At 36.9% G+C, this 125699-nt stretch overlaps 1 protein-coding gene across 1 annotated transcript; it reads left to right on the top strand.

Moving 5' to 3' along the window:
* The first annotated feature begins 10104 nt into the window (after positions 1-10104).
* On the top strand, positions 10105-80867 carry LOC131425378 (doublesex- and mab-3-related transcription factor A2). Its single transcript, XM_058587217.1, has 7 exons — positions 10105-10608; positions 22108-22209; positions 22284-22485; positions 22567-22644; positions 79303-79705; positions 79781-79900; positions 79965-80867. The coding sequence occupies exons 1-7, from the start codon at positions 10462-10464 to the stop codon at positions 80248-80250; spliced, it is 1338 nt and encodes a 445-aa protein (XP_058443200.1). The 5' UTR covers positions 10105-10461; the 3' UTR covers positions 80251-80867.
* The last annotated feature ends 44832 nt before the right edge of the window (positions 80868-125699 follow it).

Raw genomic sequence — 125699 nt, 5'->3', positions numbered from 1 at the left:
CTTTCGGATTTCAGATAAAAAGCTATAAGAAGTAAATACTAGAAGTAAAATAAAAAAAATACTATTTTACAACCATTATTAGGGCTTACTGGTTCCCTGGGTACATACTGGCCCATGAAACATTGTTGCAAAAAATATTATTGTGATTTTTTTTTTATATCCTGTCGATCGAATATTTTATGTAATTTTGGCTATAGTGAAATCGCTTGATTATTACTGACTAAGAGAATTTCTCTGACGATCATAAAACCAAATACTAACAAAATCAATAAACATAATTATTGCACATCCTTTACATGAAAATTTTTGTCTTAATTTTCCATTTGGAAAACCATGAGTCGTTAATAAACTGTATGATCTCAAATGTTTTTGTGTTTTCTCTCACGCCATAAGTAAATCCGATGCCATAATTTTTTTGAGTTACTTTTGGATAAGAGCTGAAGACAGTCAATAATTTAAGTGAGTGCGCGTCAATAAAAAACATAACGTAAACAATAAGATTTCTTACCATGTTTTGTAAGAGATTGAGCCACATTATTTATGTTGTTTGGATGATTAAATAAAAGTGGAATAAAATGCGAAAATTAATTGACAGTTGTATGAAACAGATCTCTCGGTCCTATATATAAACTTTTAGTAAAGTATCTAAGTAAAATACACAGTTTTGTTCACATATGCCACGACATTCCCAATGTAGAATTTTCCTTTAGGAATGAAATGAAAATGAGTATCCGTAAAATGAAAGTAACGAAATACGAGAAGTGGGACACTGGTTAATAATTCGCAACCTTCTCCAATACTGGGAAATCGTTCTGCCAACTGAACTACTGTAGATGTAATCAAACAGTACTCATAAGACAGTAAAACAGAACCAGGTATTTCATCTGACTGTTTACGGCCAAGATGGTTCAAATTTTAGTCTCACACCTGTAATCTAATACTGCACGTAAACTCCTTTCAAGCCTATCTCGTACCAATGGAATCTCTCTTTGCTTATCCGGCAAAATTGTTGTGGGATTTTTTTTAGTTTTTATTACCGACTATTTTTCTTACCCAATGTTTTTTCGATAGGATCTTGAATTGATATATTTTTTAACCAAGTCGGATTAGGAAGAATACCAGTTTTTCATCACTCTACTTCACATTTATTCAATAAGTTAAATGCTAAGCCGATTAACATAGAATTTTTTTTATCTGAAAACAGTAGAAAGAATAATTTATTAAAAACGGGCATTTGACCAAAAAAGTTTGGGAACCACTGATCTAAATGATAATATTAGCGTTTGATACCAGTTCATCTTAGTTATAATTTTGGCGTTACGCACTCAATTAAAACAACCACACTAGTTAGTATAGCAGCGTGACAATTGACTGGTTAATAGAACCGAAAATACATCTGTTTAGCTATCGTACATTTTAAATGTAAAGGAGAGTCGGTGAAAGGGAGAGATTTTTATTTATTTATAAAAAAATTATTTACATGTGCAAATCATAATCATCAACTAAATCCTTTTGTTGAAATTATCTCTATTCGAAGCTTTGTCATAGTAACACAATTGATTGTGGTTTATTTCTTACAAGTAGTGGGATCATCATTCTTGCAACCTTTAATCACAGTACATTTCATTTCTCGTGAGGCTCGAACAAAATATTCATATCAAATATAACACTAGTATCCACTATTGGCTGAGAGAATACGTTTAAACAGTAACCAGTATGGAACCTCGACTAATGTGATAAATACAATCAATTTTGTTTCGCGTAATTTTTTGAACATAGAAAATAAAAATAAACTAGCGATCAGAGATGCCAGATATGTTTGTAAATCTATTTTATAGAGCCTATCCACGTTAAATTTCGGACACTTTTCTCATAGTGTAGATTTTGAATTATTTCAAAGATCGTTGAAACGTTTCACTTACATGACAGCTGAAACTTTCCACTTTATTTATTTTATGGTAGGTTGGGAATGCAACAAATCGGAAAGTATGCCATTATTGACAAAAATTGCAAGCTATCTGTGGGCAAAATTGGGAAGTCAAAACCATACGTGAAGCAGAGGCAAAAACTGATGGCGTCCGAATTGGAAAAGGTACCCAATCGTAATGGCAAGTAAAATTATTTAAGAAGTATTTTTCTTGTTTTAATTTTAGAAATTTTAACCTTAAGGTCATCTGTCACTTCGGTCCAGAAAAACTTTCTGATCCCATGTGCGGGGTTGGGAATCGAACACAGGTGAGCTACATCAAAAGCATTGACTAACCTATCGTGCTATTCCCGTCCCCAAAGAATTATTCGATTTGGCAGGCCATATGTAGTTCTGGTTGAAAATCTAACAGTTTCGTTTCTACCGGTGCTATATGGAAGGATGTATACTAGAGATGGGCAATTCGTTCGCGAACGGTTCAAAAGAACTAGTTCTTGTGAAAGAATGAATGAGCAATAGTTCTTTTTTCGAAAACGGTAGTTCCACAGTTCAAAGTCGTGGGACCTTTTTTGTATTGTTTTGCTCGCTTAACCTTTTTCGAGAATGGTAGTTCTAAGTTTTTTTTTCGAATAAAGCTTCATCCGAAAACCGAAACCTCAGTTCAAATTCATAGGACCTTTTTTTGCTCGGTCAACTCAACAAAACTAAGCTCTCGTTTTCTCTTTGCACAAACTAGAGATGGGCATTTCATTCGCGAACGGTTCAAATGAGTGATCAATAGTTGTTGAAGAACGGTTTTTTTCTAATAAAAGTGCGACATCACGAAACCTCATTCGTGTGTCCTTTGTCTTTGTTTTTTTTGCTCGCTAAACCTAAGCTTTCGTGTCGTCTTTGCAGAAACATTCAAAGGTTCTTTCAAAATGAACGGTTTTGCCCATCACTACCAGGCCCGTACCCAGGATTTCGTTTCGGGAGGGGCCCAAGGTAAAAAAATAATGTTACTGAAGACTGCTTATGTACCTAATTTTTGGTGTGCCTCTTACGGGTGTTTTTAACAGACACTTTAAACTTTTTCACTGGATCTATTATTGTATTACTTTTGTTTACGTTTACTGGCTTGCTATTTCTGCAACACATGCCTCAGGCCTTCTAAATAATTATATATCTGTTTTTGATTTCTGGAGGGGCCCGGGCCCCTCGGGCCCCCCCCCCTCTGGGTACGTGACTGATCACTACATTAAACCTTACAATGGTCCTGTCAAGTTTTGGCCTGTTTGGCAAGCTGTCACTGCAGAGCAGAAGTACTACAGTGGCTGAACGGTTTTTTTTCAAATGAACGGTTCTGTCGATAACTAAAACAAACCAACAATGAAAGGAACGAACGAACGATTCTGGAGAACTAGTTCTTTCAATAGAACTCTGCATCACTGAACGGTTCTTTGAAGTGAACTGTTTTGCCCATCTCTAATGTATACGAGAAAGAATGTCTGTGAAGGGGAAAGCTTCTATTCATCAGATGCCACAACTCTAGCTCTTTTTTGGACTAGGTTTGGCCTTTGGTCGCCATGCGGAATCCGTTCTAGATTGATATATGGTCTGGCCAGAACTTCACCCAATAGAGAAGTACCATGCTCTAGTTGGGCGAAAATTTTTAGAAATTAAGAAAAAGGCAAATGATATCGACGATTTCAAGAGAAAATGGAGTATCTGAGGATACCATACGGAACCAAACGGCGGATATATCACGGAAAGTTTTACAGAAAGATCAACTGTTTCTAATGTACATATAGCTCTGTATTGAAAAAAACATGTGTTTTGTTGAATTATGTGTAAATTCTTATGGTTGGTTGTCGTATCTAACCCTTTCTTCGAACCATTTCGTATTCTGCAGACATTTAAACTTTTGACCCGGCGTTTGCAACTGGAGTCGAAAGAATAGCAGCTATGTAAAATAATTTTGAACACGCATCTTGAAAATCCGGGTTTTACAGCTACGTGCTTTCGGCTATGCTGCGAATTCTACAATCTACGATAACTCACGTTTTGATATGCGTCCGGCTAAGACTGTTCTTCGGCATAACTCTGCTGTTCGACGCTCGCTTCGTTTTCCTCGATGTTTCTCTCCCGTATGTCCGCCGTTGATGGGAAGAAGTGGAATGTTGAAGTTGTATAGCAGCACTTCTTTTCCTCAAAATGCGTTTTGATTGGCTGGTGCTAACACATGGATCAATAAGTCCCGAGACTAAAGCAGAGATGGCGCTCGTAGTAAACCAGTAACCACGTCTTTCTAGAGTACTAACCTTTCTTGAAAAGGGTCAAAATTTTAAGTCGATCCGACTAGAAACAGCTGAGTTATCGGGGTTGGAGTAAAGTCGTTTTGCAGTTTGTTTAAAAAATGGAAAAAACCGAGTTTCGTGTTTTGATAAAACTTTGTTTTTTAATGGGTAAAAACACCGTGTAAGCGAAACAATGGATTGAAAAATGTTATCCGGACTCTTGTCCATCAAAAGCAACGATTTGTCGGTGGTTCGCCGAGTTCAAACGTGGTCATACCGACACAAATGACGCGGAACTCTCGGGTAGACCTGTGGAAGCCGTTACACCTGAAAATGTGAGTGAAGTGACAAAAATTATAATGAAAGATCGTAAAGTGAAGCTCCGTGATATTGCTGAGATGACACAGATATCATATGGAAGTGTATTTACTATCCTTCATGAAAAATTGAGCATGAAAAAGGTTTTTTCCAAGTAGGTGCCGCTATTGCTTTCGATGGAACAAAATGCACCCTGCCACAAGTCGATGAAAATAGTGGCGAAATTGAACGAATTGGGCTTTGATCTGCTTCCCCACCACCCTTACTCGCCAGATTTAGCCCCCAGTGACTACTGGCTCTTCGCTGATCTTAAAAAAATGCTCCAGGGAAAAAGATTTGGCTCAAATGAGGAGGTCATCGTTGAAACTGAAGCTTATTTTGAAGCGAAAGATAAATTTTTTTATAAACATGGTATTGAAAAATTGGAAAAACGTTGGAACCATTGTATCACCCTAAAAGGTGATTATGTTGATGAATAAAAAAAATTTTGCAAAAAAAATGTTGTTTCCATTGTTAGTCTCGGGACTTATTGATCCATGTGTTAACATGGGTCAAATCAGACAGGTTTTTCAATTGTGTCCCATTGAAATATTTCAATGTTGAAAAAGTGACAGTCCAGTTTGTCATCTCAGCTTAGAAGTCTGTTGAAGTCATTCCACTAACCACTCAAGCCCCAAACATTGAAGATGAAATTTTTCGGTCGGAACTGCTCTCGGTCCATTAGGTGTGCCAAGAAATCACTGGAGAAGATCTACCGGAAGAATAAAAACGTTGTACCGAGGACCGCCAGTCCTTTCAACTTTGCCTAACTGTGTGCGATGTACGACCTACTTCTAGAAATAATTTCGTGGTCAATAAATAAGAAATTATTTTGCTTTTCATCATTCAACTCAGTAAACCTAGTTTATTTAATGAGCATTGTACTTGAGAGGTCCAAAAACATTCTGGAAATACATTTTCGAATTACAAAACGATGAAACTGGAAACCCAAAATGAGCCAACATTTGAGGTAATAATAGAATTAATCTTCCCATTTTCTCAAATGCCATGCAGAGAATATTGTTTTCAACTAATTTTACCCCTTATTCTAATTGAATTATTATCTAAAGTTAAAAACAAATTGTAAGGAACCCTAGAATGAGTGCCGAAAACTTCATCCGTATCCGAAAAACCCCGTCGGTAGTTTGGCTGTTCCAAATGTATAAGTTCAACACGTCCAGTACAGAAAATACCGCACTGCGACACTGTCTACCGCAACATAGCAACTTGCCCAGATTGCCACTCCTTGAAAATAGTTATACTGTAAATATGTTATTTATTCACAACTTCGCTTTGCGATATAACTTTTCCGAGTTGTAGGCTGCCAGTGCCGGGAAATAAAACATTTTACTTTCACTCGTATTTTGCCGCTCGTCGTGAGGTTCGCGCGCATACAGTCTCATACGGAGCGGCATAGCACATAGAGCCAAAGATTCCGCCGCCACGGAACCGAATCGAAACCGGTACATACCTAGTGCTCCGCGACTCCACCGAGCGGAAACTATGAAATTTACAAAGTTTATTGCAACACAGTTTTCCATTTCGCAGTGAAAATTTCCCACTCACCCGGGCCGGGGTCGGGCCAGCCGGTGCTCGAAAGCTGTAACTCTGCACAATAAAACTGTATATATTCCTTAGTTTCAGAAATAAACTGTTCCGTTTATATCTTTCTTCCTGATGGCACTCCTGCAGCCGTGTTTGTGGTCCACGGGTGTTGGAACATGCGCACCACGTTGCCAACCGGTGGAGCGCGCGCACTCCTTCCGAGACCCGGTGTCGCAGTGGCTCTAAAAATTGGGTAAAATGTATTCTTTATTATTATTATTATTCTGTTTCGCGGTAAACGTTTTCTCGAAAGCACTCTCTGGTTTGCTCCCTCTAACCAATGGTGAAAATCTTCCATTGCGCCTTTCCCCTCTGAACGCATATACTCTAACGAAAGCCATATCGAAGCAAGCGGTTGTCGGTTCCACCGATGGATGGGAAGTGCGGGAATAAATCCAATTTTATAACATTTGCCTTTTCTATGTGTTCGTAAATGGATTCTCCTCGCCGCACCGATTCCTTCATATTGTTCTAATGGTTGAAAAACCACCAGTGGGGTGCAGCCGAGGATGAAGCGATCAAAAGCGAATAGCAGTTAGGGAAAATCTATTCTCTTACGATGCACGGGGCAACGATTAAAACCCGGTTCCTTCGAGTAGTTTTTCTCTCGCTCTGCGTATTTATAGGGACATTTGGAAACAATTAGTGCAACAACGGTAACAGGGTCGCACTCTATACGGACTTATAGTTTTATCGCACAAATATTTAATAATGGTATTTTTTTGCCTTTCTCATATAGAAAAGATTTGCAAGCTCTGTAATCGCACTGATATCTCAAAATGTATGTGTGTGTAAAGACTGTCCCAGAAAGGACGCAACCAAAAACCGCTGCCATTTCGCAATGGTTCAGAATCTTTCAATTTTTATGGCTGCGTCCTGTTGTTTACACTCTTATCTAACCACTTGTGCAGTTGTTTATTCGTTTTCATTAGTTTGTTTCGAAATGCGTGGACTTTCAGCAGAACAACGTCGAAAAATTGTGTCCAAATGGTGCACAGAACGCGGACTGTCACTGAGAAAGATAGCAAAAATGGAGGGAGTAAGTGAAAAAGCCGTGCGAGATGCAATCAGGAAGTTCGGTGAGGATAACACCTTTGAGGATAAACCGAAAACGGATCGGAAAAAAGGCCCTGCTAACCCTCAGTTAGATAAACGTATACTGAAGGCGTTCGAGCAAAAGAAGGAGGTTTCAGTTCGGGATGTGTCCAAAAAAGTGGGCACTTCGAAGTCAAATGTTCTTCGTGTTAAAGAACGTTTGAATCTTCGAACCTATAAGAAGCAGAAATAACCAAAACGTAGTCCGAAACAAGAAGCATCGATCAGGCCGAGGGTTTGGAAGCTGTAACATACGATTCTTGATGGAAATTTGAACTGCATAATCATGGACAACGAAATCTTCGTGAAACTCGATTACAAATCTTTGCCGGGACCACAATATTATACGGTGCGAGAAGGGCAAGTGTTAAACCAGTCCGAGACATCGATTGAAGTCGAAAAATTGTATAAGGAAGCTATGGTCTGGCAAGCAATTTGTAGCTGCGTTAAGATTTCGGAATCCTTCATCACCACTGCTTCAATGAACAGCGAAATATACATCAAGGAATGTTTACAAAAACGACTTCTACCCATGATTCGAAGCCACAAGGATCCTGTTGTCTTCTGGTCAGATCTTGCTTCTTGCCACTACTCGAAATCAACGGTAGAATGGTATACTACCAAAAATGTCACTTTCGTCTCAAAAGACATGAATCCACCAAATTGCCCACAACTTCGACCAATTAAGGAATTTCTGGGCATTAACGAAGGCACATTTTAGGAAACATGTCTCGGCAGCCAAAACCATTCACTGTTGTTGGTGACTGTCACAGGTGTACTGGGGGAGACAACAGTTTTGCGACAATGTGCCAATCAAACGCAATCTATTTGTAAATTAAAATATATATGTCATTGCTTTGAAATTAAAAAATATGTTCGAAAAACACATAGTTTCCTGTAATTTATTCTTGGATTTTCGTTACGTTTTGGCTAAAACTTTTGTTAGACATTTTAAACTGAGAAATTTTTCATTCATATTATTTTGTGAGGATTGTATTTTTCTACTGGTTATAAGATTTTTTTTTAGCCGGGCAACTGGACGCTGAGATATAACCAGTCTAAGTAATTAAGTAAGTTTTTTTCAAAAACTCTAGTTCAAACTATTCAAGATAACTTTGGGTAGACAATTATCCATTACTCTTAGTACACTTTATTATTATTAAATGTACTTTTATAATGGTGAAAAAAAATTAAAAATGATCAAAAATAGCTAAGATATAGTCAGTCAAAATTAGCGTTCCAGCTTTTGTTACCCCCTTGGCACCCGGAGTGTTAAACAAGTTTGAAGTTCAAATAACTGTCACTTACGGTTCTGGTGGTTTACTGGTATAAGTGACGTAAACGTCAAAACTCATTACCGTTTAATTTTGTAGGATATGGGTTAACTGATATCAAAAATTTTTAGGCTCGTTCGAGACTAAAATTGGACTGTGGGTACATTTCAAAGATCAAATGGCTAACACGTAAGATTTCGGAGTGACAAGTGACAAAATCGTCAATTTTTTTTTCTATCCGTATAATTATTTCAGTTAGTGACCTAACGATCACGTTCTAATGTATAATTGCTGATACGCTTGGTTTGAGAAATCATGTGACATAAACGCTGAAGCATGCTTTTTGTGAACTACTCAAAGCAATCTTAATAAATTGGTGTCAAAAACGAGCCCAAATTAGTATCAGAAATTATCTTAATAAAAAGGCTATAAATATTTTTATGAAATTGTTTCGATGAAAGAGAAAGGTATCACCACACCACTAGGTAAATTAGGAATAGATTTTTTACTGATGTTGTCAGTAAAGTTTACTGAAATACTGTCAATCAATTCCCTGAAAATTGTTAAAAATTTTATAGATGACTGAGAATTGGATAAATTTTACAAATCATTCAGTGAAAATAATGCTGTTTGTGTGTATTTGATTCAAGCTGTATATTAATGTCTTGAAGCTCACACAAAAATAAAGCATTTGTTTTTTTCCCAACTTGGTATGCGTCTGCTTCCTAACAGCTTTAGAACAGTGGTGGGACATTTCACTCTGTTGCTAGAGTTTTATGCCAAAAGAAAGAAAACTGGGGTATGGAAAATTTATTTTCTAATAACAACAAATTTCTCAACATACTGTAACAAAATACTATCATTTTCAAGGAACTATTTATACAGAAACAATTTCTTTCTTGAGCAACTTTTCATATCGCATTGCCTGAAGGAAAATTCCTACCCACTTTTGACCCCTACTGATAGAATGGGTTTTATTCAAGCGATAACTCCTGAATACGTCTCTGCACAATTACTGATGTGTCGTTCGCTTTCATGGGGCCACACTGGTTTGCTGCAATCGATGGCTTACACCTAGGTATCTGTTTTACTCGATTTTACTTTGTTAGAGAGATTCTCCTTTTTCCACTGTCACCACTTTCCGCCAGCCAACGCATCGGTAGCGCTTAACATTCCAGGCAACAGAAGGCAGTAGCAGCTGCCCGTGATCGTGCCAATGGAGTTTTCGTTCCCCTAGACGGGCAAGGGGGCAATGGAAGGGAGGGAAGGGAGTTGTTATTTCCAATTTGGTTAGATTTGGTTGGCTGAGTTGTATCATTGTATTTCATTTATGTACATGTTGAGGTGGTGGTTTTAGCTGTATGCCTGTGCGATTTTAGTGCCATCTCGTTCGTACACGCGGTGCGGCACGTTCTCCGGGTGAGGACTTTGCTTTGCGAGAAGCGTCCATACCGCCCCCTTGGGCGCAATGCCTTTTTCGGGTGAGTGAGATATAGCTATGTTGTTGCAGCATCCATGGAAAGATAGAAATTGTTAAAACATTTTGAATCAGTAGCATTTGAAGGTTTGGCTGGTTATGACGTGGGGAGAAGTGAGAGATATACTCTGTTGTTTTTCGGATTTTTTCGTCAGCGCAGGTCTCGGAACAGTTTTCGAGTGGGTCCTTCACTAATAGATTGCAGTAGCGAGATAATGTTTCAAATTGTGTCAAGTGCGGGTACAACGGAACAGTGCGGGTTTAGAAGTGAGTAAAATTTGTAGTTGTTCGAAAGTGATCCCTTACCGTTCGTTGCAGCAAATATTGAAGTGCGAAGGGGTTCCTAACGGATTTCGAGTTCGTTCGGAAATTGTAACTTGTAACAATAGAGAGTGGTCGCAAGATTTAAGTGATTAGATAGGTCAAGTGGTGTCGTGTGTGTTGCGGAACATGAGTTTACCAAGTGGTGTTGATATGTCTAATCTGATGCAACAGCACCCGGTTCTGGGAGCTTTGCCACCGGCCTTTTTTCTGCGGGCTGCTTCGGAACGATACCAACGGACACCGAAATGTGCCCGCTGTCGGAACCATGGTGTGGTGAGTTTATTGTTGATGCTATTTGGGAAATGGTTCCTTAGTTGATGATTAGAACAAGCGCTGTCGAAACATTTTTATGATGTTCAAATACACGAATTAAACATGACTGGATGCGCAAATATTTCGTTAGATTAAAAGAGAATGTTTTTGATCAAGATGAAGCGATTTAGTTTATAGTTTAAAAAAAACAAACTTATAGAATACGTGTATAGCATGATTCGGAAGTCCTCTTGTATAATAAGAATGCTTATATAGTGTTTCGCCTCAAAAGTGTTTTATTTCCCTAGTTATGTGTACCTTTAACTCATGATCCATTATAAAAAGACACTTGAAAGAGTTCTTTGGATACATCTCGTACTACATGAATCCCAGACAAAATTTTGTGTTAATGTTCAAATCAAGTTTTGTGCGCTTCAATAAAAAAGCACATTATTTTAATAAATAAATTCTAATTTCAACGTTAATTGCAAAGACCATATTGATTTTGGATTGAAATCAATCGTAGAATTGCTGAGAGAAAGTCTACATATTTTTTCCAAATATTCTAAATTTTCCACTAAATCAAATAGTTTTGTCAATACATCAATTCAAAACGGTTTCACGTTTTCATAAAACTGATAAAAGATATCCTATCATAAATATTTAGTCCCTCTCATACTTTTATGTCTTTCATGGAAAAAGTTCAGACTACAGAATATTATGACACTATGTTTCACTTTAAACTAAATTTGATTCCATTTAGTTTCACTATAATATCTTTACTATTACGCCATTAATGTCAGTCAGACTAAGAACTGATACACTGATGAAGGTCTTAGTGGGGAAATATTAAAGATTTCAAAATGGAATTAATTTCACTTCTAGCGACTAGTTATTAAGATCACCTGATACGTATATAATAGATTTGATCTGACCGGATGATCTCAAAAGATGTTGCAACTTTACTTATTGAATAATATTGACTTAATATCCGTATTTCTGTACTTACCATGTTAATTCAAAATCGTAGACGAGTTGTAAAAACATGAATGCCTATTGAATAGTGGTAGGCAACTTTTCATCAAAGACATCAAAGACAAAGACTTTTCATTAGAACTTCCACTATGTCTATGTCACCGCTGAACAATTGAGCGACCCAGAAATATGATGAATCACAATTTGAAACAATACTTATACCGTTTTCGTTTTTTAACCTACACGCGGGCGACTCTGACTCCGAGTAAAACGAACACGTGGTACGCGCCCTAAACAGCAACTCAATTAAAAAATAAAACAAAAAACAAACAAACTCGCATGGATGCGTGGTGCGACCCGAGAAATTTTTCAGACCGAAACTACGCGATTGGAGTCCGATCTAGAGCGACTCCAGGTTGCTAAAACAAACACATCAAAAGTTGTTTGGGTGACTCTGGGTCAGCTCTCGGGCTGCTCTGATCAATAAACGAAAACGGTATTAATGTATCAGAACAGCGCTTCAGAACATCTGTACGGTCAGTGGTATTCTAATTTTATCTTGCCTACTGTGCTGAATCATCTCTCAAGAAACTTTCATAATGTTATGTTTTAGTGTTATCAAGTATTGAAATTAGCGTTTTTGTGTAAAGTTCAGGAGCATCATTACAGTACCGTAACTCAAAGTATTATTCATCTTTAACCACTACATCTTTAACTACTACTTTTTTTCTTGCTGGTAAAGCTCGGATAGTGTATTGAAATGAATGAATTTAATGCTGCTCTGATAAGCCATGCGTCATGGATAGGAACAAATGATAATCGGATGGAGCAATGCTTGGTGAATGTGGCGAAGGGGGCAGAACTTTCCATTTCAGCGTTTCCAAATAAGTTTTTACAGCTTTCGAAACATGGGGTCTTGCTTTATCATGGAGTAAAATCAGTTGGTCATGATCTTTATATTGCAACCGCTTTTCCTGCCTTGCTCTGTTCAGACGCATAAATTGAATTTTGTACATGTCACCAGTGATGGTTAACCCGAGTGGAACACTCTAACTTTATAATGCCGTGCTGGTAGAAGAATGTTTGTCTCGAAACAGGCTTTACATTCAGCAGGTGCTTCTTCATTTCAGTTGATTTTCTTGACGGCGAGAGATCAGCGAGTAGCCAGTAGTCAACGGGGGCCAGATCTGGACTATACAGCGGACGAGCAAGCAACTCGAAGTGTAATTCGTTCAATTTAACCGACGACACGACCAGCCACTCCGAACAAAAATCAGAATAAAAAGTTTCCGTTAACGATTTACCACCAGTTACCGTAAATTAAGCGACCCCTTACTAATGGTAAAAAAATCTTATCGAACAACACTGTTTTTGTTGCTACGAACTAGTTTCCAAGGAATCATCAATATAAACAACTTAATTGAGGAAATAAATCAACCACTGAGCACGGAAAATATCGTTTATCCAAACATTGTGAAGGAGGTTTGTGAACAATTTTTGAATATCGACAAATGTTAATGATCGAAATAAAATTTGTTTCAGTTTTGAACAAACAAAACATCAAATGGATCTATATTAACCGAATACGTTTTTGCAACATTAAACCGGGTTAAATTTATTATTTGTTCTGTTCTTTCAGACTTAATCAAACCCTGTTAGTAATCAAACGACATATGTGCCAATAAGAATGGCCTCCAATACTGAATTCATTATCAGTGTTTGATCCATTTTTGTCCCGAATCAAGTCAAACCAGAAATAAAAGAAATCCCACCAATTATTGATTCAAATGCAAAATGATTTTTCACACTCGGAATCGGTTTGTACATTTGTATCAGAAATCACTTTTCATTGCCTACAACTCCTTGCTTAGCTTGATAATCGATTTATCATCTTTCTCGCATGCTGATAATCTGAGTTTGTTGAAAAAACTTCTGCAGGAGTCCGTTTAAGCTAGTAGTTTTCTAATATGGAACTAGATAAAATCGAACAAATTCCAGTAGTTCAATGTAAATTATTATTTTATTATAATAAATTACTTCTTTATTATTCAACAACATCTACAATATTAAAAAATTGCAAGTTTCAATATAACATAAGTACATGGGTTTTTCGAATGTCCGATAATCGATATGCACTGGGGAATTGATTCTGCACAACCGCATTATTTTAGAAGTCGTATCCTTTTCCACACTGGGACAATCTGTATAAATTCATTATTTTCCGAGAAACCAAAAAATCCGTTTATCGCACCAAAACTAGTCTTTGAATTGGAATTTAAATGATTTATATATATTGTTTTCATTGCTGAAACCGGTAGAAACGGCGAAGGTGACCGTTACTTGAAACAACACTAGTTTATTCTTGGTTACCAGTTGAAAATATTTTTTCAACGATTTCAATTTGACATAACAAGTTACTGGGGGGTAGCTAAATTTACGATACAGTTTTTATAGACGAGTGGCAGGTCGTGTCGTCGATTTAACCATTGTTGCCATCGACTTGTTCATAGGTGCATTGTCTTGGTGAAACAGTGTTTTTTTCTTCGACATATGAATTCGTTTTCTGTTGATTTTTAACAATTTAACAACGCTACTTAGTATTCGCTATTATTTGTTTTTCCTATCACAAGGTAGTTTATAACGATTATAACCCGTGCATCCCAAAATACTGAATCCATAATCTTCTCAGCAGATTGTTGTGCCTTTGAACGATAACAATTTTTCTTTCGATGCAGCAGAATCCGGATAACACTTTTGAAGACATTGCGAAGCTTGTGTAGTATTTTGTTCATCAAAAAGCAATAATGAATTAATACACGAAATTGGTTTGAAAATGAATAAAGTAGCTTTACCTGTATGGCTGTCACTTTTTTTTGACTAATCGTAATGTAATAAAATTTCACACATAATCTTTTGAAAGTTGGTGTTTCATAATCGTCATATGGATTTGACAATAATAGCACCATCTTTGTCACAGTCACACGACTTATTTAGTGATGTGCTATGTATATTAGAAACAGCTCATTAAAATTTAATCCTTCTTTCTGTAAAATTCTCGAACTCTTGTCTTATCATGAAATTATCAGTACCAATTGCTTTCTTCTTAGTTTCGTACAGTACAGTGGGTTGACGTGTTTGGCACGTACTTGAGGTCTTGTATCTTATACCATTTCAGGGCAGATTTTGTATAGCGACAAGAGACCGAAACAACCCAAAACAGAGCTGGAGAATTGTGGTTTCTGGTAGGCACCGCTTTCGCGGACATTCTCGTACACATCCTTTTTGATAGCGCTTTCACATTTTCGACCACCTCTACATATGGCTAGCCAAATCGAATACTTATTCGAGAATTTAAACAACTTCTTTGTCCGGAAACCAGAATAACGTTTGCATTAAAAATAGACTTTTTCGGATGGTGATAAAAAAAAAACAAAAGACAGATATTTGCTTTTGATAACTTTCCCATGGAAGGTAATTATTTAAGCTCACTTTGAAAAAAAAATTCCACGCCCTTCATTTCGCTTGAATGATTCTGACTTCCCAATTTTGTAAGCCGAATTTCGGGCAGAAAGATTGGGATTTTTCTTATTAATGTTATTATTAATCTTATTATTCCAAGTAATTTCCACACACAAAACACCGTACATTACGGTAGTATTATTTTCTTGGCAAGATCGTGTATCGACAATGTCGGATTTTACCGCCGTTCGTAGAAAATGTAAACATGTTATACCACGAAATAAACTGGAGTTTTTGCTGTCATATAAGTCAAACGTTTCAGCGATCTGTGAGATTATTAAAAATCTACCCTGAAAGAAAAGTGTCCGAAATTTAACGCGGATAGGCTTAAGTGGTGTGGTTGACAATTTCGATGTGCTTGAAAGCAGAACCAGAATAACGCTTACCATAAAAAATGGCCTTTTTTCGGATGGTGATAAAAATGCCAATAGATATTTGATTTTGATAAATTTCCCAGTCGGAGTAGATCTCACGCTTCAGGTTGGCCCAGAAAATCTCGATGGGTAGCAGCTAGGGGACGTTGGGCGGGTTCGCCGACTTAGATACCACATCGGTATTCAGCCGCTCCATCTCCTCCAACGATCTCTTGGAGTAATGGGCGGACGCCAGTTCCTACCAGAACACCGTCTTCTTATGGTATTTTTTATGAACGACGCAACTTCCGGCAGGCATTTCGTACTTTAAATCTTCCCGTTCGGACTTGTCCGGAGCGAAAGAAAAGCGGCTTTGACATTCCCATATCGCTGAGTGTCACCCACAACAGTACCCTCTTAGGGAACTGAATTTCACCTCGGAGCTCACTTACTTCGTTGGGGATGTAAAATACGAGGTGCCCTGCTAGTCGTTGCAATCCAATCCCCTGCTAGTTTTACCATCCGGGAAAATCGAGTTGGCATTCTTATTTAGCCACTGCCGCTGCGTCATTCTCTGAAACCAGTGGACGCGACTTCCGTTTCCTGACGTGCATGTTCATGTTCGGCAGATACTTGTAGCGATGTAGTCACTTCCATTCCTCTTCCGTTTTTTTTAGCTTCTTGTCGCTCAGGATCGTCTCTGGTTGTTGTCTAATAGTGTCAAGATGTAGATGCCGGAACGGGCGTATCCGGCATCCACAAAATGCCGCACGATATCCGTTTTCGAGGCAGCGGGGTACCGTTTTTCCATCATTTCTATAGTTCTATTACTAGAGCTTTCAAAATTTGTGTGCTAACTCATGGGTTACTATGATTAATGCTGCATGGGTATTTTCTTCAGTGCGGGTGAAAAATGAAAAATTGGACAATTTTTGCCAATTTTTTTTAAATGCAAACGTTAAAGCGAAGATCCAAACGGAATGTCAAGTAAGTTCAAAACAATGCTCCATCACCGGTGTTTGACACGTTGAAAGTAAATTTGATCCGTATCTAATGAGGATCCCTACGATTAGCAATTGTTTGGTAATTCGTTTACTATAGACTAGAACCGGGTAGAAAAAGTGTGCTCTTGGTTGATTTTTCCACTTGTGGGTACAATTCAAAATTTATTAATTAAATTATCGAGGAAAATGTCGAGATCGAATGAAGAATAATCCACAATCTGATTGTAGAATATATCAGCAAGTAGGTTTCATAAGTAGTATTTTAATAAAAAGTGCAACTAAGAAGTGGCGAGTAACTCAATCGATAGGAATACATCTGATATAACTTTGAACAAATTGCTATTGCTACTTGGGATCAGGATAAGTGGAAGAGGTGTCAAAGGTGGGTAATTACTAATTTCGAGCGAAAAGCAATGATAGTTTTAATAATACTAATCATAATAAGAATATATTTTTCGTAACTCGGAATAATAACTAAAATCGTTTAAAAACTATAATATGTTGTATTTATATGACATTTTCATTAGAATTGAGAAATACTTCGAAATAGTGGGTCACTCCCTCTGCTACAAAAAATCATTCATCTGAGTTTAACACGTTTCGCCGGCTCTATTTGGGATATAATGCTAGGGGTCTGCGAGGCTGCAAGCAAGAGCAGGTTTTATTTAGCGTCACTATAACATTTGTACGGAGAAAGACAAAAAGGTATTTTCTCATTGCTATCTTCCACAGCCAATGGTTTTATCGGTTATTTTTGCATTGTAATTTTTCAAGATGCCTGCAACTTGCATCACTTATTCGAACTTAACATCTAAGACAACATTTTTATTTATCCCAATGTGATTATTTACGTTCAAAACTGATGGTCTGAATATTTGGGGAATTCTCGGTGACAGAGTAAATGTTTTTTGCAAACAGCACATATTTGTTTATATTTTGTTCATGTTTAGTATTCTAGACAGTCGTCACTCCTTTACGTCCGAGCTTACAGAATATTCAGTCGTTCTTTAAAAACGCAAAAGCAAGTTGCTCAGGATGAGTATTCTATCTGTTCACAGATAGAACCATACTGTCTATAGCAAATTTTTATTTCTTGTGTGGACTTCAAATTTAGGATCATTTTATGAAAAATTAATTCGAAATGTGCATTAAGTAATACATTTTCTTTCTACTGATAAAATGGGATATTTCGTGAAGATCTAATTATTTGGAAGAATAGGGTTTTCAAACTAGTTGTCTAAGTCTTTCAAATATCAATGCGAAATCGATGTACTATATGGAGTTAGTGTGAAAAATGATCTAGTTCAGAACCTGAATTTTCAAATTTTTTTTTTCCGTGGAAAGTTGTTCGGGACGTCAAGGTCTACACTATGAAGAATATGTTAGTTAAGAACTCATTCGCCAAGCGGTGCTAGAGCGTTCGATTGTGTCTGATAGAAGACAGATTACGATATATCTCTGAAACATGATGATTTAGAACGTCGGTGATTTTTTTAATTTTATTTTTTTAATTGCCCCACCACACTCCCCCACACCAAAAAGCTCAACAAAAAGTCTCCTGGTAATGGACGCAACTAATCTCAGTTCATTAATACTGGCAAAATTTTAATACTAACAACAAAACTAGAAGAACTGAGATTAAAACAATTTATTCTAAGATGTGCAATTAACTAATTTATTGATGTGGAATCCCAGTGGAAATAAGTTTCCTTCTAAGGGATCCACTTTTAATATCTAAAATTGAATAATAGAAAACTGTTGACGTTTAACTAACATTGATATACAGATAGATTACGATTGTTTAAACTTTACGCTTATTGTATAAAAATTTCATTTAGTCTTTGTCTAAAGTAGTGCTTCAATCTAAATCTAAATATGGTACGGATGTTGATTTGTTGTATGTCAAGAGGAAGTGCATTAAATTTTGTAGAACCAACAAACAGAATACGCCTTTGGCCCAGAGTTGTGGTTGTTCGAATTTTGGAAAGAATATTCAGGAACACAAAATTCTCTCACTAAAGAGCAATCAAATGTTTAAAATTATTGTGACTCAAAATAATGGAGATTTAGTAAGACATTAAAATTAAAATTAAAATTTAAAAAAATTGATAAAATATTTCTTAGTGAGCATATGAAGTTTTTATAGCCATAGGAATTAGAATTGTTGTTGAGAGTGATATCTTCGATACAGTTTATGGACTGCTTAGGGATAGACAAATTGCAAATTTATGTTTTAGGTGGCTCCAATTAGCTACTCAAGTATTGCTATGAAAAAGCTTTAAGTTTTGACATCTGAGATATTGAATGTAATAATGGGTCGAATTTCGTAAACAATGATTTTTTCCATACCGTTCAATATAATGTCAGTTCGTGCTCGCATCTCTCCCAACACAGTCGAAAATCGTTTGCGGTCGAAGCAAAAGAAACAAAGACAATACAGTGCAGTGAACAATAGAGTGTACGGAATGGTCAAATACGATTTAACAAAGCCTGAAACTTGGCCAACAAGACCAAATTCAATTTGTATAGATTTCAAGCGTTGCAAAGTTAGACCAGCAGCAAATGAAATTGAAATCTTACTTAAAGAACGAATACATCTAGACGCTAATAATGTAACTGAGATTCAATTCAACAAGGCGTCTAACTGTTTGTACATTATGTTTAAACGTGAAAGCGATGCAATTGCATTCGCTTCGGTTAATAACGAGGTGCACAGCGTTGAGTGTGACAACATTAAATACAAAATTCCTGTGCACATGGTGGACAATGCCATAGAAGTACGCAGGCCACCGATCAGTTCGTTCGGGAGAATAAGTTTCGGTACGGTGAAATCCTTTCCATCGAAAGGGAAGTATGGCGAAATTTTTTCCCAGGCATTCGGAATGGCGTGCGAGTTGTACGTATGCAACTACGTAAGGCAATTCCATCTTATATCATTTGTGGTCAAGGTGGGACACATCCGTGTAAAACGCTGATTACCTATGAAAATCAGCTGGTTACATGTCAGTTTTGTGAACAATCTGTACACTACGGTAAACCTTGCACTGAAACTGAGAAAAGAACATCTTCAACCAAAGACAAGGTCAACCGCCCAACAACGAAAACTAGTGAGCGTAGTACTCCTGTTTTACCATCAAACCAACCAACAACAGCAACCAATGTACAACAAGGCGCTTCTACAGCAACTAGCAACGAGCTCAAGACTGCGAACAACAAGGAAAACGAAAAGAAAATGTAAATCAACTACAAAACCACCGATGCGACAATGGAGGACGAGACGAGCCACGAACAAAGTGCCCCTCAACCCTCGCAGGAGGGAAATGGAAGCTCTTCTCCTCCTAGAAAAAGAGTGACAACGAGATCCACTTCAAAAAATACTTTATTTAAAAAATCGGCTAATTCGGCCACGTAAAGCTTGTACGCAAATAGGCCTGAATAATAATATCTTTTAAATAAAAAAAATATAATGTTATGAGTATTTTCTCACCAAACCGAGCATGATGTTTTGTGTTTTTGCTTTCCTCATGTAGAAATACTATATAATCACTTTAGAAACCGATTTTTGTATGTCTTATGTATTAAAAGACCTTTTAATTCCATGAACTGAATTTTGATTTTGAAGAATACGATATAAAGAAGAACGAATTATGTAGAAGTAAATTGATCTATTTCAAAGGACTTGTTAGTTGATGCACGAAAAAACAATCACTTTTACCATACCGATCTCCGATTTCTGGAAGCACAGTAAAAAATGGTCAAAGCAACAATCGAAAATAATAGTCAAATCATTCAACGTTAATTTGTACACGAAAACTGACCCAGACGTACCCCACCTGAAGGAGAAGGGTGACTTCAAATGAATTTTCCATATTATCTTCATGCAGAAGGTCCTTCTATGTCTGACGATCAGCGAGATGGGAATGTTCAAGCCGCCTCGAAAGAGAATGAGACCAAGAGATTGCCAAAGGAGTTGGAATAACTGGTACCGAAGATCGCCAACCAAGGTGTCATATTAATACACCAATAATCTTGTGACCACAAATATGAAGCATTATTGGTGTAAAAGCTGCATAAATGTTAACAAATTATTTTAATGGATCACGGTTTTGGTCCTCCGGGCTACTGCCACAGGAAGTCGAAGAGTTTTCGTAAAACGCAACATAGGATTGAAGGAATAATTGTTCCGTTGAAATTTAATTTTGCATTTTTGTATCGCCTTGTGAAATTGGTCCCATTTTAATGCATTCATTAAGTTGTTGCCTTTATTACTTTCATTTTTGGAGCTTCATATCAATTGAAAAGTTGATGAGTAAAGCAAAGTCATGACATTACATTCCTTTTGTAGAATTTGGTCTTTCTGTTTCAACAGATTTCGCAGCCGATTCTTAGCGTACAGAATATAGCATGGCTAGTACTATGATCCTACTGACACCAATAATCCACTCAGGCTTTCAGCTCATCGGAAAGTTGATGTACTGAAATCATATTAATGTTTCAATTTGATGTTACTATCGTAATCAGATTTCGATTTGTTCTCGTTTTGATATTTGACTTTGGATTGGTCATTTTTTTATAAAAGGAGTCTCCGGGTCTCCGATGGAAATATGGTTTCCGTACAATTCTGTATCATTTCTATTGAGAAAGACAAATCATCTTTCTACTCACAACAATTTTCTAAGGGAACTGACATTTGGTTAATGAACTTCCACTCAACGGCATTTTTCAACTGCTACGGTAAATAGAGCCTAAAAGTGTTACTTATGTAGAGTAAATTTTACGTCTGTTTGACGTCTCAAATTGAACCGTTATGTGGCAGTTTGACAATTCAATTTGAACTATTGGCAAATTATTCAAATTGAACTGCCTTTGACAATGTCTTTTATGGTCCGAAGAGGAAAAGCGAAAAAAATGTTTGTTCTATATTAGCAGATCCCGGTTGCTTAATCATAGCTAGTGTTCATATGATATGAAGTTCTTTCAAAACAAATAGCAATTTTTAAAAAGAACTTATAAATTTTTCCAAACCCTATTAATATTCCTTAGCAAAAACAAAACAAACACACAGACATAGCGCAACTCAACGAATTGAGACACTTGGTATTTTCAAGTGATTGCACAACCTTTCTTGTTTGAGAAAGGCGAAACACCCATATGACCTAGGAAGTGTTTGCGTACTCGATTACTCGCAGCACTTTCTTTCGATTGCCGAAGGACGACAGGACACGCAAGTCTTGTGACGCAGTTGAAATAAATCAGAGCGAATAATCCGACTGTGATATTTCTTTGTTTGCACCGAACAGCGATTTCTTCAAAGTTAAACTTGTACCCCTTTTGAATTTCTGCTCGACAATTGTTTCGCTTTTTCCAAAGAATGAAGTGCAAGAATTTCCTCGCATTGTAAAGTTTAGTACGCAGGTTAACGAAGTACGGTGGCGCGCTGCACCCAGTGCACCGTAAATTTTCCTGGCGTTCAACTGCCATATAATGATTTAATTAAAATTTAAACAATTGACACTGCTCCTTGGAGGAGCGTGGAGCGTGGCACCGTCAAGTGCTCCGGCCGTACTGCCGTGTAGTTGGGGAGGTGTTTCTGTAGATTTTCAGTTTATGAATAAGTTTCTCAATTGTTTTTATCGTTCTTTCCCCTGTTCTGTTCGTCTTGCCCGCAGGTAAGCGCTCTGAAAGGTCACAAACGGTACTGCCGCTGGCGAGATTGCGTCTGTGCGAAGTGCACCCTGATCGCCGAAAGACAGCGGGTGATGGCGGCTCAGGTAAGTTTAACATTTTGTTCTTGATATTTAAGGATTATTCAAGATTATCAATCGATTGGTGACTCTCTTCCCAGGTGGCCTTACGTCGGCAGCAAGCTCAGGAAGAAAACGAAGTGCGTGACCTAGGACTGTTGTATACCGGTGGTGTTCATTCGGTAGGTCAACCGGTGCCAGACAGCAACGGACAATCTTCGGTGGGACAGTTCCACACGGGGATACCCTCTCCGCCCAATGATTCCGATGGTGGCAATCGGGGAAGCTACGGAACAGTGGAAGGTAATAATTCTGTTGTGACACTCGGAAAGAGCACACTGTACAATAATTTATGTTTCAAAACTCTGCTCTTGCTTTGAACAGATACCGAAAACCCCCGGCTCCGACCGGAACGCATCAACTCCGCCTATTCACCAGATCAGAGTGAACCAGACAGCCCCGGTAAGTGCCGCCAGAACATGGTCGATGAATTTATTATTACACTTTCAAGCTACTGTACAATTTTGATTAATGGCACTCGATGAGCAGTGCTTAGTGTTGCGTTCTGTCAAGTGACGCACTGTGAATCCATTTCAACATAGATAAAAATAATAACGCTCAAATTGATAGGTAATGATAATGGTGACATATTCATATTTGTGTATTGGAGACATCATAAACCAGATGGTTATGGTGGAGGACACTCGAGTCAGAGGCTACACAAAAGCACATTTTGTGATATTGTTGCAAGTAGACAATGGGAGTTTCGTTTGGGTAAATATGACAATTGGTCGGCATGACGAAAGAAAGGTTCGAAGTTTGAATTGCCACACCAATGCAATGCACAGCAGATTCATACTAAAGTTTGTAAAGAAGGATATCAATTGGCGAATCCTTTATAGGCTTCTATAGTCAAGTGTGAGGGTTTTGTGGGTATTATACACTTTTTACTCAACGAAATTGGCTACATTGCCCATATGAACACTGTTTACGCAAACTAGCATCGAAATGATCATATGCTTTACCCGGACATCAGTCAAGTACTGATAAGTGTGTTTGTTTTCCGTACTTAATTTTATTGCAAACGAATTTTTCTATATGTGTGACACTAAAGGTGCTTCTGGCATATTTTAAAGTGCTAAAACCTGCTAATTACACGCCTGCTTGAAAGGTGGGGTACGTTTGACACATATTTGAATCATTTTTGTAAAAGTCAGTCATTTTATGAATTATGATCTTATGAATTGTTCCACGTAGCGATTTGCGTCACCTGTGGATTTCATTTTTGTTGTGTTTCTCACAAATTCATTTCCATTGATAAAGTAGTCCTTTGTGGTATCAATGAAATGGCTTCAGATGTTTCGTCCCATTTCTAATTATTAGACGCTATGTTTTACTTCAGCTAGTCCCTACCGGATCAATTCCAAGATCCATTCAGTGGTGATTTTTACACTTGAGAAAAGAATGCTCCTTATGTTTAATCTATCCCAAAGCCTAATATCCTGGATGCGGTTTGCAGAAAAAAATGTTTCCTTGTGTTTTATTTATACATGCAAATAACTTTAGCTCAGGAATCAGGAAGGTGTTGACTCACTCGAATTCCGATGAACAATTTCGTATACAAAGCAAATCGAGTTCCGAGGACACCGTTCCATCGATAAGCCCCGCCTAAATGAAATGTTTGCATCAAATGGATTCAAACATTACAGAAAGACTTTCGATCCCTTCACGGAAAGAAATCCGTTACTGCTATCATGATTAGAAAATCATGAAACCAATCATTTTAGCTTATCATGAAATTATGAGCAATAACTCTTCTCCCATGAAAATTAATCATGGTTCGAAAATGCGTTACTTGAAGAATGCATTTCTCTCAAAGCTCGTAACTCTAATTTTCTAACCGGATATCATTTTGAGCCCTCTGCCTCAAGTGATGTGATAGATTAATAGATTACGGGAAAGCAAAAAGCAGACATTGAAAAGCAAGACCTACTGAAAATGTATACTTGATCCTGAAGCATGTTCATTTAATAATCGTGTTGTTTTACCCACCGGCTGATAGAGAATTAAACATAATATACAAGTAAAGATAATGAACCGAAAATTGAGAGCATAAGAGACTAAGCACGGCTACGCTTCTCATTTGACAAACATCAATGTTTCATATTGTTTGAATGTATTCTTAAATATTTGATGTGACCAACAACAACAGAATAATATTCCGAAAGCTAGCGTTTAACTCGATTGTGAATTTGGAACACCATCTAACGAAAATTAGAAAAAATATTTTGTTCAACCACTTTGATTAATTTGTTTCATAGATATAACAACATAAGCTGTATTCAGTCACGTACCCAGAGGGGGGCCCAAGGGGCCCGGGCCCCTCCCGAAATCAAAAACAGATATATAATTATTTAGAAGGTTTCAGACAATAATATAATACAATACCAGTTCTAGTGGAAAAGTTTAAAGTGTATGTTAAAATCACCCGTACAGGGCACACCGAGAATTAACTACATAAGCAGTCTTCAGTAACATTTTTTTTTTATCTTTGGGCCCCTCCCGAAACGAAATCCTGGGTACGGGCCTGGCTGTATTGATTCACCTAAATGTTATAAATAAGACGATTTTTTTTTGCAAGAATTTGACATAGAGTTTCATTTTTAGAGGTTTGATTCACACGTGTTTTTTCATGCAGTTCGTTTAAGTGTTTAAATTCTGAAACACAAAATCAAAACTGAAGCAATGAACGCAACACGTTATTTTAGGCGTCGTCGTTTTACAAAACCATAATATTTTAATTGTTAATGATTCTGATTAAAAGAAGTTCGTCGTACTTTTCACTGAATTTATGTTGCAAAAATGACCATCGTTGCAAAAATCACACATAACGCTTGAATTTATGTTGCAAAAATTACCATCGTAGCAGAAACACGCCTAAAGTTATAACCAACAACACCAAGTGCGTTCCGTTTAAACATCAGGAATAGGACGTCAAACCGAATGAATTGACCTATTTGAAAGATTTTTACAAATTTTCACGTTTCAAATTAATTATTACATACAAACAAATTCGCACCCTCTCATTCTGCTATTGACGCAGAATGCAATAGCACCCAATCGACGCCGTTCTATTGACCAAATGTCATTATAGACACACGGAGAGGCATGAGATAGGAACTTGTGAGCACTTAGTGATCTCACCTTTTGACGACCTACTTGAGACAAGAAGTGCTCCTAGTGCCAAAAGTTTTGGCTGACGAATTGAATCGTTTATTGCGTGAAGCTTCAGATACAAGAAGATGTCACTGCACAATTGAGCACGGTCAGACACCAGTCCGTAATTTTTCTTTATGACAATGCTCAGTAACATGCTGTATGACGTGGTACTATCATCTATTGTAGCAAAACAACTGTGTTATTACACCGCCTCACATTATGGACTGATCGATCTTCACCACTGAACACAATTAGTTAGACAATGTATAACAAAGTAAAAAGGGGCAAGGAAATTTTCATCTTCTTTAAATAACTAAATCCTATGAGTCAGTTGCAATGAAATCCGTTGTTGTTGTAGATTAGTTAAAATAGATGGGGAGAAGACTTTTTCCTTTGTCCGCGTGTTGTTAATAGTAGAATATTGGCATTTCAACTCTCCCAACCCAATACGTTTCTAATGGGTTCCCAGTCCTGATTGTCTCTCTTGGTGCCGTGATTTATAGTGTTTATAATTCTTCGTTTCCGGCTTTAAGCGAAGTATATCAAAACAAAGCTGATACAATAAATGAATCATAAATATATAACTTGTGTATGGCAAATACGGTTTGAAATTCGTTAAATCTCAAAAAAATTTGTTTTAAGCTATTTATGATGATCACTGTCTCTAATGAACTTGATTAATATTTCAACAGTAACGACGAATGCGTTATGCATGTAGAACGTATCTTAATAATGGAAAGTGCAATCGATCACACATTAACCGTTTTGAGGATGTTTTGTCCTTTTACTGCACTTTGTCAGAATAACAGTTCGGCTGAAAAGTTCGTATCGTTTAATAGAAACACACATTTTTTTTGCCAAAATTCGTTTTTATTATTCAACATAATTGCCATCAGAGGCGATACAGCGATTATAGCGATCTTCCAACTTTTCGATACCATTTTTGTAGTACGATTTGTCCTTTGCCTCAAAATAGGCCTCAGTTTCAGCGATTACCTCTTCATTGCTTCTAAATTTTTTACCAGCGAGCATTATCTTGAGGTCTGAGAACAGGAAAAAGTCACTGGGGGCCAAATCTGGAGAATACGGTGGATGAGGGAGCAATTCGAAGCCCAATTCGTTCAATTTCAGCATGGTTTTCATCGACTTGTGACATTGTGATTGTGAGCTCACGCGGCACCCATTTTGCACAAAGCTTTCTCATATCCAAATATTCGTGAATAATATGTCCAACACGTTCCTTTGATATCTTTAGGGTGTCAGCTATCTCGATCAACTTCACTTTACGGTCATTGAAAATCATTTTGTGGATTTTTTTCACGTTTTCATCGGTAACAGCCTCTTTTGGACGTCCACTGCGTTCATCGTCTTCGGTGCTCATATGACCAGTACGAAATTTTGCAAACCACTTACGAATTGTTGCTTCGCCCGGTGCAGAGTATGGATAAAACTCATCAACCATTTTTTGGTATCGGCGGCACTTTTTTTCATCAAAAAGTAGTATTTCATCAACACACGAAATTTCTTTTTTCCATTTTTTTCACAATAACAAAAGTAGCTTCACTCAAAATGCAATATCTCACAAACTAATAATCAGACAGCTGTCAAATTTATACACGTATCTTTTGAAGGTTGGTACTAACTGAAAATGTAATGGATTTAATTCTAGTTGCGCCCTCTCATAGAAACGATACAAACTTTTCAGCCGATCTGTTATATGTTTCGCGGGAGTTTGCGTGCCTTTGGGAATGAACAACTAGTACCTCACTGAAAAACATAATAATGACTATGAGAAATAATAAGATCTTCTCATACATAAGACAAACTAGAAGTTAGAAGAATCATCAGAAACATTGAAATAGCAGTTATTTTCTACTCATCTCTATGAATCTAACGTAAAAAAATGTAAATGAAATATTTGGACCATGTGACCGTATTAGTTGTATGTGCTGTTAACATTATAAGTTTCTTTTTTATGTATACTCTAGTCTCTTTTCTGTGTTTTGCCTTTCTCATATATGTCTGAATATGTGTATGTGTGTATATGTATGTATGTAACATTTTTTGCACACACTTTTCTCTTAGACCTAGTTTCATGAACTTAGATTCAAATGAAAGTTATAATTGTCCCATACAAAGATCCTGAATTTTATTTTGATTCGACTTGCGGTTCCAGAATTACAGGGTGATTAGTGTAAAAATTCCTATTTCAAACTACTTCCTCTATTTTCTCAGAGATAGCAAACAAAGTCCCGGTATTACATTCCTTCTGTGGAATTTGACCGTTCTGTTTCATCATACTTCGCAGCTCATAGCGTACAGAATCATTGCATGGCTAGTACTGACACTAAGAATCCTTCCAGGTCAGGGTTCAAACATATGACAACTGGCTTGTAAGACCAGTGCCCTATGCATTGAACCGATTTTATCAAACTTAATTTCAAATGAAAGGTCTCATGATCGCATACAAAGCTGCCAAATTTCATTCAGATCCATTTTCCGGTTCCGTATTTATTGAGCAAACTCACCATTATCATTATACAACCAAACAAACCGATTCCGGCTATTCAGGTTCCCAATTTCTGATTCCGGAAGCACCGGAAATAGTGGTCACATATTTCAAAATGGATCTCATTACTTTTCTCAGCGATGGCTTGACCGATTTTCGCTAACTTCGGTTCTAATGAAAGGTCTTGTAGTTCCATATAGAATTCCTGAATTTCATCTGAATCTGACATCCGGTTCTGGAAAAATATTAAAATATTTATACCGTCGCTAAAAGCGGCGAAGTAAAGAGCGTAAAATAAATATATATCATTTATTTATACTCGACTTTAACCTACTAACGGTCGTACGCCGGGTAAAATAATTTCTACACGGTTAAATGTGCAAAATAAGTTAAAATGCCTCATTCGGATGTCCAAAACTTAAAATTATGGAAAATGGTGCTAAAAATGGATTAGGTGTACAGCAGTTGTTATTGCTAGAGTTACTCTTACTAAATTCGAGAAAAATGAATTATTCACGTTTGCCATGAGTCGATTTCCTCATTCATCTAAAGTTTATGTAGTGTTTGTTATTTGGGCATCAAATAAGCTAACATTAATAAGTACAAGAAACAATGACAACCATGACATGCATGCACGAAGTGTTTCATATGGATCATTCATTTGTTTAGCACTGTAAACACGAATCAAGGTAACTAAAAAGCACAAGCCTAGTACTTTGAGCAAAATTTTGTTTTTTTTTCATTCCCGTCATCAATCGCTTACGAATCGATTATAGTTATTAGAACTACTAACTAATGGAAATTGCAATTAACGTGAAAATCGATGTAAGTAATGAGACAAGATTATCAAACCCTCAATCACTATAGGCAAACGGATGATGTATTGAATAACCTTCAAACTCACTTGAAAAAAATGCTTTCCATTTAATTCGTGCGGCGAGCGACTTAAATATATTTGACAAAAACTATACTTCATACAAATTCGAAAAGCGGTTTTTCCATTTTTCTGAATATCGGTGATGAATCAAATCGACACGAACGAAGCCATAATTACGGAACAAGTCATCCATGTAAAATAATTACACCCAGATTCAAGTAGTTCAGATTCAAAGGTAGTCTAGCGCGGTTTCCTGCCACCTGAAAGTTTGAACTCCGTTCGATTGTTATTTTATCGCTTTCAAAATCGAAATAATAATAATCATAATCGTGGGTGCATTTTCCACGCGACTACTTCACTCACACACGGGGTTTGCTCGAGGGGATCCGTGTCGGTGTAGGTGGGTGGTTGGGGAGGGTGGAGTGTGCAGGTATGTTTGGTGCATTGTAAAGCTTACTCCAAAGCTACTTGAGTCTGGGGGTTCAGGTACCTACCGACAGTTCGGCCTGTGTGAGGTCGTGTAAGAAATAACAACCATCAAATGGTGGTACCCACATTAGGAGGCAGCAAGCTGTGAAAAAAAATGTGCCTAGGCTTTTATTTGGCTGCTGTGCCGAGAAGAAGTAGAAAAAAAACAACCAGCTTGCAAACAATATTGCGCTTCGGTGATTATTTTTGCACCACAATTTTGCCATAATGTTATACAGTGTGTTTTATCGAGCAGAAGCAGAAATAATTGATCGAATGTTTTTTCCATACTGCAGCAGATTCGGTGTGTTAATTTTTGGATTTACGTAATGTAGATCTTTTGTTACATGATTTAGTACATACTTTTGGTGATTCCGGATTCTACATGTACATATACATTTAACTATGCCCTGTATTTCACATTACAGGTGCAAGTCATGTAGAATTTTATCATCATATAATAAATAATATAGTCGTAAATCACATAGTCAGATGTTTCAGTATCATACGATACACGATGAAATCCTCAATTAGGGTAACCGTGCTTTTAATAATCTCAGCTTCACCACTATTTCAAGTATTAAAATTATTAGTTGAAGTGAGACCTGCTACCTGAGTACTGCTCACTAGTTTTTCTGTGACATTACTTTTTTGGGTCGAAGCAAAGGCAGTCTGCTGACTATGCGTACGAGTAATCAGCCAAATAAAATAATATTCCAAAGGATTATCGAAAAATGCAAGAAGTTTGTGTGGGAATGGCGACCGCAAAAACAACTCTCATAATTGTAGATCAAATGTTTTCATTTAGCGAACAATTTATAAGCACGTGGTTTCAAGTCAACTGTAACGGTAAGTAGTGCAATGATGGGTTCTTTGGTGTTTTACGGGTTTTGCTCAGTACGTTTGATGCCATCCCTAACCCCTACAGACTGATAGCAAAGATCCCTATTTTAAGTAAACATAGCATTGACGACCCCTCTGTTATTTTTTTCTCTCAATAATTCACGGCAAGGGTGAACAGTTTACGCTGAGGATGATAATTATTTTTCATCAAATCATCACCATAAAATCTTCGGCACACGCCTGCGGGCTGTGGTAGACACTTTATTTCACCACACTCCCACATCGGAAGAGGCCACGATTAGGCATAAAAAACCTTATTAGTCGCTGAGATCTCTGCCAATCAACAGGCTCAAAAATCTGATGTTGTGTATGTGGAGCTCAATAAACACCGGTTTAACTTCCAGAAATCTGAACAGAAAGAGATAGTTCTTAAGGTGATGTTTTTGATGGTGTTGGTATAGAAAATAGATGTTAAGCTTGAGAAATTCTCCACGATTAAAATTTCGTTGCTGATCGGGATAGGTAAAAATTGCACAGAAAGTAGGTGAAAAGGTAGAAACGTGATTTATTTCCACCTTAAAGCAATAACAATTTTATAGCAGTTGGACAAAATCATTTAACACTTAATTTCGAACTAACGAATTTTCATGGGCTCTTAAATAGCGAAATAACTCGAAAAACGAAAAAAATCATACCAAAAATTTTAATAATAAAAATCGTTGAGAAAATAGTTTGTGTAACGATGAGACCAAGCAGAACTAAAACACTAAAATAATCTGTTAACTGAAACTAGAAACAAAAAAATCTCCTAATTTTGTAATGTTGGCAACGATCAAAGCATTTAATTCGAAACAATGGCAGTTTCGTTAGCTTTACATTGTATTTGACAGGCCGTTTGTTCATTTGAAATGATACTGTTAAAAATGTGCCTCCCAAACGAACAGCTGTCGTCACTGTGGTTACAGGCAAGATGAACAAGAGCAAAAAGTACATGAACAGATATAGAAAGTACAAAAATACAGAAAGTACTGCAACAAGTACTTAAGTGATAGAAACAAGTATATAAAGTACTGGAACAAGTACAGAGAGAGAGAGCAGGAATAGACATTTCGTCAATTGAATCTACATTTAAAATATATCAGATCGCTTGAATTATGTGCCAAATCAACTGTGAAAATAAGTCATTTTTACCTACGTATGATATAAATTTACCCGACGTTTTCTGATTGTGTATGGATAAATAATATCGTATAACTGTTCAACCTCCCATTTTATCAAATTATGGCTCGACATTCACGGGCTTCAGAAAAGGCATATTGTTTATAATTAATTCAATGTGTATTTCAAGCATTATGGCGTACTTTTACATACAAACAAATGCATTTTTCGTCCCTACATCAAGCGATGGCTATGTTTGCCGCATAAATTAGAGTCATTCTTACAAAATTCAATTATATCAGTTATATCACCAGATCAGAACTCATAGTATTTTGCAGTGTAGTTATCGTCATTTGCGACTAAATAAAGGCTATATTACAAGAGAAGTATTGAATCACATACTTATAAAGAAGTCGTCTTAATTTACATTTTGCGTCCTATACATATACGAGTGCCAAGAATGTAACATTTATACGAATGATTTGGCATATATTTCATGCATTTTTGTCTATTTTTAATGTATGTTTGTCACATGTAAGACGTAATTTGCATTATAAGCTCGATATATTTGCTATAGATTTATGTTATTCTTATAAAATCAAGTTATTTTAAGTTATAATATGTTCAAACAGTCTGTTGCTGCAAAAAAATGTATAGGTAACATGTATTTTATTAGTTTGCTTTTGTTATGAATTCTAAATTTGGGGAACATTGAATCCTTGAGAATGAACTGAGTTATAAAAATTACTTTATCTTCTATCAAGAACTTGGAAATATCTGGATTGTAAAATTAAACTCTTGTATTTGAATGAAGCTGGTTCTGACGTTACCAAGATTCATTATTGTATGCTCTCTTTTATTGAAGCGAGAGACGAAAATGCTTCCACTCTCTTCCATTGTTTTGAATGCGATTATTAACGAATGAGACAGTAAAAACGAATATGAGGCTCTTGGACTGTATTCTTTCATTGAAACTTTGTGACAATTTTAAGCTTTGTTGTATAGTTCAAGACCGCGTTTACAGTGGGGCAACTGAACTCATCATTGTACACGCAAAGAACCATCGCGGATCTAAATGCAGATCCTCTTGGTCGTGATCATAAAGAGTTAATTGAATTTTCTCTTTCGTACCAAAAGTATCAGATTTATCAAAATGGAAGTGGACAAAGTTTGAACCGTCACTAACACATTTAATGACTACTCACGCAATGCGAAAATGAAAGTATTGATGTAGAACACATCTTTATACTAGTATGGGTGTCGTTTGGAAATATGCCGTGCGAAACAAGGTTGCCACATATACAGATTAATCTGTATTTTACTTCTCCTGAAAAATACAGACTTAAATGTTGCGAAAGGTAAAATTGTCTTAAAACCGATGAAAATTATTATTATTATTATTATTAATAATAATAATAATATTAATAATAATAACAATAATAATAATAATAATAATAATAATAATAATAATAATAATAATAATAATAATAATAATAATAATAATAATAATAATAATAATAATAATAATAATAATAATAATAATAATAATATTAATATTTTTATTATAGTTAAAAAAAGGAAAAGCTTGCACAAGTCACACAATCGATCAAATAGCTGGTATTCGGAAGTGTGAAGGAAGCGTGCCAGTTTTTTTTCGTATTCACGAAATCCAGTTATGTCTCTGATATTACCTCCCCGACTTTTTAATTTGTTCAAATAACTTCAACTTTGATTCTGAATAATTTGTTACAATTTATAAGAATTTTTCACCTTGTCCGATAACGATCGCAGCACTGAAAAACTAAAAAAAATGGGTTTGAAGCTCCCGTGGAATTTTGTCTTTTGACAAGTAATCCGCAACTGTCGGTTAAACATTTGTCGGTTAAAGTTTGGTAACTTCTGGGGTCATCTCGATCCTAAACCAAATTGAGAAATATTAGTCAATTGCGAGAGGCAATTGAAAATAGGATGAATTGCAAGCGACGAGAAGAAGTTAGAGCGAAAGGAATGTTGGCTGTGTGGACAGGATAATGGTCTTCGAACAATGGATATGGTAAGATGAGTTACTGAAATATTGATCTCACAATCAGTATAAAGCGTTACGTATCATATTAAGTTCATTGACCAGTATAGGCAATTAAAATCGTTGTTTTACTTCCAGTTTTTTTGATATCTCTTCATTAAGTTTAATTCCACATACTGGATATTCATTTTTTAAAATTAGTAGTGAATGCTTCGAAGAGCCCGGAAAAACTAGGATGAAATAAATTGAGCAAGTTCATGTTATTACTTAGATTACTACTTCATTACTTGCTACTTATTACTAATTCCATCCCATGGAAATCTGACATTGCTTTAAGTTTACAACATATTCATAAATCATTCTGCTTTTCAACTGAACCGAGATTAAAAGATAGGTTTTGTCAGTTTTCCATGTTATAACTTCCGAACATATAACAAGAAAGCTGTCAACCTCGTATTAATCATAGATTGATTTGAACTTATAATGAATATAAAGTATTGCGGTTGGGGACTATTCAACTACAGTTTGACACGACAGAAACTTAATCACATGCCTCACAACCGCTTGCGGGAATATTACATACCATTGAGACATTTCAGAAATTTACTACATAAAAGGTTGTAAAATCAGAATCGACTTACTCCTATTAGAAATAAAATTTTGTACACGTCTTCAGTGTGGCTAGCTGTTTTACACGGATGGAAGGGCAGCACTTTTTTCAAATCATTCATTGGAACACGGCGAATGTAAATTGTATAGGAAACGTTTCCGCACACTGAAAAATAATAAATGTGTTTTAAGCACCAAGCTACACTGAGCGAAATTAAAATAGCATCACCCCGTTTTATAGCTATACTTTTCTTGACTTCAACGTAGAAAAACTAATTTACATATCAAACAGTCAAAAAACTATCTTGCCACCTTGTATGTATGTTATGATGCTTATTATATGGACTATTTGCATTTTAGCTGACCAGTTCATGAAAAAACGTGTGAAATATAAATAGCACCACCCTACACGAAAGTTGGTTCTGATAAAGTTTGACAGATTTTTGTTTAGATATTTGTTGATTAGTAATTGCATCAAGCTGAAGGAATAGTTTCTCTCTAATAGTGACGAAAGCAGTTTTTGTTGTTGTAATATAGAAGTCATGGGTCGATCTAAGCATCTAATGTTGGATGAAAAAATGAAAAATTGAGCATACCACGACGCAGAATTCTCCAATAGAGAAATTGGTCGAAAGCTTTCTCGATCATACACTGTTATCGGTAGATTTTTCAAAAAAGATGAGAAACCTGATCGTATCGAGAAACGTAGAAGGAAAAGTAAGCTTTCGGAGAAGCATAAGAGAAGAATTTCTATATTTGCTAGAATAAAAAAAACATCATCCAAAATACGTGCTGAGATGAAGATATCAGCGACAACACGACGAGTTCAACAAGGTTTGTCGAACAATTAAAACTTGAATTGGTGCAAAAGACTGGAAAATTCTAACAGAGAAGAATAACTTAAACCGCTTCAATTTCGCAGAGAAATACATTACCTAGACTGATGAATGGAAAAGCGTACTGTTTTCTTATGAAAAGAAATTTAGCCTGGATGGACCCTGTGACTAACATTACTATTGGCATGATTTGCACTTAGAAGCTATTGTTAAAACGAGTCGAAATTTCGGGGGTGGGGGGCTTTTATATGGGGGGCTTTTATATTTCGTGGAAAACTTCCATTGGAATGGATTTCCACTAAAAATGAAGTCAGAGGATTACATAGATATGTTGGAGATAAGCTTGATTGAACATGCGAGTCCTTGATGGGTCCGTATTATATTTTTCAACAAGATAATGCTGCAATCCATAATTAAAAATTGAGTAAAGAATGGTTTAATATAAAAAACTTAGAAGTTCTGGAGTGGCCAGTTTATACTACGGATCTAAATCCTATCGAACACCTGTGGTCTATCCTCGCTAGTCGCGTTTACGAAAACGGGAAACAGTTTAACAACGTGTTTTCTAAAATTCAAGTTTCTAGTGTAAGAAGGTCATCTACAATATGAATTCTCAGATCAAAAGCTATAGATTTGCTCTTGGTGATCTTTTTACGACAAGTAGCTGTTCTCAAGATACTCGGACGAGTATCAAATAGATTTCCTCGACTTCGTTTCAGCATAGATCAAGTAAACCTACATTTCACACTGTACGGAGACACTGACAGTGCTTCTAGTGAGTAACGGTTGTACTTTTTTCCAATAGCTACTGTGATTGTGTGAAATTCGCAGGCAGCTTTATACATACATTTTATGAGCATTCACGCACCCATTTTTCACCAGACGGCGCTTTAAGTGTCACGGACTGCTCAGTTACATTACGATTACACTGCAGGGAATCTATATGAATTTTCTTCATAATTTTAGACATTATTTTAACACAAGTTTCAGTGTCATAATTATTACGATATGAAGAAAGTACATGTCTAAAATTATGCTCCTTTTTCGGAAATCAGTCTTGAGTTAAATTGATCGCTGCATCTGTACAAAATTTATAATTTGCTCTGCTAAAGAAATGTTCAAATCGGAGCATGTAAAATCGGATAGCTCGTTTTCAATATCGGGAATCGCTCCACTAGAAGTTGGTCTTATCTGACGTTGATCCTTCGAAAAGTCTAAACATTGGAGACATCAGATAAATGTCAGCTGATCAACGATTTATCAACATGTTTCTCGGTAGGTTTACGAATATTCCTATGAGCAAAAATTGCTACAGATAACAATTTTTTTGAATGCGGATGGGTCAAAACAAATAATTGAATCATAATTTCATGAAAGATGAAAATAAGTGAACTGGCCCTATAAACCGACAGCAAAAATCTATCGACACTGTTACCAGATCGTTATGTTCCCATGATAACTAGAAAGAATTTTTAACGATGCAGTAACTTGTATAAGTAAGAGCACAAGAGGATAGAAGAACGTCGGCCGAAGGGTGAAGCAGGGAGTGCAATAAAAAGCAAAAGTTAAAGATTCTTATCTGGGCTGCAAAATTGAATGCATGAGGTCAAACTCAATGTGCGGATAATCGGGGATCATACAAAAGAAGAAAGATATAAACATATTTTCACCCTCTGCTCCGGTTCCATTCCCGACATCAGCATATGCGACTCGGTTGTGGTCGGCACAACAATTCCGAGAGGGTATTCACAGAAGCAAAGGGATTCTGCTGGTTCGCCAGGAATTGTTCCGTTCGATTAGGGCTGGGTGGGAGGATTTGCGCACAGATACTATCAATAGCTGAAAGTATTATAATAATAAAAAGGGGTTGTCTCAAGTGTGCATCCGTAACGAGTATTTTCGTTCCGATGAAAGAATTTTTGTATTCAGTGATTATTTCAATAGAGCCAAGTCACAATCGATGCTGCATTTTAATGTTCGATTGATAATATGATAATAGTTGAAACAGCTAATCAACGATCTGAGAGATTTGTGGATAAGCAATTTTGCGGTAAATTACAAGCTAAACTTCAGTAAATAAATGCGTTAGCTGGATCTACTGTCGAAGGCCATTCCTCGCAGAGATATAAATTTCCTTCCTAAGAAAAACGTCTTCTAATACAGTGCCAACAATTTAGTGCCACTTGAGATAAATTCGAAACGTTTTTCAGCCTCCCCTTCCCTCCTGTGTTCAAAAGAAAGGAAATCAGTAACAGACACAGGATCAGAAAGCAGAATTCAAATCCTAACAAGATAGATTTCGTTTTTTCTGTTACCTCCATTCAATCACAGCTCAAACCGTCCACACAACTGAATCCTGTAAAAAAGCGAGCGAATGATATCCTTCCTTCCATACAGTCAGTGTATAAAGGAATAGAAATCCGACCACTTGAACTCACCTTTCTCGTTATTCCTTTCGGGTTCAATATCAATGACTTGTCTCCGAGCGTAGGGCATTACTTACTGCACGACTGGACTGGGCCCGTGAACGATTTTCGTTTTCTTGCGAAAAGATCCTACGGAAACTGTAATTCGAGCTTGATTGCCAAACAGCTTTGCTACACTTGGGCCATAGGTTGAGTAGAGAAATTTTTATTAACAAACATCTCAAGTGACCGAGAAGTAGCGAAATTTGTCAACGAAAGCGAAGTTATTTTCTCCAGGGTAACCTTCGAGGAAGAGTTGGAGTACGGGAGAGGAGAAACGGATACCGAATCTCATACCATCCACCGACACTTTGGTAAAAACGGAAGGACTGAACATTTTGGCACCGGTAATTTTGAGTACAAATCCTTCTGCGAGTTCAACCGGAACCGAGAGCGGGTTTTGTTTGACATTTGAAATTGTTTGCTTTCTGTTTTTGTTTCTCATTGGTTGTTTTTCAAAAGCGTACTGTGGACAGAACAGAAAAGAAGATTTCTGAACTGAAAATTTAAACATGTTCGATGAAAAAAGGAACAAAAATATAATTTGTGATATTGGGAACGATTCGATCACTCGGCGATTCAAGTTGAGTTGCTAAGTTACAGTAGTATTTCAATTTGAACTACTGAGCACAGAAGAGTTGAAGTCGAAACGTAGAATAGAAAAACCTTATGATGTATTTTGCAGCACAGAACGGTTAGTTTTTGTCTAAGATAAGATGTGGCAAGAGAATTCTTCTTCTTGTTTTCTTTGAGCCTTGCTAAATTAATACTGGTAGTTGAATGCATAGTGGACCTTACTAGAGAACAAGTAATGTCATTATTATCAAGAAATGTTATTTTTAATGAAAGTGAATGGGGCCGTACAGTGATGGACCAGTTATGTCATTTTATTGACCGTCAAGGTGAAGACATTCCAACTAAGATTTGACACAGTTAACAGATATACAGGCTCTAACAAAATTTTTCATAATCCTGTGTAAATATCAAATTTGCTATACGTTGGAAACCAAACTGCCACCTACTCGACTATTCGCCGCGATCTTTCAAAACGTTCCGGAGCGATAACAAAATTGTCATGCATGTTAAATAAATATATTAATTACAACAATTTGAACACTTATCACACGATTTTTCTAAGTGTTAAATAGAACTTTATTTCCATGTCACATAAATCACACGAGTATTCAATCTAAATAAAACAAAATAAACTTGTCATCTTAACCAAAAGCAAAACAAAAATCTAGTGTGAAGTGAATGTAGCACCCAAAATAGTGTCTACTATGAAAGCGGCTATGAAAGTGGTGACATCTGCAAGTGTACGCCACGATGAAAAGTTTACACATAGCTCATATGTAAGCCTGTATATCTGTTTTCTGTTGATTTGGTAATTGCTATCCTTACACGTTCATTTATAGTTACACTACTTAATAACAATAACATTACTGGTCCTCGTGTAAGGTCTCCTAGTGATAGTAGTCAGAGCTTAAAATTGTCACGCATTCTCAATGAAAGAATTTAATCCAGTAGCCTTATACTCGTTTTTTACTGTCTCATTCGCAAATGATCGCATCCAAAACAAACAAAGAGAGACGAACCATTTTCGTCTGTCACTGAACCAAAAGAGAGTATCAATGCCCGCGTCACTTGTTCCTTTGCGACAAGACAAAACCAAAATTACGTCTGCAGGGAGAATCAATCGAATTTAAATTCTCATTCTATCATAGATATAATGAAAATCTGTGACGTTTGGCTGTAAATAAAGCCTAAAATATGCTAAATTGTAGTAATTACATCCCAAAACTTCTTCGGAAACAAAAATTTCAACCGATTCGAGCACCAATAGGTACAAATAGTTGTGAATCGAGTTCTGTCATTATCGATTCTCAAAGCTTCGGTTGAATATCGACACTGCACAGACGATACGTATACGATTTTGACTTAGAGGGAAAATGAAAAAAACACAATTTTGAAATTACTGTTCCGCTTATGCCGTTGACGGAGCTGAGAGTGACATTCATTTCTCGTCATTTTCGTATGTTTTGAGTCAATAAAAATGACTTTTATTCGCTCGGATCACAATAATGAACAAGTTTCCATATTTATTTGGAATGTCATTACTATAGTGATCCAATAACCGGATATCAGCCTAGAGAAAAATCGTAGATATGGCAACGAGTTAAACATAACAAAAATCTGACACCGCTTCCAGTTGTATTTGTGTACGAGCGACTTTTCTAATGTTCGAGTTTGTTTACTTTTAGAGTATCACACCTGTAACCAAAAATAAAGTGTATCCATCAGTTTTGATTGAGAAAACATAAAGCATTTGTAAATTATTTCACTTTCCACTGATGATGAACAACGAGTAACGAGGCAATGTCAACTAACAGATTGAAATTATTTTTGACAGTTCAATTGGAATCATACGAATGTCTTCACTGATCTTTGAAATTATTAAAAATTACATAACTGATACTCGTGTGATGTGACTAGCGAAGTTGACAGTGCAGCCAATTTCTTTTAGGTATTCATTTAAGTTATTTTGATATCTGTATTCAAATAGAAATATCCACCAAATAACAACCCAAGTAAAATTGTCATGTTTCACAAATGCTACTGAACAGTAACTTATGTTGGGTTTGTTTTACAAGTGATTTCACGCGACTTCTAACAAATTTGAAAACCGTTCACATCACAGCTGGAAAAACAAACTCAAAATCTGTTTCGAATCGATCAATTGTCATACTTATGAAAATATGTATATAATTAGTTGAAAAATTGGTCAAATAATTTACTTAAATATTTCAAGTAAAGAGCTTTCATTACATAACATTTTTTTGGCAGGTAGCAATTACATGATTCGCCAGCTGAATTGTACATTTCAGAATACGAAAAGAACTGTTTGTTGTTTTTTCGAAGGCTACGATCGGAGTAGCTGTCAAAACTGGATACTATTCTGTTCTGGCAATAACCACACTAAATATCATTGCTAAACTACAATAAAACACGCATAGGGTGAATTTAGAAAACACTTTCGTATCAAGGTTTACAATTTGTCACGTATCTGAATATTTACTAATAGATTCATCTCAAAACGTGATCACTATTTTACATAATTATACCACTATTCAAGGTTGAATGACCACATAATTTTTTTTTTCATAAATACGTTTATTTCTTAAGGCAGTTTACATAAGTTTTTCTTCGCCGTAGCATATCTTTTACATAATATTCTTATCCTAATTTAATTCTAACATAGTCACAACGTTTTGCATTTATTAAAACATATTCTCTTATTACTTAAATATCATCTTAGGTAACTCGTTTTTAATTATGAAATCTACTCGGAAATATTATTTGAACCAAACGATTAACTTCTATAAATTATAAAATAAGCTGTTATTTTCAGACATTTTGTTAATAATTTCATAAACTGTTTCGAGTTTGTTTGTATCATTACATTATTTTTATTCTAATTTAGCTATTGGTTGAACTCATGGACGCAGCTGGGATCAGAACTAAGTCTTGAAAGGGGCCTTTATTAAATTGAAACTTCAGTTTTCTTTATGAAATGATAAATAAGTTTCATGTATGAAAGGTCACGACAAGCAAGAATGTCTCGAACCGGGATATTGGATAGTCTACCTTGGGTACGCAAAGAATTTATTAGTTGAGATCTGACATCACGATACTCCACGCATGTCCAAACGACATGATCAATATCTCGATAACCTTCGCCACAAGCACAATGATTAGTCTCGGAGAGCCCAATTCGAAGGAGATGTGCATCTAACGTGTAGTGATTGGACATGAGTCTGGACATCACACGAATGAAATCTCTACTCACATCCAGTCCCCTGAACCATGCCTTTGTCGATATTTTCGGAATAATTGAGTGCATCCACCGACCCAGATCATCTTTATCCCAAGAAGCTTGCCAGCTGGCAAGTGTTCTTTGGCGAGACGAGCTATAGAATTCGTTGAAAGCAATTGGTCTCTCATAAATTTCACCCTCAATAGCACCACGTTTGGCTAAAATATCGGCTCTTTCATTGCCAGGAATGGAGCAATGAGCCGGGACCCAGACTATAGTGATTAGATAATTATTGTTCAATATGTCGTTCAGGCACTGTTTTATTTTGCCCAGGAAAAACGGTTCAGTCTTGCCAGTCATGTTTGAGCGAATGGCTTCAATTGCACTCAGACTATCTGTGAAGAGGAAATAATGGTTTGGAATTAATGTGACGATTACACTCAAACTATAATGAACTGCTGCTAGCTCTGCTATATAAACAGATGCAGGTTCTTGAAGCCTAAATGAGGCCGAAACATTATTGTTGAACATACCAAACCCTGTCGCTTCTTCAATTCGCGATCCGTCCGTGTAAAACATTTTCTCAGAGTCAATATGCCTGAACTTACTTGAAAATATTTTTGGGATTTCCGTCGAACGTAGATGATCCGGGATTCCACGCACTTCGCGCTGCATGGATGTATCGAAAAATAAAGTTGAGTCAGGGACATTTAGGAGGCTGACACGGATAGGAATATATCTTGAAGGGTTGATTTCCTGTGACATATGGTTAAAATATACTGTCATGAATTTTGTTTGAGATCGAAGCTCGACTAGTCGTTCGAAATTATTAATTACCATGGGATTCAGCACCTCACATCTTATTAGCAGGCGTGATGAAAGCTCCCAAAATCGATCTTTTAATGGAAGAACTCCCGCCAGAACTTCAAGACTCATTGTATGTGTCGAATGCATGCACCCTAAAGCAATTCGCAAACAACGATACTGAATTCGCTCCAGTTTGATAATATGAGAGTTTGCAGCGGAACGAAAGCAAACGCATCCATATTCCATCACTGAAAGTATCGTTGTCTGATACAATTTTATTAGATCTTCCGGATGAGCACCCCACCAAGATCCTGTTATTGTTCGAAGAAAATTTACTCTTTGTTGGCATTTTGTTATCAGAAACCTAATGTGTCCTCCCCACGTGCATTTGGAATCGAACCACACCCCGAGGTATTTAAAAGTTAAAACCTGTTGGATCATTCTTCCCATCATATGGAGCTGAAGCTGCGCGGGATCATGCTTTCTTGAAAAGACGACTAACTCTGTTTTCTCCGCAGAGAATTCGATACCAAGATGAACAGCCCAATCGGACAAGTTATCTAAGGTATCTTGCAATGGTTTATGCAGATCAATAGCTTTGGGTCCAGTAACTGAAACCACGCCATCATCTGCCAATTGTCTTAGTGTACATGGGGTTACTAGACAGCTGTCAATGTCATTTACGTAAAAATTATAGAGGAGCGGACTGAGGCATGAGCCTTGCGGGAGACCCATGTAACTATTTCTGAGTGTTGCCAAATCGCCATGTGAAAAATGCATGTGTTTCTCTGACAAAAGGTTGTGAAAATAATTATTTATAACCGCTGGGAGTCCATTTTGGTGAAGCTTGTCTGAAAGAACATCAATGGAAACTGAATCAAATGCTCCTTTAATGTCTAAAAATACAGATGCCATTTGTTGCTTTTGAGCGAAGGCAATTTGGATGTCAGACGAAAGTAATGCAAGGCAATCATTCGTCCCTTTATTTCTACGGAAGCCAAACTGAGTATCTGACAACAAACCGTTCGTCTCGACCCAAGTGTCGAGACGTCGTAGAATAATTTTTTCGAACAATTTTCTGATGCAGGACAACATCGCAATGGGTCTATATGAGTTGTGATTGGAAGCTGGTTTCCCCGGTTTTTGAATGGCGATAACTTTCACTTGTCTCCAGTCAATATTTTGCTCAAGAAACTTGTTGAACAATTCCAACAAACGTCTTTTTGCGAGGTTGGGCAGATTCTTCACCAAGTTGAATTTAATTCTGTCCAACCCTGGAGCGTTATTGTTACAAGACAAGAGTGCTATAGAAAATTCCATCATTGAAAATGGGTTATTAATAAAACCATTATTTGGAGGAGATTCCCGTATAATGCTCTGCGTAGGAACAGAATCTGGGCAAACTTTCCTAGCAAAGTCAAATATCCATCGGTTCGAGTATTCATCACTCTCATTGCCCACGTTACGATTCCTCATTCGTCTGGCCGTGTTCCAAAGAGTGCTCATTGAGGTATCTCTTGACAAACCTTCGACAAAATGTCTCCAATAGCTACATTTTTTGGCTCGAAGTATGCTCTTGTACTTGGTTTCTAAAACCATAAGTTTTTCAAAATTCTGAGGAGTTCCTCCTCCCCGTTTTAGAAACGTCTTGCAAGCATTTTGTTTTGCGAGTTTAGCCTCTGAGCACTCTTTGTCCCACCAGGGGTTGGGAGGCCTTCTGTTAGTCGTTGGCCCAGGAAAGCGTTTAGTTTGGGATTGTTCTGCTGCCTCCAGAATCGAACAAATGAGGAAGTCATATTCTTCAAGTGGAGGGAGCTCTTCCATTGAATTCAAAATACTAGAGATACTACTTTGGTATTTAATCCAGTCGATATTTTTTGTCAAATCATATGGAATACTAGCGGAAGTAGCAATGCAATTGCTACTGCTAATTGAGATGATGATTGGTAAATGATCGCTACCGTGTAAATCAGGCAGTATTTTCCAGGTGCAATCTAGTCGAATTGATGTTGAGCAAAGAGATAGATCTAATGCACTTGGGCGTGCAGGAGGTTTTGGGATCCGTGTCATGCTACCCATATTTAATACCGTCATGCTAAAATTGTCACAAATGTTTTGTATTAAAAATGATCTGCTATCATTGTAAACGGAACCCCACATCATTCCGTGCGAATTTAAATCCCCCAGAATCAATCGTGGAGCAGGAAGGGCTTCAACCATTACATTAAGCTGTCGCTGTCCAACTTGTGCTTTTGGAGGAATATAAACCGAAGCTATGCAAATATCTTTGCCTTTAATGTTTATTTGGCAAGCAATAACTTCTATACTAGAAGTTGAAGGGATGTTTAATCTATAAAAGGAATAGCATTTCTTAATTCCCAAAAGCACTCCACCATACGGAGAATCTCTATCGAGACGTATAATGTTAAAATCATTAAAATTTAAAGCTATGTTTGAAGTAAGCCATGTTTCGCATAAAGCAAATACATCACATTTTTGACTATGCAATAATATTTTAAATGAATCAAGTTTTGGCATGATGCTTCGACAATTCCACTGCAGGACAGTGATTGTATCATTTGCGACGGGTGATAAATTATCCATCAAAAGATACAAAACCTGAGACAATTGGCCATTGAGCTGATAACTGCTTCAAAAAGGTTCTAGCTATTGGAAGGAATGCCATTGTGAGGGTCTTTAAGGGTTCAGATATATTGAATGCTGAGAAAATCCATTCAACAATTTCCGAAAACTTCAGTAATCCTGTTGGTGGCTGTGAAATGGAGCCCACTGGATTATTATCTTTTTCTGTACTAGATCCTGGATTGGTTTGTGTATTTGACAAACCAGGAGGCACAGTCTTTGGTTTTGACTTTTTTTGTTTAACACGGGGATCTTTTTTTGAAGATGAAATTTTAGGTGTCTTTTTTGGTAATTTGGAGGAAGACTTCTTTCTCTTAACTGACCCTTGGGTAGTGATAAACGAATTACCTTCACTATTTTCGTCAGAGTCAGAGTCCTCTGGTTCCTCTAGATTTGAAAACCCGTTTTCGGTTTCCAAAGGGGGGACATCAATGACCGTTTTAAGCATTTCTGCATATGTGCGCTTAGACCGTGCTTTTAAAGAAAGCTTAATTTTGTCTTTGTGCACTTTAAATGCAGTGCATACTGAAATATCATCATGAGGACTATTCCCACAATAAATACATTTTTCAATTTCCTTGTTGCAATCATTATCTTTATGAGGCCCTTCACACTTAATACATTTTGGTTTATTACTACAGTAAGTAGCTGTGTGGCCGAATTTTTTGCAGTTCGTACAATTCATTACATTTGGAACAAAAAGCCGAACAGGGAGGCGAATTTTATCGACATAGACATGGGACGGCAACGCAGACCCGGCAAATGTCACTCGAAACGAGTCTGATGGGCGATAAACTTTTTTCTCCTCTTCATGAACTACTGAGTACAGTTGTTTGCACTCCAGTATTTTCACACCCTCAAGCATAGAGTTCTTGAAACGACCAACACCATGCTTGAGTAAATCATCTACCGAAAGACTCGCTTCGGTAACAACACCGTCAATTTCGACATCTTTGGAGGGTATGTAAACTTTATACTCTTTATTGAAATGTTCCGAAGAGACAATATCATTCGCGTGTTTCAAATTATTTACCACAACACGAATTTTATCGTTATTTACTTTTATGATCTCTTTGATTTTATTCCGAAAATATCGACAAAGGCATGGTTCAGGGGACTGGATGTGAGTAGAGATTTCATTCGTGTGATGTCCAGACTCATGTCCAATCACTACACGTTAGATGCACATCTCCTTCGAATTGGGCTCTCCGAGACTAATCATTGTGCTTGCGGAGAAGGTTATCGGGATATTGATCATGTCGTTTGGACATGCGTGGAGTATCGTGATGTCAGATCTCAACTAATAAATTCCTTGCGTACCCAAGGTAGACTATCCAATATCCCAGTTCGAGACATTCTTGCTTGTCGTGACCTTTCATACATGAAACTTATTTATCATTTCATAAAGAAAACTGGAGTTTCAATTTAATAAAGGCCCCTTTCAAGACTTAGTTCTGATCCCAGCTGCGTCCATGAGTTCAACCAATAGCTAAATTAGAATAAAAATAATGTAATGATACAAACAAACTCGAAACAGTTTATGAAATTATTAACAAAATGTCTGAAAATAACAGCTTATTTTATAATTTATAGAAGTTAATCGTTTGGTTCAAATAATATTTCCGAGTAGATTTCATAATAATGACGAGTTACCTAAGATGATATTTAAGTAATAAGAGAATATGTTTTAATAAATGCAAAACGTTGTGACTATGTTAGAATTAAATTAGGATAAGAATATTATGTAAAAGTGATGCTACGGCGAAGAAAAACTTATGTAAACTGCCTTAAGAAATAAACGTATTTATGAAAAAAAAATCTCTTTGATTGAAGAGTATCGTGATGTCAAACCTTTATTAATTTGAAAAATGTTTAATGGCTTTGATATACGTCTAAAAAAGACTATCCAAGGCCCAGAAGAGCTCTCCTGATATTTTTTCGTTCGTGGGGGTATCGGATTCATGCTAGGATTTACGTCCATGGATTCATCCATTACATTAAAATTTTTAACTAAACTTTAAAATAAAATTTGAAACCAACACTACACAGTACTCAATCAAAAGGAAAAGAAAAAACTTCTACCTTGAAATTGTTGTCTATCTCCGTTGCACTGCCGTGTAGATCCTCGTTGCTCTAGATGTTCTTGTTGGATGTATCTGGACGTTGATACAATGCTGAAGCTCACTGTAGCGATAGAATATGATGTGATGCTACTGCTACCTGGCATCCAGCACCACTCGAATTCCGATTTGCTTTCGTCTTCGCCAGCTGTAACCAGCGCAGGTCACCGGTGTATACCTGCGTGTTGTATGGCAGTGGAAAGACCGAGTTGTCTTGTCTCCTTCTTCCTAGTGCTCCGCACCGATATGCTTCTGCACCGAAGTGCCTTCGCACCGGTGTGCCTTTGCACTCTCCTGCTTATATGTGCCTTTGCACTCTTCCTCTTCGATGTGCCTTTGCACTCTTCTGCTCAGCACTTGTGGCTGTATATTGCGGCCTGGGTAGAGTTTGGGAAACGCCCTTTGTTGTTTCCTTCACCAGCTTGGCCCAGCACTAGGGCTCTCTTATGCAGCACGACTATACGTTTTAACGGCTGCTGCCAACAGGTCTCTACCTGTAGTTCAACCGTTGTCGTATTTAACGCGTGTAAACTAACCAGCGTTATTAAACTGTACGCTTCTATACACAACCTTCTCGGTTGAACGGCTATTACTGAATGCCCACATAATTGGCAATGTTCACTTTTCACTAGCCCATACAACGATTGAAAACATCTAAAACTATCCGCTAGACAATAAAAGGCGGGTGGGTAATGTCAGAGACATAACTGGATGTCGTGAATACGAAAACAACTGACATGTTCCTTAACACTTCCGAATATCAATTAGTTGATCAATTGTATGAATTATGCAAGCATTCCTCTTTTCCACATTTTACGCAAAAACAATAAAGGCTTCACTTGATCTAGATTACTGTGAATTTCACACAGCGAAAAGTGCACAAATCAAATCAAACAGTTCTAGATTTGCACTAAACTGAGGGTATTTACCTTCGATTTGTGAGCAAGAAATCCTAATAGTTCTTTAGAAAACTTTTAGAGCCATTAGAACGGCTGATTTTCTGTAATGCTCTCCAGCGTTGCTTTTTCACCAATGCAAATGACTGGCAGCTGTGACGTAATCGCTCTTGTCGGAAGCGAAACTAGCTTTGCAAACGACACAAAATACATCTGCTCGCAGTGGCGAATGAATCCAAACTAATCCAATTTTGTTGAGAGGTTTGTTTTTACCTGATTTCGTTTGTAGCTTTTTCACTAATGGGCGGTCCTAACTGCTATAAAAACAGCCGCATACAGAATTTAATGTCGATTATTTCATTTCGGATTTGCATAATTTATTGAAAGAACCTATCAATATGCTGCAGGGATTCGTTTCTAACATTCAGAAGCACCAAATTTAGGAACTCACTGCGATATTCACCACTTTTCGGAACAGTTTTCTCAAACGATTTGTTGTACAGCAGCAGATATTTTGTTCTCTTCCTCAGAACGCGTTCTGATAGGCTAGTGCTGAAATGGGTAAAATCAGACAGGTTTTTCAATAGTGTACTATTGAAACACTTCAATGCTTTTGCTATACACGTTTAAGTTGAAAAATTTGGATTCTATTGGTAGTTAGATTATATGAATCCTTTCACAGATACCTGAGCTATGAGCTTTAAAAATACGAGAAAGGCAAGCGCGCCTTATGAATTATCCTCTTTGATACTCGTTTATACCAAACACTTCAGAAAAGCTTAATTTTGAATTATTTGAGATTATGTCACAAAACTGAAAATTTTATCATAACATTGTGATCATATTTCCGATGGCATGTAGCAAATATTATGTTGATTCGTTAGATACAACAAGAGATATTCACGATCAAAAACTTATCACTCTCTCAGAGGGTAAATTTTGAAAAGGTACCCCATAGTAAAGTAAGTCGTATTCACGACAAAAATCTTCAAAAATATAAAATGAAAATTTGCACTTAATTCACTTGATTGCGCTTTGTTTTCACCTATTTCGCATCGCAAGGATACCAAGTTTTCTCATGAGGCTATGAAAAATAAATTCTTTAGATTACCATCAGTAAGCATTTTTTTGGTATCCATAACATTTGTTTAATTATATTATCAATTATATATTAATCAAACTGTTCCGGTTTCGAATATTACTAGAAAGTGCGTATTAAATACTAATGAAATTATCTTTTTTGCAAATCTAGTAGCACTGGTTTTATTCCGATATATGTCAACATAACGCTGTTAAATGTGTGTGTTTCATCGGCTGTGCATCCGATATTTTTATATTTTTAAAAGAGCCAATCCAGATTAACATTGCAGTAAAATTTTAAATGTAAAACGAAAGGAAGCGAAAACGACCCAATAATTTTTGAAAGCCGAATTGATTCCAAACTGGTTCTAAAAGTATTGTATTAATGGGATGAGTATAGGACCAAAGATAGGATGGATAAAAATACATTGAGATGAAATTAGGAACAGAGTAGAGTGAACATTTCAGAAGTGTTTTCCGCTGTTCCGATATTCGAATTTTTGGAAAACCCGACTTAAGAACGGAGCTTCGGAAACCGATAGTGTTATATACCATTCGACTCAGTTCGAGTACGTGAGATTTCCGAAATCCAAAAATGGTAACGCGTCTTGTTGTATCTTGTTATAAGTGACCCCGACACGTGACAATATTATTGTCAATCCAAAGTATTGTCAATTCCGTCAATACAATTGGCTTGGTATCATGACGTGTTGGGCGTCAAATATTGCAGCTGAATATTGAAACATTGAGAGAAGAGTTCATACTACATTTTTACTAGGGAAAGTTTTGTCGGATTGATGAACAGTTTTGATTTTTTGACAATATTTTCGTCAATTCGATGTAGTTTCCACTAGACAATCAAAAAGTATTGTCGATGCAATAATTTCGTCTCAAATAAGTGTATGGTTTTGAAATCGATCCAGGAAACCCATATCTAAGATATTCATTTCCAGTTGAGGTTTTGGAGTGCCATATTCATGAAACCCCGATGCTCTTCCAATGGCAACTGTATTGTAAACAAACGTGGTTGCATTATGTAATTTGTTGAGTGTGTTTGTACAACAAAGTACCGTTTTCCTTTTCTAGAAACGACAGAAACTCCGAAAACGCGCACCTGTGCGAGCTGGCCCGAAATGAATTGTCGTTTCTATTTATTCAAATTGAATCACTCGAAAAACCCAACCATAGATTTTCCTCTCACCAAAAAGGCGGAAGCTGTGTGGCACTTTTTTCTACCTTCTATCCGCTGTTACCGTCTTTCGGCCGACAGAGACAAATTCAGAAACGAAATCAAATTTAAACAAAACAGAAACAGTTTGACTACTTTTTACTTACTACACCGTGCAGCTCCGGATCGGCGATGGTAGAAACTACTGATGATAGTTTTTTTTCTGTCTGTTTGAGGTCGCCCGGCAATGGGCGGAAAGGAAAGAAATATTTCATTCACAGATAAATATTTAAACACCACTTGAATTTTTCTTTTTCGTTGAAGAAATAACTATCTATCAGTCACAGTTTTTGCTAGCCTAGCAGGTATTGGAAAAAAAACAAAAAATAAAAAAATAGAAAAAAGGTTTTTAGTGAAGCGTCAATATTTGCCACCGGAGCGCTTCTTCAATCGTCGGAGAAGTTGCGGTGACTCCCAGGCAGCCGATGACTATTCGGTTGTTAGTTTGGCAGTAAGCCATCAGCAAACTGTTGTCGAACTGTTGGGTCAATCATGACTGGTCGATCCGATTTGCTGACATTGGCTACCTAATTAGAAACTTACCGCGGCAATGCACATTCTGGTGTTGAGTGCTTAAAAGTACTCATGACAATATCTGAGCAAACAATTTACGGCTATTTTGGGGATTAGTCAAGCTTCGAATTATAAATGAAGATTCGACTTAGAAAATATATGGCAAAAGTTAAATCCTGTATGTTAATGAGTTGTATTGCATTTTGACGATGATTTTGACAGATTTTAATTCCTGTATGTAGGAACAATCTAAAATTGGCTCTAATACATACGATATTCGATACTCGCGAATCCACATTGCATATACTTCATTCCAAGAGAATACTTGCGAAAAAAAAATTGACACGAGTAAATACAACATGTTGATTTATCAGTTGAATTGGAAGATGTGGTTTCACAGAGTAATGAAATTTTCAGAGTGAAACGATGATCTGGAAGATATCAAACCGAGTAGGACTGATTTCCATAATCTCATATTTTTTACGTAAGACGTCTATCTTTACTGTACTCTTTACTAGTTTAGTTGCATTCGAGAAAAATGCTCCTAACAGTGCTTAATATCGTATAGAATTCCACAATTTGGTCCTTCTGAAATCCAAACATGAATCCCGTGCGATATTTTGAAAGTTTCTTTCGTTTAGTAGAAATATTCGACATCAAAATTTGGTGTGTTGGATTTTTTGTGGCCGTTACGACCGCCTATTTGTAAAAAAACTACAAACGAAATCACGCAGTATTAAATCAAGATTTTCTGGAGAATTGAGGATGCCTTTTTCAAAACGTAATACATCGCTTTTACAACTAATTCGTCATTCAGGCGTTAGCCTAATTTTGTCTTTAGGGCACATAACCGTTTTGAATTTTGTTTACGTTTCGTCTTAGACTCATCAGTGCATAACACTAATTCGTCTTTCCTTCAGGCATACTCAATGATTTGATGGAAACTCTTGTTGCTATAACCAAATTTTCATGCAGAAATGAACCGCCTAGACACATTACGCACACAACTCGATGATGGTCTTCTAAACATCTGATCCGCGAAACATACCTACTTTTGACAAGCAACCTAATTCAGCGCAGGCTGTTCATTTGTCCAATCTCTTTTGATGATTGAAGGTTTATTCAAACCATACCAGTCATGTCCAGTACCGTACACGGACGCCAACATTCTTCCAAACGTTGCGGAAACGTTTCGTGTCGGTACTAAGCCGAACAAGTGTGAATACATGTGGATTGAAATGTGTGCAGGAATATTTGCGTCCGTGTACTGAACTGAGCAGGAAAGGTTTGAATAGACCTTAAGAGCTTGTATATCTTCCGACGCGAGAAATGAAGTCCATATCTTTTGATTGACCTAGAACTTTTAGATCCTTTTGACGCGGAAAAGTCATAAATTACAATTTACAAAACATCGATGACATGTTGATTTAGAGTCACAAATATGTTCCTGTCGACTTAAACCTTTTACTTTACTTATGGATATATGCATATGGAGCTGTCCCCTGCCGTAACCTCACTGATGTCATTTCGTTGAATCAAATGTGGAACTGATGTCATTTCGTTGAATCAAATAGCATCAAAAATTGCCGGTTTTTAACAAACAATTTTTGAATATCGATTTTTTCAAAAAAAAATCGGAAAGGTAATGTCAGAGACATAACTGGATGTCGTGAATACGAAAAAAACTGGCACACTTCCTTCACATATCCGAATATCAGTTAGTTGATCGATTGTGTAAATTGCGCAAGCTTTCCTCTTTCTCACTACTAGAATTTGAAACGATGCCTACACTAAAATACAAATTAGTTTCATTAATCAAGATTTCCGATTGTGAATCAGTAAACTGAGCGTCGTGAATTAAAAAATCGGGTAACAAAACTGTATATTACACAGAGTAGTAGCAGACCTTATCCATACGCGTTCTTTTTATTGCGAGACAAATTTGTTCTTATTCTCAGAAGACAACCATGCGCAGGCGAAGAGCATTAGTTACTCTCATAAACTCGTTCGCGCATGGGCTGAGGCCAGTAGGTCGCGTGAACCCACGTGGCTCGCTGTGCGTATTACATTTCTCTCCATGCTCTCTCGCAAATCTGAAAAATGACTCTCGATGTGGTCGGGTGGTCAAGAAAGTTTTGATATTTTCAATTACAAGTTCGACTACATCACATAAAATCCAAGAAAGCTACCGCTTATTTGGCAGCCTTTTTGAGCCGATTTTATTTCTCTCTCATGTTTCGTTACTTTACCAGGAAACAAGAGCAGAAAAAATGGCTCCGCCATAGGAATCGACTAACATTCACAAAAATAACTTTCACTTCATTTTTATCGCGACAACATATATGCTTTATGCACTAATCGCATCTAAATTAAATTATCTAGACATTGTCAGGATAGATTTTTGATCCATGCTATTAAAGGCGAGATATTCAATGAACAAATTGAAAGACGGCGTTTTCAGCTATGCAATTCTTCCTTCAGAAAAAAAACTCCCGAACACTAAAGTCAATGAATCATTCTGAAATTTTCACAGAATATTCTAAACTAATTTTCTAAGAGATTGTCAGTTGGGTTTCTTGATATTCGTCACCGTTTCTGAGAAAATCAGATTTGAAACCTGAAAATGCCCAAAAACACACTGACTTAAGCCTTTAAGTACCGCGGCAGAAACGGACGTAAAACGCTTCGTTCGTTCTCTGCGCGTTTAGCCAAGAACGGAGTTCGAGTGCTCCATTCCCATGACAACAGGTGTAGAAACTTGTACTAATTAACTCTCCAAGTTCCCGATCACAATATAATAGTCATACAATTTTGTAATAATATTAAACCCTGCATTTTTCGTCAGTTGTGTTTTCTGAGACTTGTTCAATCACTTTCCTTGGCGTACAGCACAATTGTTAATAATTAGGTTTTCAAAAGCGGGGAAAAATATCTGTGACTAATCAATCATTCTATAGTTTTTTTTATCTACTTCTTGAAAATCTTGATGTGATCTTGCTCAACCCCACCATAAAATTTATTTAAAATTGTGATCCGGTTATCCCATTCAAAGTGAAAAAAAAAACAATCATTAAATAAATAAAGATCACTACAGATCTAATCTTTTTGAAATTAGTTGATCAGTGATCTTTGAATAACATCGATCAAAATCAATCGGTGGTGAGTTTGAGCAACTATTATCACTGATTCCTGTAAGATCAAACTACTGGACGATTCGATCAGCTTTGAGCGTTGTGGAAGAAAATCTCATATGAGCAAAATCAGACATGAGTACCGATTGATTTACGTCTAAAATCGTTGATCCCGATGAAGGGTGTGAAAAATAGTGACAACAGTAATCCTACATTAATTTTTAATTTTTATCGATTTATATGCATTAGGGTGCTAAAATTGGGGAAAATTGTCAATTTGTAACTTTCAGGAATGATCCTTTAAGAGTATTTGTCACCAGAGTAGGGAAAAATACCGGTTTCGTTACTGCACGGTTTACGAAGTTTCAATGCATATTCTACTTTGATACAAACCGTATTCGATTTCGCAACCTGTTGTTTAATTGCAATAAAATGAATACTAGATGAAAGGAAATGAATGCTAGATGAAGGGTTTATGATAATAATCAGTAATCAGATTGTAATCACATTGATAATGTTAATTTAACAGTTTTCACTGTGCAATAGCAATACGCAGTGCAAAATTAGTAAAAAATTATACCAAACCAGATAGTGGTTATAGCGACAAAAGACTTTGTCTTACTTTCAGTTGGTTGATGCTGATGATGATGTTCATACACTATTTAGATTAAACCCAATAAAGCGTTATTTGACATGAATTTGATTTATAGAAGTAACAGGAGCGCAGCATGTGGTGCAGCGTTTGAATGGTGCGTTTGAATTTGACGTTGCAAAATCCTGCACTTCTGTTACTTCTGTGTATGATTTTTTTTTTATTTAAAAGATATTTTATTCAGGCCTATTTGCGTACAAGCTTTACGTGGCCGATTTAGCTGAGTTTTTAAATAAAAGATTTTTTTTGTATTGGATCTCGTTGTCACCCTTTTTCTAGGGTGAGAGGAGCTTCCATTTTCCTCCTGCGAGGATAGAGGGGCACTTCGTTCGTGGTTCGTCTCGCCATCCATTGCCGCATCGGTGGTATTGTTGTTGATTTCGTTGCTGGTTGCTGTAGATGCGCTTTGTTGTACATTGTTTGCAGTTGCTGGTTGGTTTGATGGTAAGCTGTTATCTGCAGCTGGTGTACTTTGTTCTATAGGGGATACGTTGGATGGTTTCGTTGAAGAGGATGCTTCACTGTTGTTGGTGACTGTCACAGGTGTACTGGGGTTGCTTGGGGTTGATGTGAAGGAAGCACCGTTGTCCTTTGGTATAGTTGTCTCCTTGGTCTGTGTATGATATTCAAACTAAATAGGGTGATATTAGTTAGCTGCGTAGCACGCTTTGTGATTGGGTAGTTTCTCTAATCATTAAAATTATTAGCTGTTTTTATTGATATTACTCCACCACGACGGTATTACTAAGTAAATTTCAAATACATCACGAAACATGGAATTCCGATGCAATCAACGAAATAAACTTAAAAACGAGCCTAAAATGATTGATATCGGATAATCCATATCCGAGAAAATTGAGCGGTAATCACTTTGTCACTACGTCACTTATACCATTATATTACCGGAACAGTAAGAGACAGCCATTTGAAATTCAAACCTGTTTAATGAACACAGAGTAGCATTAAAACGAGCCTATCTTATCAAAAACCATTCATTTCAAAATTCATTATAATATCTACAATAAATATGTGACATGAAAAGACAATAGTGACTATTTTTATTTACTGTGAATCAATAAATTTGCTTATTTCCACCCCTGCTGTATATGCAAAACTTGAAACAATTCCTTTTTGATTTGCTAACATAGGCTAGATACAACAAATTTGTATTTTTTTTGTAAACGTTCCAATAGAGACTTGATTCTGCAATGGTAATTTTAATAATAATATTGATAATAATTATAATAAAAGTAATAATGATAATAATAGTAATATTAATAAAAATAATAATAATAATAATAATAATAATAAAATTCATAAAGAATTTTGAAATAATAAAATCAAGGATTCAAAATATCGATTATTTAGCGCGGATTTTAACTCCGCTATCCATAATATTATCACTAGTACTTCATAAGTAGTAAAGAAAAATCTGGCACGAATTCAAAATGTAGGAAAGCCAACAATAATAATAACAATAATATTTTACGATTATTATTTCATTATTAATATAACTTTCTTGAAAAACAAACAACATCAGAAGTATGTTCAAGATAAGCTAAAAAAAGGTTATAATCGATAACTATATTTGAAAAATATAATTTAATTAATTCTTAATGATAATCTGTAGCACTGAAAAGTGCTTTGAATTGTCACGATCAACAGGATCTGCATTTAGATCCGAGATGGCTCTTTGCGTGTACACTGATGACTTTAGCTGGCAGATTTCTGGTGTAGTAACGCTGTGTGCTCGGCTCGATGTTACTCTCGTGTGTGTCTTGCTTCTATAATCGTTGCTCATAAAATGATAGAAAAAGTGAAATATTCAGTTTTTATATAGCTGGTGCAGCACGTATTTTGCTCTCTTCCTCAGAACGCGTTCTGATTGGCTAGTGCCAAATCAGACAGGTTTTACTCGTTCAAGTTGCAAAACTATGATTTTATAGGTAGTTAGATTATATAAATCCTTCCACAGATCACTGATCTATGAACTTTCAAAATACGAGAAAGGTGAATGCGCGTCATGTGTTTTTCTCTTTGATACTCGTTGATACCAAACATTTCAGAATGTTCTTCGTCATGCGATGCAAATCTCTTTCCAGCAAGCTTCTTTTTACCTTTTTGTATATATATAAAAAATAGGTATAGAATTCGCTCAAACATTAGAAAAATTTTCCGAGGCCCGGATGACATACACCAATCGATTCAGCTCGACGAACTGAGCAAATGTCCGTGTGTGTGTGTGTGTGTGTGTGTTTTTTTGTAATAGGAGGTGAAATCGCCGGATCATCAAACTATCTCCACATAGCTCTGTATGTAGACAGGATAGCTCGGTATGTGTGAGTCGAACCCACTAAAACACCCCCTTTTCTCCATGCCCTTATCCTCCCGGGACCACCATATAGTATTACTTCGGGAGGGGGCTGCGATCTTGCGCATCTACTCTAGCTCACATTTTTGCTCTGTGATATCCACTGTTTATCCTTATTCGGGCTCTCGTTCCTCATTCTTGACCGTTTCGTTGCTCTTCTCGCCATTTCCGTGTGTGTGTGTGTGTGTGTGTGTGTGTGTGTGTGTGTGTGTGTGTGTGTGTGTGTGTGTGTGTGTGTGTGTGTGTGTGTGTGTGTGTGTGTGTGTGTGTGTGTGTGTGTGTGTGTGTGTGTGTGTGTGTGTGTGTGTGTATGTGTGTGTGGCTGTATGTGTGTTGTCAACTAAGAGGTCGAGATCTCAGAGAAGGCTGGACCGATTTTGATCAAACTAATCGCAAATGAAAGGTCTCCCCATCACCCAAAACGCTATTGAATGGTTTTGAGATCGGATGTTTACTTTTTGAGTTATACGAAGTTTTATGTCAAAATTTTCAACATCCATATACCATTCGAATCAGTTCGTCGAGATCAGCAAATGCGTGTGTGACAAATAATTTCACTCAATTTTCTCGGAAAATTTCTTTTCTACAAATTCAGATTCATACGAAAAGTCGTATGCTCCAAAACAAAGTTTCTGAATTATGTTTGGTTCCGACCTCTGGTTCCGGAACTACAGGATGATATGTGAAACGAAATCAAAATTGTGTAACTCATTCTTCTCGTAGATGGCTGAACCGATCTAAACTTCAAATGAAATCTAAGAATCATCTAAGATTCAAATGAAAAGTTTCAAGATTCTATAAAACATTTTGCTCTTCAGTCAGATCCAACTTCCGGTTTCGGGGATTCCTAATCCACCTAGTGGTGTGATAATGCCTTTCTCTTTTTTCATAACAGTCTCATGAAAATATATTTCATACTTTTATTAAATAAATTTGGATACTAATTTTGACACCAATTGATTCAGATTGATTCGAGTAGTTCACAAAAGCATGCTTAAGTGTTTATGTCACACAATCAGCATCATTTTTTCCAAACTAGTGCTTGACATTTGCGTTGCCTATTTGTAAGAGAATAGTGATGCTAATCTGAAAAACCCTTCTTAATCCACCTAGTAGTGTGATAATGCCTTTCTCTTCTTTCGTAACAGTCTCATGAAAATATATTTCATACTTTTATTAAATAAATTTGGATACTAATTTTGACACCAATTGATTCAGATTGATTCGAGTAGTTCACAAAAGCATGCTTAAGTGTTTATGTCACACAATCAGCATCATTTTTTCCAAACTAGTGCTTGACATTTGCGTTGCCTATTTGTAAGAGAATAGTGATGCTAATCTGAAAAACCCTTCTTAATCCACCTAGTAGTGTGATAATGCCTTTCTCTTCTTTCGTAACAGTCTCATGAAAATATATTTCATACTTTTATTAAATAATTTCGGATACTAATTTCGAAACTAATTGATTCAGATTGATTCGAGTAGTTCACAAAAGCATGCTTCAGTGTTTATGTCACACAGTCAGCATCATTTTTCCAAATTAGTGCTTGACATTTGCGTTGCCTATTTGTAATCAGTGATGCTAATCTAAAAACCCTTCTTAGTCCACTTAGTGGAATTTTCATATATCTTGAAAAATCACCATAGGGGGGAGTACATGAAATTTTCGAAATCGAAAAAAAATTTTTGATGCCAAAAGGCTTAGAATTGCATGAAACGTCGAGATTTAGTGTCATCTCGAAAAAAAATTTTTTTGAAAAAGTCGACTTTTTGGGACTTAGAAAAAATATGAAAATTTTTCTAAGTCCCAGAAAGTTGATTTTTTCAAAAAAAAATTTTTTTGAGATGACACGAAATTTCGATGTTTCATGCAGTTTTAAGAGTTTTGGCATCAAAAAAAATTTTCGATTTTGGAAATTTCATGTACTCCCCCCTATGGTGCTTTTTCAAGATCGAAAATTGTCAAACCTTTACCACCGGGCAGCACCCCTTAAACATGTCCGATTTAGGTCAAATTTAGCATGAAGGCTTTTTTCGAGGTGCTTAAACTTTTGAGCACTAGAACTTAACGAAAATAGAGGTGATCCTAAAATTTTGGCACCCATATATATATATATAAGAGCGGTAAAAATCAATGTGTTTTGTCGGTTACGTCACTTATACCATCATATATCTGGAACCTAAAGTCACAACCATTTGATCTTCGAACTTGATCAATGGCCCGACAGTAGCTTTCAAACGAGCCCAAGTTTGTTAAAATCGGTTCAGTTATCTCTGAGACAATTGAGCGCGTTCAAATACAACGCTTTTTGTCGGTTACGTCACTTATACAATCATATCTCCGGAACCAAAAGTCACAGCCATTTGATCTTCGAACTTGATCAATGGCCCGACAGTAGCTTTCAAACGAGCCCAAGTTTGTTAAAATCGGTTCAGCCATCTCTGAGAAAATTGAGCGCGTTCAAATACAACGCTTTTTGTCGGTTACGTCACTTATACAATCATATCTCCGGAACCAAAAGTCACAGCCATTTGATCTTCGAACTTGATCAATGGCCCGATAGTACCTTTCAAACGAGCCCAAGTTTGTTAAAATCGGTTTAGCCATCTCTGAGAAAATTGAGCGCGTTCAAATTCAACGCCTTTTGTCGGTTACGTCACTTATACAATCATATCTCCGAAACCAAAAGTCACAGCCATTTGATCTTCGAACTTGATCAATGGCCCGACAGTAACTTTCAAACGAGCCCAAGTTTGTTAAAATCGGTTCAGCCATCTCTGAGAAAATTGAGCGCGTTCAAATATCTTCTAAAAGTGCACACACACACATACACACACACACACACACATATACACACAGACATTTTCCGATCTCGTCGAACTGAGTCGAATGGTATATAACACTATGGGTCTCCGAGGCTCCGTTCGAAAGTCGGTTTTTCCAGCAATTCTAATACCATCAGAGAAAGGCAAAAATGTATCATCTCACTGCTAGGTGGATTAAACACGTTTTTTAATTTAAGAACAGAAAATAGCAACTAGGGGTTAAATCTGGCGAATATGGAGGAAGTGGTAGCTATTCGACTACCAATTAATTTAATTCAGCACTAATAGTACTGTTGTTGTACCGTTGAATTCCACTATGTTATATCACGTCATTACACTCACAAAGTCACTATTTTCACAGTCACTATTTTTCCGAAAGTGTATCAAACGTTATAATACAGATACGTATTTCGGAAAGCTATTTTCATCCTTCTTCAGTGTATCGGTTTTATAAGTTTATTTAGCAGGTAATCAATCAGTATATCTAGTTTTTCGAATGATTTACTAAACGTAATTTAAATTTCCTTGAGTTAAATTCATTATTGAAAAAATAATAATAATTTCAGACGAACCATTTTCTAACGTCCCAACTTATCGCTTTACAAATATTATAGTAGCTGATGTCGAATGAAACTATTCCAGTGAACGCTTAACTGAGCAAGTGTTTGTTTTTTTTTGCAGTATCCTATAAAAAATAGGTAAAATACCTCCTGCTTCCAGCTCCTGCTGCCACGCGCAGATTTCTGCACAGTAGCGAAACCGGGACTGCGATGACGAGGGAAATTTGACCGCACTTCATTAGCATCAATTACGAGTATGTTTTGACGGATTTCGAGGGGGATCTCGAGTGGCCACAACAAATGTACTGACCGCACAACTTCCCCCGAACCGGACGGCATCAGCGCGGAGTCAAACCGAATGACCACCGCACAATAAGAACTCCCCGGAGCTCGATAGCTCTTCAGATCGCGTGTGCAGTCGCCGGTGGAAAAATTAATTAAAAATTAAACTTTTTCAATCTAAACGATAGAACTGCTTTTGCAGTACGGCGAAAAAAAGTTCGGAAAATTGTGCTCATAGAAAACATACAATTATTTACAGTTTATTGCAGAGTGGTATGCAGGAAAAAAATGCAAATCATAACTGAAGAGGATTCTCTAATGTTGCGATAGAAAGAGGGCATGCAAGCTGAATCGGAAACCGCTGCCCAGATGAACAATTCTAATTTTTCGATGATGAATAGAAGCCTTTCGGATTTCATAGTAGGCCGTTTCAGAAATAGGCCTGTGAAAACATAGACAGGAAGAAATATGCCATTTAATATAGGTTGGCAGGATTCCTTAAATTGAATCGGACTGTATTTGAAATTCGCAAATATCTTCAGCATCATTTCATTAATCTGCCTATTCACAAGTGCTCTCTCATCCATCATTATGTCGATTACCGTTTCACATTTTTAATTTCCTTCATTTCCACTTGTCGTATTCAACAAGCGACATTATGAATGTGCTGCTGACCGTGTCCGAAGATTATTTCTTTTCAATGTGCAACCTGTTCTTTTTTTTTCATGCTGGCTATTGAAAAGTCGCACGAATTGACGTTGACCACATTTACTTTTGCTCTGACCAACTGGAAAACTCGCCTCCCACTTTCACTGTCCTGAATGGATGGTGCACGCGGAAAGCGGGAGAAAAATGTTTGCCCGGAACTTGCTCCGAAGCGAACTCGACAGTTGACGCTGTGTGTTATTTTATCTCTTTCCCTCGCGCGCTCTCTCTCTCTCTTCCTCGACCTCTCTTTCTGTGTTATTTTTTTTTGTTTGTTTGTTTTTCTCCATCGTTGCAATAAAACAAGCTTACAATTTTCCGCCTCTGTAAGCTTCTTTTCGCAAATAAATCTTTTGATCGCCAACCGACGGTAAATGACCGATGCGAAAAAGTTTTCTCGAGCAGAAAGGAAAACTGTAATGGTCGGATTTATCCGTTGACCGACGATGGCCACCGGGTTAGTTGCCAAGTGTTGATTTACCAAACAAAGACAAAACCGGTTTTCGGATCGCAAAACCAACTGTGCGTTAGACGGGATCAGCGTTCTTCTAGTTGAGGTCACTTGCGTTTCGTCAAGGCTATTATTTTGTTGTCGATTTTTTCGTGAAGGTTTTAAATTAACTTGCAGCTTCTCGGTGATTGGTTGATTTATGAGAAGATTTCATCTGCTTAGAATCTCTTCATAGTTTGAACATTGATAGAATAATGGTGAAAATTCATCAGAGAATATACTTTTCTCAATTCGACTATTACTGTGATGAAGCCTTTGTCTGGTCATTCAAACAGTCACATTAAAACAATTTTTTCATTGTGCGAACTGCCGTTCTACGCATAATTGTCCCATATGTATAGGAAATCCCATAGGTTATGAGACTATTAGGCGTAGAACGACAGCGAATTTTGGACACAATTCCGAATAGACACATCCTGGTTTACTCAAATTGATTTGGGTAATTCACAAAAGCGTACTTAAGCGTAGCTTATTCGTTAGCGTTTACGGAACCGAATATATAAGAAATAATACAATAGAAGTGAACCATTGAACCACTTCCGAGAGAATGGAATACGGATAAAAAAGTGTGATTTGTCGGGTACTGATACTTGTGACGCTCGATGAGTTAATATCAAGCGTCAAAGTCAGAATCAAAAAAGTAATTTTCGTTGATTCAAAAGTGACGGAAATCACGAATAATAAATGTCACTTTCAGCTCCGCTTTCAAATTATACGAATGAGATCCGTGACCAGTCAGCGACAAAAACGGAACAGTAGTTTCAAAATTGTGTTTTTTTTTCGTTTAACCTTTCATTCGTTTTCGGATTTCAGTGAAAATCGTATTCTAATTTTAGGGTGTAACTTAACAGGTAACAGAAGAAAGAATGGGAGTTGAAATTCTAAAGACGACATTTTGGTTTCGTTTCGTCGTAGGGGAACGAGTGACGTTGGCCTTGCTACTCTTCTTTGTTGAAGTGAAAGGCGTTTGTTTTGATTACGATCATTTACAAAAGAGACAGTAAACAAACGAAGAAGAGGTTGTTGCATTGGATTTTTTTTTTGAAAATGCATGACAATTTTCAACTTCGGTCAAGATAGCTAATATGACATTCGATGCTTTCGTGGATTAAAGTAGCACAGATGAAAATATTTTGTAAATTTACAGCTTATTTCATGCACATATGTGAAGCAAGAAAATGAATATAAAATTACTTTACAGTTCTTCATTTGTCTGTATACTTTAGAAGCAAAACTAAGCTTTATTTGAAAAATGTAATTTTATCCATTAAAATAAAACAATGCATTCCAATTTAATTTTACATCGACTATTGTTTTTCAATCAAGTTTTAGATTCAACTGATATGCATTTCATATTACTATTGATTTAAATGTTGTGAGGGTTTCGTTTTTTTGATATATTTTATTATTTAATATAGTACTCGAAGCTGTAGTACGGAGACTCGGGTTGTTGAAAACGGACAGCATTGATATTATTGGTTTTGATCGTTGAGCTGTGGAAGAGGCTCTTGTTCCTTTTGAAAGAGAAGCCCAAATGGTGTTGGATCCGAGGTAGAAATTCTAGGTTGTCGACAAGTCTTAGAACACTAGTGACATACGATGATTATATTAGTCGTGAGGTAAAAAAGCCTAGTTGGGCTGCTAATGGGGACTCCATAACTTACTGAAATCCCGTAGCTTGCAGACACGTACAAAACTTTCTCTATGGACGTCGTTGATACTACCTGATAATATTCGAGTTCTCGGCGTGTTTGAGAGAAAAATCCTGCGCTCAATACTCGTCGGTAATTTTCTTATTTCATCTTAGAAATGCACGAAATGTCGAGATCTAGTGTAATTTCGGGAAAAAATTACATGGTTGTGTACGTGACACGACCGATCATTATGACATGACATTTTCAAACTCTCTCATCAACAGATTTGAATTTGAAAAATAGGCAAATATTTGCGACACACTATCCAGGATTCTTAAGCTACACGGATAAAAATTTATTGTCGGTACCATGATTTTTTAATCATAAAATTATGAACTATGTCTGAAATTTCATATGCAAAATGATTGATATCACAAAAATTTCCATGGAAGATGTGTTGTTGTTCATGATATTAATCATTTTGCTCATGAAATCATAACTTATTATTCATGATAGACATTAATCATGGTACCGGCAATGGATTTTTCTCCGTGTAATGATAGAATTGTAGGAAGTAAGAGACTTCAATTACTCATCAAGTGCGTTCAAGAAGTATTTATAATAATATGCATAGCAAAAGTTTTTTTTTCAAACTTCCACTTTCGTTCGTGAATAGAGATTTCTTTTCACGACGAGCGCCACTGATGATTTGTTTGCTACGTTTGATACATGTCCACAAAAGGTTGGTGTTTCCGACAAACCTTAATGAAAATTTTCAACGCTGAAGCATACCTACGGGGTTCTGCTTTCTCTACGGATCTATATCTTAGAACTTATGTATTTTGTTGGGTCAGTACTCCTGAACCAGGAGGCTCACTGATAATGTCATGTTATTGACTCTTCGTTAATAAGCGTCGACTAACTCCGGCAAAATGCTATGAAAACAATACAAGTTGAAGAGGAAGCAAACATATGTTTGCATTCAATACAAGATTTTTTGCTTCAATTGACTTTAATGCTTCATGGCATGAGGCAATAAAAACTAAATAAATTCTAAGCAATGATTCTAACTAATTTTTACTCTCTAATTTTGCAAATACTGGATGTGCGGCTCAATATCGTTCATACAGAAACTTGATATTCTTCTAACATAAACAAGTATTGGTATAATTATACGCATGTAGCGAGTAGACGCTTGTTGTTTTGCTTCAAGACTGTAACTGCCCGTGAACCGGGCTCGTCGAAGGGTCCTACTCAAATGATAAGTTTTGTTTTGTCACATCAAAGTATTTAACTTTTGGTAAAACGAGATCAAATGCAACACGACGATATTATAGAAAAAAAATTTGGTGTCCAAGGCTATGAATAATATTGATAGAACTCATGAAGCAATGTCTTGACATTAACTTCTTTCTGTTTCTTAACGTTCGGAATCATTGCAGGGCTAGTACTACGATCCTACTGACACTTCGAATCCTTCCAGGTCCCATGCCCCATTGATCTCATCAAAGTACCACATTTATACACTGAAATAGATGTAGTGTTGCTACTGTAGGTATTCTCACCGAGGAGGCATAATTGACAGCTTTTGATAATTATGGAAAATCAATCAAGCATTGGCATCAAGAGATTTTTAGTCAAAACTTGTCAAAAACAGTTTCTTTTCAATAAAGTACCGGAAGACATTCGGTAGTTTGGTTGGTTTAAGGAAATAACAGTTGCCAAGCGTACTACACTCTTACTCACTAGTAGTAATACTCAGTGGTGTTTCACCCAAAATTGGGTAGTGATGAATATAATATTTCATGAAAGTGTCACTGACTTTTACTGACGTGCGTCACCTTTCGGCCAACTTTTTTACTTTATAAATCTACTCTATTTTTGGGTAGGTATGCAAGCAATGAGAAAAAGTGTAGAATATGCGACTTGCTCACTTCTATTCAAATTAAATTCTACTTCAATAAAAAAAATGAATCTCTGATCCACTCTTCAAACCGGACAGCTAAGATTGTTCCGCCGACGTCACACCATCGAGAGTGTATTCGCGCGGTCATTGTTATAAAATTGAAACTTGTGTACGGTTGTCAATAGTTACGTGTGAACCCGACTCTGGTGTTGGCTGTTGGTTCGCAGTGAAGCGCATTCTACAAGTAGATGTCAGTGGATATAAGAGCCCGGTAAACATTTGCGTTCAGAGCTATGTGACAGTTGCGGAATAAAATTTACCTGAGTATGTTCGAGTGCCCGCGTTATTTGCATGCCCTGGCAACTGTTTCCCACTGAGGAAATGGCGAGAACGATAGGTGCAAGTTGAGAGTATTAAAAGCGGTTACTTTGTCACTCGGAACTTTTTTTTATTGTAAATAAATTAATGAATTTATTTATCATTCTTTCACGATGGTTGTTGGACTCAAATTCGAGTCAGTTTCGAACCTTGTTTTTGTATCAGATTTGCTCAGATCCCCGTTGCTAAGTACGAAACCAACGCACTGAAACTACCCTGGATCAGTTTAAGTTTTCGCAAGCAAAAACGACATTACTTACTTACTAGCTCACTGGAGAAAGTAATAATTTTGTGAAACTAATCTATACATTTTTTACTTACTTGTTTTTGATACTTGTTAGAAATGCACTAAAAACCATTATATTATATTGATAATGAAACGGATACTGATCCTACAAATCCGCTTGAACGTGCCTGGCAGATTTTCATCTTGATGACTGTCAGTGTCTGCCATTAAATAAATAGAATCACAAAGTTGATATAACTGATTATTATTAGCCATTTCGAAATTAATTCTGATGGAAGATTGTGAAGCTTCCAAGGTCAATATCGTAACCGATGAACGGAAGCTGAAAACCATGATCCAGTGAACAAGTAAACATTTTTTTTCGAAAAAGAATAACATTTACCACTCGTAAGGATTTCCCCCCATCTCAGTGTCTGTACCCACTTGAATATCGTTAAATGCCAGCTTATTTGATGATCTATGTGGAAGATCTTTTATCGCATTATTTCATTAGACAAGTGGTTGCTGCCCACGTTCGCTCAATGTGGACACGCGTTTTAGATGAGCTTTTTAGTGACTTCTTTCGGTGCTGAACACCTGACATTGATTCGGCTGACATTTTTGTACACTGTTTTAACAGTCACTCGACGTTTTGTACTTCTACTTACTTTGTTTGCTCTTCGGATAATGATTGCACATTTTTGAGCGCGAAAACAAGAAGAAAAAATAACGCGTTCCAATGATGTGTAGTTGCTTGGAAATTTGGGCGACGATTGATGTCTTCACCATTATGAAACGTACTTGAACCGCAGTCTCCATCTGTTGTGTTAACTAAGTCTAATTTGAATACTCAAGTTGACGTTGCGGGATGCGGTGGCGACTGAAAGCAAACTTTCGAAACAGTATTGGTCGCTACACTGATGACGATTTTGGTTTTAAACTTTTACAAAAAAAAGTTCGAATTGTTTTCGCAGTGGAATTATTTAGGATTTTTAGAATAGATTTTTGAAAATAACTAGAATCGACTGCTCACTGTCTGAATTGGACTTGTCTCTTGTTAGATCTACAGTCCTGGTCATACACCGTTGTTGCAATCACCACTTATATAGGTAAAAAATGGTTTTGAAAACCATTTCTTGAAAGAAAAAAAAACATTTTTTGAAAGAAATTATTTTTCCAAACCACAAATTGGAAATTGTAGCTGAAGGCTGGAGATACACAACGGTATAGAAAACTCGGGTAAAAACTTAGTTATAATGGATGCTGTTCTCAATTTCCTAAAATGTCAGGTATTTATGTGATATTTTTGTGCATGAGCGTTTCTCGGAGATGACTAAATAGATTACTACAAACCAAAAACCATAATTGATGAAAGACCTAAAATCCCATAAAAAAAATTCTGAATTTCATTCAGATCTGACTTCTGTTTCCGGAATTACAGGGTGTCCGATTCTTCAAAATTAGTTAGCAAAATATTCCGGTCTAAAGCATCTATTCCCAACCTATTTTTTACAGCAATTGTTTCTAGTAGTACTTGTAGTTGTATTTTTTTTGTGAATGTAGTAATCATACACCGTTTTCTCAAACTTATATGTCATTTTTATTGATACTTTTTAATTTCCAAAACATAGTGTAAATATATTTTCTGCCACAAAAATAATTTTAAACGTGGTGGTCCGCAAAAGACTGTTATGATAACGATTTCATATCTGATCGCAATATAAGGCTGGGAGCCACTGGTCTAAAGAATCGGCTTTGACAATGCCGATCCCCAATTTTCAATTCTGGAAGTACAGGAAATGGTGGAATCTAGAAGAAACTGGGAAACGGAACTCATTTTGATTTCTCAGGGAAGGCTTAATCGAATGTATTAATGTACACTAGTTTGCAATGAAATTTTTAACGAATCCGTTTTCCGGTTCAGGAGTGATACGGTAAAGAGTTTTGAAATCTGAAATTAAACAATAATTTCTTAACTTACTGGTAGTTTATCCACAAGATGGATAAAAGCAATTTTTTCTCTCTCCATTTCCATTCTTATCAGAAATCTGATAAGAATACTTCATTATTCCACTCTTCAGAGGAAATCAATTTTGAGAATATATTTATAATCAAAACAGATTTTTCTCGAAGGTTTGATTTACAGCAATTGTCAGTGCGGTAAAATTTCAGTTTCTTTCGAATAATACATGATGAAAATGAAATTTATGGCCACTGACCGTCAGCATATCGATTCATATGACTTTTGCTGCCATTTTCCCAGAATTCATAGTCAGTTGAATAATCGTACCTAGTCATTAGAAGTTTTGCTTGCTCACCTTCAAGCTGCTTCATTGTCTTCGCTGTTGGTAGTGAGCAAGTTCGAATGAATAGAATTATAAATGAAGTAAAGTATTGAAAATGAAAACTGAAGGAAGAAACTATCAATTTATGTGTATTCTATAATTGATATTTCAGCTATATGGTTTGTATTTCATCTATTATCGTGAACCAATTCGAATGTTTACATGAACCTCATTTGAAGGCCGCTCTCACACTATTGAAAGAGTTATATTGTTAGTTCAAGAGATCAACTGACGGTGGTTAAACTGAGTTTTGTTTTGAAGAGAACCGATTGAAGAACTAAATGCTGCCCGTTCGGTACGTCAGCGAACGTTGTGTGTGTCAGAGTGTGAAGTTTACTGCAGTAGAGAGATTGTCATTGTGTTTCACATTCGGTTTCAATTGAACTGAATGAAGTTTTACTGCACTGCTTGTGGCTACTCACTGATACAAAATGGTGTTTTACTCACCATTGGGTGGAACCCAATCAAATTGATGTCATTGACTTTGATTGACATCCGTCGCACATCGACCGACTTTTTCTTTATACATCCTTTAAATTTTTGGGTAGGCATAGATAGTAGAGTAGAAGATACTCAATTTTGCAAAAACCATACCTACCTAAAAATTGAGTCGTCATAGAAAGAAAACGTTTGCCGATGTATGACGGATGCCACTTAAAGTCAGTAACACTTTCATCAGATATCGTACATATCGAAAGCTACCCAAAATCAACTGAAGTGCATCTCTGCATTTATAGGTAACGAGTGATGACCTCAATATTTAGGTAAATGCAAGATTGCCCAAAAAGTTGTTATGGCAACTTTGGCATTGTTCTTTACCTCAAGTCAAAGTTTAAGTAGATAACGATCTAATTCTGGGTAGCTCATAGAAGAGCTCGACAATGAGCGATTTCTTCTCAAAAGAAGGTAAACTGGATTCTGAGTGTATCAGTCAATTTGACAGGGCTCTACCCAATTTTGATTAAAACACCATTTTGTGCCACTGAGTAGCCACAAGTATGGGTGTACCATACAAAACGAATTCAAATGACTGTTTTATTGTCTAATATTTCAGATCAAGTTTTTGAGAACTATCACAAATTCTCATCAAAAGCTGGTTAATCCGAAAAGAATCAAATTACAGAATTCTTCGTTGATTACCTGGTTTTGAATGCATTTTCTTCAAATATCTAATAAAAAACGATTCTAAAATAACTGCTAAACTTATGCAAAGATTAGTCGATTTTTATTACACAGTACACTGGAACCTCAATTTACCCGCAGAGCCGGGGGTGCGTAAATAAAATTTCGCGTAAACTGAATAAAACATCGCGTTATTTCAAGTTTTTCGCGTAAAAAAAGTTTTTCAAATTTCGTTTGATTTAAGTGTAAATAATACGAACAATGCTACTACGCCCGATGCTTTAGCGCCTGATGACCTTCTGAGAATGTTCTGAGCCTATGGAAATACTTAAGAGATGTTCCACGATCCAAGAACTACTTGGAGTATTGTCCTTAGGGACTACACTGTGTCACAGCAAGAACTACAACGGCTAATGCATTTTTTGTTTGTGGTTCATACTTTTAGAGCTACGTATTGCTTACTTGTCTATTTATAGCTGTTTTAAGTAGGTTCCCAGTCGTCCAAGAACTTCAGTGAAAACAGATCTTAAGATCTATAGGAGCATTCAGCTCTATGTATAGTTTTGGAATGCTACTCATAGTCGTAGAGCTACAAACTGTTTACTTGTGTATTTTGATCTTTTCTCGGAACATTCCCAGTTATCCAAGAACTTCAGTGAATACAGGTCTTAAGATCTACACGAGCATTCAGTAGTTTATGTATAATTTTCCATTGCTGTTCATAATCGTAGAGCTATATACTGCTTACTTGGGTATTTTGTTCTTTTCTCGTACGTGATAACACTAATATGGACCGAGAACGATAAGTTCGTTATTGCCCTTATTCTTAAGGCCTGAACTACAGGTAGGTTTTGGATGGCCCAGAACAATCACAATTATTCTATTGATCGCATGTGGTATCACGAATGTGGACCGAGGACGATAAGTTCGTCACTGCACTATGTTACACAGGTAGATCTTAAGGCCTGCACTCCAAGTAATATTTGAATGAACCAGCAGTTCCTAAAAATCCGTCGCAATGATTCCATAAATTGATTGAAACACAAAAAGTATAGACCACAAACAATAAACTCGGGTAAGGCTTGTTCCGAGGAGGTTTTGGATGAGCGAATTTTTCTACAAATCTTATCACAATATGGCAATTTTCTGTAATTAGTCCTACGATTACATACCACACTCAATAGACATAAAAAAGTAACCCGTTAAGTGATTATATACAATATCTGTTTCCAAGAGAATTCTTGGATGCCCAAGACCTTATTTAGATTCTTCGAAACTTAACAATCTAGTATTATTCTATTCATATACTTATTAACAATATTCAATTCCCTGAAGGCAGGTTGTTTTGCATATACATATAAATTGAAATTTCCACCATTATGCAAAAACCTTTTTTTTTTTCAAATAAAGCGCATAAAAAAAGTTGCGTAAATTGAAGTTTTAGAAAAAAGAAATTTACAGGTGGCGTAGATGTGCTAAATCTATGACGCAAATCATTTAAACGTTATTCATCAAATAATTAGATTTTATACGAATTTTCAAATCTATAGCAACCATACCTAGTTAACATACATGTTTGCACACGTAAAAATATATTGAAATGCATGAATCATCCATAAAAATATACCATTTTTGACGCTCAAATAAGTCGGTCTCAGAAGTTTTTACATGATTTTTCCTAAGTGTGTACACGTTTTCCTTGAATGTCTGAAATACACTAATGGCATCTTAAGCAAATCTTTCAAATATTCTCCGCTTGATTCTTCCTATCACAGGTACACATGTAAAGGACTACCATATATTCATGGTTGTAGATCCAAGAGCGCATTATTTCACCGAAAGCTGTTTGATCGAAAGCAAGTTAGCCGGTAGCTGTTTGTCGAATGGGTTGAATTGTCGATTAGCCGTCGGAAGAGACGCAGTTTTGAGCAATCTAATTTTAGTTTGAAATGTACTTAAACTGAATCTTCAAAATCCAATATCTATTTTATCGTTTCAACCATCAATAATAATGAAGTGTAAACAGTTTTAAGTGTGATCAACAGTAAAAAGGACTTATATTTCCAAATTCGCTGAGCGCATTCATATTGGTCAGGAATGTGTGACTCCCGTTATTCGGTGGACTTTGCCTTTATCATACATCGGATGAGTTACAATTGTTATGTGTTGCATGTATGTACCAAGTGAAAAATATCCTGGAAAGGGATTTCCATGGCACGTTACAGACTGGGGTGGTATACCTTTTATTATATACTTACATGTGCCATTCTATTCGATGGACAGCCCAGATACAGTATGGATGTACAATACTAGGACGAATACTAGCAGGCACTCAGACGACCTATGCGGTGGTTCTCGCACAAAATCGGGTTAGATTTTAATAACTTTCAACAATAGAAAATTGAATTTAAACTTGAACAGTACAATTCCGCGGCAATCTTCCCCTTTCCACTCTAGTCTGCGGCTGCCGGTGAGGAGTGCGACAATCCTATGGTAACCGTTTCCACTCCGGCCGGCGGAGTGGGAAAACAGATTAGATTCGAACGCATTCGTGGTCGAGGAACCGGAACAACGGTGCTGAAGGGTGCTCTGGTACTTGATCTTCTTTGCTAAAAGTTGCCATAGTTTGCATTGCCGGCAGGAGTAGTAGGGGCTGCTGGTATGGAGATAATATTAATTTTGTTTATTTGTACACAAGTCGGTTTTGATTGTGATTAAACATTGACTGGGTTTATCAACTTCAGACTTCAGTGAATGGGAAGCCCGCGTGGATTGAATGTGACTAGTACTGAGAAGATTATCATCGAAGGCAGTCTTCGGTTCCTTGTTGCCATCCCGAGCTTGTTTCTTCTGGTTAGGTAACATGTTTGTATGGCTTTTGAAAATGGTTACTGAAGCGATGAGCATTGTTTTAGAAGATTTTCTGTTACATATTCTGCGAGCGAGTACAAAGTGACCACAAAGATATCTCTTGTTTTTGTGAGGGTGACCAAAAAAAAATTTTTATTATATTATTCTATAATAAAATATAGTACACGCAGAGAAATTGAGCTTGTTGAAAATAAGAAAAACATTTAGTGGACTTTTAGTCATCATTTATGTTTATTTCAAGCTAAAATATGACTGTTTTGATTCAACCTCCTATTTCAAAAAAACAATAATCTTCTGTTTAACTTGAGTCAAAATTATGGACAGGATTATTGAAAAAAAATGTTCCAGCTGAAAATCCCACTTCGTTATTGAAGCAGATATGCCTAGAAAGTAGCTTTACAAACATCGCGACGGACAGATATCTAAACACGAACAATAACAATTATATTCATTTACACCAATAAACTCCGAAGTCCGATGACTTTTTGCAAAGAACGATGGACTTTACCATTTCTGTATAAAATGTTTAAAACGACGAATGTAACAATGAGTGATTCTCTTTGTTTACTTTCTCTTTCGATCACTGCGAAATGTTCCATCTGTTTATTTTATTCAGTGCAGATTAAAAGATGATAGCTTTAGTTATTATTATCGGTCAATAATTGGAGAGAAGGATTGCGAAGAGTACCGTAATAATCGAAAGAGAAAGTAAACAAAGAGAATCTCTCATTGTTACATTCGTCGATTTGAACATTTTATACAAAAGTTATGTTTATTATAGTACTCTTATTGATTTTTTTACTTCAAAAGAGAATAGGAAAATGAGAGAGAAAACAAAAAAGCCGCCTGTCTTTGACTGAGTATACTTCTACTTGGTCATAGAACTATCGAGTATCTCATTTGACAGTCTCTTTCACCGTACCGATTACAGTTGACGATGATTTTAGTAAGTCTGTCAAGGTCATTTGACATGACTGACAAATTGTAACTCTGTGCATGATATTTCTATCCTGAGCGAACGGTAAAAAGCTCCGAACCACTCGTTACTGAGAAATAAACCAGGATTGGTTTGATTTAGCCATGTGGATAAATGGAATTTGATAAAGTTAAACACATTTTTTGAACTTGAAACAATTTTTGAAAACAGTAGAAATGAATATTAAAATAGTCCTGAAAATATTTGGGTGTTGAAATTAATTTAAAAGAAACTCCAGATTTTCGACAGCATCGCATGAGATAGAAATGCATACTATAAGACCATGTTTTTTTTTCAGCAACAATATTTACTGTATTGAAACAATTTTACTTTAAAGCCCGAATAGTAACAAAGCCGGTTCTTCCAAAACAATTGTTTTCATCCGGTTCTTACATTCAAAAGTTTTTTTTTCAGTTTTTACCTTTTTTTATATATATAAAAAATAGGTATAGAATTCGCTCAAACTTTCGAAAAATTTTCCGAGGCCCGGAGGGCCGAATGTCATATACCAATCGATTCAGCTCGACGAACTGAGCAAATGTCTGTGTGTGTGTGTGTGTGTGTATGTGTGTGTGTCTGTATGTGTGTTGTCAACTAAGAGGTCGAGATCTCAGAGATGGCTGGACCGATTTTGATCAAACTAGTCGCAAATGAAAGGTCTCCCCGTCACCCAGAACGCTATTGAATGGTTTTGAGATCGGATGTTTACTTTTTGAGTTATACGAAGTTTTATGTCAAAATTTTCAGTTTTTTGACAGTATCTGTCACAATTGACCTTGAAAACAGAATATGTTTTCAGACTTTGATTCCGCACGGTAATAGCTATCCAACAAGCCATAGATTGTTAAAATCCGTCCATTTTTAACGGAGATATCGAATTTTTTGTGTAAGCGACTTTTCCCCCATATTCCAGCAGTAGAAGTTCTGAGCGCTGTATGGCAAAGAAAGGCTTGGGAGCAACGTAAAACACGATTTTTTATACTGTTACATACAATAGTTTCTAAGTACCAAAAAGACTGTGAACAGCATTATTTTTCATGACATTTTGCCTCGGACCAATTTTAGCACGGTTCGTTTTTGGCAACATAATCGTTCGAATATGACATATTGGAAAGATGGCAGTACTTCCGAATTCTGAACAATTTCATAATTATATTGATTTAAACTGCTTACAGCAATAAATGCTGGAAGAACAAAACACCCATATACCATTTGAATCAGTTCGTCGAGATCAGCAAATGCGTATGTGATGAATAATTTCACTCAATTTTTTACCTTATTTTCGAAGATGACTCAACCGTTTTCTACAAACTCAGATTCATATGAAAATTCGTATGCTCCTAAACAAGGTTCCTGAATTATGTTTGGATCCGACTTCTGGTTCAGGAACTACAGGATGATATGTGAAACAAAATTAAAATTGTGTAACTTATTTTCCTCGTAGATGGCTGAACCGATCTAAGATTCAAATGATATCTAAGAATCATCTAAGATTTGCTGATTTGAATAGTCGACAACCAAATAAACTTATTTTAGTTTTAGTGGTATTCAGTTTTCGATTCGGAAGGCACCCAACAATTTAACTCGTACTACGATTTCTCAAAGATGTCTATACTGATTTTTAAACATATTGAAACAAATGTAAACTAATCAGGTGAATTTGTCTGACTTCGGCTACACCGATTTTCGAATTCCGGCTCCAGTATCGAATCGTTTCTCAAAGCTCAATCGTTTTCTCAAATAAAGCCAAATCGAATTTCAGAAAAAAAAATTCAAATTAAAATAAACTTATAGTCCCACACAAAATTAATTAATTTTATTCAATGCTGACTTCCGATTCTGGAATTACAGGAGGATGAATTTTTAAAATTCAAACCGATATAGAAGATGATAATCCCGAAAAGCTTGAAAGTTGGACTCAAAACTATTGCAATTTATTCGTCATATGGCCATAAGAATCGGTTTGATTTATGCTGGTTCCTGAATACCGGCTATGGAAGTACCTTAAATTACCGTAAATTCTAAAGTGGAACTCACTTCGACATATCATGAAAAGTTTAATCGATTGTAACCTTTTTAGATAGAGTAATGAGTGATTAAAATGTCAAATTGCAGCTTAAAACGACGGTCATTAAAATAATGTCATGACAACCGAAGAATATTCATGAAAAAAACACATGCGGATTGATAAAAAAAGGTATCATCTCACTGATAGGTGGATTAAGCACGTTTTTCACTCAAAAATGCTTTAACGAGATCTCCGAACTATGTTGCACAGATATTAGAGAATCCAGTCAAACGGCTAACATATTTCATATTAAAATCTTGCAAAATTAAACATAAATAATGTATAAATTTTTTATAAATTTAATAATGGATATGGATATTTATAAGCAGTGTTTGGTGATTGCCGAAAATTTGACATAAGCTGCTCGATATTTATCAATATTGTATACAACATTTGCAATCCGGTAGAAGATCCTACAAGCACTGGAGTCTCTCAATGCATGAACCGCGAGAGAATTTTTCTACATTTCTTCGCTCGATTTCATACGCTGAGTACATCACGGCCCTTAAAAAAAATTACAGTCTGATAATGATTGGTGCTGTGTGGAATTTACCAAGAGAGAATCGCAAGTTGACAATTATCGCAGAAAACCGAATCGATGATTCGACTTGATGATTCTCATACTAGGTTGCAATATTTCAAAACCCTTGTGTGGAGAATTCACAGACATTTTCATAGACATAACTTATACAAGGGTTTCATGCACATAGTTAGAATAAGTGGCAAAAGTGAAATGATTATATCGCAATTATCCACTGCCCATACAGAATCGGTTCACGAAACGAGAATAAGCTACCGTTTGTTGCTTCAGAGAGAATCCCCACAGCAGCGAGCTAACTTTTGATTCTCAGACAGGTTATCGAGAGAAATTCGCTCTCACACTGGTGTCTATTCTATGTTAAATGAACCATGTCGGTTTTTTGTTGTTGCGATGATATCCGTTTCTCTTTGATGGCACTGATTGAATCGTGTGAAGAGTTGCAAGTGAGCGTTCCTTGATACGATAAAAGCCATCCTTGTTTATAAGAACATTAAACCAAGTAGTTAGGCGAGAACATTTTGTCTCTTATTAAATGGTGTAAAATTCGCAATCGAATATATTAATAACATAAACTGTTATGTACTGAAGAGTCGAGTATGTTTTAGAATTGTTTTCTATACTATAAAAGTTTTGAAAGATTCTTAACCATATTGAAATCGGTTAGAACTACTTTAAGAATATCTAAAACAATTGTGCAACAGATCACCAACTTGTTCATGTTGTACTAGCCGTTAGAGGAATTTTCTAAAAATTTTCAAATCATCATGCAAACAAGAAGTAACCATAACAATTGTGCAACGTATCAATTTTTTTCCTGAATGGTTGTCATAATTGTATCGGACACAAAAAAATGGTGAAAAATATCTTTAGGAAATGATGCTCTCCGCAAGGTAAAATATGGTAACCCGGATTGAGAACCTGTCTTTGAAAAATATTCTTCTGCTGAGTTCATCGAAGTTTTCTCGTAGGCAACTTTTTTGCGCAACTCCAGTACATGGACTGACTAAAATTAACATCTGCGTATTTCAAAATTTGGACCCGCTAAGATTAATGACCATACTGTTTCGTTTTTAAATTCAACTTATTTGATGAAAAAATTACAAAACGTAGAACATTTCTTTCTGAAATAATCACATATTAATGTTTCCTGATGTTTGAATTATATAAATCATTGCGTTGCGTGAACCATTTTTTATTCTAGACACTGTTATCATCGATGCCTTGTTGGGAAAGATTGGTTTTTTTTTAAATTTACATGTTCATTTAAATATCAATATGATCAAAATAATTCGAAAATTTGTAAGATTGTTTCAAAAATTATCTAATGCATATTTTAAACACCATTCCAATGATTCTCATTAAGAAGAAAAGACTCGTACGTGGTTTCAGCAGGATGGCGCCACGTGCCATACCTCGCGAGAAACGTTGGCAGTGTTGGATAAAAAACTTCCGCAAACCATTTTTTTCAGAAGCACTGATTTTCCTTGGCCTCCGTGATCACCTGACATAACGAGCTGTGACTTCTATTTATGGAGCTATTACTTCACTTAGTTTATTTTATGAGGCTATTACTTTACTTTGGGTCACTTTACTATTTATAGGGGCTATTACTTTACGTTAGTTTACGTCAACAAGCCTTGGACCTTGGACGATCTGCGGGAAAACATTCACCGTGAAATTGGAGAAATTGATTCCGATACGTTGAAAAAAGTGGTCATTAATTTCTTAAAACTGTTATAATATTGCATATCAAGTAATGGGCATTATTTGTCGAATATTTTTTTAAATCTTATATTTTTTATTGCTGATTAGTTTTTTCGTCTAGAATGTCGAAGCTTTTGTCAGTTTACCTCATAAATGTGTCAGGTTTCTTTATGCAACTCAGAATGAACTCAAGTCTTCGTTTACGAAAACTTTTTCGTTACGTAGTTCTTTTTACGAAGTGAATCCCAAATAACGTAAAATTTTTTTAGGCATCAACTTTGCAAAAAGAAGTTTCCGCATGTGTTGTATATTCTGCGATGTGTTTTGAAACAATAATTAGGGAAACGGAAGTTTGAAATCGTTCCCAAATCCAAAATGGCGTCTTCCGATTCATCGATAATTCTCGAAACCGGCAACAAAAGGGATATTTTCGAAACAGACTTAATTAATAGTTGGTGGCAGAGTGGCAATTTGTCAGTCACGCTGAATGACCTAGACAGACTGACTAAAATCATCATCAAATGTAATCTGCACTATGGAAGTGACTGTCAAATGAGATACTCGATAGTTCTATGATCAAGTAGAAGTATACTCAGTCAAAGACAGGCGACTTCTTTTATTTTCTCTCTCATTCTCCTATTCCCTGTTAAAGTTCAAAAATCAAAGAGAATACTAACATAAACATAAATTGAAAAAGTTCATTATTCTATGCAAAAAGTCATCGGATTTCAAGTTTATTGGAGTAAATGAATATATTCAAATTTTTATACTACCCGAATATTATTTAATCTCATCGTAATTAAGTAGTGACAGGATAAATAAATATAATATCAATTGCTTCTGCAATCAATGAGCGTCCTGACGAGCGAAATATTGAGAGAATTTTAGGTTTGACACACCGGCTCTCAGACACTCAATACATGGTGATTTGCAGTGCCTGGTTGAAGCTGTCCAACAGCAACATACACGGTACAATAGATGCACCTAGAAATAAATACTTCTGTTGTACTCAGAAATTTAGTTGAAAAATTTTCTAGAATTTGATTAAGCTTACGGAAAAATAAGAACAAATAACTTTTTTGCTAATCTGGTTAAATATCTCAACAATTTACCTAGACTCCGAGTTTGTGCCCTTTTGTTAGATTTTAAGTTGAATGCACCCAGGATAAAAAAGGGCACAAACTCAGAATCTAGGTAGATTATTGAGATACTTTTTAACTAGATGTGGGTAAATAAGATTAATAAGTTGGCGATTCGCTCGTATCCTCCAGTAGTTTTAATCGCATTCTAGATTAATTTTGTATGCACTTTCGCAGTACCACATTAGAATTTATTTCTAGGTGCATCCAGTTTACCGTGTAAGCCATCCAATCTTTGTTGTACAATGTTGCTAGATGATAGTGACAGATATCAGTTCAAGAGTACCGTTCTTACCTTTTACAATATCAGTATTTTCGGGATAGGTTTTACGAGTAAACGCAAGTTAGTTTAAAGTTTTTTCAAATCAATGTTGACAACTATCGGTTTATCAGTTATTTTGGAAACCGTAGAAATACTGAATAAAATGAATAAAAGAGGAAAAAGATTACAAATTTTTCTATTTATTTATTCACATTTTTCTTCTTCGTTTTGATTAATAATGAATAAAAGAGGAAAAAGGTTACAAATTGGTTACATTACAAATTTTTCTATTTATTTATTCACATTCTTATTCTTCGTTTTGATTAATAAGCACCCGGATATGTCACTCATCACTACTCATCAAATACCCGTATTGAGAAGATTTGTAACGAAAATCGATAAATATTAGGTCCCCATCTTGGATACCGAAACTACTTAGAACATCCTTCTAGGGCATATACTAATTAATTTTGGTTCCAAGAATATCCATTACATTATAACCAACAATACTCATAAGGAATTTTTTTGCGTTGAATGTTCCAAATAAAGTAAATTTTTTACGCAATAAATTACAAACAACGTAAACTTTTATACGTCATGATTCAATTCACGAACCCCCGATTATAAAATGTTGAGATATATTTTTATGTTTTGAAATATGTACTTCCACGTGCCTGCGTCATTCTTGGTGAATTTACTTTACCTTAAAAATTCATTTTTTTTGCTGTGTCCTCGATGTTATTATTCCGTCTGAAGCCTATTCTTATTTTGCTAATATATTGCATTCTAATTCCTTCAACAGGCTCGAAAAGACAACGTCTATCTACGGAGACAGATCACGATACCGGCTCGGAGTCCTCCCCCAGCAGCCCAAGGCTGAAAGCGGGCCTGTTTACGCTCCCTATGAAATTGTCCCCATCCCGCAATGGACCTCCCAGTTCACCGGAGTCCGATCTCGACGTTGATTCGGCCCCGGACGATTCGGTCGCCCCGGAAAATCTCAGTCTTAAGAAGGATACCGGCAGTGTACGGAAAGTTTCACCTGAACGCAACTCGCCGGTAAACAATGGGCTCGGCAATGGAAGCGGTGCGACCAGCAGCTTAGGTTTTCTGCCATATCATACCCAGACACCGCAGTACCAGCACGGATTGGGAGTGACAGGATCACCGAATCCTTCAAGGTCACCGGTGGATGTTTTGCTAAGGTGAGCCCAGACAAATCTTCCTATTTCACAGGGGCATGACTTTATCGTTCTCGATGTTCCTTTTCATGTATTCAGAGTATTTCCGAACCGCCGTCGGAACGAAGTGGAGCAGTTACTTCAGCGATACCGAGGGGACGTAGTACAAGCAATGGAAGCCATGCTTTGTGGAGATGACGGTCTGCATACGACGATGAAGTGAGTATGCCACATACCATTTTCAAATAGCAAATGATGTTAACAACCTTTTAAATTTCGACAGTGTGCCAACTCCATCACCTCCGTTCCCACTGAAATCGGCTTTCTCACCCCTGATGCCACCGGGAGCGTTCGGAGCACCAGCGGTCAGCCGAGGATATTCCTTCTTGCAAGCTCATGCGCATGCAAAACGCTTCCTAACCGCTCCTTACAGTGGAACCGGTTACCTTTCGACGGTTTTGCAGGACACGGAACAACAGTGTGATGCAAGTGGCGGAAATGGGCATGCAAATGGATCCTCATCTTCTGCCACGAGCGGTGCAGGGAACTGCGGGGACGGACAGGAATAATACACGATTATCGATTTGTAAAAAAATGTATTTCGATAGCTTTAAGTGATCAAAACAAAAAAAAACATAATCAATAATAATCGTACTTTTTTCATTTTTTTAATAACAATTCAAGAATCACAAAGTTGTGTACAGAATTAATAGATATGAAGTAAATCAAAAAAAGCATGTTCGCACTTAGAACCTTTAAATACGTAAATTAAATTAAATGTAGATCAATCATGTTCGGAGCTCATTTTGTACATAATCTGATTCTGTTTTATTTTTTTCTTTCGCTGCCCCGTTCACCACGAAGATATCTCTCTAAATATCCGCATATGGTTTCAAAGTCAGCAACATGGCAGTAACAAAAACTTTCACACACGAGGTCACACAAAAACCTAATATCACTAGCTTAGACAAACAACAAAAATTGATACTCTACAAAGGCAAAAATAGTACGTTCTATAATCAAATGCCCTCTATGTATATCGAAGCACTAAAAATACCGATTTATGCAGACATAATCCGTACGCAGAATAGAATATTAAATATAACAAAATATGCTTATATGTAGCCTTAAGACATCTACTCCAAAACGTGAAATAAAGAAGGTGCCATAATCATCCCGAAAAATATGCCCACAAAATATTTCACTCACTTATTCGAGAAAATGAAGAAGCTCAGCCTCATCATCATCTGAAAAATTGAGCACCAAGCCGAATTCCTTGAAATTTAATACAGTTCCCATTGCATTGGTTTCCAGCCACTCTCTTTCTCGCACACCCGGACACCGAACCGGAAACGAATAAAGGGTGAATTTGGTGTCCTTAATATTATTATTATTATTATTATTATTGTTATTTCGGGTTTCCGCTCTTTTTCCCCCCTCTCCGGATCGACGCTGACGACTGACGATGTTTAATAATAATCTGCTGCCTGCTGTCGCTTTTATGTGTCAAATTAATTTCTCATAATAGCAAATGAATTGCATTGTAGAGTGTAGAGAACCAGGGGAAATAGATACGGTTTATTACTTCATTCACTCTGTGCTGCGACTGACTGGTCGGTGATTATTTACTCGGTGAAATGAAGGCCGACACCCCTGGGCGCAGTTCGAAGGATGTCATTGCGAGCGGTGGGCTACCAATCTGAAGGTAGGTATTTTTGGAAACAATTTCTTTTGTTTGCCAATTTAGGAATGTATCCGAACAGCTGGCTGAGCTTTTGATCGGCTTTTAAGGTTGGAAGTTAATCAAATTTGAATTAAGTTTCGGGGTGTTTGAAATTAATTAAAAATTCTTGCATCAAAGTTCGGCGTGGAGTTCAGTTGTCCGTTTGAAGGAGTTGATCATAGCTCTCAAGATGCATATAAATTGAAGGTATGGTTCTCACATACATCAAATATTGTTTTAATTGGTTTGTGAAATGTTCAAAGCAGATTCAAAGAAAAGTGACTACCATTTTGGAGTTTTTCACAACTATTTTCGGTAATTCCGGAACAGGAACCCGGGAACTGGAATAGTCGAAGCCAGTTTGTATGAGTGGCCACTCAACTGGACAAACGTAAATACCCATTGATTTTTTTTAACTTGAATTGAAAAATAAATATTACCGTGGAGTTCTAAAAACAACTGTTCATTGAATAGAACCAGGAAAGTTCGTTCGAACGTAATTTAGCAAAGTCTACAAATCAAAACAACATATAGTTCCGGAACTGAAAGTATTACCCACAACGAATTCAGGGATTATGTATGAGGTTTCTCTTTGAATCTATAAATTTGTGAAAATTGCTTTGGTTATCTTTAAATGAAGTAAAGTAGATCCTTTTTTGCAGTTTTTGATCATTATTTCCAATACTTTCGGGGACCGGAATAGCCAAAGTTGATTCGTAATGCCAGCACCAAACACGACCTCCAAATTGGAACAGTTTAGAACCTAGGTAAATTTTTTCCATCTTTCACTAAGCGACGATAAGATGGCGCTATAAAATTTTCAACGCTTAACCCAGTAGCTCCGGAACAGGAAATCGGATCCAGTTGAAATTCAATGATTTTATTTGGGATCATAAGACCTTGTACTTAAACCTAAATTCATGAAAATCGGCCAAACCATCTTTGAGAAAATAGTCTGAGTTTCGTTTTGGAACATTTAAACACTATTTTCGATGCTTCTGCAATCGAAAAACGGGAACTGGGATAGCCGGAATTAGTTTGATAGTCCATCTACTAATAACGACTAACGGTTGGAATAGTCGAGCTCAGTTTAGATTTGTTTTCACGCTTTTGGTTTCGGCGCTAAAAGTGACGCTATAAATTCTCTAATACCCTTCACCCTGTAACTCCGGAACCGAAAGTTTTGTTCGGATGAAATTCTGAGGCTTTGTATGGGATCATAAGACCTTTAATTTGAACCAAAGTTTGTGAAAGTCGATCACGCTATATCTGAGTAAAATGAATTAGTAATCAGCTTAGGTGTTGGATTTCGTTTTCTTGATAGCGTGTACGAAATTGAACAATGCCCGCTAAGTGGATTGTTTGTAAAGGCGAGTTGTGTTTTCTTCTTACGTGCCAGCGCGTACCGGTGCGTACTGGTTTTGTATCGTAATTTTATATGGCGATTTGAAAGCTTTGGCACTCATCCTCTGTAATTACGGAACTGGAAGTCAGATCCTGATGAAATTTCGTAGCAGCTTTTGCGACAATATAAGCTTCAATTTGATCATATGACCTTTCATTTGAATCTAACTTCGTGCAAATCAACTCAGCAATCTCTGAAAAAGTGAGTTCATATTTTCCTATTTTTTGTGCATATCACCCTGTATCTCTGGAACCGGAAGTCAGATCAAGATGAAATTCAATAGCAGGCTAAAATAGTATAAGACTTTTCATTTGAATTTAAGTTCAGTCATCTCCACGAAAAGTGAGTGCATATTTTTGTTACATACATATGTACACAGACATTTCGTCGAGCTGAAACAAATGGTATAAGACATTCGGCCCTCCGAGCTTATGTTGAAGAGTCGGGTTTCACAGTTATTGCATAGTCTTTCTATATGAGAATGGCAAAAAGACCATTCGTTTGAATCTAAGTTTATTAGAATCGGTCCCATTGTGTCTCAGAAAATCGATTGCAAGTTTGCGTTACATACATACAAAGACATTTGCTGATTTTTACGTCTGGCTGAAAATTCGGCTCTCACAGTGGATGTAGTACCTGTCGCTATGAGAATGAGAATGCCAAAATCACTATATTGGTGAGTTTAATTTCACCCTAATATTTTTAAAGCGTGCTGCTGATCTGATCTATACTAAGATCTATATGGCAATTTCAAAGGATTTTATTAGATTCTACATCGTAACTCCTTAACCGAATTCGTATCCGAATAGAACTCAGTAGTATTCTGTAGTAAAGTAAAGCCATCTAGATTTTTTAAATTCATTCAGTCATCTCTGAGAAAATGGAATGCATATATTTTGCAATTTTTCAAACATGTCATCCTGTATCACCGAAACCGAAAGTCGGATTCAGATAAAATTCAATTGCGTTCTCTGGGAAAATACGGTTCTCTATAAAATTAAAGTTTGTAAAAACCGGCTCTGCCATCTCCGAGAAAATCAAGTGCATCCTTTATGCACATCCATACACACATACGCACACACACACACACACGCTGATACCTACAGTTTGAAATCTTTACTAACTGATCGAATCGTATAAAGAGTTCGGGCCTCGGTTCGAAATTCGGTTCATAATGATTGACATTAAGAGTTGGAATTTGTAATAGCTTCTAACATCGGATGTCTTTGGTAATTCTTGTGGGTGGCAGTCCAAACGAGACAGCATCATTAGAATCTGATGCAATGTATTGATGTGCAAACACTTCGATTCATAGCTCAAGAATCGTCTCTGTGCCAGGCAGCGCCGCCTTTACTGAGCCCGTGGCAAGATTTATTTGTGTGACCCTAACTAACATTTTTTTTGCTCGGTTGGTCCCGTCAAGGGCCCCCAAAGACATCTCAATAGTAAATTTCCAATGTTTTTTTGTGGATTACTCGGCTTTTAATCAACGAATTACCATGAAATCGAATGCATTGTGTTTGCTTCTGCTCTAAGAAGCAAACTGTTCGATTTCTTCAAACTGTTTTACTTCTTCTAGTTAAGTACCGCATCAGCTCACATGTCTGAAGTTGGTGCTGCGATTAATCTTATTTACGCTTTTTCAGCAGATAAATTCTAAACTTTCGAATCACACAATTAGATTTCATTATAAAAAATTGCACTGATTCAGCTCTACAAATATTTGACTCGACCAGTGCTGAAGATGAAGATACTTTCAAGCGTCTATGAGATATAAACGCAAGAAAGGAATGTCCGAAAAGCTTCCGTACAAATCAAAAGCAGTGGTCTCCTCAAAATATATTTTACACTAAAACAGATTTCATTGTTTTGAAGAAGTTTTAAGAATAACTAATGCCAATTGAATATTTTCCACTACTCATCAATAATCCTCTCGAATGTTAGCGCCCACTTGAGGTGCACCTTGCACGAAAATTTTTACCGCTCAATTTTCTCAGAGATGACTGAACCGATTTTAACAAATCTAGATCCGTTGTTGTTGTTAGGCCATTGATCAAGTTCGAAGATCAAGTGGCTGTGACTTTTGGTTCTATAGATATGATGATATATGTGACGTAACCGACAAAACGCGTTATATTTTAACCGCTCAATTTTATCAGAGATCGACCTCAAATCTTTTCCAATTGATAGTTTTTATCAGTAGACGGTCAAACAAACCGATTTCGGTTATTTTTTTAAGAATCGAAGAAAATTATTTTGAAGAATACCACAGTATTATGTATGATAGTATGATTGATATGAGAAAGGTATCATTACACCACTAGGTGGATTAAAACAGGTTTTTCACTGTTGATCAAGTTCGAAGATCAAATAGATGTCACTTTTGTTTCCGGAGATTTAATGGTATAAGTGAAGTAATCGACTAACTGCACTTTTCTCATTTTTGATCATCTTAGGCTTATTTTAAATCTGCAATGTGGTCTCTCATCAAGTTTGGAAAATTATTTCCAAGCATTCGCGGTTCGGGAGATATAATCATGTATATGACTTAACCAACAAAATGTATTATTTCTCGACGATGCCTGAATGAATATAACTATGAGATTATCTAAATGGTAAGAGAAAGGTGTTATCACACCTCTAGATGAGTTAAGAAATAAGTTCAGCCTTTTTCGAGAAAATTGAGCGCGAATAAAACGCGTTTTATTGATTACGTCACTTATACAATTATATCTCCAGAAGTGACAGACTAAGCTTTTTGAAATCGGTTCAGCCATCTCCGATAAAATTGAGTGGTAACCAAATCTTTGAAAAGCGCACACATATACACACATGATCTCGTCGAGCTGATTTGAATGGTATATAACACTATGGGTCTCCAAGGATTCGTGCGAAAGTCGGTTTTTCCTACTATTCTATAGAGAAAGACAAAACAGAGTGTAGAATCCGTTTTTCTTCAAAATCTATTTCACAATAAAAAGATTAAAAATCTGAAAACAACTGAATATTTTAAACTATTGATCGATAATCCTTTCGAATGTTATCGTCCACTTAAGATGAAGTAGCACTGAAGTATCTTTTTGTTTTATCATGTGTACAACTTTGCTTCCGCCGTTTTCCGATAGGTGGCTGTACCGGCTGAGGCTGGTTAAAATACATAAATGATAATGCCAGTTGTTCTTGTTTTCGTATTATTCACGCTCGAAAATGTCTGTTTATGTGCCCAATTCTCGCCATTTGCGGGAAGTTTTACTTTTCTGTTCCAATTCGAAAAAAATGCAACTGAAGCGCATCGAATGCTTTCAGGAACTTACGGTGATGCTGCTCTGAGTAAAAAAACGTGTCGGGAGTGGTTTCAACGTTTTAAAAATGGCGATTTCGATGTCGAAGACAAACATGATGGTGGAAGAGAAAAAACTTTCAAAGATGAACAACAATTTACTACGAGCTCTTAAAACCGGGTGAAACCATCACAGGAGATCGCTACCGAACGCAACTGATGCGTCTTAGTCGCGCTCTAAAAGAAAAGCGGCCACAGTATAAAGAGCGACATGACAAAGTCATCCTCCAACACAACAATGCTCACGTCGCAAAAGTGGTCAAAAAGTACCTGGAAACGCTGAAATGGGAAGTCTTGCCCCACCCGATGTATTCCCCAGATGTCGCCCCTTCTGACTTCCACCTATGTTTATTATGAATCTCAATATCGTAAAATAAGTCGTGCTTATCTTACCTATGGGTCAGAGTCATTTTGCCAAGGGCCATTTCGCCAAAAGCCGTTTCATCGAAAGCCGTTTCACCGAAAGCCGTTTCGTTGAAAGGGTCATTTTGCTGGATGCCATTTCGCCGAGTTCGGTTTTATGCCGGCAAGCCCTTTTTGCTTCGGTTACATGTAACACATGGATCAATAAGTCCCGAAACTAAAGCAGAGATGGTGCTCGTAGTAAACCAGTAAGCACGTCTTTCTAGAGTACTAACCTTTGCTTGAAACGGGTCAAAATTTTAAGTCGATCCGACCAGAAACAGCTGAGTTATCGAGGTTGAAGTAAAGTCGTTTTGTAGTTTGTTTTAAAAATGGAAAAAACCGAGTTTCAAGTTTTGATAAAACATTAGTTTTTAAAGGGTAAAAACAGCGTGCAAGCGAAACAATGGATTGAAAAATGTTATCCGGACTCTTGTCCATCAAAAGCAACGATTTGTCGGTGGTTCGCCGAGTTTAAACGTGGTCGTACCGACACAAATGACGCAGAACGCTCGGGTAGACCTGTGGAAGCCGTTACACCGGAAAATGTGAGTGAAGTGACAAAAATTATAATGAAAGATCGTAAAGTGAAGCTCCGTGAGATTGCTGAGATGACACAGATATCATATGGAAGTGTATTTACTATCCTTCATGAAAAATTGAGCATGAAAAAGGTTTTTTCCAAGTGGGTGCCGCGATTGCTTTCGATGGAATAAAAACAGCAACTAGTCACCCTGCCACAAGTCGATGAAAACAATGGCGAAATTGAACGAAATTGGGCTTTGATCTGCTTCCCCACCCCCATACTAGCCAGATTTTGCCCCCAGTGACTACTGGCTCTTTGCTGATCTTAAAAAAATGCTCCAGGGAAAAAGATTTGGCTCAAATGAGGAGGTCATCGCTGAAACTGAAGCTTATTTTGAAGCGAAAGATAGATTTTTTTATAAACATGGTATTGAAAAATTGGAAAACGTTGGAACCATTGTATCACCCTAAAAGGTGATTATGTTGATGAATAAAAAAAATTGCAAAAAAATGTTGTTTCCATTGTTAGTCTCGGGACTTATTGATCCATGTGTTATTATCCGGGAGACATGAAGACGAAGAAATATTTTTGATGAATATCTAGAATTTGTAGATTTCAAATTAATGATTTGTTGTTTTCGGAGTAACCCTTTCAGCAAAATGATTCTTTCAGGGAATCGACTTTCGGCGAAACGACCCGTTCCCCTTACATATAAGCCTAGTCCTGTGTTGTTTTTTGCAGTATCTAGCAAACGTCTTCATGTAGCTCGATCTCCTTGTTCGCTGTGCTTCTCAGTTTCTTGTGTCATCCGTTTAAAATTTAAGAGCTATTTACACTGGAATGTCGTCCGACATACTAATGACATACACAGCCCATCGTGCGTAGATCCTCTGCTAAAACAGTCTAGGTCTCCTGGCCATAAAGAACATTCGGCCCAATAAGCGTCTTGAAGATGGTCAATTTCGTGAAGTGGCGTAGACTCGGGTTTTTCTGAGTCCAAACTACGGACGATTTTCTGATAAAATGAGCCACAAGTGATCCCAATTATACGAACTCTACAACTACTTCGATATCATCGACGTTTATCAATATTCGTGGTAGTGATGCTTCTTTAGAACCCCATTCTCATATATTTCGACGTATTTGTAGCCAATACGATCCAGGAAACCGTATTCGTGCAGAATCCGCTGATCGATTATGTCGTATGCCGCTTTGAAATTAATAAATAGTAAATGCGTAGGTAGGTAGTATTCGCGACACTTCTGTAATACTTGTGTTCCGTAGTGACACGGACGCCTGTAAGTCCTAAACTCATGATACTATACTCGTTGTTACGAATTCCTAAGCAGTTAGTGATAGATGACGACAAGTGATTTGGAGAGGAGTCTTGTAGGCGTCGTTTAGCTATGTGGTTGCGCGGTAGTTACAGCAATTCTTGCGCTAAAGTCTTCCCGATCTTCAAGCCGTAACAAGTTTATAACAAAACAGAGTAAGTTTGGTCTCGTTGGTAGTTAAAATATCAAAATTTTTTAACAAGTATCAAAAAGATAAATAGTTCATATTCGATATGTTTATCGCTTTCTCTTTCCTAACTTTTGAAACCATTCAGTGAAGCACGTAAAGTCGAACCTTTTCTCAATATTTGACTTGCCTTCTAGACAGTTGGTCATAGCATTGTTGTTCCTCAGCTTACCGATTTTCTCACACATTTCCTTTAGATCTGACGTTAAGACATGGTCCAGCGTTAAAAATGGTTGTGGTTGCAGTTTTCTCTAATGTGAGCTTCATACTAGAAATAAGGTTTGATAGATATTATGACTTTTTTAGCTAAGTAACAGTCGACTGTACTGATGAGTCGAAAACGGAACGCGTGGGAAAATCTTTGTGAAATTTTTTTCGACATTACGTATTACGTAGATGTTACGGTTAGAAGGATCGTTCAAGTGACAAGTAACATCTGGTAATAACTCTTTTGTCAATATCCGTAAACTACAACAGATTGAAAAAATGTCTATATTTTTTATAAAATGAGAAATGACCAGAATCTGTGAGAAAAATTTGAGATTTTGTCAATCCATGGATAACATTATCTCATTGTCCAACACATATTGATGTAAAAAATCGTGTGAATTCTCAAGACCTACACGAAATATAGCTTAATCGATTCCTACACACCGCTCGAGAATGCTCTGTTCGCAAGAAAAATACCAACCAAAATGACAGAATATCAATTCCACTTGAGCAAAATCAATCAATTGGTCGTGTACATTCTGCCCGACTTCATTTGTTCATGTCAAAAACGGTAACTCCATCCTTCAACATCGAACGCTATGAATAGAGCCTGCACAGCAGTGAGTGGTAAGCAAACGGATAGTATCTCGCAGGCTACATGATGACGATGATGTGAGCTATCTGAAATGAATTAGAATTCAACGCACACGCAACCGACACATCAACCGGCAAAGTGAAAATTGTTGGCATGTATATTGTCTGGGGTCTTCATCACAACCAACCAGGTGATGCTAGTGGATCTCGGTGAATTTGCGAGAGAGATAAAAAAATTCAACCATCATCGCTCGTATTTCCACTCGGAAGGTGTAAATCCCTATTTCTGCGGTGCTCAGCGAAATAATAAGTACCGGAGAATGAAATCGAGCTAAAATTTATCGACAAAGTTATACTGGCGCAAGGAAAAACTGCTAATCGAAAAAATTGTCGCTTATATCGAGAAAGGCACCATTACACAATGAAGTAGTGAACACAAGAATGGAGTACGCTCCATCATTCGACTGTCGATAATGAGATAAAAAACCTGATTTATTCAACCTTGTGGTGTTATAATACCTTTCTCATATAAATCATGTTTTAATTAAGATTACTAAGGGATTCTTCAAAAAAAAATCTTTGAATATTTTTTTTTTTTTACCTTTTTTTATATATATAAAAAATAGCTATAGAATTCGCTCAAACTTTCGAAAAATTTTCCGAGGCCCGGAGGGCCGAATGTCATATACCAATCGATTCAGCTCGACGAACTGAGCAAATGTCTGTGTGTGTATGTGTGTGTCTGTATGTGTGTTGTCAACTAAGAGGTCGAGATCTCAGAGATGGCTGAACCGATTTTGATCAAACTAGTTGCAAATGAAAGGTCTCCCCGTCACCCAGAACGCGATTGAATGGTTTTGAGATCGAATGTTTACAAATGATCAAACTAGTCGCAAATGAAAGGTCTCTCCGTCACCCAGAACGCGATTGAATGGTTTTGAGATCGAATGTTTACTTTTTGAGTTATACGAAGTTTTATGACAAAATTTTCAGTTTTTTGACAGTATCTGTCACACTTGACCTTGAAAACAGAATATATTTTCAGACTTAGATTCCACACGGTAATACCTATCCCACAAGCCATAGATTGTTAAAATCCGTCCATTTTCAACGGAGATATCCACATTTTTGTACAAGTGACTTTTCCCCCTATTCCAGCAGTAGGAGTTTTGAGCGCTGTATCACAAAGCAATGCTTGGGAGCAACGTGAAACAAGATTTTTTATACTGTTATATACAATTGTTTCTAAATACCAAAAATACTGTGTACAGCATTCTTTTTCATGATAATTTGCCTCGGAACAATTTTAGCACGGTTCGTTTTTGGCAACATAATCTTTCGAATATGGCATATGTAAACCAGATGATTTCAGCATTTTCGAGTTGAAAGTAATTCCATAATTATTTTGATTTAAACTACTTACAGTAATTCATTCTGGAACAACATAACTCCCAAATATCATTCGACTCAGTTCGTCGAGATCAGCAAATGCGTATGTGACAAATAATTTCACTAAATTTTCTCGGAAATGGCTAAACCGTTTCCTACAAACTCAGATTCGTATGAAAAGTAATATACTCCCAAATAAGGTTATGATATGTCAAACGAAATTAAAATAATGCTACTCATTTTTCTCGTAGAACCGATCTAAGGTTCAAATGAAATCTAAGAATCAACTATGATTCAAATGAGAGGTCTTAAAATCCTATAAAACATCTTACTTTTTAGTCAGATCCGACTTCTGGTTTGGGAGATACAGGGTGATTAGTATAAAAATGTACATTTCACATAAATTAATCAGGTTTATCGGGTTTGCAGATTTGGATAGTGGATTACCAAATAAATTTATTTCAGTTTGAGCGGTATTCGGTTTTGGATTCGGAATGTACCCCCAAATTTTAATTCGCACTACAATTTCCCAAAGATGTCTACACACTCCTCAGGTGAATTTAACTGATTTCGGCTACACCGATTTTAGAATTCCGGTTAAAGTATCGAATCGTTTCTCAAAGCTCAATCATTTTCTCAAAAAGCCCAAATCGAACTTCAAAAACAAAAATTACAGGACTTAAGGTCCTGTAATACACCATACAAAATTGGTGAATTTTATCCGATTCTAGAATTACAGATGATGAGTTATTAAAATTCATACCGATATAGAAGATGTAAATTGTTTGGTGTTTTTTTTTTGTTTCGATTATAGAGGTTTTAACCTTAAGGTCATTCGCCTCTTCGGACCAGAAAAACTTTCTGACCCTATGTGCGGGGTTGGGAATCGAACCCAGGCGGGCTGCGTGAAAGGCATCGACTTACGCATCACACTATACCCGTCTCCAAATATTTGGTGTTATAATTTATGGCCATTCGAATCATTTAGGGGCTATGTTAGTTCCTGAATACCGGCTCTGGAAGTACCATAAATAATGACGAAAAACTCTAAAGTGGAACTTACTTCGACATCTCATGGAATGTTCAATCGATTGTCACACGTTAAGATTGAAATTCGATACCATTTGCAGTTTCGACATTACAGGGTAATGAGTGATTAAAATCTCAATTTGCCGTTTAAAACGACGATAATTAAAATAATGTCATGAGAACTAAAACACCTAAGAATATCCATGCAAAAACACATGCGGATTGATAAAAAAAGGTATCATCTCACTGCTAGGTGGATTAATCACGTTTTTTTTTGCGATATTCTCCTAACCAGAGATCATTTTTTTGTAGAAACAGACAAAGAAAATTATAGAATGATAGTACTCAAGGGAGAGCAAGGATGTGAAAATATAGAACGGAAAAGTTAGACGTGACAGAGGGTCATTTAAGCAAGCAGAAATCTTCTAGTAAGTTAGAGTTCTTCGTTTTTTTGAATTTTCGCTCTAAGTGATGGTTTATAATTTTAAACACATCGCACCCTGAGGTTCCTATACCGAAAGTGAGATCCGAACAAAGTTCAAAAGCAGTCTAGTTTTATATACGTTGACCTTTTTATTTGAGTCTGAGTTAGTGAAAATCGACTTAGCTGTTTCTGAGAAATGAAGAGAGTTCCGTTTTTAAGTTTTCGTCAACTATTTCCGGTACTTCCGAAACTGTGAGCTGGAGGGGGTATGAAATCGGTTTGTTCGATCAGCAACTATCATGGCCTATAAATTTAAACAGTTTTGAGCCCAATTTAGAAGATTGTTTACGTTTTTTTGCATTATCTATATGATAGGTTGCAATTGCATACACACTACTCTGTAATTCCGGAATCGAAAGTCGGATCTGGATGAAATTCTACATGAACTTCTAGAAACATAATACTTTTTATTTGAATCTGAGTTTACGAAGATCGGTTTAGTCGTTTTTGAGAAACTATTTATTTCCGGTTTAGAGCACACGAGCACTTTTCCAGTACTTTCGGAACCAGGAACGATGATCCGGTATACCCTAAATCAACGTATTTATGCATAAACTAACCATACCTAACCATACCTTCCCAATTGAAAAGCATTTGTCTCGATTTTTCCGTGTCATGTATATAAACACACTCCTGAAAATAATTTTTTTTTCATATTTATCAGCCTGTAATTCTGGAACCGAAAGTCGTATCCGGATGAAATTTTGTAGGGTTTGTATAGAATTGTAACACCTTTCATTTGAGCATGTGAAAGTCGGATGAGCGGTCTCTGAGATATTCAAGTGCATATTTTTAGTTAATTTTGCACATTTTCCCCCATAACTCCGGATCCGGAAGTCGGATTCATATGAAATTCAATAGCAGACTATAAGGTCTTAATTTTTTTCTAGGTCGAAGCACAGATAACATATATACAGGCTCACATATGAACTGTGTGTAAATTTGGCTAATTGAGCGTGGCGAACACTTGCAGGCGTCACTACGATCGACACCAGGTGCCACCACGATTTGGGTGCCGCTTTCAAATGATGCACTATTTTGAGAAATTCGAGTGCACTTTTTCTTCATTTTTGTACATTTTATCCCGTCACTCTCGAACCGGTAGTTCGATCCGGGTAAAGTTCAATTGAATCCTATGGGACAAAGAGACCTTTCATTTGAATCTTTGTGGAAATCGGTCAAGCTTTCCCCGAAAGAATCGAGTGCTTATTTTTATTACATACACAGAAATAGAAAGGTACATATAAATATATTTATATGGGGTGGCCTCACTATGCAGCTAGGCATTACTTGTCTTATGAATTTCGACTAATTGTTATTCAAGATTTCATCAGTAACGACAGAAAGGTAATTTGTCATATTTCGGAAAAGAAGTTGTTAATCTCACTTGTTTTACCTTATCGAAATCCAACGAAATTGTATGGGACATTTCTGCGACTAACGTTCTAACCATGGTGTTGTACCGGAAAGTAAATTTAGGGCGGTAACGTTCAGATAGAAGCAAACTAACGTGCAGAGAAAAGTTCGAAAAGGATTAGAAAATAATTGAAATTCAATTCAGTTATTAATATGTTCAATCCATGGATGGTAGCAGGAGCAGCCGTAGAGTTTTGCTCTTCGCTAGGGTGGGCTTCGGGTTGGTGGTGGTAGATTTCACTGCAGCAGAGAAGCCGTCGAATTGTGACATGTACCGCACCGCCAATGATTATTTCGGTTTCAGTTCACGTAGTTTGCAAGTTTCATCAAATGGGCCATTTTGTGGCGTTCGCCAATGGTTGGTTATAGATCACCCAAAGGATCATGAAGGTATTTTGCAGAATATAGCTATAGATAGTATTCCTTGGGAGAATACATTTAGTTTTATTCAGAGATAAGACAATCGACGTTTAGTAAGGGATAATGGAGGCATGTACTGAAAATTTGTTCAAAGAGGAATACGACCTAAAATTGTACTTCTTGCATTCTTTTCGTGACGGTAATTTCGACATCGTTAGATGAACCATAAGGGTGGAAAAATTGTGGTTCGGTAATGTTTTCGAAACAATGAAATCAACAACTGATGAGGCTTGTCGAAATTTGAAATACTTCTATTATGGTTATGAAAAATTCAATAATATGCAAACTACGCGTAAAATTTATTCTCATAAATCTTCGAATATGGACAAATCTAAAACTTTTCAGTGCTTTCAATAAAAAAAATGAAATTGAGATGGGAAACGGTTATTTCCCAAGAAACAATTTTTGTTACGACAGCTTAGTTGTGACTAGTTTGGAACAAGAAATTTTAGTGATTGTTTCTAACATCAAACCATTTGCCTAACTCAAAAACCGCAGTTTTGACTAATGACATATTAGGGATCGGTTAAAACTAAGTTGTCGTCACGTTGCAATGCCATGCTGAAATAATGTCTCTTTTCATAACATGAAAATAACTTGTTTCCAAGTTAATTTGTTAAAACCATCGATAATGTAAACATTGAATGAACCAGAACGCTTTTTTATAAACAATAAATGAGCAGCATAGTATTTGAAACTAAAAACTTTATACGATGTAGAAATTTACAACGATTATTAAACTGTCGAGCGAAATTCAATTTTAATGAGGCGTTTATTGATGCGCCATCAATCAAAATCTGTTTATAAAGATTTTAAAAACAAATTACCCTACCATATGCTCAAAACTAATTCATGTACACTGAATTCTTATTAGTTATTATTCCAAATTCATATGTAGTGAGGATTGTACTATTGTGGCGATCGTTGCTCCATCCATATATTGTTTTCTCCGTGCTTAGTTGAACTTTGCCTTTATAACATTTTGACAAAAATTTGTTTCGAAAAAAGTAATATTCTTGTTTCATTTACGTTTCATATACTTCTTGCGATTGGACTCTATGATGTGTTCGAAATATTCAAGCCAACAAAAAGTTGTCTACGTTTCATTTTCGTTATCATAACGTTGAGAAAATCAATCGAAAGCTATCTGAAGCAAAGCAAAGTCTTGGCATTACATTCCTTTTGTGGAATTTGGCCTTCATGTTTCAACAGACTTCGCAGCCGATTCTTAGTGTACAGAATCATTGCATGGCTAGTACTATGGATCCTACTGACACTAAGAATCCTTCCAGGTCGGGGCCCGAACATACGACAACCGGCCTGTAAGACCAGCGCCCTATGCATTGAACCGCCAACCCGGGATTGCTATCTGAATCAATGCAGAAATTGTATGTTATAATTTTGTAATATCTATGTTACTTCAGCATGAATCTCAATTCACAGTAACGGTTTGTTAATACACTTTCGAATTTATAATGTCACTACGCCAAAAAAAACTTATTTTAAACTAATAGTTAAAAGAATGGCAGTGATTAAACATATGTTTGAAATAAGTAACGAAACTTATAAATGAAAACTAGTTCAATATTACAAAAAAAAATGATACTGATTATGTTACGAAGAAACATTGCTGTCACGTTGTTCTAACCAATGTAATATACAAAACATGTTCGTGATATTGTGGTAAAATGCTTTGGGCTTAGTCTTATCAGAACTAGTTACGGAATGCTACATGGGTTCAAGCCCAGCGGTTTTTTTTTACCAAAGGTCAGAATAGATTAATCGAAAGGCATGAGATAGGAGCTTATGCACACAGAGTTTAGACAATTCACCATTTTGCGACCATAACTAAACTGAAAAATTTATTTTAATCCATCTAGTGATGTGATGATGATGAAAGTTCATTTGGGCATAAAATAGCGAACAAAAACCCTTCTTAATCCACCTAGTGGTGTGATAATGCCTTTCTCTTCTTTCACAACAGTCTCATGAAAATATATTTCATACTTTTATTAAATAATTTCGGATACTAATTTTGACACCAATTGATACAGATTGATTAGAATAGTTCACAAAAGCACGTATTTGTATGAGAACAGTGATGCTAATCTAAAAAACGAGTGACATTATTTTCAGTCGTATCCGCATGATGTTCCGGAACTTTGTATGGGACCATAAGACCTTTCATTTGAATCTAAGTTTGTTAAAATCGGTTTAACCATCCCAGAGTAATATGAGTGAAATTATTATCACATTTTTGATGTATTACTTTCACATTTCTGGAACTTCGTATAGGACCGTGAGACCTTTCATTTGAATCTGAGTTTGAGAAAATCGGTTTAGCCATCTCCGAGAAAAGTGAGTGACGTTATTTTCACATTTTTAATGCATTATTTTCCCATTTTTGGTGCATATAACCCTGTAATTCCGGTACCGGAAGTCGGATCTAAATGAATTCAGGAATAACCGAAATAGATTTGTTCGACCGTCTACTGATAAAAACAATCAATTGGAAAAGATTTGAGGTCGATTTAGAAAACTTTTTACGATTTTTCGCTCTTTTCAGCGATGGTATAAAATTTTTAATACACTTTACCCTATATTTCCGGATCCGAAAGTCGGATCCTGATGAAATTCAGGAATTACGTATGGGACCACAGGACCTTTCATTTGAATCTAAGTTTGTGGAAATCGGTTCAGCCATCCCCGAAAAAAGTTAGTGCACTTATTCTCACAATTTTTTGCACATTTTACCCCATAATTCCGGAACTGGAAGTCGGATCCAAATAATATTCCGGAATTTTGTATGGGACCACGAGACCTTTCATTTGAATCTAAGTTTGTGAAAATCGGTTCAGCCATCTCCGAGAAAAGTTAGTGCAAAATAACGTTACATACACACACATTTTGCGTACTCGACGAACTGAGTCGAATGGTATGTGACACTCGGCCCTCCGACCCTCGGTTCAAAAGTCGGTTTTCACAGTGATTGCATAACCTTTCTATATGAGAAAGGCAAAAAGTTTACGTTATTCGAAACTTACTTCGTAAAATCAGTTTTGTGTACTGAACACCTTTATCATATGGCTATTTTCAGAACGGATGTGAAGAGTAGGTGCAACCAAATGATGTTTGGGTTTGTTTCAAAATCCAAGATGGCGACATCCAGTTTTTTGATATTCCCTGAAAACTTCTATGATTTTGGTATTTCGGAACTTTTTTGATGGAGATACGTGCCAGAAAAAAATATTTAGGCTAGTTCCGAAATTCAAGATGGCTGCTTCGGGTATGAACTGCTGCTGAACCGCAAATAACTGTATTCTCTTCTACCCCAAATCATCTTCTTCTATGAATTTACAGAAAAAACAAGTTCTACTGATTGGTACTCAAGGAAAAATACACGTAGAAATGTGGTCAGGTTTTAAACACTCACAGCTCAGTATATTTTGTATCAATTATTAATATTACTTCATTATTTGATTGGAAATATTTCTTTTGAAATGTTGATTAGTAGCGAGCAGTGTCCTATTTTGCATGCTAAAAATCTCTGGCATATCGGATTTCCTTGCCATAGACGACGGTTTTGAAGGATTAAGCGATATATCAAAGTGAAAGCATTGCTTTGATTGGTCAATCGATGTTATTGAAAGCACGCCAATCTATTAATAGAAGCAAAATTATAGCTAACGTTTCAGTCCTACGCGTAGCATACTAAAGGTAGGTTGTAGTTAGATAGCAAGATAAAAAGTACCATAAAACGATTTGAAGCTTTAATTGGTATGCTCTGTGTCATACGAGTTCGAATGAAATTCCATGTTATGTCGTTTCGCCTGAGAAATTGACATGTACCCCAGGGTAAATTTTAAGTGCTTATAATTATTTTCTAATTTATATAAGATGAACTCGATTGATTATGAGAAAAAGTTTATCGTTTCAACCGAAATCGCAGAATGGTAGAGAAACTTAACGCTATAAAAATAACTGCTTGCATACAAAATTTGAAAAGCTTGGCGAAGAGAAGCTTTAATATCAAATTGTATTGCGGGTATGTACAAAGATATAATTGCATACATTTGGGATATTGGTGTAATTTCGTCGGCTATAAAACAAACAATGTTCGGTGTTGGTTCCTAATCAAGATCAATCTAGGCAGACTCTCGCGCAATTGCGGATTCAAAAGTGTGACGATTGATTGAACTGTTCGATTGTAGATCATTAGATATTTTGGTTGCCTTGTTCCACATCAATGGCTCGAACAACCCAATGGGGCTGATTTTTATATAAATTGGGGAAAAACGGGTTAAACAGGCTAATACTGTCATTCCCATTGTGTTAAATTGGATCACAGATGATTTGTACGTAATATGAACCAATATTGATAGATCATATTGATTCTACTACTATTTCAACTGAATATTATGACTAGAAAAGAAATGGAGTAAAACGGTACAACGAGTTTGCTGCTGTCATTGAAACGTCGCCATCCACCCCAAATATGATTTTCTGGCTCCTGCTAATCAAATACGTTCCTAGAATATCCATATTATAAGAGTTCTTAAGGAATATCAATCCACCGGAAGTCGCAATATTGGATTTTGGAACGAACTCAAATATTGTTTTCGTACATCGACGGATTTGAAGAGTCCGTTCCGAAAATACTCTGTTGTAAGGGGTTTCAAGAAACATCAATAAACCGAAAGTCACCATCTTGGATTTCCAAAATACCTTAAACACAATTTTCCGGAATCTACTGTTTAAACCCGTTCCTGAAATAGTTTCTATGGAATATAAATGCGCCGGAATTCGTATGGATTGTATGCAAAAACTTTTTTTTACGAAGTAGGTTCGTAAACAAAATTTACGTTATTTGGGATTTGGTTCGTATAAAGAGTTACGTAAAAAGAGATAACTCAAAAAAAGTGTTCGTAGTCGGTGGTTTGGGTGTATCTGAAGTGCGATTATGTGGATATTTTCCAACATACTATAGAAATTTATGAGCAATTTTCAAGTAAATTTCAACTCAATACCATACATACATAGCCATTTCATAAAACACTCTTAAAATTAAAATGATTGCACTGATCACCATGATATTTCGTAATCGAAAGGCATATTGAGATAAAATTCAGAAATTTTTTATAGTATTTCAATACTGTTACTTGAATCTGAGCTGAGCTGAGCTGAAGTAGATCTCCCGTAGTTACACCAAATACAAATAATAATACCCCTAAGTCCCATACAAACGAACCGCCAATGTTTGGTTCACAGCCTGAACAAGTAGGGTAACAGAGGTATTTTGGCCCACTTTAGGATTTATTTTATTTTGGCCCACTTTGTAAAAAAATCCACCAAATGTTGTAATATCTTTGAAAAACCCTTCCGCAATAGGTAATTTAATGTGATTAGCTTCAAATTGATACACCATGGGTTACTTAACATGGGTTAAATCCATAAAACTTGTTATGTGGGCCAAAATATATGAAGTGGCCAAAATACCTCTGTTACCCTAAGCCTAGCAAATTACTCCCTTTCGTTGCGATAGTTTGAAAATGTGGAAGGAGATCGTTTCTGGCAACGCTTTATGCTAGTTGCTACGGCGCAAAACAAGTTTGTTTGTTTATGTTTTCCGTTGTTGTATTGCAACAAATTCAAAGATACACTCCAGCTAATCGATGAATGAAGAATTGCGATATTTTTTGGCAGTGATGGGACTTTATTTCATAGACGGGCCTTGGTGTGGAACATGGGTACGATTCGTATACGTACCACGGAAACAGCGATTAGCGCTCTACACGATAAAATAAAAGTTAAAAGAGAAACAAATGCAAGCTGTGTATGCGTTTTCCCAATAGTCACTCATATATGCGTGACCCAGACAAATTGATTATAGCCCGAACGGTGGCAGACACAACAGTTTTTCTTTCATGATGGATAAACTTAATAATTGAATTATTTTCTATTAGTATTATGACGTAAAGGTTCCCCGCATTTAGCAGATGTTGGAAAAATTCCTACTCCTCTGACGGGAGTGATTTGCAATGTGAAGAATGTGGCTACGATAACGATTCGGTGAACAGTGCCGAGACATTCTAACATATAATACTGAGCAATTTCCGAAAAGCCAAGGAGGACAAAAAACAAAATCCGATATGGAATAACCATATCTCATACACAACAACATAGTTCAAGTTTATTTTTCACTACAATAAACAGTAACTATGGTGAACTTGTTCTTACCCTTCAGTGTTGCTAGTTTTATAGAAAACTCGTTAAAGTACATTGTCACTCTGACAGTGTATCATGACAGTGTACCGCACGATGCAAAATGTGTCCTTGAAAATTTGTCGAAGTACTCCGTATTATAATTTGTATTTGGTTACACTTCGTGATTGACCGAATGATTGGAAATGTACAATGAATCAAGAGAATGAAGCTTGGGAAAAGCAAATCATGTTCACTGTACATACCCACTCACTCCTAACTTTTTATTAAATGATCAAAAACGACGCAGGCTACGACCAAAGGCTGTGTTACTGAGGGAAAGGAACGAATGTTAGTCCGATACTCGTTGTTTCTCGAAACCGCAGGTACCACTGTATCTCCATGAGCATCACGGGATAGGAGATTTGTTAGTAGGGAGGGAAAGAGATCCGGATATGTTTTGGTAAACAATATGATCTCAACAAAACCTGATTTTCGATACTCAGGAGAAATATAATAAGTAAGAAAAATATAAAATATCTCCAAGGAACGATTCACCAGTATCCCTATGTCCCGCTCGCACTGCTGCCAGCAACACGAGATGAAATATGACTACTGAAAAAATAAAAAAAACACTCGCGAATGGGTCCGCTGCAGACCAACCCTAGACCTTCAGTCTGAATGATACGATCGGCTTGTAAACTTTCACACATTCCATAGAAATCCGACAACACCGACAATCACATGCAGACGGCGCTTCGATCGGTTAACAGGTTAACATCGTTGAATTTTGGGGCGGTAAATTCAATATTATTAAATAAATAGCACTCTCACTACTAAACCAGACCCTGTCAGCTTGGAGCGATCTCAATCTTCAGTTCAGCAACGCCATCGCACGGCGTCTCATTCAACATGTCATGTCAATTGTATGGATGTGCAGCCCTGCTATTTTGGCGCGTACGAATTTGACATTTCTCTCCCATACTTCTATGTATGAGATTCGATGCGGACTCACCTGAAGGTGACATGCTCGCAAAAAAGGATGCTGCCAATTATTTGTTCGGGAAATGTGAGAGCTGGATATCTTGTTAATATGATGTCTTTGACTAAACACACACTTTCCACACCTGCACTGTCACTCAAAATAACTATTTCAACTAAATTTTTAACTATTAAAGAATCCAACCAACTCTTTTGCGATCGCAGCGCTGCCCGAGTGGCGAGCTTTGAACTAAGCGATGGTGATAATTTTCAGATTTTGCTTGAAGATTCGAACAAAATGCAGGGTTTTTATTATTTTTTTCTTATGAATCGAATACTAACATACAAAAACGTGAAAATTTGGTAAAAAAATCGATCATTAATGATTCAGTAACTTTCCGTGGTATGTTTGATTGATATTTATGGAGAAATCGTAGCATGAAATACCAATTTCGAAGAAGTGAGGTTCTGTACTGTTTTCATATCTGGCATATTCTTTGTTTTTTGGGTTGGATTTTGAGATTAATTGATAAATTATGATCAAAAGTTTTATGACTAGTCTATTTACTCATGTTTTATTATCTAAATCAAATCTGTATGTGAACTGAAAATTTCAAATTTCATCCTAGATTGTCAAGAGTATAGGACAATTTGAAATCATATGTTTGATGACAACACGTGAATAATGAATCCTGGCCCCCCCCGCTCCCGATGTTCAAATGGAGACTTCCCTTGTCTGTAAAATGTCCCGCATAAAGAGCTATCCTGATGGGCTCGCACTACCGGCCGGGCCTTACGCGGTCTATTTCCGGACCAAATCAAGAGAAAAAAATTTAAATATTTTAAAAATATCGCGAGACCTGTTTTCGCGATATAATACTATAAAAAGTATTGATAGAATACGGCCAGACAAGCTCAGGGTCCTGTTTACCAGCTCTAAACAGGCTAATGAGCTTGTTCAAAAGGATCCCTTTACGCAGGAGTACCGCGTCTACGTGCCCGCTCGCGAAGTAGAAATCGACGGTGTGGTCACCGATGCGAGTTTGACTTGCGAGGATATTCTTAAGTACGGGGCGGGTTGTTTTAAAGACCCCTCACTTAAGAATGTCAAGATACTGGATTGCAAGCGATTGCATTCAGTATCGATCGCAGGGGATGGAACAAAGTCTTATCCCCAATCAGACTCTTATCGTGTGACCTTCGCCGGCACTGCTTTGCCCAACTACATCCTCTTGGACCGGGTTCGTTTGCCTGTTCGTTTATTTGTACCCCGGATAATGAATTGTACCAATTGCAAACAACTGGGGCATACAGCTACCCATTGCAGCAATAAGCCACGTTGTGCTAACTGTGGGGAAGCTCATGCGGACGGCTCTTGCGGTAAGGATGCTGAAAAGTGTCTCTACTGTAAGGAGGGTCCACATGACCTCTCTGATTGTCCCGCTTACAAACTGCGAGGTGATCGAATGAAGCGTTCCCTAAAGGAGCACTCCAAGCGTTCCTTCGCAGAGATGCTTAAAAGTGCCACCCCTCCTAAACAGACAACGAATCCATATGCCTGCTTGTCGACTGACGAGAGCGATTCTGACGACCCTTTGGAAGGTCCATCTTCAGCGGTCCCTCATAGCTGTAGGAAAAGAATGAATAAATCTTCTCATAAGCTACCTAGTAAGGGTTCGAAGGTGTCTTCCGAAGGGCTTCGAAAAGTTACAGCTAACGGGAATCGGGAAAAATCACCGAAGCAAAAAGCTCCTGGTCTCGGAAAACTCAATTCCGAGATGGAATTCCCACCACTTCCAGGGACTACAAAATCCCCAAGCGTCCCTAAAAATCCACCAGAGAACCAACTAGGTGCTGGACTTATCAAGTTTTCTGATGTTGTGGACTGGATTTTTACAACTTTCAATATTTCAGACCCTCTTAGAAGCATTTTAATTGCTTTCATGCCTACAGTAAAAACATATTTGAAGCAGTTGACTGCAAATTGGCCCCTTCTTTCAGCGATTGTATCTTTCGATGGCTAAATCATCCACCGAGGTCACGGATCTAATCACTGTTTTACAGTGGAATTGTAGAAGTATTATCCCAAAAATAGATTCATTTAAATTTCTAGTAAATAATCTGAAATGTGACGCATTTGCATTGTGCGAAACTTGGTTAACTTCTGAAATACCCTTAAACTCCCACGATTTTAACATTATTCGCCTGGATCGAGATGATCCCTACGGAGGAGTACTTTTAGGGATCAAAAAGTGCTATTCTTTTTATCGAATTAACCTCCCCTCGATACCAGGTATTGAAGTTGTCGCATGTCATGTTACAATCAAAGGTAAGGACCTTTGTATTGCTTCCATCTACATTCCCCCAAGAGCCTCGGTTGGGCATCGGCGACTCAGTGATATCATTGAGCTCCTTCCCGCACCGACGTTGGTTTTGGGAGACTTTAACTCACACGGTACGGGATGGGGCTGTCTTCACGATGATAACAGATCAGCTATGATCCATGATATCTGCGATAACTTCAATATGACAATATTGAATACGGGAGAAATGACACGGATTCCTGCACCACCAGCAAGACCAAGTGCGCTGGATTTATCCCTTTGCTCGACATCGCTACGGTTGGATTGCACGTGGGAGGTAATTCCTGATCCCCACGGTAGCGATCACCTACCGATCGTAATATCAATCACCAGCGGCTCAAAACCATCGAAGACAATCAATGTTTCGTACGACCTCACACGAAATATTGATTGGAATAGCTATGCGACCTCGATATCTGAGAAACTTGAAAGAACTCAACAACTTCCTCCGGAGGAAGAGTACACGTTTTTGGCTGGCTTGATTCTCGACACCGCGACTCAAGCTCAGACGAAACGTGTACCCGGCGCGAAAACTAACATCCGTCCTCCCAACCCGTGGTGGGACAAAGAGTGCACAAATTTAAACGCGGAGAGAGCCTCCGCGTATAAAAAATTCAGAAAAAATGGAACACCTGATAATTACCGGAATTACGCGGCGTTAGACGTTAAAACTAAGAACTTGATTAGAGCCAAGAAACGCGGTTACTGGCGTCGGTTTATAGACGGCTTAACGAAAGAAACATCTATGAGCACTCTTTGGAACACAGCCCGACGAATGCGCAATCATAACACCACGAATGAAAGCGAGGAGTATTCCAACCGCTGGATATTCGATTTCGCTAAAAAAGTATGCCCAGACTCTGTACCGGAACAGAAGATCACCCGCGCCGCGACACCAAACACAAACGAAACACCGTTTTCGATGGTAGAGCTCTCACTTGCACTCTTGTCATGTAACAATAAAGCCCCGGGATTAGACAGAATAAAATTCAACTTGTTGAAAAATCTGCCTGACCCCGCCAAAAGGCGCTTGTTGAGTTTATTCAATAAGTTCCTTGAGGGCAACATTGTTCCACATGACTGGAGACAAGTGAAAGTGATCGCCATTCAAAAACCAGGAAAATCAGCCACCGATCACAATTCGTATCGGCCGATTGCTATGCTTTCCTGTATCCGGAAATTGTTCGAAAAAATGATTCTCTTCCGTCTAGACAATTGGGTCGAAACTAATGGCTTACTTTCAGATACACAATTTGGTTTCCGCAGAGGCAAAGGAACGAACGATTGTTTGGCGTTGCTCTCAACCGAAATTCAAATGGCATTTGCTCGTAAGGAACAAATGGCGTCAGTTTTCCTAGACATCAAGGGGGCTTTTGACTCAGTTTCCATAAACATCCTATCTGAGAAGCTGCATCAGCATGGTCTTTCGCCAGTTTTGAACAACTTTTTACATAATCTATTGTCTGAGAAACATATGTATTTCGCGCATGGTGATTTGTCGACAATACGATTCAGTTACATGGGTCTTCCTCAGGGCTCATGCTTAAGCCCCCTTTTATACAATTTTTACGTAAACGACATCGATAAATGTATCAACACATCTTGCACGCTAAGACAACTTGCCGATGACAGCGTTGTGTCTATTATAGGACCCAAAGCTGGCGATCTGCAAGGGCCGTTACAAGATACTCTTGCCAACTTATCCACATGGGCTCTTCAAATGGGTATCGAGTTCTCTACGGAGAAAACTGAGCTGGTTGTATTTTCAAGGAAGCGAGAACCAGCACAACTACAGCTTCAACTAGGGGGTGAAAACATAGCTCAGGTCTTCACATTTAAATATCTCGGGGTCTGGTTCGACTCCAAAGGCACATGGGGATGTCACATTAGGTATATGAAACGAAAATGCCAACAAAGAATCAACTTTCTTCGTACAATAACCGGATCGTGGTGGGGTGCCCATCCAGGAGACCTGATCAGGCTGTACCAAACAACGATATTGTCCGTGATGGAATACGGATGCTTTTGCTTCCGATCCGCGGCGAACACTCATTTCATCAAGCTGGAAAGAATTCAGTATCGTTGTTTGCGTATTGCCTTGGGTTGCATGCAATCGACTCATACGATGAGCCTCGAAGTGCTGGCGGGCGTTCTTCCATTGAAAAACCGGTTCTGGGATCTCTCATATCGTTTACTCATTCGATGCGACATTTTGAATCCTCTGGTGATTGAAAATCTCGAAAGGTTAGTTGAGCTCAATTCTCAAACCCGTTTTATGTCCTTGTATTTTGATTACATGGCTCAGAATATTAATCCTTCTTCGTTTGTTTCCAACCGTGCTCATTTCTTGGATACTTCTGATTCTACTGTGTTTTTCGATACTTCCATGAGAGAAGAGATTCGTGGAATTCCGGATCACGTGCGCCCTCAAATGGCCCCAAATATTTTTTATAATAAATTTAGAACAGTCAACTGTGAAAAGGTGTTTTACACTGACGGATCAAACATCAACGAGTCCACAGGCTTCGGTATCTTCAATCAAAACATCACCGCTTCGTACAAACTCAGTGATCCGGCTTCAGTTTACGTCGCAGAATTAGCTGCTATTCAGTACACCCTCGAGATCATTGAAACCTCGCCCAAAGACCATTACTTCATTGTCACGGACAGTCTAAGCTCAATAGAAGCTCTCCGGGCAATGAAGCCAGGAAAGTACCCCCCTTATTTTCTGGGGAAAATACGGGAACACTTGAGAACTTTATCTGAACGGTCTTATTCAATATCGTTAGTCTGGGTCCCTTCGCATTGTTCCATTCCGGGAAATGAAAAGGCAGACTCATTGGCTAAGGTGGGCGCATTAGAAGGTGATATTTATGAAAGACCAATCTGCTTCAATGAATTTTTCAGTATTTCTCGTCAGAAAACTCTCGAAAGTTGGCAAACTTCATGGACGAATGACGAACTGGGACGATGGCTACACTCCATTATTCCTAAGGTATCAACGAAACCGTGGTTCAAGGGGATGAACGTGAGTCGTGATTTCATTCGCGTTATGTCTCGGCTCATGTCAAATCACTATACATTCAACGCACATCTCCGGCGTATCGGGATCGTGGAGAACGGGCTCTGCACCTGTGGCGACGGTTATCAGGACATCGAGCATGTCGTGTGGTCGTGCGTAGAGTATCGCGACGCCAGGTCGAAGCTACTGGAATCCCTCAGGGCCCGAGGTAGACCGCCTGAAGTTCCGGTTCGGGATGTGTTGGCGAGTCGGGATAGCTCATATATGCTTCTGATATACGAGTTTCTCAAACACATTTATATACAAGTGTAATCTGTTATATCTGGCTTAGAAAGTTCCTCCTATTTATCGACGTTGTTTCAACTGTGGCTAAGAATAATCTTCACCTGCAGGTTCGACACTAACTTCCGCCGATTATCCCGATTCCTCATCTGTCCACCATCTTCATCGGAACTAACAAGATCTTTGTGCTGTCACTAACCTTTTCGCTTCCCCCCTCCCCGTCTCTTCACCATCTCGATGTCAACTAATTAGATCTCTGTCGTTTTAGTCAATTCATTCCCATATCCCCTTTTTACTCCGTTTTCCGCAATATTTACTTCGCTATTTTTTTTTCTCATTTTTTTCTGTAACAACACCATCATCGCCCACGGAAACTTACCAACAGAATGCGGGCCACCCGCCGGGTATTCGTAACCTGGGGGTGTTTCCCGCGGACCCACACGGACCGAAGAATGCGGCCAACATGAACATTCACCAACGCCATATGGAAGACTCTCATGAAATATTCAATTCACCGGCCACTGCCGATCACCAGCTGAAGGCTGGATCTGCCAAAGTCAACCATTGCGACCCAAATATGACATTACTCAATGATACAACCCTAGTTTTAAGTTAGTCGTAAATTAAAATTAGTAAAAGCCCTTGGCATCTTAGAGCTTAAGCAGTGTGCCTTAAACATTATATTCTTGAATAAAAAAAAAAAAAAAACACGTGAATAATCGTTTTTCTTACCCATATTTGTAAGGATTTGCAATCTGCATTCTTTCAAACTCAAGTAAATTGAAAAAAATCGTCAACAATTTTTCTAAATACATGGGATATGTCAAAACAATCACCATAGCGCTATCTCGTGGTGACCACACTGATTGGATTGTTCAATACGTATCAAACAACACATTGAAATTATACTTTTCTGAGAGCGGCACTAGGACACCGCATCGCACTCCCAGTGATGCCAACTCTCCTCAATACCGTCACTTGAATCTAAGTATGTGAAAATCGGTTCAGACATCTCTGAGAAAATTGAGTGCATAAAAATGTTGATTCGAATGGTTTAGGAAACTTGGTTCTCCGGGCCTCGCTTCAAAAATCGAAGAAAGGCAAAAGGGCAAAAATCTGAAAAAAAATTGATGGGTATTGAAAAATGTTTCATTAAATAAATGATCCGAAAAGAAAGTTCAGCGTAAGAAAAACATAACATTTTCAATGGACATGTGCGGGAACGTAAATATATATTGTGAAGATAAACAAAACAAAGTCATGAAACAGTATACCCCGATATGAAGCTTGACATTCTGTTTCGAAAAAGTTAGCAGTCGTTTCATAGTGTACGGAACATTTAAATGACTAGTGACTATGTATTTTCCATATACTATTCCTATCCGAAGAGTCGATCTCTATCCATGCACATAATACAACCGATAAGTTTTACTGATGCTGCAACAGACGTCGTTTTATGCTGATGCTAGAGGTATTGTTATAGCATTATTATCAACAGCATTCATTGTTCTAGTATAACATTAAAGAGCAAGAACCCAAACGTAGATCTCCAGCGAAGATTCTCGTCGCAAATCGCAAGAAGGGAAGATTGTTATTTGCATTGAACTGTAATATTTCTATTGGAACGAAATTTATTTGAAAATATCTGCCGGTGACAGTTGCAACACTTTCAGGCGACCGCAGACCGACCGTTTTCGGTGCTTTGGCTTGTTGGTCGATAGGACGAAGCAAAAACACCCTCGAAAGCAGGGGGTGACCATGGTGATGTCTGTCTCTGCCGCTCGATAGGGTTCATTGTTTCAACCCTTCGCACTGCTGCACTGTTAAAAGCGACGAGTCGGTCGAGTGTGGGTGGACACGTGCTCTTCAGGCCAACTTCGGCAGAGTGGCAAGTCGATGGATGATAATAAACTGCGAACAAAGGGAATTAATTTATGCGATGATACACAGTTTGATTGTTTCACCTAATTTACCAGCTTTCGGTGGCGGCCACGGGACACGAAGTTGTTGGCAAACGATGTGCCAGGATTATTGACAAGGGTGGCATTTTATTTCATCACCGAAAAATAATGTGGGATGAAACTATAACTATTTTTAAGTACCATGCTAAATTATTCGTTTACAGTACAGTGAAACATTTCAAATTAGTAAATTCAATTAGTTCGACAGTCGGTTGAGTGTTTTTTCTCTCGACTCTTACTATTAAGACGGAGTTGACAGTACCTGGTTAGTTACGCAACGTCAGAAAGCCAATAAGCAAAGCCTTTCTTGGGCTCATCTATTTCCTTTGGAATGAATTCCGCAAGAAACGAAAATTACGAGTAAAAAGGATATCACTCTAAGCAGCCCGATTTTACCAGGTGCTGTAATTCTTTTGTAGCGTTCTACGAAATATGGCGTGTGTCAACTATTCATAGTCGCACGCTAATATTCTCCTGGAAGATACTGACACACTGCATCTTCAGTATCAATCTTGTTGACGTTTGTGCCTGACAAAAAAGATGAGTGAGTAATATCAGACACATAACTGGATGACGTGCATACGAATAAAACTGGCATACGTTTGGAAAAAAATTCTTTAGTTTGAGCGAATTCTATACCTAGTTATTATAAATAAGGTAAACAAACATAATAGAAATACATTTATGTCAAATGTTACCAAAAAGTTGGAATAATTGAATTTTGCATGATGCTGTAAGTAAAATGATGGCGACGACCGACGTAAAATGTAAAAAATCAAATTAAACCAAACAATTTTAATTTATAATGGAAAACATTCGCATTTTTGTGTTTTAAGACTTTTCGGGAAGTGTCAAAACATATTTGATAATTTGTTGTATCTGAAACATATAGCAAATTGAAACTAAGAGGATACAATAAATTAAAATTCCTTAGAATTTTCTCGGCTTTGGCTGTTCGAATATGGAAGTTCTGCAGACCTCACCATATTCACAGGACATGGCTCCATCCTATTACCGCCTGTTCTGATCCCTGGCCTATGAATTATCAGAGTAGCATTTAGGTACATAGATCAAATCGTGTTCCGAGGTCATCGTTCCATCGACCAGCCCCGCCTCAATGCAATGTTTGCATCAATTGGACTCGAACATTACTGAAAGATTATCAATTCCTTGGAAATGACAACCAATCGACGCGTATTTAGATTATGTTTTCCAGATTTGTATGAATAATGAACATGTTCGGATCGTACCAATGCTCCAGTTTGCATCCAATGCCTGTTACTTATCAATCGTATCCAAGCCTTTAGTCTTCGGAACCAGTCAATTGTATGATTTTGCACACCAGAGCACAAAATTGTCACGCATTCTCAATGAAAGAAATAACTCCAACAGCCTCATTTTCAATATTTTACTGTCTCATTCGTAAATGACCGACACCAGAACAAACGAAGAGAGACGAAGCATTCTCATTTCTCATTGAAAGAGAGAGAGAGTATAATTGCCAACGTCACCCTTTCCTCTATGGCAAGACGAAACCAAACTAACGTCTTCAGGGAGCATTAGCAGAATTTCAATACTCAAAAGTTTTTGTGAAACCTTTTTCTGTCATTTTCGATTCTCACAGCTTTGGTTAAATATCGACACTGAATACTTTGGGATTTTCACTGAAAACTGCAAATGACTGAAAAAGCAAATGGAAGAAAAAAAAACACAATTTTGAAACTACTGTCCCGCTTATGTCATTGACTGGACATGGATATCGTTCTCATAGTTTGCAAGCGAAGCTGAGAGTGACAGTAATTTCTTGTCATTTTTGTCTATTTTAGTCAATGAAAATGACTTTTATTAGCTTTGTTGCACACATTTGAATATTTATCCTTTAGAAGCTCCTACATAGAACACTTATCATAAGAATAGAAACATTATTTATACCCAAACAGAACCTCTTCCTAATAAGATGTATTTTGCTTTATACTTCGAATTATTTAAGGATGAGATGGAAAGTGCAAACTTATGGATAATGCAAAGAATTTTACAGGCGTTGTTTCCTTCAAAACAAGTTGACAGATAAATGAACGTCAATTTCAGACCACTTTAAAAGACCTAGAACTCGTACACTGAGGAAGGTTGCAAACGTGAAACTACTACTATGTTTCTGTTACTATTTCTTGACATTAATTAACGAAATAGTAAAGATTTTATAGAGGGCTTATTTCATATAAAAGCGATTACATTAAAGGATTTGACTACACATCTGCAATAGGACGTCAAACCGAAATAGTTCGTCTATTTTTAGGGGGTTTTCATAATTATCGAAGCAATTCACATCCTCTCATTCTGCTACCAACGCAGAAGGCGATAACACCAAGTCGACGCCGTTCTATTGACCAAATGTCATCATAGACACACGGAGAGGCATGAGATAGAAACTGGTGAGCACTGAGTTATCTCACCTTTTGACGACCGAACAGTTCTAACGATTCGTTTAACTTTTGGTGTGAACATGTTAAGCTGTAATAAACGGCAATATTTTGCAAACATTTACAATGTTTTTATTTTCTTATTTCTAAAAAGCTAATTATTAATTAGTTAATTTTCAATAAAAGAAGAATTTTTATAAAATTTTGTAAGAACATCAGACGAATTTGCACAAAAAAAATTTGTTCACGAGATTTTTGGTTGCTCATCGATTGAGTAAAACAGAAACGAGGTTATTTCCAATTTTTCCACTAAACTTTGTTTGAGCTCAGACAAGTTCGAGGCTAACATAATTATTATAAAACGCAAATTCATATGATCATGATTGAAAGTGGTTAGATTCAAGTTTCTATGTTTAAATAATAGTAAAACGAAGAAATACGACGTATGTTATATTAAAAAATAAACGTAATATTGAATATATACAAATACACTGCTATCCAAAGATAATTCCCAAGGAAATATGATCACAATGTCATTGTGTAAAAAGAGTAACTGTCATTGATTAAAAGCAGATGCTCGATTGTAGCCATGGGGATCTAATTGATCCATGTTCGATAGTTATCATACGCAACAAATCAAGAATCTAGAATCGAGTGGCGTAGATGCCAGCGAAACCCAAGGAGAAATATGCAAACAGAATTTTCTCACGTTCGCAATGTTATAGGCTAGTTGGACATCACTTAATTATGTCTAAATGACCGGGATTATAGGTTCTAATTTGTTTCCTTCAACGTTTCTTCCAACTTGGATAAATGGTCCCCTAGCCGATGAGAAGAATCACCACCCCCATCCGTTGATGAGTAAGGACAATAAAACAATAACACAGTCAGCAGGCGACTTCGTCGCCAACGGAAGCTCGTAGGACAAGTCTTTTTTTTCTCTTCTTGGTTCATCGGTCCCCTTTTTACATTAGGAAGTATGCAGCCAGGAAATTAATATGTTTGATTGTCTCCCTCAATGAGATTTTTTTCTTACGACAGTTTAACATTTTCATTCTCATAATACTAAAGCACTAAAAGCACTGTGAAATGATTATGATCTTCCATTACTAAGATTTATCGCAAGTATTTTTACGATTGCATTCCTGCTTATTGCCGAGCTGGGACAGTGACAGGAATCTTCGAGGCCACCGGTCATTTTGCAAGGCTTGATCATACTAAAAACAGTAACGACAATTGACTGTGCCAGGCTGAACAAAACGGCAATGGGATGACGATTATGGTCAATTGAATTGCGTGACATGATTGATACAGTTTTCGTACAGACAATAATTCATTATTTTCACTAAATTGTTTTCATTGAATGTAATCCAACGTAATAAAGGAATGGAATACTTATTTGTAGATTTATAAACCACCTAGTGCGACATATCGAGTAAAGGGTTCGTTAAAATATTCATTTTAGGAATAGTATTTTTTCGGTTTGCGGTCCAACACTAACACATCTGTTGAACCATCCTTCTACGTACACTACTTAACCGTTGCTTGAAAGGAGCTCCCATTGTGAGCCGCACAATAAAATTAACAACCAAACTATAACTTTCCACTTTTGCTAAACTGCAATTAAGTTCCAAGCGCACAATGGCAAGGACTGCCAACGAGTGGGCTTTCATCTTAACATATTTCATTATACGCACCACGGTTGCCGAATTGGAATCCTGCATCCTCATTCCACACTTCATTGTTTGCTGAACGAGAAGCAAAAAAAAACTATTAATTGAAGTGCGGTGGGCAATCCGTATGGGGCAAAATATATGTGGTACAGTATATTCATGTAATAATGGACGATTGAGCGCTTCTGTATGAATTACAACGAAAACACACACAACCGGAAACAATGGCAAAATATGATGCCTAAATGGCAGTCCACCGAAGAATGTTCATCAAGTGGAGGCACGCTGTACAAATTCTACCGCAGGTTCAGTTCAACGGACGCTACCGTCGTAAGCAGTAAGCACAGAGAATCATTCGTTCCGGGAAGGGATCCATCCAATCCTGTGCCTCGTTCAAGAATCTGATTGAGGGTATCCTTGCTATTGTTGTGTTCCTTTTTGGAGTAAGGTATTATTCGTTCTCAATTAAAAAATAACTATACAGAAGCACTTATCGGTTCTCGTTAAATATATCAGTTTATTAGGATCGATAGAAATAGTATACATACATAATGAAAAGATTACCCTTAGCCCATTTGTGCTGCTTTGTTCTACCGCTTATCATAAAAAGTCGAAGAAGTAATTAATTGGGTAGAGATTTTTCTAGAAAATTGGTTGTCTCAGTTTTAACTTAACTCAGGCGTAAATATATCGAAGTGGGGCCGGATTAGTTTGTGGAAAGGACCCATAGTCATGTGCAATAACCTTTTTTAATCTTTTTAGTGGAGTTAATGATATCTTTCTCATATTACTTATATTATCACAAATATTACTGTAAAATTCTTAAAAAAAAACCTTTCTTTGATTATTTAAAACAAAAAACTTGTAATAGGTAATGTTAGAAACATAACCGCAAGATTGACATAGGACTGTTGTCGACAAAAGGCAGATCACTGAAAAAATTCACATTTGTTTTGGTACATTGTTGTACTAATTATCCATTTCATATTAAATCTCATTAGATCTTTGTAAAATGCTTTGAATTCTGAAAAGAACCGAAGGTTACCATTTCTTCAACTATCAACACAGTTGACAATTATTTCCATGAACAAAATTCCGAACAAATCGGATGTCTCTCGTTTGACGAACGGCGCATAAAGTAAATCTGCCATTTGCTTGTGTGCCCTTCCCTACAGCGCCTACGTTTCGCACCGAGTCGTGGCACCCATAAAGTTGGACGTCGTATGGATTAGTTACGACAGTTATTCTGATTGAAAATCGAGTTTATAAAATCAAATTAATGTATATAAGAAAATCCAATCAACTCTTTGCTTAAATCTATGAGGAGACACTGAAAATGGTTAGTATCTAAATGAGCTGACCTTAATTGCGGATTTTAGCACTATCATTTATGACCCTTAGAACTGTCTGTCGATTTGTATATGTATTTTCTTCGTTGTGTTCATACTTTGATGAATTTTCCGCATTTGTTTAAAGCGAAAGCCGCACTGCGAACGGTGCGAACAATTAACATAATAGATCAAAAGTTCAAAATAACGATTCTAACGGCTACATAAATAACAACGTATAGAATTTTAAGGTTGATTACTTCATCTCGGATTATCATTTTTCGGGTCGATTAAATGTTATTATTAAATGATATTTATATGCCGTATGCTGGATTTGTATGCATTTACTTGGTGCGAATTTCATACAGAGAAAAGTCCACAACGTTTCAAATTATGCTAGACACTAAACTGATTATTTTAACCTTCGATTGGTAAAAAAATAAATCTTAATAGTTCTTTAGATAACATTTAGAGCCATTGGAACGGCTGATTTTGTATAATGTTTCCCATCATTGTCCACTTTTCGTTTTCGAATGTCGAAATAGGTGTTGTTTTTTCTGCGTTTAGGTTTGAGGAATGTATCTTCATATTCGTCATTGAGTAATTCCGGATGTGGTTCAACTGTCTTGGCGTAGATGGCAGTCTGCGTGGATCCATTAAAAGGAAACTTATTTCCACTGGGATTCCACACCAATAAATTAGTTAATTGCACATCTTAGAATAAACTGTTTTAATCTCAGTTCTTCTTGTTAGTATAAAAATTTTTTTTGTTAGTATAAAAATTTTGCCAGTATTAATGAGCTGAGATTAGTTGCGTCCATTACCAGGGGGCTCCTTGTTGAGCTTTTTGGTGTGGGGGAGTGAGGTGAGTATTTAAAAAAAATCAAATCTGGAGTAATTTCGTTACACTTTAGTGTCGTGAAGTTTTGAAAATGCACCTAAGTGAGCATAGTAAAGAAAAACGTAGTTCGTTCATGAGCGAATCAGGGTCATTTCACCGAAAGCCATTTCGCCGAAAGCCGTTTCGACGAAAGCCATTTCGCCGAAAGGGTTATTTCGCCTAATGATATTTCGCCGAATGGGTCACTTCGCCGAATGCCATTTCGCCGAAAGGGTAATTTCGCCGAAAGGGTAATTTCGCCGAATCCTGAAATCGTCTTGAAATCGTAATTAGAATTGATTTAAATTAAAGACAAACGAAAGATGATAGCGTTAACTTCCTTTTTGTTGATCTACCATTGTACTTCTTGAATAAAGATTGATACATGAACCCCAGAAAGTAGTTCCCAAGAAAACTTGTTGATTATTAGCTACTAAGCATCAAAGCAATTGCATAGGTGTATCTACCAGGCAAATGTAGGTGGTATTTTCCGTTTATTAAGTGAAAATGAAAAAATATCTAATGCGGCTACGCCACAACGTTTTGGTTCATGTGCTGTCCGACCTCACTACCGCTCGTTCAGACCTAACTAAAGCAAAGAAACCTAGCTTTGAGTAGACCGGGCAAACGAGGCGGTTACAGGTTGGTATGCAAGAAGCCGCCGCTTCCGACGGCGGGTTGGCGGCCGACTCAGCTGGTGGCAGCTCGGCGGCTTTGTGCCGCCGAGCCATCTTGGCTTCGGTTATGTGGCAGTTATGCAGGAGACATAACATGCAGGAGATATGACCCTTTCGGCAAAATGACCCTTTCGGCGAAATGACCCTTTCGACGGAACGACTTTCGGCGAAATGACCTATTCAGCGAAACGACTTTCGGCGAAATGGCTTTCGGCGATATGACCCGCTCCCTTCATCAACTAGTATAGCCTATAAAATCAAACAGTTCTCAGATCAGTTACGCCATCTCTGGGAAAACGGTACTTCCAGTAATGGCATCCGAGAACCGATATAGTCGGAGTCGGTTCGAATTGCCATCAACTAACATGACCTACAAACTGTTATAGTTTTTTTTGTCCAATTCAAAAGTTTTCTTATGCAATTTTTAGCATCGTATTTGGAACGAAGGTTTAAGCTTCAAACACTTATTGTTTAATTCTGGAACCGGAAGTCGGATCATAAGCTTCATCCGAGATATCGAAATGAATTCAATATAGGTTCATTTGATCTCTATTCCGGAACCGGAATCCGGTACAGTAAAAGTCGGTTCGATTGAAGGTGAACTTACATAACTTAGAAGTGTTTTCACTATCCAATCACAGCAGGGCAAATGATATCATCATATTGATTTTTCATTTCCGGCTAACGGCTTCGATCGTTGGTCTGCACATAGAATTTTATATAGTAACAGATCTGCTTGGAATACTTACGTCACGCAAGAAAAAGTATCGTTCCCTTCTGCACCGCATGAAAGTTCGCACAAAAGGGAATCTATAAATTTATGCCATCTTACAATTTTAGCTTTAATCGGCAGCCAGCCGCCTACGAAGCAGGTATCTTGTCGAACGCTGGATGCTTCCTTTTTGTGGCGTGTGGATGTCATTTCATTCCATCTGCTGCACAGCGCTTTCGTTTGAGTATAATGAATCTGCTGATTCTACAGGAACTAGCAGGCCAATTCAGAAATTTCGGCGACTGATTTTTTAACCTAATTTGAAGCATTTGAATCTTGATAATTTGTTAATGTGTGCAGTGCGGCGCTGTATGCCAACTATGTGTTCATTTATATGGGTATTCACTGCATTGCAATTCGCTATTAATTTAGGTTCACCGGTGAGCGATTGGGTTGCTAGGGTTATCACCATGTTAACTTTTCTCGTCCGGAATGCAAAAAACCATTTGCACGTGAGCGGAGGGTGATTGTTGGATGAGTTGAGGAAAACTGAAACTGAGAACCAACGAAACTGTTGACGATTAGAAACGACTTTGCTCAACAGGGAAATTCGAATTGAGCTTGAATTACGGCATTTTTTGGAGTATCACTTATCAAACTAATGTTTTCAAAATATACGTGCGGCTCGGGAGAAATTCGCTAGGACCGGCAAGTAGATCTAGGTGCAGGTGGTACCCCTATGGGTTGCAGAAAACGCTTTACTTATTGAGTAAGCTCTGAATTACCGTATTTTTAAACGGTTCTCACTAGATGATTTAAAGGTGGAATTATATTATTTCTCGATGAACATTACATAAGGTTGCGATTGCGCTGCCGAACGGAAGTCCGAGTTCGCAAAAAAGCAAAGAATATTATTATAAATACTTCTTGAACGCAGTTGACGATGATATATTAGTAACGTTAGTGTTAAACAATTATTTGCTTATTTTTCAGTTTCAAATCTGTTGATGAGAAAGTTTCAAAATTGCATTTTCATTGCTCGAAAAATCAATAGGATAACATCATTTGCCCTGCTGTGATTGGCTAGTGGAAACATATTTTTTGACATTTTTATTTATAATGGCCACGTACAATGAATAGTAAGTCATTTTAAACGCCAAAAATAAATTAAAACATACACTCGTGGATGGTTGTGCTGCAAATCAATTTGAGATTTTCAGGTTGAATTTCGCGATTCGTTGGTAAATTTTTCGCATTTCATATAAATCTGATAACACCGACAATGATATGCAAATTTAAATATTAATAATATTTAAAAACACATGTCGTCGTCACAACTTGAGATGAAAATATTTCCTGAATTGGAAATTTAATTAGTTTTTAATGGAAAAAACTATCACTGAAGAATTTAAAACCATTTTTTAATGGGAAAATGTGACAAAAAACATTTTAAACTATTTCACAGTTTAGTTCAGGTACGTTGAAAGAAATGTTTCATGTTCAAAGTTATGATATGGAGGGTTGAGGTGGAAATAGGAGCTCATATGAAATAGGGAGCCGCTACCCTAGGTCAAATTCTTCATAGTAGAATTCAAGGGAACTTTCATTTTTTTCAAAAACGACTTACTTTTCACTAATTAACACACACTTGCCACAGCTGCACTGTCACTCAAAATAGCTATTTAGACCAATTACTTTACTAGAGCAACACTTAAGCATCGCATCGCACTCCCAGTGATGCGAACTCTCTACCCTAAATTTGACGCTATAAAGTAATTGTATACAAACCAAACTAACACAAATTTAGTGTAAAGAGATCAAATATCTGAATACCATTCCTTTCAGTTTTATAAAGCTAATTATAATTGCCTACATATCGGCAACTTATATAATTTAGTCGTATAAAAAATACTGGTGACACTGCACAATGTGAAAACTGGAATGATATTAGGATAGACTAAGAAGATAAATATTTTTTCTGTCATGGAATTCTCGAACTGCTAGAAAGATAAACAAAAGTAGTAACCAGCAACGTTGAATAACAAGTTTGTAACCATGTTTTACAATAAAACCATGAAATCTGAGGAAACAAAGTTCTTGTTTCAATAAGATAAAACTGGAATTTGGAGAGTTATGCAAAGGAAATAAAATCGGTAATTTCTCATCATGCACTTTACAATAATCTTTACCGAGCCCAATTACGACGTTTTCAAATGTTGTTCTAAATTCAACTCATCAAACTGCTGTTTGAATGCGTTGTTCTTCTCGGTTCTTTGTGAGCATCAAATAGACAAGAAGCATAAAATATGACGATACGACTAGCCTGGAAGCTGATTTTACAAGAGCATATACCTTATGGCATTCATGATGTACACAACGCTGCCTACCAAAAGCTATCAATTTAGGCCTACTCATCACGACAGCAAGACGCATTAATCTGATGTGGATCACAATCTGATTTTGGTAATCCTACTCAGTACCAAACCGATGCAACATCGACAAGTTTATTTCGGTGCTCCTTTGTTCAATAGTAATTGACGACAAGGATGCATCGGACAGGTATTACCTACAAATTTTCGGCAATACTTCCGTTCTCTAGAATTCGTTCTTGAGATACGGAGTTGATCAGTAGAAGCATCCATACCCACACTTACAGCGAGAATCGATTGCCTATTTATTTACTCTCGTAGAGTTTGTAATGTATGATGCAAAACCATGGTACCACAACTACTCGACGAAACTGGAAAACGCAATTGGCAATCAACATGCTCTCCAGCGTCAGTTTCAGGTGTTTACTGTCACAAATAAAATATATCGTTCGAATAAAGCTTCACAATCTATTCGGGTCCTCAGCATGTTTTGCCCACAGTAACTGAAATCTGAAGATATTGAAATCAACATAATAAGCGGCTTATTTGAAATACGAACCACAACAAACAGATGCTTATCAAACCAGTCGTCACCGTTACAAGCCGCCCGTGGAACTATCGCGATAGCATCTACGGGATCCCTTTTGTCGTTTTCCCAAAACACGACAACAGACTGTTGTTGCTAAACCTAGCCTTTCCCGCTGGTTTGGTAAGCGTCGCAAAATTAAAATAACATTACCGCCATCGTCAAGAGGGCAAACAACAAGAGAGCAAAATATCAAACAGAAGAAAAAAAAAACTTCAATGCAAAAGATACTTGTGATTTTGACACTTGAAACCTGCCATTATCCGGTTACAATTTATTACCCAGTTCCGATTATGTTTCTGTCCTTCCACCGTTTGAACTCACCCTGCAGCGGCATACAATTCAAAGCTAATAGCCACATCTATGCGAATAATGTTTCGAAAATGTTTCCCTTCTGTTGTTCTTTTTTGTCCCTTCGGGCAAAATTTTGCGTCCTCAGTTTACTGGGCATGGGAGAAGAACCCATTTCGGCTTCGAACTTTTTCGTCACTCTGCCAGTGCTCGGTATTTATGACCGGATAATTTAATAATGGGATAAATATGACACTTTAATTAGGATATCCATCCATGAATTCGCTGGCCCTGGGAGGTGGCGGAAGAGAACGAAAAAAGCCGATTTCTGAAAACGCAAATTTACAATTGGAATTCCGATTTCGGAAAATAGGACCCCTTAATGTCGAGTATTCTTAAGATTGTTTTAAGCTTAGCCTATTCTAGCAACCTTTAGCTGAGATGAAGTAGACCGTCCGTAGTTGCACTTCGTGATTGAGCATGCAATGAGTTTCAATCATTCTTCCGATATTTCCCTAGTTATTATCTCTGACGTTAAAAGTAATTTCATTTGAATCCCCTAATGTCTTATCCCATTCGACTCAGCTCGATGAGATAGAAAAGTATCTATTATTTTACCATGATTCAAGTTCAATCAACAAATGGCCGACATTCCAAATGCTGAGCAACAATTGTGAAGACATTAAAAAACTCTTATCAACCGTTATTGTACAATAAAAGAAAGTCAAATCATATTATAAGGCACAGCTCGACACACCTTGTATCGATATTCCTTTAAGTCTACGAAGCTTTTTCACACTCGGTGAATCTCCTACACACTTCGGAAAACCTTGTAATATTACATCTAATAACATGCACATAAATGGAGCGTCGCAGTTCACGTAAATTTATGCGCAAGAACATATAATATTGTGTTATCCATGACATGGAATTCACCGAATTAAAAAAATATGAACACAGATAGCGCCAGCAACGACTTGAACCAAGTTAGATCACAAAATATGTCCAAACATATAAAATCAAACTGTCGTACTTGTAAACCGAAGTCAAATTACAATCAAAACAAGAAAAATTCAATCTAATCCAATATCAAAGAATTACAAATGAAATTGTATCGTATGTGGGATTAAGTCGCCAGTAAAATTCATTTTTAGTGTGTGTACGAAATTAACACTGATTTTTGAAATCTATAGGGTTTGGCTTTTTTTGGCCAAATCACGTATTGACATTGATTTTTTCTTCATGATTAGAGATACCACTCTCTGTTATGGTTTCGGGTTCGAAGAACCGGGTTTTCTGTCTCTTCCTGGTAGCTCATCCAAAGAATAGTGTTCCCCAAACTTATTAATGATGGTTTTAACACTGGCATGATGAATTTCAAACCGCTTCGATAATTTTCGCATAGTAATACCCTTCTCACTTAGTCCAGAACCTTAATTTTCACTTCCTTTTCAATACGCGACATTTTAAAAACGCAGAATTTTAACCGCACAAACAAGTAAACAAACGAAAACTGACAGCCAAACGCACAGCATGCTGTGATCTGAACATAAAAAACCATCACAAAAACATGCGCACAACACAAATGTTTGTGGATAGCTTATTTTTGATACACTCCTTAAACATGAATATGAAATAAAGATGATAAAATTACCGGCGAACGACCAAAAGATTAAAGCCGGATATAAATAAAAGACATTAACAATAAAAGACAATGAATATATATATATATATATATATATATATATATATATATATATATATATATATATATATATATATATATATATATATATATATATATATATATATATATATATATATATATATATATATATATATATATATATATATATATATATATATATATATATATATATATATATATATATATATGATCACAGAGAACAGACATCCAAGCTCGTAGATACTATTTTTAAAAAATGTGATAATAATATCTGAGTCAAGACCTTTCAACAGTTGAACAATTCTCGTAGCATTTATATCCCTTAGAATGGTTGATTTGTAGTTGTTTTTTGTCAACATTCACTTTTTGGTGACACTGCACAATAGTGCACAGAATAAATCTCACCGTATTTTTTCCCACACCAGAACACTGCGTGAACTGCGAACGACGTACGAAGAAAATAGGCAAAATACCGATTTGCTAATACCAAAAGAAAAAAAATATCGCAGTAATTTGTTGCGAAAAATGGTGAATGCTCTGAAAGAACCGAATTATGAAATCGCTTCAATGCTCCATAATATTGATGCCATTTTCCACGAACGTACAACGCAGGAACAGAATAATATGCTTCCTCCATTTGAAACTGAATGCTGGATTTTGGAACTGAAGTCTGTATTGAAACTTAATTTTGAACCTGAAACCGTAACTATATTCAGGAACTGAGTTCTTGCTACTGGAACCGAGCTCTGGACCTGAGCTTATAGAAATGAGATGCTTAAGATGCACATGCTTTACTTTGTGTTCAGTCCAGAGCTTAAAATTGTCACAATCTCCATGAAAGCATCCAATCCAACAGCCTCATTTTCGATATTTTACTGTCTCATTCGTAAATAACCGATACCAGAACAAACGAAGAGAGACGAAGCATTCTCGTTTCTCATTGAAACAAAGAAAGAGTATAATTGCCAACGTCACTCTTTTCTCTATGACAAGACGAAACCAAACTAACGTCTTCAGAGAGCATCAGCAGAATTTCAATTCTCATTCTTTCATCGATGTATTGAAAACCTGTGACGCTTGGCTATAAAAAGTGACTAAACTATGACAAATCGAAGTAATTACATCCCAGAACCTCTTTCAAACCAAAACTACTACAAATACGAGCACCAACAGGTAAAAGTTATTGTGAAACCTTTTTCTGTCATTTTCGATTCTCACAGTTTTGGTTGAATATCGACACTGCATATTTTGGGATTTTCACTGAAAACTGAAAATGACACACTTAGGAAATCGTTCGTATTAGTATTAGATTGTGAGTATTTTCTATAACTTTCACAGCTTCGCTTCCAGAGCTGTAACGGTGCGTTTATTTTAAAGTACGACTTATTAATGACTACCATTCTCTGCCATGCAATTAAATAACACGGGACAAATACAGTGTTTTTTTTGTAGATTTAGCTACTCAGTAAAGATAAACTTTGACAAAATCGATTGGGAACATTTCAATTGTTCTAAAAAGAACCGATTTGTGGAAGTTATCCGATGGTTACTGCTATTGAGAAATTTTTGCTATTATTTATCTTCATTAGAACCGAAATTCTGTACCAGGACTGAATTTTGCTACTGGATTCCAAAACTAAATTCAAAATTTGAGACAGGCTTAAAGTTCCAGATTCAGATCAAGAATTCAGGTCAGGAATTTAATTCTAGAATTATAAATCTGAACCCATTTTTAAATCAAGGTTCCGAATTCAGTTCTAGAACTGAATTCTCAACTTGAATTCCGAACTTTAATGAAGAAACTGAACTCAGCTCCAAAATCTGCATCCAGAATCCATGTACCAAATTGAGATCCAGTATACAGGTTCTGAACTCTAGAATTGAATTCTGAAACTGAATTCAGGAATTAAATTCTGGCCAGTTCTTAAATTTAGATTCGGTGTTCAGACCTAACATTTAGTTCCAAAATGCAGATCTAAAACTCACATGATGAATTTTGAAGTTGAAATTCTAAATCAGATTCTTAGAATCGGATCCTTAGCATAAATTAAGGAATTAAATTCATTTCTAAAATCTGGTCAAGAAAATAGTTCCAGAATCCAGAACTAGGATTCTGTCCCAGAGTCATAGTTTTAAATTCTGCTGGAACTGGAACTCAATTCTGAAACTAAATTCTAAACATGAAAATAGGTTTCTGATTCAGGTGGACCAGTGTTCTGGTTCTGAATTCAGTTTTAGATTTTAATTCTAGAATCCAATCCAAAGCTCAGGTCCTGAATCCAGATCCAGTAATCAACGGATTCGATTATTGTTGCTGCTGCTAATTGCTGCTAACTGTTCGATACGACATCTGAAGATACCTGAGAGTTTGAAGTCTTATACCACGCATAAGTTCTGCTTTTGGAGGAAGGTCATCAGGCCGTTCAGTTCCATGTAAAGCACTATAATAAATGATCGATTATCGATCACAGTTTATCTTTTATATTCGTACAGTTGAGCTGCGAAGCGAAGCCAGAGTGAAAGCGACACGCTACGCGAAGCGAAGCGATGCGAAACTTGATAAATCGCATGAAGTCGCGTGACTGAGTATCGTTCATTTGATTCAAGCATCAAAATGACGTACGTTAGAGTGAACTCGATGCGTTACGAAGCGAATAGTGACTGATCGCATTGCACATGCCATACATGTCATTGTTATGCTGAACTTAAATGAACGAATCTCTGTCGCGCGACTTCGTGTGATCTGACAAGTTTCGCATCGCTTCATTCCACGTCGCGTGTCAGCTTCACTCTGGATTCACACAAACTTAAGCCAGCATGATGAGGTTTCCTCATTGCTTCAAAAAGTCTCAGAAAACCTTATTTTTGAGTTATTAATGGTTATCTAACACTGTTGAAAATTTCATTATAAATTGCTGATCATATTACAGATAGCATGGAGAAAGAATTATGTTTTTTGCGTTTAGTACAACTAGAGATTCTCACGATTGAGTTCTAACCTTTCTGCCACGGGGCAAATTTTGAAAAGGCACTCCATAGTAAAGTAAGACGTATTCACGTAAAACCAAAATCTAAAAATTTACTTCTAAGTAATTGATTGCATGTGTTAAAGACTGTCCCAGAAAGTATGGACGCAACCAAAAACCGCTGCCATTTCGCAATGGTTCATAATCTGTCAATTTTTATGGCTGCGTCCTGTTGTTTACACTCTTCTCTAACCACTTGTGCAGTTGCTTATTCGTTTTCATTAGTTTGTTTTGAAATGCGTGGACTTTCAGAAGAACAACGTCGAAAAATTATGTACAAATGGTGCACAGAACACGGACTGTCACTGAGAAAGATAGGAATAATGGAAGGAGTAAGTGAAAAAGCCGTGCGAAATGCAATCAGGAAGTGCGGTGAGGATAACACCTTTTAGGATAAACCGAAAACGGGTTGAAAAAAAGGTCCTACTAACCCTCAGTTGGATAAACATATACTGAAGACGTTCGAGCAAAAGAAGGAGGTTTCAGTTCGGGATGTGGCCAAAAAAGTGGGCATTTTGAAGTCAAATATTCTTCGTGCTAAAGAACGTTTGAATCTTCGAACCTATAAGAAGTGTTGCTTGCTCAGTTTCGAGTGTCAAGTAGTCTACCTGCTTCAATGCCTTCGCTCTTGGTAGTAAGCAAATTCGAACGAATAGAATTATAAATGGAGTAAAGTATTAAAAATGGAAACTGAAGGAGGAAACAATTAATTTATGTGTATTCTGTGATTGATATTTCAGCTATCTGGTTTGTCTTTCATCTATTATCTTGAACCAATTCGAATGTTTACATGAACCTCATTTGAAGGCCGCTCTCACACTATTGAAAGAGATATTTTGTCATTTCAAGAGATCAACTGACGGTGGTTGAACTGAGCCTCGATTGAAGAGAAACGAGTGATGAATTGAATGCTGCCTGTTCGGGCCGTCAGCAAACATTGTGTGTGTCAGAGAGTGAAGTTTTGTGCATTAGAGAGATCGTCAATGTGTTCCACATTCAGTTTCAATAGAATTGAATGAAGTTTTACAGCACTGATCCGTACTGTATTTTACAGTATTGTACTGTATTTTGCGTACTGTTTTTCACCCTAAGATGTACTG

Source organism: Malaya genurostris, chromosome 1, assembly GCF_030247185.1.
Source record: "Malaya genurostris strain Urasoe2022 chromosome 1, Malgen_1.1, whole genome shotgun sequence".
Classification (NCBI taxonomy): domain Eukaryota; kingdom Metazoa; phylum Arthropoda; class Insecta; order Diptera; family Culicidae; genus Malaya; species Malaya genurostris.
This window is presented reverse-complemented; position numbering and strand designations above follow the sequence as displayed.

Excerpts from the sequence above, each read along its gene's own strand:
- LOC131425378 (XM_058587217.1), top strand. The coding sequence starts at position 10,462 with ATGAGTTTACCAAGTGGTGTTGATATGTCTAATCTGATGCAACAGCAC. Across the intron at positions 10,609-22,107 it reads GCTGTCGGAACCATGGTGTG|GTAAGCGCTCTGAAAGGTCA; the intron begins GTGAGTTTATTG and ends TCTTGCCCGCAG. Across the intron at positions 22,645-79,302 it reads GAGTGAACCAGACAGCCCCG|GCTCGAAAAGACAACGTCTA; the intron begins GTAAGTGCCGCC and ends TTCCTTCAACAG.